Source organism: Thalassophryne amazonica, chromosome 4 (assembly GCF_902500255.1).
Source record: "Thalassophryne amazonica chromosome 4, fThaAma1.1, whole genome shotgun sequence".
Classification (NCBI taxonomy): domain Eukaryota; kingdom Metazoa; phylum Chordata; class Actinopteri; order Batrachoidiformes; family Batrachoididae; genus Thalassophryne; species Thalassophryne amazonica.
The window spans coordinates 138,169,889-138,305,778 of record NC_047106.1 but is presented as its reverse complement, the minus strand read 5'-3'; the positions used below and the strand labels follow the sequence as shown (position 1 = coordinate 138,305,778).

Genomic DNA, 135,890 nt, shown 5'->3' with positions numbered 1-135,890 from the left:
GCTGCTGCAGCACCTCCTCCTGCTGACCGTGTGCCAGAAACAGACATTCCGCTGGTCATTCAACGAACCCCCCCACCTTCCCCTGAAGCATACATAAGCCCTCCGGAGCCGTACGGAGGCTGTGTGGAGACGTGCGCGGACTTCTTGATGCAGTGCTCGCTTGTCTTTTCACAGTGTCCCGTCATGTACGCATCAGACGCTAGCCGGGTGGCTTATGTGATCAATTTGCTTCGAGGAGAGGCACGCGCCTGGGCTACGGCGCTTTGGGAGCAGAATTCACGGCTCCTAACGGTTTATACTGAGTTTGTGAGGGAGTTCCGACAGGTGTTTGACCACCCTCATAGAAGTGGACGCCTCTGACTCAGGGATAGGAGCCGTGCTATCCCAGAGCGGGGAGTCCGACAAGGTTCTCCATCCATGTGCCTACTTTTCCCGCAGGTTGACCCCAGCTGAACGGAACTATGACGTCGGCAATCGGGAACTTCTTGCGGTGAAGGAGGCTCTTGAGGAGTGGAGACACCTGTTGGAGGGAGCATCGGTACCATTTACGGTTTTCACGGACCATCGGAACCTGGAGTACATCCGGACCGCGAAGCGTCTGAACCCCAGGCAAGCCCGCTGGTCGCTGTTCTTCGGGCGTTTTGACTTCCGGATCACCTACCGCCCCGGGACAAAAAAACAACGATCTGACACCCTGTCCCGGGTGCATGAAGAGGAGGTCAAGACCGAGCCGTCAGACCCCCCTGACACCATCATCCCCGAGTCCACTGTCGTGGCCACCCTTACCTGGGACGTGGAGAAGACCGTCCGGGAGGCCCTGACACGGAGCCCGGACCCGGGGACAGGTCCGAAGGACAAGTTGTACGTCCCACCAGAGGCCAGGGCTGCGGTCCTTGACTTCTGTCACGGTTCCAAGCTCTCCTGTCATCCAGGGGTGCGAAGGACCGTGGCAGTGGTCCGGCAGCGCTTCTGGTGGGCGTCTATGGAAGCCGACGTCCGGGAGTATGTCCAGGCCTGCACCACCTGTGCCATGGGCAAAGCCGACCACCACAATGCCCAAGGCCTCCTCCAGCCTCTGCCCGTGCCTCGTCGCCCCTGGTCTCATATTGGCCTGGACTTTGTCACGGACCTCCCGCCGTCCCAGGGCAACACCACCATCTTAACGATAGTGGACCGGTTCTCCAAGGCGGCCCACTTCGTGGCCCTCCCGAAGCTCCCGACGGCCCAGGAGACTGCAGACCTCCTGGTCCACCACGTCGTGCGTCTGCATGGGATTCCATCAGACATTGTCTCGGATCGTGGTCCTCAGTTCTCCTCCCAGGTCTGGAGGAGTTTCTGCAGGGAACTGGGGGCCACTGTCAGTCTCTCGTCTGGGTACCACCCCCAGACGAACGGGCAGGCAGAGCGGACGAACCAGGAACTGGAGCAGGCCCTCCGCTGCGTGACCTCCACGCACCTGACGGCCTGGAGTGACCATCTGGCCTGGATCGAGTACGGTCATAATAGCCAAGTCTCATCTGTCATCGGCCTCTCCCCGTTTGAGGTGTGTTTGGGGTACCAGCCCCCATTGTTTCCGCTAGTGGAGGGAGAGGTCGGGGTGCCCTCGGTCCAGGCCCATCTGAGGAAGTGCCGTCGGTTGTGGCGTACCGCCCGCTCTGCCCTGCTCAGAGCCCGGACGAGGGCTAAGGCCCATGCAGACCGCCGGCATTCCCCGGCCCCTGCATACCAGCCCGGGCAGGAGGTCTGGCTATCCACTAAGGACATCCCCCTGCAGGTGGAATCCCACAAACTAAAGGACAGGTACATCGGACCATTTCCCATGCTCAAAGTCCTCAGTCCGGCCACAGTGAAGCTGAAGCTGCCAGCTTCACTGCGGATACACCCCGTGTTTCTTGTGTCAAGACTCAAGCCCTGCCATACCTCACCACTGTGTGCCCTGGGACCAGCGCCGCCTCCTGCCCGGATCATCGACGGGAGCCCGCGTGGACGGTACGCTGGCTCCTGGACGTCCGTCGAAAGGGCCGGGGGTTCCAGTATCTGGTGGACTGGGAAGGTTATGGCCCAGAAGAGCGCTCCTGGGTGAAGAGGAGCTTCATCCTGGACCCGGCCCTCCTGGCCGACTTCTACCGGCGGCACCCTGACAATGGAAATCTTTTGGACAATGTGTCCATCTTAAACCCTGTCTTAGACCACGAGCTTCATTGTGCTAGAGCTTGCATTGTTATTTAATATAATTATTGTGTCCATAGGTTAGCTGCTTGTGTTTGTATTTAATGGCAGATGTGTTGTATTTAATACCGTTTTATTATTGCTTTGCCTGTTGGTGTGTGCCTTCTTGGCCAGATACTCCCTGTGAAAGAGGTCTTGATCTCAGTAGGTTTTCTTATATGGTTAAATAAAGGTTAAATGAAAACAAAAGGATGCTGGCTGCTGTTACACGCCACAGAAGAAGAGAGGGTGTGTTTGATTTATATTACAGAAGTGCATTTTGAGGTCAGAGTGCATTTCTGCATTCACAAAATACCTCAAGAAACAACAAAAATGCATAAAATTACTGAATTTACTCATATTTGTTGTCAATCTGGGTAAATCGTTGGACTCAGACCCATTGATTGTGCAGCTAATCTTATTTCCTCAGCGACACGTGCATGAGATAAAAACAAACATGTTTTCATTATGGCGAGTGGTCGGAGTTATCTCCAACCACCAGCTATCTCCGGTGTAATGTGAACTGAAGAACCGATAAGGGAATCGTTAACAAAAAGACAGTGGACCAAATCATCAATCAGGAACTGGTTTTCGATACCCATCCCTAGACCTGACACAGACATGCAAGTGCTCAGAGCCACACTAGACCACAGCCTGGCCATCACCTACAATAGTGCAAAATTTGCTACAATGATTTATTCATTTGAATAGTAGCGGCTGGAACAAAACTGTTCCTCTATCGCTTTGTTCTGCACTTCAGGATTATAAACCTCTGACCAGAGGGAAGAAGCTGGACTGGAATAAGACAGAATTGATTCAGTAAAAGCTTGATAAAACAGTGTCATGATGGTTTTGTCAATGTTAAAAGATGACAGCTTTGTTAAACAAAAAAAAACTGCTGGTGCCCTTTTTGCATACAGCTTCACAATTGGTCTCAAAGTTGAGTTTCCAATCTGTCATAGTCCCGAGGTACTTATATGATTGTACAGATTCTACTGTCTGAGCTTGATGACTGTGGCCTCAGGTGTACAGGCGTTCTTTCTGAAATCCACAATCATATCTTTAATCTTTAAAATGTTCAGCTGAAGGTAGGACTGTTACAGGTCCATGGCTGGTTTCATTATCCTTCGATAAAGGAACAATTACAGAGTCACCTGCATATTTTAGAATGGTTCTTTTCTCATGCACGTTCTGACACATATTTGTGTACAGGACAAAAAGCAAGGGGGACAAAACACACCCTTGTGGTGAACCAGCTGACGACACCAAAAGAAGTTGCAGATACAAGCAGCGGAAATGAGATTCCACCATCTGGTATCTGGACTTCCACTCAGGGACAGAGTGAGAAACTTGACTGTCCAGGAGGGACTCAGAATGGAGCCGGTGCTGCTTTGCATCGAGAGGAACCAGCTGAGGTGGTTCGGGCATCTGTCTGAGTATGCACCATGGTTGTCTCCCTAGAGAGGTCTTCCTCACATGTCTAACTGGGAAGGATGCCCCAGTGAAGACCCAGGACATGCTGGCGGGGTTACATTTCCCATCTGGCTTATGAATACCTCAGAATTTGCCAGGAACAGTTCGAGCACTTAGCTGAGGAAGTGTGGGATGAGCTGCCACCTCGCCCTGGTCACACATAAGCAGCAGAAAATGAATGAATGAATAAAATGTGTGAGCGCCTTTTACCTTTAAAAATACGTCCTTGCTGTGAGCAGCTCGTACTGGCACCTGAAGCTCTCATTCACAGAGGTACGGAATGAGCCGCTGTTAGTCTGTGAATCACTTTATCTGCTGCCAGGAGAGTTTGAACTGTATTTGTCAAGATGACACGAGTTAGAAGAGGTTGATTTTGAATCATGTGACTGGCCTCTTGCTGCCAGGCTAAATCCCTCCGCCCGGCTTACATATGATGTAAGGACATTAAGTGCACGCCCTCGGCACTGTAGTAGAGATTGCATGGAGAGCCGGCAGTTTGAAAAATAAAGTTTTACCTGTTTTACATGAACTCTTATTAGTCAGTTCAATAGTCAGGCTCGGTTGACATCATCCTGAGGGGACAGAACTTCACGAAGCATAACTGCACACTGATTGGATGATGATTCAGAGGCAGGATAAACTGTGCTCACCGGCTGAAATGGTGTGAGAGAATGACACTGAAAATTCTTCTTTGGTGGTGTGGTTAACAGTCACCAGTATGGACAAGCCGCCACTGGCTACCAGTTAGCATGTGGAGCAGGTAGATGACTGGATAAGGAGCTGATCTGCCTGTATGTATACCTGGGTTTGAATCCTGCTCATGCTACCTGTCTGTGTCGTTGGACAACATAATAAATCTGCATCATCTCAGTCAGCCCAGCTGTAAAAATGTGTCCCGGTCTTGGCTGGTGAAGCAAATGTGAGGCATCATCATCAAGCACTTTGAGCATTTGCTTAATGGAAAAGCGTGAAAGAATTGCAGTCGTTCTGGCGTGCACATAAGTGGTGTGCGTGCTAAAAGGAAATGATGTGCAGCAGAAAACACAAACGGAAGCGCTTCTCAGGAGGAAAGTGATGACAGCACCTTGTAAGAAAAACATTTCCTGCCCTGTTTTCTGCTGCACATTATTTTTTAACACCTGAACACCAGTCTTGTCGACACCTGTCAATCCAAAACCTGGTTGCATTATTATTATGTGTCATGTCATGACTTCCAGGAAGAATGACAAAATTCCAACAGGAACACAGTGAACATTTATTTACAAGTGCATAACAATGATCTGGTTTCACTGACTGCCACACTGTAATAACCCCTTCTGTTTCCATTTTGTTTAACTGTGCTTCCACTGCGTCTTTTAGTGCATAAGACACGGGGCGAGGTTTTTAAAATTTTGTAATGGCCTCTGGTGCAACATGTAGTTTAGATATCTCCCACAAAGCTCTTCTACACTCTGTGGTGCTGTTTGGTTCACAAAAGACCAATCCAGTTGAAACCTTTTAATCCATTCTCTTCCCATTAAAACTGGACTATTTCCTTTTACCACAAACAAGGCTAGTGTATGACTGTTTCCCTTACATTTTACCACCACTTTAACCTACAGTGCTTGCTTGCTGTAAGTTCTCAGTTCACATTTTTGAACCTGCTTTTGTACAGTGGCTCAGATATAACAGATATGACTGCGCCGGAATCTACTTCCATTTTCATACGCTTACCTTTAAGCTGTACATAGACATAGTAAGGTTCAATCACACCACTAGCCTCTAATTCAAACAGTTCCAGACCTCTGTTTTTATCTTCCCTGGTTTCAGTTTTAGGGTCTGGTTTGGACCTTCGGCATTTCATATGAAGGGAGCTGAAGATCTCTCGTGAACCTGTTGGGGTGTTGACCTCAGCATGCGACATTTCACTTGCTTTATCCCGATCTGTCGGTGCATCGACCTTTGCATGCGACGTCTCGTGCTTTATGCCAATCACGATCATCACTCTGCTCCGCTGTTGTCAGATGATTGGTCCACTTGGGCTATTTGGTGCCTTTCTTTTCTGGTCATGAGCGATCCATCTCTTTTGGTCATGAGCGACACGCCCGGCCAATGTGCCCTGTCTTCTTGCAGCTCCGGCCTCTTTAAAATGGCAGTCATCTGGCACATGTCCTTTCTCTTTGCACCTGTAGCACAGTTTTCCACTTTCCTCTTCCTTTGAACAGCTCTCTTGGAAACAGCATTGGTCTTCGTGGACTTTTGGGACCACTGCTGTGCATTTTTCTTTGTCACGTCATATGTCAGGTCCTATTCATAAGCTCCTGCTAATGTTAAGTCTTTGGTTAGTGTTTAACATATGGTTAAGAAGCTCATCACAATGAATATACAGTGGTGGCCACAGCTAACCAAAAAGTTAGCTTCGATAACCATTAATCCGATAACTTAAAAGTTATCTTTTATGATGCTAAATCAAATCAAATCAATTTTATTTATGTAGCGCCAAATCACAACAAACAGTTGCCCCAAGGCGCTTTATATTGCAAGGCAAAGCCATACAATAATTACGGAAAAACCCCAACGGTCAAAACGACCCCCTGTGAGCAAGCACTTGGCCACAGTGGGAAGGAAAAACTCCCTTTTAACAGGAAGAAACCTCCAGCAGAACCAGGCTCAGGGAGGGGCAGTCTTCTGCTGGGACTGGTTGGGGCTGAGGGAGAGAACCAAGAAAAAGACATGCTGTGGAGGGGAGCAGAGATCAATCACTAATGATTAAATGCAGAGTGGTGCATACAGAGCAAAAAGAGAAAGAAACACTCAGTGCATCATGGGAACCCCCCAGCAGTCTAAGTCTATAGCAGCATAACTAAGGGATGGTTCAGGGTCACCTGATCCAGCCCTAACTATAAGCTTTAGCAAAAAGGAAAGTTTTAAGCCTAATCTTAAAAGTAGAGAGGGTGTCTGTCTCCCTGATCTGAATTGGGAGCTGGTTCCAGAGGAGAGGAGCCTGAAAGCTGAAGGCTCTGCCTCCCATTCTACTCTTAAAAACCCTAGGAACTACAAGTAAGCCTGCGGTCTGAGAGTGAAGCGCTCAATTGGGGTGATATGGTACTATGAGGTCCCTAAGATAAGATGGGACCTGATTATTCAAAACCTTAAGTAAGAAGAAGAATTTTAAATTCTATTCTAGAATTAACAGGAAGCCAATGAAGAGAGGCCAATATGGGTGAAATATGCTCTCTCCTTCTAGTCCCCGTCAGTACTCTAGCTGCAGGATTTTGAATTAACTGAAGGCTTTTCAGGGAACTTTTAGGACAACCTGATAATAATGAATTACAGTAGTCCAGCCTAGAGGAAGTAAATGCATGAATTAGTTTTTCAGCATCACTCTGAGACAAGACCTTTCTAATTTTAGAGATATTGCGCAAATGCAAAAAAGCAGTCCTACATATTTGTTTAATATGCGCATTGAATGACATATCCTGATCAAAAATGACTCAGGGTTTAGAATTCATCATAGTACAGAAACAGCATTACTGAAGGTTACAAATGATCATCTTATGGCCTCAGACAGTGGACTCATCTCTGTACTTGTTCTGTTAGACCTCAGTGCTGCTTTTGATACTGTTGACCATAAAATTTTATTACAGAGATTAGAGCATGCTATAGGTATTAAAGGCACTGTGCTGCAGTGGTTTGAATCATATTTATCTAATAGATTACAATTTGTTCATGTAAACGGGGAATCTTCTTCACAGACTAAGGTTAATTATGGAGTTCCACAAGGTTCTGTGCTAGGACCAATTTTATTCACTTTATACATGCTTCCCTTACGCAGTATTATTAGAAAGCATTGCTTAAATTTTCGTTGTTACGCAGATGATACTCAGCTTTATCTATCCATGAAGCCAGAGGACACACACCAATTAGTTAAACTGCAGGAATGTCTTACAAACATAAAGACATGGATGACCTCTAATTTCCTGCTTTTAAATTCAGATAAAACTGAAGTTATTGTACTTGGCCCCACAAATCTTAGAAACATGGTGTCTAACCAGATCCTTACTCTGGATGGCATTACCCTGACCTCTAGTAATACTGTGAGAAATCTGTAGGACTGCTTTTTTACATTTGCGCAATATCTTTAAAATTAGAAAGGTCTTGTCTCAGAGTGATGCTGAAAAACTACATTTTCCTGTTAGAATTGACGCTGTTGCAGGGAGAGACTCATACCCGGGTGGAGTGTGGGAGTGTCAAACCATTTGGAGGATGGGGGTTTCAGTGGAAGCCATTTTAAACCATCACATCTTAAACCAGCAGCTCCGCTAGGTGACACTGAGTATGCGTTGAAGTTTACTGAGCCAGGCTGAATGGTTTGTGCTGAAACTCCCACACTCTAGAGGTGGGCGGATCGATCCTAATATCGATAATATCGATACCAATGCTGGTATTGATATTGAATGATCCTTGTGTAAAAAGATCGATACTCAAGCTTTTTTTTTCTCTCCTGCACGCACTGACTGCTGCGCATGCAGATTCATCAAAGTCTACTCTATGCCTGTAAGAGCGGCGCTGCGCTGTGTCACACAACACGGAGCAGCGCACTCTCCCCCCTCTAGTCTTTTGTTGTTGTGCCGTCACATGGCTCAGTGGCGCAGCCAACAGCCATTCAGGTAGGCTCAGCCTGGCCCGCCCACTCAGCACTCTCCTCGAGTCAGCCCTCTACCTCAGGAGATTTTGTTTTAAGTTGTGTTGAGTGATATTTTTAAAAAAAAAGTTGATAGTGATAAATAATATATTTTGTTGTCACGTACAATGTTTGGTGAAATTCTATCCTACGTCTTTTGGATCCTTTGGATCTATGAAGCTTAAATATGAAAAAGTATTGGTATCGGTATCGGTGATGCTGGGCCTGTATTTACTTGGTATCGGATCAATACCAAAACTCCCGGTATCACCCACCTCTACCACACTCCGCCTGGGGGTTCTCTGCCGTGTTCGTGCCAGCTGTCCCCAGATGAGGTCAAATGCCGCGATATCACGTGGGGGTTCAAACGAGACTGCGCTGCCCTATTGCAACAGGAACACAACGATCTGGTTTCACACACTGCCACCCTACTTCTGCACTCTGCCTATAGCAGTCACAACCTTTTATAGAGGCGCTCAGCACCCCTGCAGGTAACTAGAAGTTACTGCACCCTCAGAACTTTCTAGACACTACATCATAAAATTCTACAAGATGTCACTTTGAAATGTTCTAAAATCAGTGTTATTGTTTTAAGGTGAAGGTTATAGAACAGATTTCTGTTCAGATTTGAAACCTTGAGAGAGTCTTGAAGAACTTAAGACGTCTGGATTTTCTGTTTTAATGAATTGTGGGTATATTCTGCTCATCTGCCAATAAACACACAGCAGACGTGTCAGGATTTGGATCTTGGCAGGTCACACATTTTAATTTAACCTTTATTTAACCAGGTTAGTCCCACTGAGAACAAGATCTGTTTTACAAGGGAGACCTGGACAGTTTTAAAGTTCCAGTCCAACTAACCTGCATGTCTTTGGATGTGGGAAGAAACCAGAGCACCCGGAGAGAACTCACACAAACACGGGGAGAACATGCAAACTCCACACAGAAAGGCCACAGGTGGGAATCAATCCCATGACCTTCTTGCTGTGAGGCAACAGTGCTAACCACTAAGCCACTGTGCTGCTCATGATGCCCTGGGGTCAAAGGTCAAGAATCCTGCTTCGGTTTGTTTTTTGTAACTGTGACTTGGAGATGAATGGCACGTTGTTTGTACAGACGTGTTGACATCTCTGCATTGTAGAAACTGTAGAATTGAGTCCATGCTGCTCCACAGATGTCCTTGTAGAAACCAGACACTGCTGTAAATCCATGAGTACAGACTGTCACGCGGTGTTACGGGTGCTGTGCCGTCCTGGACCTTCTGCCGCTGTCCCTGTCCTGCCACACGGACAAAACAACACCGACAGCATGATGAGTGTGTTTTCCTGAGCAGAGGGGAAAGAAGCAGAACATGAAGTGATGGATGATGAAAGCAGTTTCCTGGCGACAGACGTGAGGGTGGTGATAGTTTTAGTTTGGATCAGTTTTGGGAAGGACTCTGTTTCAGGGGGAAGTTCCACTTACAGAGTGCAGCGGACGTCCCTCTTTGCAGCAACAGGAAGTCTCAGGAGGGAAGAATCCTGTAAACACATGCATTTACTCCAGGTGTTCTTTTGAAACTTTTAGGTAAGGTCTGCGGAGCTGTTGGTGTGTGAGTCTAAAATATCTCCTTCCTGTTTACACACAGGCCTTTCAGCTGAGGGTTTGTCTGCTTTTGTCCCTCTGATGTCCCACACGGACAGGACATACACTGAGCACTGTTTCACTCATCTTAAGTGGATCTGATGTTGTTTGGTGGACGCTTTTAGTCAGAGTGTCCCGCTCTGGCACAGCTTCCTAAAATGCACCGCTCCCTGATGGAAGTCATGACCCCTCAGTGTTCCTGCTGTTGTGTTGAAGAACTTCATTCCTACAGTGCAGCTGTTTGTCCACTCAGCCACTGTCCGAAGTCCGACTTTCCCCTTCAATTTCCCCTTAAAGAGGAATTTGAAATGTGTTTGCACAGCAAAAAGTCTGAAAGGACAAAAAAAAAAAAAACACTTTGGGTGAGAAGGTGACTGTAGGTCAAGTGACAGAAAAGCTCATTAGCCAAAAGGTCAAATGGTTTAGTCCCTGGATGTTCTTGGTTCAAGACACTGAGGGCCCTATTTTGTTGGTGGATGGAAAAAATGGAATTGCACAGAGGGTGCAAGCTTATGTGGGATGTGTCCAAGTATGGAGGACCAAAAGTGAATGTAGACTAAATAAATAGATGAATCTTTTATTTATACATTTATATGTACTTTCATACATGTACAGTGTGTCTGAAAGGTCACGGAGCTATGGGTGAAAGAGAAATTAGGAAATTGTGTTATCATCTAACATGATATCTTGGGAGTGTTATGTTTCGGACGCGGTCGGAGCACCGACCCAGCGTTTGAAGGAGCCAGCATAAAATAAGCAGAGCACGGTTCAAAGGATAACAGAATTTAATAAACATAACAGTGGGTGAAGTGCTAAACAACTAAAACGTCCGCGGTCTGGTGAGGTGAAAACACGGCGCGCTCTCAACAGCGCAAACAGTCCGGAGCCACAGCAGTTCGGACCCAGGGACCCCGCCGACACCCCCCAGGTGGCCGCGACAAACCGAGTCTGTGAAGAAAGAAAACATGAGGTGAGTCCAACTCCACACAGAGAGACACAACTCAAAGGTGCACGCAATCAGCAAACACTTCCTGGCTTAAATCTATACATCAGCTTCTTACCCTGCAGGCACGGAACAACTCAGTTCAAATCTCCACTGCCGCAGAAGCTGATTAGACAATTAGCATAACGTGACAGCTCACTAACACAAGGTGTGAGGGACACCAAATCCACTGTCATTACTTCATAAAAGTCATCAAAACCTAATTACCTCAGGATGTGTGCTGAAGAGCGTGAGACCTCACCCAATCCTCCTTCACAGACTGTGGCGTCAAACCTGGAGCGGTCTCTGCGTCCGTGATGGTGAGATTGTTCTCCTGACGTCGATCTCACACATCTGCTCACAAGGTCGAGTCTCTGGCAATCACACACTGTGCATTCAATGTTTAAATGCATCAATCTCTGATTATGACAAAATACACCACAGCTGTGAGTCCTGATGACCTGCACATGATAACAAGCCTCAGGTGTTCAGGGTGAGGTCCTGATGCTCAGCCACTCAGTCCTGAATGCATACCACCTGGTGGGAGAAACAGAAAACAAAAACCAAACCAGCCAAACACCCCAGCCCACAACAGCACCCCACCCTCACGGGAAGCCTCTCGGCGACCACACGGACCTGGGCCAGGTAAAACAAAGCCCCCCTCCAGGGACCATGGCTGGAATGTTGGCTGGGAACAAAAGACACCTCCTGCAGCTTCAGCTCCTTGTGCTGACAATCCAGCTGGGAAAGGCCCGTGTCCAGGAGCTGTGCGTTACTGTGCTCTGATGACAGCTCCATCATCAGCTGCTCCACCTGCAACGTTAATCTCTTCATGCAGTCATTGATCATCTCAATGTTGAGCCTCTCCAGCTCTTCCCTCAGCTGGATAACGCACGCTCCCAGCCGCCTCTTCTCTGTCAACAGGGAACTCCGTGCCGAGACCATCACTCTCATCCTGGAGCCCGTCCTTTCCCATCCTGAGCCTGTCTGCAGCAGACTGCTCCGCAGCTGACACTCCAGTGCAGAGACATGCAGAGTCTTGCCCTCTGTTTTGTTTAGCAAACCTGTTAGAGTCTCCACCTTTGCGTTCATTCCTGTCGACTCTTGCTTTAGTTCACTTTGCATAAGTTTGGCCAGGAGTTCTTAAACCTGTGCACTCAGCCTTCTTCCGACTATGTGTTAAAGTCTGCTTAGTCATAAACAAAAAAAAGACAAACACAAACAACCATACCAACCCCCCCTCCCCAGAGGACCGTTCCATCAAACCCCGGGAAGAGGAGAAAAGAAAAAACACAACCCAAACTTAAGCTTGCAAAAAAAAAAAAACGCTAACACCCCCCAGAGGACATCCCGCCAGCTCCAGGAGTAATAACCACAGCCGAGGTCCCTCTGGGACCCAAAGTCACCCACTGGGACTCCCAGCGCCTCCCAGAGGACCGTTCCATCAAACCCCAGGAGACGCCCCCCCTCATGACTAACAGACCCAGCCCCGGCCGTCCACGGCTAGATGGACCCACAGTCCTTTCCCCCCCAGAGGACATCACAGTCACACCCTGAGGGCAGAAACCGGGGGAGAAAAAAAAAAACAAAAAACATACAAACAAAACAACAACCCCAACCCCACCCCCTCAGTGCAGTGGAAACTGGAAGTACGTCCAGTGTCACCAACCACGACTATACCCCAAAAGCCAACCGGGAGGAGTGGAACAGCGGTAATGGCATACGGCACAAGATCGCGCCACCCCTCCGACTTTTAAACCAGCCACCAGCTGCGGGTATATTCCACTGCCCCAAACCTCAGCTACGCCGATGGCGTACGGCTCAAAGGCGCGCCGAAGCCGGAGGTGGAACAGGGAAGTAACAAAAAAAAAAAAACCCTAAACCCCCCCCACCCGGGTGCAGAGGTTACCTGGGAAACGCCCAGCATAACCGAACTGCACCACCCCAGCAACGCCAATGGCAAACGGCACAGAGGCGCACCAAGGCTGGAGGTTGCAAAGGGAATTAAAAAAAAATACCCTAACCCCCCCCCCCCCCCCCCCCCCCCCCCCGGGTACAGAGGTTACCTGGGAAATGCCCAGCATAACCAAACTGCACCACTCCAGCAACGCCGACAACGTACGGCTCACATGGGTGGAGCCAGAGGAGAAGAGAGGGCACAACAAAAACAAAAAAAAAAAAGAAAAAAGAAAAAACAACCCAATTACCCCCCCCCCCATCACCCCCCAGAGGACCGTCCCATCAAACCCTGGGAGGTGAAACCAAAAGAAATAAAAAAGAAAGACTAACAGACTAACATAAAGTCACCTGGGTCCAACTATGCTCCAGACAGCCTGTATTTTCACGCCACCAGACCACTGACAGTGCTTAAAAACCCACAAAAACAACAAATTAACCCCTGATAAAAACACCTCATATCAAGAAACAGATAATAGACCAATAAAAAAAACTACCATTGGCCTACATCGTCAAGTGCAAAGAATGGAAAAATGTATTTTCCATCCTTTGAACCTAGACGGTAATGTGACTTTGTCACCAACAGAGGGAGCCAAAGTGCCAAATAAGAAAATCCCTGTGGTAACAGAGTAAAAACCAATACACACTGCTGCAAATTTGTTATACCAAACAGCTTAACGTGCAAACTAAATACCACCGGTGCTGCTACAACAGGCGTCGGAGCCCGCTGCATGGGAGGAGACGGGGCTACAGCCGTAACAGCGGGGTGCGACGACCCGGGCGGAGCGCACCCGCAACTGATCCCGGATCAGCTCCAACATCTGCTGCAGCCTTCCCGGCAAAAATACCGTCTCTGCTACTGCTGGGTCCGTGATGTATTGGCCAGAGACTACTGTTATGTTTCGGACGTGGTCGGAGCACCGACCCAGCGTTTGAAGGAGCCAGCATAAAATAAGCAGAGCACGGTTCAAAGGATAACAGAATTTAATAAACATAACAGTGTAGCCAAACACCCCAGCCCACAACAGGGAGTGTGTAACTGTAATCTTGGCTTTTTTTTTAAGCATACTTTTGTTTACACCTGAGGAACGAATGATGAACACTGAGCAATGAACCAGCCTGAAATTTGTAGTCCACTTCTGGGAAAACCTTTTCAGATAATTTTGAAAACCATCAGCGGACTAATTATCTTCCGATAAATTTTGGTCCAATAATTTTTAGACTGCTAACATATTTTTGCAGTCGTGGTGAACAAAGCTTAACAGTTACAAACATTCATGAAGTCTGATAATCAAAGATTTGAGTAACTACCTGTTAAATGTTTTGTAGTAGATGTACAGTTCTATCCTCTCCAAACAGAGGAGAGGTAGTTGTAGGAGAAACAACTGTATCTTCTGCAGACAAAGGAGAACTAGTCATAGAAAAGAAAGAAAGCAAAAGAAAAAAGATAATTTCTTTTGATCCTGTACTGACTCACTGGTAATATCATCCAAGTCATCCAGAGGCATACAGTTTTAACTTATGGTTAAAATTTTAACCAAACTAATTTCAGACAAGTTATTTAAAATAACATCACGTTTTAGAAAGTGAAATTATCAGACATATGTTTTAGTTTTAAAGTAATGCACTAATTTTGAAGGTTTTAGTGTGGACATGCTGTGTCCAGGTGCATTATGAGTAATCTCAGTACATTCACGACAGGAGAAATGCATTTGAGATGCTCTGATCAGGCTCCACACGGACATCAGCATTAAACCCTTTGTATATTGTGCCTAAAACTCTTGTGAATATATTCTCTGGGTTTATAGACATTGTTACTGTTTGTTTTATGTAAAAATGCCAGAAGAAGCTCAGGTTGTTTCTCCAGTATTTTCAATTGGAATCACTGCGAGCTGCAGTCACTTCCTCTTTGCTCTTTAACGTCCTGCTTATGTCAAACACTGTCCTCTTTCTTCCAGAGTAATATAAGATGTCTGAAATTTGGTTTGCGTTTATTAAATTCCACGCAGATTAAATATGGTTATTTAAATGTTTCATATTATACAAATAATGAATGAAAAATTTCAATGGTACGATTATTTCATGAGGTGAAAACTGGAATGTACCATTCAACGAGCCGAAGCCGAGTTGAATGGTACATTACAGCTTTCATTGAATTTGTTCCATTGAAAGAATGGAAAAACATTCATTATTTGTTTTATATAACACCAAAAATAGATCCTTGTCATTTGATATTTTATTAATTTATAAACAACAGAAAAGGGAGTTACATTTTGCTACTCCTCACTGGTGCTTAACAGTCCAACACGAACTACAATACAATACAATAGCACATTTCACATAGCACCAAAATTGCACGCTAAAAAGAACTATTGCACAGTCAATGAAACACAACGGCAAGTGGTACGAATAATCCATGTAAAGTGACATACAAGCCACCAACCAAATGACAAGGATCCACATAATGTAATTATTTTTATTTTATGTCGAGTAAATGCACACGCACACACACTGTGTATTTATTTATTTATTTAGTCTTGATTCGCCTTTGTTCCCCTATAACCTAGTGCATTATTACTCTTAAAGGGCCAGGAAGACAAGGCAGAAAGTGGAGCAAGGTGTGGAAAAGGGCTGGGTAAAATTATACGTTCCAAACATGATATCAACCAACCACAGCACCACCGCTCCTTTCCTTTTAAACTGGGCTGCCCAGGCATACAGCACTATGGTACTGAGGAAACGGACACAACAAAAAGGATTTGTGGTTCATTAACAGATTAACTCCAACTTGTCAGACTGCACCATGACATGAGGCAGCACCAAAGTGAGGGGGTTGCTTTGTGTTTTTCTCTTATTTTGTGTAATGGTTGACATTTCACTTTCATCTTGTATTGGAAGCATAAAATATCACCTATGATTTGGCCATTGCAATGAATGAAGGTCCAAGCCTTTGGGGAAAGAGTACTTCCTGTCTCACTGTACAACTGTGAGACTTTGATGATAACCAGTAACTTAAGTTGAAGACTGGATGTCTTTGGTACTGTCTCTGTGGAGGATCCTTGAGTACAGCTGGAATATCTTAGTGTCAAATGAACCGTTACGAAGCAAAACTACACTGAGTCTCATTTGCATTGTGAATAACATTACTGAGGACATATTGGCAAAGTAGCGTGTCTCTCTGGTTGTGGTCCAGCACACAGGTGCCTTGCTGGTTAGGAGCCCGGTGGCTGGAGAAGGCTAGGGTACACCCATGCTTCAGCTGGCTGCAGTAGATGGATGGTTATTTTTGAAAGGTGGAGATGGATCACTTGTCTGCTGGGTGGTCTTCCAGGACCCAAGTTGGTTCCGTAGTGTGGTCAATGTGGCAACATGTAGCACCAGCACATCCTCTCAGCTCTGCCTTAACCCAGTGTGTATTGTTATTTCTTTTAATGGTTATTTTCAGTTTAATTTTATTGTGTATTTTTTGCATATTATGTCACCTGTTACCATTGCAAGAGAAGGAAAGTCCAAGTCTTTATGCCCTGGTGTTTCCTGTCTTACTATATGGTTGTGACACTTGGACACAAACCAGTGACCTTTGCTGGAGACTACATGTCTTTGGTAGTATGCCTTTTTGGAGGACAGATGGCTAATTTTCAAGAAGTAGGGATGTACCGGTTGCCATGCAGGGCCCACTGTGGTTCTACAGCGTGGTGGATCCAGTGACATATGGCCCACCACTGTCCACAGGCAGTGGTGGGCACAGCTAACCAAAAAGTTAGCTTTGATAACTGCTAACCCGCTAACTGAAATGTTAACTTTTATAACACTAAACTGATAAACTGCTATAAAATTTAGCTTAAGTTACAGCTAAACGCTAACTTTTATAATTGCATCAATATGCAGTTGCCTAAGCCAGTTTCATGTTTAAGTAAATGGACTGCATTTATATAGCGCTTTTCCATCTGCATCAGACACTCAAAGTGCTTTACACACTAACGCCTCACATTGACCCAGATGTCAGGGTGCTGCCATACAAGGTGCTCACTAACGTTCAGTCCATTAACATTTATAATTGGTTCGCTGATGGTTTTCAAAGTTAGCTGAAAAGCTAATCTGCTACAAAAAATGTTAACTTTGCTATTTAGTGGTTAGCAGATTAGTGGAACTGTGCCACCATTGTCCATAGGTGGTGACAGCAGCACTTTTGTTACAGTTGGCATTTGAAACAGTCAAGATAGGGCCCAGGTGCTTGACAGCCAGGACACAAAGGATTGAGTTCACAAAAATGAGTGCTTTACTAGAGAATACAATTGTGACTAGACTCCAAAATAAAGCAAACAGACTGGGTGAAAAAAGACTAACAAGGTGGGAAGAAAAACACAAAGCAAAACTAGAGCAGGGTAAAGACATTTACAAGATACCAGAGATCTGACAGGAGCAAGGAACTGAGTGTAATCGACCAGCAAACAAACAGTGAGGAGGGCGCGGCTTAACCCTCTGGGGTCCGAGGGCATTTTTTGGACAGTTCACTCGCCTGGCATAAATGTTTTATTATTGCTGTTAACAGCTCTCCCTGCATCCTACAATCAAGTTTTATGTCTCTTTTTTTCAGGACAACCTGTGCTTTCAGAATATATATGTTTTTGTTGTGTTTTATAAGTGTAATAAAGTTTTACAATCAAAAATAGACAAGGAAAAAATAAAGCGAAAAATAATTTTCCACACACATTTATTCAAAACACACAGCAAACTATAATAAACAACTCTTTTGACACTTTATAAAGGTAATTTGAGGTCTTGTGTGAAAGTCTGTAGAACAAAAAGGTTCAAACAATAAACACAAATGCACATTTTGAACAATATATACAAAATGGTCTATGCGTTTTGTTGTCCATTGATATGGTAAACAGTGCTTTATGCAGCGAAAACAACAGAGTTATCCAGTAACATTCACATGCAAACTATTGGAGCAATCCTGATAGTTACACACTCTTTGTTTGAGCACATGAGATTGTCATCAGAGGCTCTCCATCTGCTCACTTTCGCTGTGCATAATGGCACAGGGCGCACTGAGTATGTACTAATAGTATGTACTCATTGGAGCACCCAGGGGGCTATTCAAACGGGCCAACTAGTAACACATCACTCCTGAAAACGATCTTTGGCTTTTCACGTGAGGTAAATCTGCCCTACGGTTGGATTTTGGAAAACCATGTGACGGTGAACTAATTCCGATTGGACACGCACATTGCGCACATCATCACACAGCTTCTATGAGGAGTACAAAGATGGCCGATGGCTGGCTCGAAAGTCCGCGGAGTTAACTTTTCAGCAAAAAAAAGTAAGTTAGTTATTTATAATTTAGTAAAACTTGGTCTGAGCCTTTGTATACGACGGCGTCAGCCCCAGAGGGTTAAATAACTTTAACTGATACACGTGTCATGGTTAGTCAGATGAGAACGTGCTAACACAAAAGGGCAACAAATACCAGGACCTACAATAGAACAGATAACATGACCACAGACAGACACAAATCAGCAGCTGAAAACCCACAAAAATAACAGAATATCAAAGCTGTAAAATGCAACAGTTGCAAGACTCAAAAGAACAAACATATGGAGAAACACTATTAATAATAACATGAGGGAGCAATGGACAATCACTAAACCCTGACCGGTGTTGCAGACCGAACGGCCCACCCTAAAAATTGGTCCACCCTGCCTCCACTGCGCATGCGTCATTTCAGAGCTCAGCAGCTCGTCTGAGAGTCTTCCAACGCGACTAAAGGGATTAATGTGATTATTAACCATCAGATGATAAAAGTAAAACCTCTTAAATCATTCTAAAGTCAGTCTTAAGCAGAAACAAGGCCGTTTTAAACAGTAATGAGGCAATAATCGGTGATGCTTTGAAATGATGGACTCACAGGGAACGCAGCAGCTAGCAGCCCGTGTAGCTGCGGCGCTCTGATCACTTCCTCTGTCTTTTATGATGAAATAATGCTGAATTTATGTGGAAGTGATTGTTGTACAAAAGCTTCAGATATCTGTCGCTGAGATAGATGATGAAATCGAGATGATAATCTGAACCGCGGCTGATGACGCATGAGCAGTGAAGGCAGGGTGGACCGATTTTTAGGGGCGGACACACTGATGACACATACATGGACTGAACTCACACTGTGCAGGGTTGCCAACTTTGGGACCTCGGCCGGAGTGAGATTGCGCGCGCAGAGTGCTCACTGAAAATTTTTGGTAACCCCAACCTTATTTTAAAAAACAAACCGTCCTCATTTACACTCTGTTTGATTCTCCTCTCCACATCCATCCTCCTTCCTTTTTCTAAAATATTTCCGTAAACTCATCTGCAGACGTGTGAGAGGCAAATAAAGAAAAATGCTTAAAATGGTTGGGGGTCTGGGGGGCATTGTTCCCCAGAACTGAAGGGTTTTATCCATGTTAATGCTCCCCAGAACCATTTTCTACAGTGAATTTGCAAGAAGAGTTAGAGAGGATGGAGGCAGCAGTTTATCCAACCAATCCAAACCAGTCCAGTTTATCTTTACAAGCTGGACAAAAACTGTCTTCATATGACACAAACTTCTGTTCCCATGTGAGTCTTCTCTCCAAAACTGGAGAGAAGAGGAACAGATACCGCTGAAATGATCTTGTTTTTAAATAAAAACCTTTGAAGCCCCCAAATCCACTTCATTTTGTACAACTATGGTCATAACAGTCCATAGTTGAGCAAACATTTCAGAATTTATAACTCTATTACATACAGTATGTTATGATGGCACAAAGAAAACATATTCAACTAGGACTGCAAGCAGTCATATACAGGCCCTCGTTCTGTGCGACCGCCTGCCCAGGCTAATGCATGCCCTTGTGACCAGATGTGGGCATGTGCTTACACTCATCCCACAGTTCAAATTTCAAGCAAATCACACAATGCATGAAGGAGTTATGACATGTTGATGGTTCATCCACTAGGGGGCGCTCAGTGTACAAACAGAGGAGCCAGGTGTGTTGAGGGGCCAACCATCATCATACATGTGAAGTTTCAAGTCAATCAGGCAAAGCATGAAGGAGTTATCATGACTTGATGTTCCATGGCGAAGGGTCAAAATGGCGGCATCATAGCGGCCACACCCTTCAACATAGAGAAAAGCTTTCGATAACTTTTGGTCAGTATCATCTCTGGATGCTGTTAAAGAAATTTGAAGTGCATTGGACAAAATCCCTATAGAGTTCGTTCAAATACGTGTGGAAATCATGGCAAAATGACAAGAAAATTCAAAATGGCCGACTTCCTGTCGATATTTCACCATGACAATAAGAGACTTTTTTGTGCATCCTAGCATGGTAAATATGTGTACCGAATTTTGTGAGGCTGCGACGAAAAAACCCCAATGCAGAGGGGTTTTTGAAAATTTCTAGGGGGCGCTATTTCGCGATTTCGCTGCGACCATGTGCGACGCCCCCAAAATATCGAATTTTGGATCCGGCCAGATGACTTCTGAAAGTTTGGTGAGTTTTTGAGCACGGGAATATGCCGAAATTTCGATTTCAAGAGTGAGAATAATAATAATAAGAAATAATAATAATAATAAACAGCGCAATTACTTCTTCTTCTTCTTTGTCTTTCGGCTGTTCCTGTTAGGGGTCGCCACAGCAGATCAATCGTTTCCATCTCACTCTGTCCTCTGTATCTTCCTCTGTCACACCAACCACCTGCATGTCCTCTCTCAGCACATCCATGAACCTCCTCTTTGGTCTCGCTCTTCTCCTCCTGCCTGGTGGCTCCATCCTCAGCATCCTTCTCCCTATATACCCTGGGTCCCTCCTCTGCACATGTCCAAACCATCTCAATCTCGCCTCTCTGACTTTGTGTCCAAACCGTCCCACCTGAGCTGTCCCTCTGATATGTTCATTCCTAATGTTGTCCATTCTTGTCACTCCCAAAGAGAATCTCAACATCTTCAGCTCTGCCACCTCCAGCTCTGCCTCCTGTCTTTTTGTTAGTGCCACTGTCTCTAAACCATACAACATAGCTGGTCTCACTACTGTTTTGTAAACTTTCCCCTTCACTCTTGCTGATATTCTTCGGTCACAAATCACTCCTGCCAACTTTCTCCACCCACTCCACCCTGCCTACACTCTCTTCTTCACCTCTCTACCACACTCTCCATTACTTTGAACAGTTGACCCCAAATATTTAAACTCATCTACTTTCACCACTTCTACTCCTTGTAACTGCACTATTCCACTGGGCTCCCTCTCGTTCACACACATGTACTCAGTCTTGCTTCTACTGGCTTTCATTCTCCTTCTCTCCAAAGCATATCTCCACTTCTCCAGACTAGACTCAACTTGCTCTCTACTCTCACTACAGATCACAATGTCATCTGCAAACATCATAGTCCATGGGGACTCCTGTCTGATCTCATCTGTCAACCTGTCCATCACCACTGCAAACAAGAAAGGACTCAGAGCTGATCCTTGGTGTAATCCCACCTCCACCTTGAATGAGTCTGTCATTCCGACTGCGCATCTCACCGCTGTCACACTATTCTTGTACATGTCCTGCACTACCCTAACATACTTCTCTGCCACTCCAGACTTCCTCATACAATGCCACAACTCTTCTCTTGGCACCCTATCATAAGCTTTTTCTAAGTCCACAAACACACAATGTAACTCTTTCTGTCCTTCTCTGTACTTTTCTAACAGTATTCTCAGAGCAAACATTGCATCTGTAGTGCTCTTTCTCGGCATGAAACCATATTGCTGCTCACAGATCTTCACCTGTTTTCTAAGCCTAGCTTCTACTACTCTTTCCCATAACTTCATGCTGTGGCTGATCAGCTTTATGCCTCTGTAGTTACTGCAGCTCTGCACATCACCCTTGTTCTTGAAAATAGGAACCAGCACACTTCGTCTCCACTCCTCAGGCATCCTCTCACTTTCCAAGATTTTATTAAACAAGCTGGTTAGAAACTCTACTGCCATCTTTCCTAGACATTTCCATGCCTCCATTGGAATGTCATCTGGACCAACTGCCTTTCCACTCTTCATCCTCTTCATAGCAGCACTCACTTCTTCCTTGCTAATCTCTTTTACTTCCTGATTTACTCTCGCCACATCATCCAGCCTTTTCTCTCACTCATTTTCTTTATTCATCAACTCTTCAAAATATTCCCTCCACCTTCTCAGCACACACTCCTCACTTGTCAGCACATTACCATGTGCATCTTTTACCACCCTAACCTGCTGCACATCCTTTCCAGCTCTGTCCCTTTGTCTGCCCAATCGGTACAAGTCCTTTTCTCCTTCCTTACTATTCAACTTCTTGTACAGCTCGCAATATGCCTTTTCCTTTGCTTTTGCCACTTCTCGCCTTACGCCGCATCTCCTTGTACTCCTGTCTACTTTCTTCATCTGTCCGACTATCCCAAAACTTTTTCGCCAACCTCTTTCTCCTTATGCTTTCCTGGACCTCTTCATTCCACCACCAAGTCTCCTTGTCTTCCTTCCACTGTCCAGATGTCATACCCAGTACTGCCCTAGCTGTCTCCCTCACCACATCTGCAGTACTTTTCCAGTTGTCCAAAATTGCTTCCCCTCCAACTAGTGCTTCTCTCACCTGCTCGCTAAATTTCACACAACAGTCTTCCTCCTTCAGCTTCCACCATCTGATCCTTTGTTGAGCTCTCACTCTCTTCTTCTTCTTTACCTCTAAAGTCATCCTACAAACAACCATCCTATGCTGTCTAGTGACATTCTCTCCTGCTACCACCTTACAGTCTGTGATTTATTTTAGCTTGCATCTCCTATAAAGAATGTAGTCCACCTGTGTGCACCTTCCTCCACTCTTATATGTTACCCTGTGCTCCTCCCTTTTCTTAAAGTAGGTATTCACCACAGCCATTTCCATCCTTTTTGCAAAATCAACTACCATCTGTCCTTCCCCATTCCTATCCTTGATACAATATCTACCCATTACTTCCTCATCACCTCTGTTCCCTTCACCAACATGCCCATTGAAGTCTGCTCCTATCACGACTCTTTCATGCTTGGGTACACTCTCCACCACCTCATCTAATACACTCCAGAAATCTTCTTTCTCCTTCATCTCACAACCTACCTGTGGGGCATATGCACTGATGATATTCATCATCACCCCTTCAATTTCCAACTTCACACTCATCACCCTGTCAGACACTCGCTTAACCTCCAACACACTTTTAACATACTCTTCCTTTAAAATGACCCCAACACCATTTCTCTTCCTGTCCTCACCATGGTACAACAACTTCTACCCACCGCCGATGCTCCTCCTCTTACTTCCCTTCCACTTGGTCTCTTGCACACACAATATGTCTACCTTTCTTCTCTCCATCATATCAGCCAGCTCTCTCCCTTTACCAGTCATACTACCAACATTCAAAGTCCCCACTCTCATTTCCACCCTTCTAGTTTTCTTCTTCTCCCGCTGTTCGTGGCAGCAATTACAATAGGGTCGAATCAAATCAAATCAATTTCATTTATATAGTGCCACATCACAACAAACAGTTGCCCCAAGGCGCTTCATATTGCAAGGCAAAGCCATACAATAATTACAGAAAAACCCCAACTGTCAAAACGACCCCCTGTGAGCAAGCACTTGGCGACAGTGGGAAGGAAAAACTCCCTTTTAACAGGAAGAAACCTCCAGCAGACTGGACTGGTTGGGGCTGAGGGAGAGAACCAGGAAAAAGACATGCTGTGGAGGGGAGCAGAGATCAATCACTAATGATTAAATGCAGAGTGGTGCATACAGAGCAAAAAGAGAAGGAAACACTCAGTGCATCATGGGAACCCCCCAGCAGTCTAAGTCTATAGCAGCATAACTAAGGGATGGTTCAGGGTCACCTGATCCGGCCCTAACTATAAGCTTTAGCAAAAAGGAAAGTTTTAAGCCTAATCTTAAAAGTAGAGAGGGTGTCTGTCTCCCTGATCTGAATTGGGAGCTGGTTCCACAGGAGAGGAGCCTGAAAGCTGAAGGCTCTGCCTCCCATTCTACTCTTATAAACCCTAGGAACTACAAATAAGCCTGCAGTCCGAGAGCGAAGCGCTCTATTGGGGTGATATGGTACTATGAGGTCCCTAAGATAAGATGGGACCTGATTATTCAAAACCTTATAAGTAAGAAGAAGAATTTTAAATTCTATTCTAGAATTAACAGGAAGCCAATGAAGAGAGGCCAATATGGGTGAGATATGCTCTCTCCTTCTAGTCCCTGTCAGTACTCTAGCTGCAGCATTTTGAATTAACTGAAGGCTTTCCAGGGAACTTTTAGGACAACCTGATAATAATGAATTACAATAGTCCAGCCTAGAGGAAATAAATGCATGAATTAGTTTTTCAGCATCACTCTGAGACAAGACCTTTCTAATTTTAGAGATATTGCGTCTGGGTTTTTGATTAATTAATAAGCTGGAATGGAAGATTGCTGCTAATCCTCCGCCCCGGCCCATGCTACGAGCATTCTGACAGTTAGTGTGACTCGGGGGTGTTGACTCATTTAAACTAACATATTCATCCTGCTGTAACCAGGTTTCTGTAAGGCAGAATAAATCAATATGTTGATCAATTATTATATCATTTACTAACAGGGACTTAGAAGAGAGAGACCTAATGTTTAATAGACCACATTTAACTGTTTTAGTCTGTGGTGCAGTTGAAGGTGCTATATTATTTTTTTCTTTTTGAATTTTTATACTTAAATAGATTTTTACTGGTTGTTGGTGGTCTGGGAGCAGGCACCGTCTCTACGGGGATGGGGTAATGAGGGGATGGCAGGGGGAGAGAAGCTGCAGAGAGTTGTGTAAGACTACAACTCTGCTTCCTGGTCCCAACCCTGGATAGTCACGGTTTGGAGGATTTAAGAAAATTGGCCAGATTTCTAGAAATGAGAGCTGATCCATCCAAAGTGGGATGGATGCCGTCTCTCCTAACAAGACCAGGTTTTCCCCAGAAGCATTGCCAATTATCTATGAAGCCCACCTCATTTTTTGGACACCACTCAGACAGCCAGCAATTCAAGTAGAACATGCGGCTAAACATGTCACTCCCGGTCCGATTGGGGAGGGACCCAGAGAAAACTACAGAGTCCGACATTGTTTTTGCAAAGTTACACACCGATTCAATATTAATTTTAGTGACCTCCGATTGGTGTAACCGGGTGTCATTACTGCCGACATGAATTACAATCTTTCCAAATTTACGCTTAGCCTTAGACAGCAGTTTCAAATTTCCTTCAATGTCGCCTGCTCTGGCCCCCGGAAGACAATTGACTATGGTTGCTGGTGTCGCTAACTTCACATGTCTCAAAACAGAGTCGCCAATAACCAGAGTTTGATCCTCAGCGGGTGTGTCGCCGAGTGGGGAAAAACGGTTAGAGATGTGAACGGGTTGGCGGTGTACACGGGGCTTCTGTTTAGGACTACGCTTCCTCCTCACAGTCACCCAGTCGGCCTGCTTTCCCGGCTGCTCGGGATCTGCCGGGAGGGAACTAACAGTGGCTAAGCTACCTTGGTCCGCACCGACTACAGGGGCCTGGCTAGCTGTAGGATTTTCCAAGGTGCGGAGCCGAGTCTCCATTTTTCCCAGCCTGGCCTCCAAAGCTACGAATAAGCTACACTTATTACAAGTACCCTTACTGCTAAAGGAGGCCGAGGAATAACTAAACATTTCACACCCAGAACAGAAAAGTGCGGGAGAGACAGGAGAAGCCGCCATGCTAAACCGGCTAAGAGCTAGTAGCTGCGCTAAGCTAGCGGATTCCTAAAAACACACAAAGTGAATAATGTGTAAATAATTTAGAGGTGATTCAGCCGAGGGAGTGCTTTAGTTAAGGCACGTGAAGATTACTCTGTGAAACAAATCGTTATCTAGTTAACTAGATCAATCTAACTGCGCAGATTAAACAGCTAATAGATACAGCAAAAACTCGTAGGACGTTGCCTACTCAGACCCTAATTAAACATATGTTTAATGTAGTGAATAAACAAGCCCCGAATTACTTGGTCACTTCTTTTAAATTTACAGCTGCACAGTGTGTGAGTTCAGTCCATATATCAATCAATCAATCAGTCAACTTTTTTCTTATATAGCGCCAAATCACAACAAACAGTTGCCCCAAGGCGCTCCATATTGTAAGGCAAGGCCATACAATAATTATGAAAAACCCCAACGGTCAAAACGACCCTCTATGAGCAAGCACTTGGCCACAGTGGGAAGGAAAAACTCCCTTTTAACAGGAAGAAACCTCCAGCAGAACCAGGCTCAGGGAGGGGCAGTCTTCTGCTGAGACTGGTTGGGGCTGAGGGAAAGAACCAGGAAAAAGACATGCCGAGAAGGGGGGCAGAGATCGATCACTAATGATTAAATGCAGAGTGATGCATACGGAGCAAAAAGAGAAAGAAACAGTGCATCATGGGAACCCCCCCACAGTCTACGTCTAAAGCAACATAACCAAGGGATGGTCCAGGGTCACCCGATCCAGCCCTAACTATAAGCCTTAGCGAAAAGGAAAGTTTTAAGCCTAATCTTAAAAGTAGAGAGGGTATCTGTCTCCCTGATCTGAATTGGGAGCTGGTTCCACAGGAGAGGAGCCTGAAAGCTGAAGGCTCTGCCTCCCATTCTACTCTTACAAACCCTAGGAACTACAAGTGAGCCCGCAGTCTGAGAGCGAAGCGCTCTAATGGGGTAATATGGTACTACGAGGTCCCTAAGATAAGATGGGACCTGATTATTCAAAACCTTATAAGTAAGAAGAAGAATTTTAAATTCTATTCTAGAATTAACAGGAAGCCAATGAAGAGAGGCCAACACGGGTGAGATATGCTCTCTCCTGCTAGTCCCCGTCAGTACTCTAGCTGCAGCATTTTGAACCAACTGAAGGCTTTTTAGGGAACTTTTAGGACAACCTGATAATAATGAATTACAATAGTCCAGCCTAGAGGAAATAAATGCATGAATTAGTTTTTCAGCATCACTCTGAGACAAGACCTTTCTGATTTTAGAGATATTGCGTAAATGCAAAAAGGCAGTCCTACATATTTGTTTAATATGCGCTTTGAATGACATATCCTGATCAAAAATGACTCCAAGATTTCTCACAGTATTACTAGAGATCAGGGAAATGCCATCCAGAGTAACGATCTGGTTAGACACCATGCTTCTAAGATTTCAATCAATCAATTCAATCAATCAATTTTTTTATATAGCGCCAAATCACAACAAACAGTTGCCCCAAGGCGCTTTATATTGTAAGGCAAGGCCATACAATAATTATGTAAAACCCCAACGGTCAAAACGACCCCCTGTGAGCAAGCACTTGGCTACAGTGGGAAGGAAAAACTCCCTTTTAACAGGAAGAAACCTCCAGCAGAACCAGGCTCAGGGAGGGGCAGTCTTCTGCTGGGACTGGTTGGGGCTGAGGGAGAGAACCAGGAAAAAGACATGCTGTGGAGGGGAGCAGAGATCGATCACTAATGATTAAATGCAGAGTGGTGCATACAGAGCAAAAAGAGAAAGAAACAGTGCATCATGGGAACCCCCCAGCAGTCTACGTCTATAGCAGCATAACTAAGGGATGGTTCAGGGTCACCTGATCCAGCCCTAACTATAAGCTTTAGCAAAAAGGAAAGTTTTAAGCCTAATCTTAAAAGTAGAGAGGGTGTCTGTCTCCCTGATCTGAATTGGGAGCTGGTTCCACAGGAGAGGAGCCTGAAAGCTGAAGGCTCTGCCTCCCATTCTACTCTTACAAACCCTAGGAACTACAAGTAAGCCTGCAGTCTGAGAGCGAAGCGCTCTATTGGGGTGATATGGTACTACGAGGTCCCTAAGATAAGATGGGACCTGATTATTCAAAACCTTATAAGTAAGAAGAAGAATTTTAAATTCTATTCTAGAATTAACAGGAAGCCAATGAAGAGAGGCCAATATGGGTGAGATATGCTCTCTCCTTCTAGTCCCCGTCAGTACTCTAGCTGCAGCATTTTGAATTAACTGAAGGCTTTTTAGGGAACTTTTAGGACAACCTGATAATAATGAATTACAATAGTCCAGCCTAGAGGAAATAAATGCATGAATTAGTTTTTCAGCATCACTCTGAGACAAGACCTTTCTGATTTTAGAGATATTGCGTAAATGCAAAAAAAGCAGTCCTACATATTTGTTTAATATGCGCTTTGAATGACATATCCTGATCAAAAATGACTCCAAGATTTCTCACAGTATTACTAGAGGTCAGGGTAATGCCATCCACAGTAAGGATCTGGTTAGACACCATGTTTCTAAGATTTGTGGGGCCAAGTACAATAACTTCAGTTTTATGAGTTTAAAAGCAGGAAATTAGAGGTCATCCATGTCTTTATGTCTGTAAGACAATCCTGCAGTTTAGCTAATTGGTGTGTGTCCTCTGGCTTCATGGATAGATAAAGCTGGGTATCATCTGCGTAACAATGAAAATTTAAGCAATACCGTCTAATAATACTGCCTAAGGGAAGCATGTATAAAGTGAATAAAATTGGTCCTAGCACAGAACCTTGTGGAACTCCATAATTAACTTTAGTCTGTGAAGAAGATTCCCCATTTACATGAACAAATTGTAATCTATTAGACAAATATGATTCAAACCACCGCAGCGCAGTGCCTTTAATACCTATGGCATGCTCTAATCTCTGTAATAAAATTTTATGGTCAACAGTATCAAAAGCAGCACTGAGGTCTAACAGAACAAGCACAGAGATGAGTCCACTGTCCGAGGCCATAAGAAGATCATTTGTAACCTTCACTAATGCTGTTTCTGTACTATGATGAATTCTAAAACCTGACTGAAACTCTTCAAATAGACCATTCCTCTGCAGATGATCAGTTAGCTGTTTTACAACTACCCTTTCAAGAATTTTTGAGAGAAAAGGAAGGTTGGAGATTGGCCTATAATTAGCTAAGATAGCTGGGTCAAGTGATGGCTTTTTAAGTAATGGTTTAATTACTGCCACCTTAAAAGCCTGTGGTACATAGCCAACTAACAAAGATAGATTGATCATATTTAAGATCGAAGCATTAAATAATGGTAGGGCTTCCTTGAGCAGCCTGGTAGGAATGGGGTCTAATAAACATGTTGATGGTTTGGATGAAGTAACTAATGAAAATAACTCAGACAGAACAATCGGAGAGAAAGAGTCTAACCAAATACAGGCATCACTGAAAGCAGCCAAAGATAACGATACGTCTTTGGGATGGTTATGAGTAATTTTTTCTCTAATAGTTAAAATTTTGTTAGCAAAGAAAGTCATGAAGTCATTACTAGTTAAAGTTAATGGAATACTCAGCTCAATAGAGCTCTGACTCTTTGTCAGCCTGGCTACAGTGCTGAAAAGAAACCTGGGGTTGTTCTTATTTTCTTCAATTAGTGATGAGTAGAAAGATGTCCTAGCTTTAGGGAGGGCTTTTTTATAGAGCAACAGACTCTTTTTCCAGGCTAAGTGAAGATCTTCTAAATTAGTGAGACGCCATTTCCTCTCCAACTTACGGGTTATCTGCTTTAAGCTACGAGTTTGTGAGTTATACCACGGAGTCAGGCACTTCTGATTTAAAGCTCTCTTTTTTAGAGGAGCTACAGCATCCAAAGTTGTCTTCAATGAGGATGTAAAACTATTGACGAGATACTCTATCTCACTTACAGAGTTTAGGTAGCTACTCTGCACTGTGTTGGTATATGGCATTAGAGAACATAAAGAAGGAATCATATCCTTAAACCTAGTTACAGCGCTTTCTGAAAGACTTCTAGTGTAATGAAACTTATTCCCCACTGCTGGGTAGTCCATCAGAGTAAATGTAAATGTTATTAAGAAATGATCAGACAGAAGGGAGTTTTCAGGGAATACTGTTAAGTCTTCTATTTCCATACCATAAGTCAGAACAAGATCTAAGATATGATTAAAGTGGTGGGTGGACTCATTTACTTTTTGAGCAAAGCCAATAGAGTCTAATAATAGATTAAATGCAGTGTTGAGGTTGTCATTCTCAGCATCTGTGTGGATGTTAAAATCGCCCACTATAATTATCTTATCTGAGCTAAGCACTAAGTCAGACAAAAGGTCTGAAAATTCACAGAGAAACTCACAGTAACGACCAGGTGGACGATAGATAATAACAAATAAAACTGGTTTTTGGGACTTCCAATTTGGATGGACAAGACTAAGAGTCAAGCTTTCAAATGAATTAAAGCTCTGTCTGGGTTTTTGATTAATTAATAAGCTGGAATGGAAGATTGCTGCTAATCCTCCGCCCCGGCCCATGCTACGAGCATTCTGACAGTTAGTGTGACTCGGGGGTGTTGACTCATTTAAACTAACATATTCATCCTGCTGTAACCAGGTTTCTGTAAGGCAGAATAAATCAATATGTTGATCAATTATTATATCATTTACCAACAGGGACTTAGAAGAGAGAGACCTAATGTTTAATAGACCACATTTAACTGTTTTAGTCTGTGGTGCAGTTGAAGGTGCTATATTTTTTTTTCTTTTTGAATTTTTATGCTTAAATAGATTTTTGCTGGTTATTGGTAGTCTGGGAGCAGGCACCGTCTCTACGGGGATGGGGTAATGAGGGGATGGCAGGGGGAGAGAAGCTGCAGAGAGGTGTGTAAGACTACAACTCTGCTTCCTGGTCCCAACCCTGGATAGTCACGGTTTGGAGGATTTAAGAAAATTGGCCAGATTTCTAGAAATGAGAGCTGCTCCATCCAAAGTGGGATGGATGCCGTCTCTCCTAACAAGACCAGGTTTTCCCCAGAAGCTTTGCCAATTATCTATGAAGCCCACCTCATTTTTTGGACACCACTCAGACAGCCAGCAATTCAAGGAGAACATGCGGCTAAACATGTCACTCCCGGTCTGATTGGGGAGGGGCCCAGAGAAAACTACAGAGTCCGACATTGTTTTTGCAAAGTTACACACCGATTTAATGTTAATTTTAGTGACCTCCGATTGGCGTAACCGGGTGTCATTGCTGCCGACGTGAATTACAATCTTACCAAATTTACGCTTAGCCTTAGCCAGCAGTTTCAAATTTCCTTCAATGTCGCCTGCTCTGGCCCCCGGAAGACAATTGACTATGGTTGCTGGTGTCGCTAACTTCACATTTCGCAAAACAGAGTCGCCAATAACCAGAGTTTGATCCTCGGCGGGTGTGTCGTCGAGTGGGGAAAAACGGTTAGAGATGTGAACGGGTTGGCGGTGTACACGGGGCTTCTGTTTAGGGCTACGCTTCCTCCTCACAGTCACCCAGTCAGCCTGCTTTCCCGGCTGCTCGGGATCTGCCAGGGGGTAACTAACGGCGGCTAAGCTACCTTGGTCCGCACCGACTACAGGGGCCTGGCTAGCTGTAGAATTTTCCACGGTGCGGAGCCGAGTCTCCAATTCGCCCAGCCTGGCCTCCAAAGCTACGAATAAGCTACACTTATTACAAGTACCGTTACTGCTAAAGGAGGCCGAGGAATAACTAAACATTTCACACCCAGAGCAGAAAAGTGCGGGAGAGACAGGAGAAGCCGCCATGCTAAATCGGCTAAGAGCTAGTAGCTACGCTAAGCTAGCGGATTCCTAAAAACACGCAAAGTGAATAATGTGTAAATAATTTAGAGGTGATTCAGCAGAAGGAGTGCTTTAGTTAAGGCACGTAAAGATTACACTGGGAAACAAATCGTAATCTAGATAACTAGATCAATCTAACTGCGCAGATTAATCAGCTAACAGATACAGAAAAACACCGCTGTGCTCCGGAACAGGAAGTGATACAATACCGCAGTGAGAGCCAACCACCAGTAGAGGCAAGCCTGATACCTTGATAGATTTGTGGGGCCAAGTACAATAACTTCAGTTTTATCTGAGTTTAAAAGCGGGAAATTAGAGGTCATCCATGTCTTTATGTCTGTAAGACAATCCTGCAGTTTAGCTAATTGGTGTGTATCCTCTGGCTTCATGGATAGATAAAGCTGGGTATCATCTGCGTAACAATGAAAATTTAAGCAATACCGTCTAATAATACTGCCTAAGGGAAGCATGTATAAAGTGAATAAAATTGGTCCTAGCACAGAACCTTGTGGAACTCCATAATTAACTTTAGTCTGTGAAGAAGATTCCCCATTTACATGAACAAACTGTTATCTATTAGACAAATATGATTCAAACCACCGCAGCGCAGTGCCTTTAATACCTATGACATGCTCTAATCTCTGTAATAAAATTTTATGGTCAACAGTATCAAAAGCAGCACTGAGGTCCAACAGAACAAGCACAGAGATAAGTCCACTGTCCGAAGCCATAAGAAGATCATTTGTAACCTTCACTAATGCTGTTTCTGTACAATGATGAATTCTAAAACCTGACTGAAACTCTTCAAATAGACCATTCCTCTGCAGGTGATCAGTTAGCTGTTTTACAACTACCCTCTCAAGAATCTTTGAGAGAAAAGGAAGGTTGGAGATTGGCCTATAATTAGCTAAGATAGCTGGGTCAAGTGATGGCTTTTTAAGTAATGGTTTAATTACTGCCACCTTAAAGGCCTGTGGTACATAACCAACTAACAAAGATAGATTGATCATATTTAAGATTGAAGCATTAAATAATGGTAGGACTTCCTTGAGCAGCCTGGCAGGAATGGGGTCTAATAAACATGTTGATGGTTTGGATGAAGTAACTAATGAAAATAACTCTGATGATATATGTATCATCAGTGTGCTCCTGCCCTGTCCTGTCTCCCAGCAAGTGCACGTGTGTGTGTGTGTATGAGTGTACATGGATATTTCTGTCGTCCTGCACTGTGTCCACCCACTGTCGGGTGTGAATGTGTTTGTTTGTCTGTATGTGGCCCTGTGACAGACTGGTGTCCTGTCCAGGGTGAACCCCGCCTCACGCTCTTTGACTGTTGGGAAAGGCTCCAGTCCCCCGTATCCCTTAATTGGACTAAATGGTTGAAGATGAGAGAGAGAGGACAGTTCTGTATTTTAAGGGACAGGGCAACCACAATTGTGAGACGTTGCCAAACTGTTCAAGTTAGTGGACCCTCCTAAACCTGGAATGTCAGATACACAGTGCCTGACCACAGACTGGAATAAATGTGTTCTGTGTCAGCAAGATAGAAGTGAGATACTGAAATGTCCAGCTAATTCAACACATGGCAGAGATGGAGCACCATACAAGACCATGGCTTAACTTCTTGTATCACCAGAAGCTACCAGGGCCTGTCATGAACTCCTCTGCTGTGGATGCAAGAAGAGATGCAGCTGAAAGTGCAAATATTTCTGGGCAGAGCTTAAGTGCACTGCGTTTTGCCACAGTGGTGGTTTGTCTTTTCAGAACTAATGTTGCATTTAACTACTGTATAACTGTGACCTCTTTTTTTGTTGTCACTGTGCCACTGCAGTTGTGTTTTCAGAGCCAGCATGACATTTCAGCATTCACTGTAACTGTGGAACCTCTTTTTTTTGTTGTCTTAAAAAAAAAAAAAATTATTTTATTTATTTATTTATTTGACCGGGACATTGCACAACAAATGTGTTGCACAGACCAGATTTAGCTACAAGCTAATTTTCATCTGTTGTCCCCAGGCAGAAACAAGAAACAACAGGTCACAATATACAAAATATTAGATAATATTGATTTAGATGAAAGTTTTTAAAGATGCAGTAATCCTAATTCAAATGTTTGACCTAATGGTGGCGCTAGCGGGAAGGTCCTAGGGTCACCAAAATCAACAGGGTTGGGTAGGATTACTTTGAAAAAATACATGTGGATTACATGTATGTATGTACATACATTTGGATTACTTGTAATCTGATTACTTTTGGATTACATTTCAAAGTAATCCTACCCAACCCTGGAAATCAATATAGTTCATCCTCAAGGGGCGTAATGTTTCCAGATCATTTGAAAAGAATTGGATGAAAGCTCTTGGAGTTACGCGCTAAAGTGAAAACTCTGCAGTGGCGGACATGGTGGCGATCCACGAAAAACCATAATATCCCTCCCTGACTCATCCTTTGGAGATATAAATAGTACCACTGCATTCCTCATCCTTAAAAATGTAGGACTAGGAACCAGGATCAAGACCCTTGGTGGTATAGAGCCTGAGCTGCTAATAAAACGTGTGGTCTATTGACACCCACATGGCGTGTGGGTGTCAATATTCGGCCAGGATTCAACTTGCTAGAACAATTCGTACATCCCCTCGAACATTCAAATTGCCGTACGACTGCAATCTGATTGCAGTACAACTGTAACTCGGCTGCTGTTCGAATGTTTTCCAACACGTGCGCAACACAAATGTAGAGTGCATGTGCTCTGGCCGCACGAATGTGCCACCTGCTATACGATTGCTGTATGAGGCGTCCTTAGTTGCTGAGTTTTTCTGGTTGATTTTCTATGTTTCTGCATTTGTCCATACCTCCTTGCTATGTTGAGGACTGCTCCTCAACATCTGATGAATAAATCATTGACTCTTTTCCCATCATCTGTCTGTTCTATGTCTGTATTTTTGGGTTCCATCCTGCCTCACACCCTAACAGGTGCCTGGTTTCCTCCAAACATTACTCCTGGTATTCACACCAAAGACTTCAATCTTTGTCTCCGCAGACCAGAGAACTTTGTTTCTCATGGTCTGAGAATCCTTCAGTTGCCTTTTGGCAAACATGTGCCTTATATAAAGGAGTGGCTTCCGTATGGCCACTCTACCATACAGGCCTGATGGGTGGATTGCTGCAGAGATGGTTGTCCTTCTGGAAGGAATGCTGGAGCTCTCGAGTGACCATCAGGTTCCTGGTCACCTCCCTGACTGAGGCCCTTTTCCCACAATCGGATCACACAGTTTAGATGGGTGACCAGCTCCAGGAAGGGTCCTGGTGAGTCTGAACTTCTTCCATACCCCGCCTCATGCCCTATGACTGATCGGATAGGCTCCAAATATCTTGTCTTTGTGGCGTATAGGATTTGCAAATCATTGTATTCTGGTTTTATTTACATTTTAGACAACGTCCCAACGTCATTGGAATTGGGGTTGTATATGGACAGGCGTGTGTCTTTCCAAATCATGTCCAATCAATTGAATTTACCCCAGGTGGACTCCAATTAAGCTGTAGAAACATCTCAAGGATGATCAGTGGAAACAAGACACACTTGAGTTCAGTTTTAAGCTTCATGGCAAAGGCTACAAATACTTATGTACACATGATTTCTTAGTTTTTTTTTTTTTTAGATATATATATAAATTTGCAAAAACCTCAAAAGAATTTCACATTGTGTTGTGAGTGAGACAATGAATTTCATCGATTTTGAAATAAGGCTGGAACATAACAAAATGTGGAAAAAGTGAAGTTCTGTGAATACTTTCCGGATGCACATATATCACAAAGTCAGTTCCCGCGTTCCATTGGTAACAACTGTGAGATAAGAAAGGCAAAGAATGGAGTTCCTGGGTTTTGCATCTGAACCTTTCATATTCAGTTTGGAAAAATAATTGTCACACAACTGAGTTGTCCTTTTTGGTTCGAGGCAGTTTTGTTCCCAGCCTGTTGTGTCTGACTGCTGTGGTGGGCGCGGTCTAACCGTCGGGTGTGTGTGTCTTCAACTACTGCAGGCGATCAAATTAGTTGCAACACCGAATCCAATTCACCTGCAATAAAAACTAGTCTAAAAACAGGGCAAAAAGCATCATTTACAGAAAGCTCTTGAATGAAAATATACCATATGTGTTCCCATTAATTAATTTAAAAGTGAACAAAAACCCAAATGAAGAACTTATTGAAGTGGGCAGAGAAATGAACTGACTGAATAATGAACAATGTTTCCTGTTGCTGTTGGACTCTGCACTTCATATGATGCTATGAGGGTCCGTGTACAGTCCAGATTCCATCATGATTGGTGCTTCAGGCGTGTGAGTGTGATCTATAATAAGTCTGGGCTCAGAGGCATGTCAAATCTTCACCTCCTCCTCTTCTGCTCTGAGTCCATTCCTCTGTCAGTACAGGGAGTGCCGCAGCTGCCACCTGCTGCCATCCGTCACGATGGCCAAAATCAAACTCGCGGCTCTGTTTTCAGGTGGACACTTTAATCTTATTTACATAATCAATCCACAAACACCAATCTTCATTCCTTTAAAGCGTCGTCCTCTATTCATTGCCAGCTTCAGTTTTTAGGAAATACAATCCTGATGGGACTGTTTTATTTTGGCGGTGCACCCGATATGAGTGTCACTGTTATATTTTAAATCACTCAGCACAACGATCACAGTGAAAGACTGGACCGGCTGAATGTCCCTGACAAAGATTTTAATCAATCGATCAATCAAGTCATATAGATTCTGTTCATAATTATAGTGTCCGAAGCCTCGGCATATAGCCTGGAATATGCAGAGAATGGACAGACAGACGGACTTTGTAGTTTTTGCTGTCTTACCTGCATCCTTGATATCTGGACATAAATAGAAATAAACAAAATCTGTAGTTTTTGTCAAAAGCATTTCCTTTCAGACATTATTGGCATGAATGTCTTTCCATACGTCTGAGCTGAGCTTACAGCTGGCTGTGCTGCACTTCAGGATGTAATTCATAAAGAATGCAGGACGTCTCATTTTGGGAGGAAAAAACGTTTTTGTCAATTGTATTTTATTGTCTGTATTACAGCGTTTGGAAAGAGGTGTCATTTTATTTAAAGCAGCGATTCATTTTGAAGTTATTAATTCCGACTCTGTCTTGGCAGAGAGCGGTGTAGCGTTTGGAGCTGTGCCAATGGAACGGAGAACGATTCTCGTTTCTTGACTGCAACAACACAGGAGTCCCAGTTAGTGACTTTAATCCACAAAAAAAGTGACTCACAATTGACATATTTTAATGGCTTTGAGAGGAGTTAAGAAGTGGATTTGCCGCTTCTGAAGAGCAGTGAATCAAAGAACCAGTGAAGCAGCAGATCGAAGCACTGCTTCATTGGTTCACACTTCAAAGTGGAGTCGCGCTACAGAAGCGGTTGATTACAGAGCCGCTGCAGGGTCTGTAATCAACGTAGAAAAATGCTCATTTTCCCGACAAACACCCTCAAAAACAACAGCTGCTGTAAAGGACTGATAAAGGAATATCGGTGGATTGAATAATTTCTTAACAATACCCGAAAAGAACCGGTTCTCCATACCTAACCCTATATATGTATATTCACTTAAATGTTTTATTAAGTGATACTGTAGGTCTTTTAATGTGACAAAAGCCAGGGCCTGTTAACTCCTCGTTAGTGATCATGATTAACTACAACTGGTAGTTTCTCTTGCCAGCATAAGGATGTTTGACAGCATTCATTGGATTGACCAATACTCAGAACAATGGGAAAGTCCAAAGAATTCAGTGACGATCTAAGAAGTTGGAAAAGGTCACTTGGAACCATTTCTAAACAACTGTAGATTCCACGTTCAAACAATTGTGCAGAAGTACAAGTTAGTCAGATGTGTCAACACTTTGCCAAGAACTTTTGCTGGGAACCACATTGGCTCACGCCTGCCAGGAACTGAAAACTGTTGGAACACCAGCGTCACTGTCCACAGTGAAGAGGCGTTTTACATCATCCTGGACTAAGAGAAGCCAACACCCCTGTTCCAAAATTGACACCTTGAAGCGTTTGTTTACATTACTGTGACTGTTTGTTTATGTTACGGTGACTGTTTGTTTATGTTATTGTCACTGTTTGTTTACATTACTGTCACTGTTTGTTTATGTTATAGTCACTGTTTGTTTACGTTACTGTCACTGTTTGTTTATGCTATAGTGACTGTTTATGTTATAGTCATTGTTTGTTTATGTTATTGTCACTGTTTATTTATGTTACTGTCACTGTTTATGTTATAGTCACTGTTTGTTTACGTTACTGTCACTGTTTGTTTATGTTACTGTCACTTTATGTTACTGTCACTATTTGTTTGTTATAGTCACTGTTTGTTTATGTTACTGTCACTTTATGTTACTGTCACTATTTGTTTACATTACAGTCACTGTTTACGCTACTTTCACTGATTATGTTACTGTCATTGTTTGTTTACGTTACTGTCTATTTGTTTACGCTACTGTCACTGTTTATGTTACTGTCACTATTTGTTTACGTTACTGTCACTGTTTGTTTACGCTACTGTCACTGTTTGTTTATATGTTACTGTCACTATTTGTTTATATGTTACTGTCACTATTTGTTTACATTAGTCACTGTTTGTTTACATTACTGTCACTGTTTATGCTATAGTGACTGTTATAGTCATTGTTTGTTTATGTTATTGTCACTGTTTATTTTTGTTTACACTACTTTCAGTTTGTTTATGTTACTGTCACTGTTTGTTTACGTTACTGTCACTGTTTGTTTACTCTACTGTCAGTTTGTTTATGTTACTGTCACTATTTGTTTACGTTACTGTCACTGTTTGTTTACGCTACAGTCACTGTTTGTTTATATGTTACTGTCACTATTTGTTTACATTACAGTCACTGTTTGTTTACGCTACTGTCACTGTTTATGTTACAGTCACTGTTTGTTTACATTACTGTCACTGTTTGTTTATGCTATAGTGACTGTTTATGTTATAGTCATTGTTTGTTTATGTTATTGTCACTGTTTATTTATGTTACTGTCACTGTTTGTTTATGTTATAGTCACTGTTTGTTTACGTTACTGTCACTTTATGTTACTGTCACTTTATGTTACTGTCACTGTTTGTTTACAATACAGTCACTGTTTGTTTACGTTACTGTCACTGTTTGTTTATGTTACTGTCACTATTTGTTTACAATACAGTCACTGTTTGTTTACGTTACTGTCACTGTTTGTTTATGTTACTGTCACTATTTGTTTACATTACAGTCACTGTTTGTTTACACTACTTTCACTGTTTGTTTACGTTACTGTCACTGTTTGTTTACGCTACTGTCACTGTTTGTTTATGTTACTGTCACTATTTGTTTACGTTACTGTCTCTGTTTGTTTACGCTACTGTCACTGTTTATGTTACTGTCACTATTTGTTTACATTACAGTCACTGTTTGTTTACGCTACTTTCACTGTTTGTTTATGTTACTGTCACTATTTGTTTACATTACAGTCACTGTTTGTTTACGCTACTTTCACTGTTTGTTTATGTTACTGTCACTATTTGTTTACATTACAGTCACTGTTTGTTTATGTTACTGTCACTGTTTGTTTATGTTACAGTCACTGTTTGTTTATGTTACTGTCACTGTTTGTTTATGTTACTGTCACTGTTTGTTTACGTTACTGTCACTGTTTGTTTATGTTACTGTCACTGTTTGTTTACATTACAGTCACTGTTTGTTTACGTTACAGTCACTGTTTGTTTACGTTACTGTCACTGTTTGTTTATGTTACAGTCACTGTTTGTTTATGTTACAGTCACTGTTTGTTTATGTTACTGTCACTGTTTGTTTATGTTACTGTCACTGTTTGTTTATGTTACAGTCACTGTTTGTTTATGTTACTGTCACTGTTTGTTTACATTACAGTCACTGTTTGTTTATGTTACTGTCACTGTTTGTTTATGTTACAGTCACTGTTTGTTTATGTTACTGTCACTGTTTGTTTACGTTACAGTCACTGTTTGTTTACGTTACAGTCACTGTTTGTTTAAGTTACTGTCACTGTTTGTTTATGTGTTGCTGTCTGTCCTGGTGTGTTGTATCGTGGGTGTTCCGCCTCTTTGATGTTACACATATTTCATCACCTCACTCATATTTCTGTCACCGCTCATCTTTTGTTCTTGTCTGTCTCTATGCTGTTTTTGTGTTCAGCCAAAGATGGAAATTGTATGTTAGCTTTGAATAAAAAGTTAAAACCTGTTCATGAAGGGCAGGTGAAGGTCACACCACGTTCACCCACACACATTATGTTATCTGTTTTGCAAGATTAAATTACATACATACGTGTGTGTGGAGGATGAGACACACACAACCAACAGCTTCGTAAAAAAATGCATACTTTATTTCCCTACTGTATTGAACAGCATTAATTTTTGGTTTGATTTGGCAAGAAAATAAACAAAAGGACACCCAAAATAAAGCCAACCACAGAGACGGCTCTCACTAAAGTGGTGAATGGTCTGCTTACAATGGATTTGGACACCACTACGGTTCTGTTGCTGTTAGATCTCAGTGCTGCATTTGATACTGTGGATCATCATATTCTACTTGACAGGCTGGAAGATCATTTTGGGATTACTGGGAGTGCCCTTGCATGGCTGATCTCATACTTGACCAGATGTTCTCACTGTGTTTTGTACAGTAACACTACCTCTAACCTTAGTGACATGAAATTTGGGGTTCCACAGGGGTCTGTCTTAGGCCCCCTGCTTTTTCTCCCTTTATATAGCACCCCTTGGGCACATATTGTGGCATTTTGGGAATATCTTTCACTGCTATGCAGATGATACTCAGTTATACATGCCGATAACTGCTGGTAATCTCGTTCACAAAAAATCCTTAGAAGATTGCCTTGCAGCAGTGAGAAGTTGGATGTCTAGAAACTCCCTACTTTTAAACTCTGATAAGACTGAAATGATGGTTCTTGGTCCAGTGAGACATCAGCATCAATTTGACCAGTTAACACTCAGCCTAGGCTCATGTGTCATACATCAGACTGACAAAGTGAGGAACTTTGGGGTAATTTTTGATCCTTCGTTGTCCTTCGGCCTTCACATTAAAAATATTACTAGGACTGCTTTCTTCCACCTGCGAAATATAGCGAAGATTCGTCCCATCCTGTCTATGGCTGATACTCAGACCCTGATCCATGCATTTATCTCTTCAAGATTGGACTACTGCAATGTTCTATTTTCTGGTTTACCACAGTCTAGCATTAGGGGTCTCCAATTGGTTCAAAATGCTCCTACTAACCTATAAAATTATTCATGGACTGGCACCTCCCTACCTAGCTGACCTAATTATACCTTACGTACTGGCCCAGGCTTTACGTTCTCAGGGTGCAGGACTACTTTGTGTCCCTAAGGCGAATAAGAAGTCTGCGGTTCACAGAGCTTTCTCTTATCATGCCCCTGTTCTGTGGAATGATCTCCCTGCGTCAATAAAACAGTCAGATTCTGTGGAGATTTTCAAGTCCAGACTTAAGACGCACTTATTTTCCCTTTCATATGGCTAGCATACTGGTGCAGTTTTGTTTTACGCTTTTTACTCTTTTAATTAATTTATTAGTAATTGGAGCGGGCTGCGGCCTCAACTTCACCTAAATTCTGGGTCTTTTAGTGAAGTTTAGGGCTAGTGGCCGGCGATCACCTTAGTATTTCTTCTGTTTTTCTTGTTATTTAATGCTGGCAAATTATAGAGTATTTTTTGTCTTTCTGATGCCTGATTCTGTTTTTTTCTCTCTGTTTAAGGTCCATCCAGAGATGGGAGTTGTATTTGTGTTGATGACCCTCCTGTTCTGTGCGCCAATAGCATTTCTTGTATATTTGTCCGTGAATTGACCTGTGAATTGATCTGTAATTTATGTTTATATCATGGCCCAAGCAGAGGGTCACCCCTTTGAGTCTGGTCTGCTTGAAGTTTCTTCCTCAGAGGGAGTTTTTCCTTACCACTGTTGCTCTGGGGGTTGGTAAGGTTAGACCTTATCTGTGTGAAGCGCTTTGAGGCAACTCTGTTGTGATTTGGCGCTATATAAATGAGAATAAATTGAAATTGAAATTGACAACAGCAGTGGGATTATTGGCCCTATAACAGAGAAAAGCACCAATAATTAGACATTACATTTTTACTTGTGCACAACATACACCTCTTTATGATATTTATTAACATCATTAACCAGCAAACTTGAACTCCCTTTAAAATGGCCGGCATCCTGTCCAGACTGGAGCGGATACTCAAGGTATTCTGGACAGTCTGTCCCTTCTGAACAAAGCATTGCACAAAAGTAGGTAAACAAAACAAAATATGGGAACTACAACCTTCATTAAAGTTTTCATACAGTCTTTGTTCAACACTCACACTGTCCTGAAGCCTTGTAAATCCCTACAATGGCACTGAATGGTAAACCGGGCAGTGTCATGTTTCCTCAAAAATCTGACTTAATCTGCATCAATCTCCGTTTCTACAAAATCAATTGACCATTAATCTTACAGTATTAGGTTTATTACAGCATAGTCTACTAACATCAAAGATTATATTTAGGTCACATTACCGTTCTAAGAAGTCTTTATCTCAGACCCACGTCACTCGGCCAGCTATAGATCGTGAACATTTGCAGGCGTACAGTGATGACATCACACACGCAACTCTTCTCTCAAGGCGAAATATGATTTTGTAATGCAGCGCGACAGTGCCATCGACTGGACACTTTGAAAACTGCTCATGGTGAAAGGAGAAAAATAGCATCTTCATTCTAGAAGCAGCTTTTCTTATTTCATCTGGCTACATATTTTGGCATATACATGTGCAGGCAGGTGAAAAAAAGTAGATGAAATAATGAAGGAGGAGGACTACCTCCAAATACTTCAACGTCACCACAAATCAAGTTAGAAGGTTGAAACTTAGCCACAATTGGGTGTTCCAGCAGGACAGTGATCCCAAACATACATCAAAACTGGTTGTGGGTTGGATAAAATAGGCTACCCTTGAGCTTCTGGATGGCCTTCCCAAAGCTCCGACTTCAACCCAATTGAAAATATGTGGACTACGTTTAAAAGCTGAATCTGAGAGAGGAAACGATCCATTTTAAATGAACTCTGACAATTCTACCAAGAGTCAAATGTCCACCTAGAATTATAACAGAAGCTTGTTGATGGCTACCAAAATGTCTGGTTGAGGTGCATCTTGCTGAGAGACATTTATGCAAATATTAGTGGGGCTGTATGTATATATTTCAGCCCGTGTGTATAATTGTGACCCTGTGTGGATTAGAGAAGATCTAAAATGAATTCAAACTGGTGCAGCCAGTTCTTGATTTTTGAAATATTAATGATGTTTGCTGTGCAATCATTCCACCCTGACAAAAGAACAGTTCAAGGACATCATTAAAGGCCTCAAATTACCATGACATTCATGACCAAGATGAGTGTAGCTTCCAACCAAAACTGTCACAGTGACTATCTCAGTTTGAAGTAACACCACCTTTGCATCTCTCCATCCATTTGTCACTGCTTATTAAAGACTGGTTCAAAACAGAATTAGTTATTTTTTCCAGCTTACATTTCTTTTTCCAATTGTTGATTACAAATTTCCACATCAGAGGAAACGTTTTGATCTGTATCGAAAATGAAAACAAAAAAAGGGGGGGGGGGGGAAGCAGACACAGATTCCTGCATTTACTTTGACTTAAGTAAAAGTCAAACAAGGTCAGCATTTATTGGATTCTATGACATACAGTGAGGAAAATAAGTATTTGAACACCCTGCGATTTTGAAAGTTCTCCCACTTTGAAATCATGGAGGGGTCTGAAATTTTCATCTTAGGTGCATGTCCACTGTGAGAGACATAATCTAAAAAAAAAAAAATCCGGAAATCACAATGTATGATTTTTTTAATAATTTAATTGTATGTTACTGCTTCAAATAAGTATTTGAACACCTGTGAAAATCAATGTTAATATTTGGTACAGTAGCCTTTGTTTGCAATTACAGAGGTCAAACGTTTCCTGTAGTTCTTGACCAAGTTTTCACACACTGCAGCAGGGATTTTGGTCTACTCCTCCATACAGATCTTCTCCAAATCTTTCAGATTTGGAGTTTCAGCTCCCTCCAAAGATTTTCTATTGAGTTCAGGTCTGGAGACTGGCCAGGCCACTCCAGGACCTTGAAATGCTTCTTACGGAGACCCTCCTTAGTTGCCCTGGCTGTGTGTTTGGGGTCATTGTCATGCTGGAAGACCCAGCCATGACCCATCTTCAATGCTCTTACTGAAGGAAGGCAATTGTTTGCCAAAATCTCGCAATACATGACCCCACCCATCCTCCCTTCAATACGGTGCAGTTGTCCTGTCTCCTTTGCAGAAGAGCACCCCCAGAGTATGATGTTTCCACCCCCATGCTTCACGGTTGGGATGGTTTTCTTGGGGTTGTTCTCATCCTTCAAACACGGCGCGTGGAGATGATTCCAAAAAGCTCTATTCTGGTCTCATCTGACCACATGAACTTCACCCATGCCTCCTGTGGATCATCCAGATGGTCACTGGTGAACTTCAAACGGGCCTGGGCATGTGCTGGCTTGAGCAGGGGGACCTTGCTGCCCTGCAGGATTTTAAACCATGACAGCATCGTGCTACTAATGTAATCTTTGTGACTGTAAATGGAAATGGTATTGGCTTTTCCATCTGCATCAGACGCTCAAAACACTTTACAGTTATGCCTCACATTCACCCCGATGTCAGGGTGCTGCCATACAAGGCGCTCACTACACACCCGGAGCAATAGGGGATTAAAGAACTTGCCCAAGGGCCCTTAGTGGTTTTCCAGTCAGGCGGGGATTTGAACCCATGATCTTCTGGTCTCAAGCCCAACACCTTAACCACTAGACCATCACCTCCCCTGTGGTGATGGTCCTCCCCTCAGAATCATCCTTACCCCACAAAGTGAGATCTTGCATGGAATCCCAGACCAAGGGAGATTGACAGTCATCTTGTGTTTCTTCCACTTTCTAATAAATAATCATAACAGTTGTTGTCTTCTACCAAGCTGCTTGCCTGTTGTCCTGTAGGCCATCCCAGCCTTCCCTTACGAAAAGAAAATATATTTACCAATATATTTTCTTTAATATATTGAAATATATTTCAATACATTATTACCTCCAATACATTATATATTGTAAATACAATATATTGTTGATACATATATTACACACCATATTATATATTCACAAAATATATTGCAATATATTGTAAAATATACAAATGCCGCTTTCCATATATTACAATATATTTAGCATGAATATATATGTGTTTATATATCCCAAAATATATGTAATTTTATGTTTATAAATATCAGCCATCATGTATTGCAATTTATATGGGCAAATGTATTGGTATTTTATGTAAAAATATATTGTCACATATATGTTCAATATAAGGTAAATGTATTATACATGTGTGGAAAATTATATGGAAACATACATTAAATATATGTTAATATATATACACAATATATGGTGGAATATATTGTAAATATATGTAACATTATATGGAAACACATGAAATATATGTACTTTTATAATGTTTAATATATGGTACAATACATTTTAAATATACACTCAACAAAAATATAAACGCAACACTTTTGGTTTTGCTCCCATTTTGTATGAGATGAACTCAAAGATCTAAAACTTTTTCCACATACAAAATATCACCATTTCCCTCAAATATTGTTCACAAACCAGTCTAAATCTGAGATATTGAGCACTTCTCCTTTGCTGAGATAATCCATCCCACCTCACAGGTGTGCCATATCAAGATGCTGATTAGACACCATGATTAGTGCACCCATAACTGGATTAAGCGGTAGAAGATGAATGAATGAATGAAAAAAAAATATATATATATTATATATATATATATATATGAGGTCTGTGAGAAAAGTATCTGACCTTATTATTTTTTAAAAAAACCATATGGATTTGAATCACGTGTGATTACATCAGCCAAGCTTGAACCCTCGTGGGCATACAAGAGTTTTTTCACGCCTATCGGTGACGTCATTCGCCTGTGAGCACACCATGTGGAAGGAGTGGTCCAGCCCCCTCATCGGAATTCCTTTGTCTGAGAAGTTGCTGAGAGACTGGCGCTGTGCTTGATCAAAATTTTTTCAAGAACTGTGAGGCACATCCGACTGGACACCATTTGAGAAATTCAGCTGGTTTACGGTGTAAATTTTAACGGCTGATGAGATAAGGAAGATATGGAAGCCTTAAGGACAAGTTCGAACATGCCCTGCTGTTAAACAATTTCTCAGATACTCACTCAACTGAAAGCCACCAAAAGCCGCCTGGATTTTACAAATGGTTATCAACACGGAGGTGTTTTTCCTGTGGCGGGTGCGCCGCACCGGCTGCGAGCCGACGCGCCAATCTGTCCGCACGTCTTTCATTAAAAGAATCTCCTTTAACAGTGGAATGTCTGGATAAACTGCTGATTCCGACCTCTTCTGAAAGTTCTCTGTTCTCTCACGACGTCCTGGGTCAACAGAGGCTTAAATTTGGAGGTTTTCAGCTTGAAACAGGATGACGACGTCGCCTCAGAGCGCTGCGCAACGTCCCGCTCCATGGGAAGTCCTTACAGCGAAAGAAACAATCCAAAATCTCTCATCAGCCGTTAAAATTTACACCAAAAACCAGCTGAATTTCTCGATTGGTGTCCACTCAGATGTGCCTCACAGTTCTTGAAAAAAATTTGATGAAGCACAGCGCCAGTCTCTCAGCAACTTCTCAGACAATGAAAATCCGACGAGGGGGCTGGACCACTCCTCGCACAAGGCGTGGTCACAGGCGAATGACGTCACCGACAGGCGTGAAAAAACTCATGCATGCGCACGAGGGTTCAAGCTTGGATGATGTAATCACACGTGATTTAAATCCATATAGTATATTTTATTATTATTATTATTTTATTTTATAGTATATATTTTTTTAAAAATAAAGCTGTCGGTTTCTTTTCTAATAGACCTTGTATATACACACATAACCATATATGGCACAATATATATTGCCGTATATTGATGCAAATAAAGTCAGACTATTACATGTAAAAATATAGTGGCCTCTTTGGTCTTGATTGCAATATATATTTTTATATTTACCAATATATACACATATATGGTCTATGCATATATTGCAATATATTCAAAAGTATAAATGCAGAATCTCATATATGGAAATATATTGATAAATGTATTGCATGATATTCTCTAATATACTGTAATATATTTTTGTTTCATAAGGGTTGTGCAGGTCTACAGTTTTGTCCCTGGTGTCCTTAGACAGCTCTTTGGTCTTGGCTATGGTGGACAGGTTGGAGTGTGATTGATTGTGTGAACAGGTGTCTTTTATACAGGTAACAAGTTCAAACAGGTGCAATTAATACAGGTAAAGAGTGCAGAATAAGAGGCTTCTTAAAGGAAAATTAACAGGTCTGTGTGAGCCAGAATTCTTGCTGGTTGGTAGGTGTTCAAATACTTATTTGCAGCAGTAACATACAAATAAATGATTAAAAAAATCATACATTGTGATTTCTGGATTTTTTTTTATTTTTTTTTTAGATTATGTCTCTCACAGTGGACATGCACCTAAGATTAAAATTTCAGACCCCTCCATGATTTCTAAGTGGGAGAACTTGCAAAATTGCAAGGTGTTCAAATACTTATTTTCCTCACTGTAAGTTGTAATTTGTCACTGTATTCAGAAATCGAATAGACTGTTGTTACATTGTTTGGTGCATGTGTCCTGAGTACTCTGCAGGTCGCTCATGGAGAACGCCGTGGGGAGCAGAACCTTTTAATGTGTGCGACGAACCTCCATGTAAATACACTGACTGAATCTACGGACAACACTGTGACAAATGCCTTTAACTTGCCCAAACAAAAGTGGACAAAGTCCCTTAAATGTGTCCCACAGACAATCAGAACAATAAGACAGTATTTAGTAGATAGCATCAGCTGTAATCCTGTACGCACTGTGTGTACATTTTTGTCACAGCTTTATTCACAAAAATCATTTAGTATTACAACTGTAAAAATAGCTTGGGTGAAACTACATTTAATATCAATTCAAACGTGCTTCACACAAATGGCAGCTGTTTTTGGAAGGAAAACCGGCAGACGTTTCCATCAGGTATCTTCAGGGACATACCAGGACACTATAAAACATGTCCTGCTTCAGTCATCATGAAAAGAAAACAATAACTCAATATTTTTCAAGCGTTTAAAAACAGCAAGAAACACTAAAAACATCTGAACTACTGGCCGAGGGCGAAGTTTACTTTCGTTTTGAGGCGGATTGCCAGGGCTGCACTTTATAAACCAGCCTGTTAGCAGGCAGTCTGTTTAAGCTGTTTCAACCTGTTTTAGCACTTTATTGGATAGTGGGCAATCACAGTACAACAGTGCCCTGTGGAATAAGCTGCGAGAGCTGCGACTCATATGTGTTTTGGACAAATAGGCACTTAACGCGCCTGCATGCCGACAGCGGAGGTGGGAGCTCACGCTTAGTTACACGAGATTTACACACTCCTGAGCAGGCACACTGAGAATGTAACAACAGTCTATTGAATTAAATATGACGACAACAAAGTGTCAGACTGCTCCATCAGTGTCCGTGTCATGTGATTGTGAAACAGCAGGCTGTTTGACTGTCAAAACTAGTACATATGAAGACACTGTGGCGTTCCAGATCTGATGCCACGGTGCACATACAAGCTCGTTCACATGATGTCTGAGCAGCTCTGAGGTCTTCCTGCTGCTGACCCACATGCTCCATCAGAGTATGGAGGCCTCAGAAGAAGACCTGACAGCACCAGTCAGCGTAACGCCACAGACCTGCTGCCAACATCAGCACATTTTTGTGATTGTGTGCCTGACTGTGTGTCTGTGGTTTGCTGTGACTCATGGACTGGTGGGCGGAGTCAGCATGGGTTCTTGTGAGCTGTTCGACACCAGATACCTCCAACCCACCTGCAGTGGCATGAAACCTATGCTGACCCCTCCCCACATCACACACACACACACACACACACACACACACTCATAAACGTAAAGCTAATCTGAGGCGGTTATGAACTGCGTCACATGGCAGCAGGCCTTCACAGAATGATTCTGCTGTGGCTGTGAAGGTCAGGAAGCTGAACTCTTCCCAAAGTGCACAGATACAGTAGTGTTCAGAATAATAGTAGTGCTGTGTGACTAAAAAGATTAATCCAGGTTTTGAGTATATTTCTTATTGTTACATGGGAAACAAGGTACCAGTAGATTCAGTAGATTCTCACAAATCCAACAAGACCAAGCATTCATGATATGCACACTCTTAAGGCTATGAAATTGGGATATTAGTAAAAAAAAAAAGTAGAAAAGGGGGTGTTCACAATAATAGTAGTGTGACATTCAGTCAGTGAGTTCGTCAATTTTGTGGAACAAACAGGTGTGAATCAGGTGTCCCCTATTTAAGGATGAAGCCAGCACCTGTTGAACATGCTTTTCTCTTTGAAAGCCTGAGGAAAATGGGACGTTCAAGACATTGTTCAGAAGAACAGCAGAGTTTGATTAAAAAATTGATTGGAGAGAGGAAAACTTATACACAGGTGCAAAAAATGATAGGCTGTTCATCTACAATGATCTCCAATGGTTTAAAATGGACAAAAAAAAACAGAGACACGTGGAAGAAAATGGAAAACATCAAAATGGATAGAAGAATCAAATCAATTTTATTTATGTAGCGCCAAATCACAACAAACAGTTGCCCCAAGGCGCTTTATATTGTAAGGCAAAAGCCATACAATAATTACAAAAATAAAACCCCAACGGTCAAAACTACCCCCTGTGAGCAAGCACTTGGCGACAGTGGGAAGGAAAAACTCCCTTTTAACAGGAAGAAACCTCCAGCAGAACCAGGCTCAGGGAGGGGCAGTCTTCTGCTGGGACTGGTTGGGGCTGAGGGAGAGAACCAGGAAAAAGACATGCTGTGGAGGGGAGCAGAGATCGATCACTAATGATTAAATGCAGAGTGGTGCATACAGAGCAAAAAGAGAAAGAAACACTCAGTGCATCATGGGAACCCCCCAGCAGTCTAAGTCTATAGCAGCATAACTAAGGGATGGTTCAGGGTCACCTGATCCAGCCCTAACTATAAGCTTTAGCAAAAAGGAAAGTTTTAAGCTTAATCTTAAAAGTAGAGAGGGTGTCTGTCTCCCTAATCTGAATTGGGAGCTGGTTCCACAGGAGAGGAGCCTGAAAGCTGAAGGCTCTGCCTCCCATTCTACTCTTACAAACCCTAGGAACTACAAGTAAGCCTGCAGTCTGAGAGCGAAGCGCTCTATTGGGGTGATATGGTACTAAGAGGTCCCCAAGATGGGACCTGATTATTCAAAACCTTATAAGTAAGAAGAAGAATTTTAAATTCTATTCTGGAATTAACAGGGAGCTAATGAAGAGAGGCCAATATGGGTGAGATATGCTCTCTCCTTCTAGTCCCTGTCAGCACTCTAGTGCAGCATTTTGAATTAACTGAAGGCTTTTCAGGGAAAAGCCAGAATGGCAAAGGCTCACCCATTGATCAGCTCCAGGATGATCAAAGACAGCCTGGAGTTACCTGTAAGTGCTGTGACAGTTAGAAGACGCCTGTGTGAAGCTAATTTATTAGTAAGAAGCCCCTGCAAAGTCCCTCTGTTAAATAAAAGACGTGCAGAAGAGGTTACAATTTGCCAAAGAACACATCAACTGGCCTAAAGAGAAATGGAGGAATATTTTGTGGACTGATGAGAGTAAAATCGTTCTTTTTGGGTCCAAGGGCCACAGACAGTTTGTGAGATGACCCCCAAACTCTGAATTCAAGCCACAGTTCACAGTGAAGACAGTGAAGCATGGTGGTGCAAGCATCATGATATGGGCATGTTTCTCCTACTATGGTGTTGGGCCTATATATTGCATACCAGGTATCATGGATCAGTTTGGATATGTCAAAATACTTGAAGAGGTCATGTTGCCTTATGCTGAAGAGGACATGCCCTTGACATGGGTGTTTCAACAAGACAATGACCCCAAGCACACTAGTAAATGAGCAAAATCTTGGTTCCAAACCAACAAAATTAATGCCTCGCAGATGTGAAGAAATCATGAAAAACTGTGGTTATACAACTAAATACTAGTTTAGTGATTCACAGGATTGCTAAAAAAAGCAGTTTGAACATAATAGTTTTGAGTTTGTAGCATCAACAGCAGATGCTATTATTGTGAACACCCCCTTTTCTACTTTTTTTTTAACTAATAGCCCAATTTCATAGCCTTAAGAGTGTGCATATCATAAATGCTTGGTCTTGTTGGATTTGTGAGAATCTATTGAATCTACTGGTACCTTGTTTCCCATGTAACAATAAGAAGTGTACTCAAAACCTGGATTAATCTTTTTAGTCCCAATTTGTCGTGCCTGGAAGACTTCCCGAGCGAGATGACCAGGGGACATTCTCGTCCGCTGCTTTAACCGCCTCAACTGGCTCTTTTCAATGTGAAAAAGCAGAGGCTGTACTCTGTGTCCCTCCCAGGATAGTTGAGCTTCTCCACCCTAACCCTGAGTGTAAACCCATATACCCCATGAAGGAATCTCATTTCCCCTCGTGTGTCTGTGACTTTGTTTTTCAGTCATTACCCAAAGTTCCTGATGATTGATGAGAATATTAACGTAAGTGAACTGGTAAATTAGGAGTCTCACCTTTGGGTTCAGGTCTTTCTTCTCCATGACAGCCTGGTACAGTATCCACAGGCCCTCAAGAAGAACATATTTAAAATTATAAATAAATGACCCTTGAGCAGATATTTTGGATTTCTATTATGAATGTCCATAGCAGCCAGTCTGCTCTGTGTGAGCCTGATGGTGTCAGATCTCAGAAGCTAAGCAGTGTGGGGTCCAGGTTAGCACTTCAATGGTAGACCTCTTCAGAAGACCAGCAACTGTGTGTGTTTTTCCAGCTGAAGCTATAGTTGCATCAGGAAGGGTATCTAGCATAAAACCTGGGCCAAATACCAATGCATGTGGATGTGGCTGTATCTGTAGTGGTGAACAAGGGAAGCCGAAAAGATAACATTATCGATTAGATAGAACTTTATTAATCCCTTGGGAAGACTCCCTCAGGGAAATTGAGGTTCCAGCAGCACTGTATAGCAGCACACAGGGTAAGAAGCACACAGAGCATCAAAAGTAAAAGTAAAAACAAAACAATTTGCAAATATAAATACACAAATATCAATACCAGAATTACTGGTTTACTGGCTACTACTGTTCCTCTCCTTCCCGTCCTCTGTCTTCCTGTTACTCCTCCAGCCCACTGAGTGAGGAGTTGTACAGTCTGATGGTCTGAGGGACAAAGGAGGTTTTCAGTCTGTTGGTCCTGCATTTGGGAAGGAGCAGTCTGTGGCTGAAGAGGCTCCTCTGGTTGCTGATGACGGTGTCCAGAGGGTGACTGGCATCATCCATCATGTCCAGCAGTTTGTCCAGTGTTCTCTTCTCTGCCACTGTCACCAGAGAGTCCAGCTTCATGCCAAAGTCTTCCCAAAGTCAATGACCAGCTCCTTTGTCTTTGAGGTGTTGAGCTGTAGATGATTTGTGTGGCACCAGACAGCAAAGTCCTTCACTAGGCTCCTGTCCTCCTCCTCCTCTCTGTCATCCCTGATGCATCCAATAATAGCTGTGTCATCTGCAAAAATCTGGATCAGCTCAGAGTTGTAGGAGAAGTCCGAGGTGTACAGGGTGAAGAAAAGAACCGCCAGCATCATGCCCTGGGTTGCTCCGGTGCTGCTGATCACAGTGTCAGATGTGGTGTCCCACCACATACTGTGGCCTGTCAGTGAGGTAGCTGAAGATCCAAATGACCAAGCAGGATCCACTCCACAATCCTGTTCAGTTTCCCCTGAAGCACAAGGGGCTGGATGGTGTTGAAGGCACTCGAGAAGTCCAGGAAATGAATCCTCACTGTGCCGTTTCCCTTATCCAGGTGCGAGTGGATTCAGTGTAGCAGTTTAGAGGATGGCATCCTCCACACCAACACCTGCCTGATATGCAAACTGCAGACACTCCTGGGCGTGTTGCACCTGGGGTTTGAGGAAGTTGAGGAAGAGCTGCTTCAACGTCTTCATCAGGTGTGAAGTGAGTGCCACCAGTCGGACGTCATTCAGCTCACTGGGCTGGTTCTTCTGAGAAACTGGAACGATGCATGAATCCTTCCAGAGGGTGGGCACTCTCCCTAGCTGCAGGCTGAAGTTGAAGATCTTCAACTGGGAAAGCTGCTACAACGTATCTATACGTTGTAGCAGCTTTCCCAGTTCAGTCGCGCAGATCTTCAGTGTCTGTGATCTTCAGTGATGATTTTCCAGAGACATTTTTGAATTGACAACAGCTGGTTCATGATGTTCACAGAGTGTACCTTTCAGCATACAGACAGATCCCTAAGTATGTGGATTAATGTTGTAATAATTTTGCCTCTATAATAAAACAACCAAGATGTGCTTATTGTGCAGACTGTCAGTTTTAATTCAAGGTGCTTAGAAAAAATATTAAATTAAACTTTTTTAATTACAGTTATTTTTATACACAGTCCTATTTCTACGACACATAAATCATTACACAAATTTCAAAGTCACTGAATATGTCTGCTTTATTTACAACAACATTAAAAATACAAACATTATGTCTGGAGTAGATAAAGAAAGGCAGAAGGTAGCTCACAAAAACTGAGTGACTGTTCAAGAAGGAGAATAATGAGGGAAGCCACCAAGTCACCTGGACAAACTCTCAAAGAGTTGTAAGCTTTTGTGATAGCAATGGTTGTGCACAGTGCAGCTTTTGTCTGCCATGAAACTGTGACTGGTGATGCCACGAAGTGGCACAGAAAATGATTTTTTTTCTTTAAAGAAAAGATGAAGTTTCAGTTACAGTTTGCCAGAAGGCACTTGCGAGACTTTAGCCTAGATTTAATCTCTTGCATTCCACCATGAGGCTGTAATTGGTAGAGCTGTCATGATAATAGAATTTCAAACGCAATACCAAAACCCAGGAAAATACTTGATACCATTTTCAATATCAAGGAGTGAAGAAAAGACCAAAATTTGAGAGGCATATTTTTAAATAACACAATTAGAACAATGACATAAATGACAACATGATTTTAACTTATCTGATGGAGCACAAAACAAAAATACAGTAACATAACTGTAAGGTACATAAATCTATGACAAGTCTTTAGTAGTATATTTTATATAGGTTTATTGTTTTCCAAGTTCATCAAGTGAAGGCAGTTTTCAGAAGTTTCCAACACAGCGTAAGTATGAAGCTGTGAGCAGACCTGGAGACCACGGCTTCCACACAAAACATCACTTAAATGAGAATTTCTTCTTCTCAAAAAGCCATTTCTTCATATCTAACACCACTCTGTAACTTTGATCAGCTTTTATTTTTATTTCCAATGGTGACATCATGGCTGGTTGTTGCTGACTCGATGGCTGTGTTCCAGTTGTGTGTTAACTGGAGTAAGAGGTGTTGACATTGGTACTGTTGCAACTGAGTAACTAATCCAATAGCAGTTTTTAGTATTGATTAGTATCTGAGTATCTTATTTTATAAATAATATTTATTTTTTGACATCCCTAGTGACTGGAGGTGCAACAGAAAAAACTGGCACTATGTAGAGTTTCTTCATCCACAGACACAGAAGCCTATAACTCCTTGATGTAAATGTGATGATTTAAACCTTATATTTAGTATTATGTTTTTTTTACCAATAAGTTATGGGCTCTCCAAATAAAGGATGTTTGGCTGGCTGTCATTGCTACATGGTTGATGTGGTGTTTTTGTGGAGGGCCCCTTCACACATAGCACGAATAAGTAGGAATCAGAGCGAATCACGGTGAAACAGCCTGAGTGAGCAAACCACAAAAACATCGAACCGATGTCAGGAGAGACACATGGTCACGCAGGTGTGAACGATCCCGCTGCAGCAGCTGGAGCATGTAGAACCACATTGTGCAGCTGCTGTGGGAAAAAAATACATGCCACCCGCGGGATTCGAACCTGCAATTTACAAAAGCTTTGATTAACAGATGGAAACTTTACCACTGTGCTACCATCACAGTCCTATGGATGTAAAATGCCTAAAACCAGAGATCCCAACAGCTGCTGGTGTCGGTGGACATGCCCCCTGGCAGTCCAGCGCACACACCAGCATGTCACTCTCTGTTTCTGTGTTATGTGATTTTTTTTTTTTTTTTTTTTTTAGCTATTTGTTATGTAATTGTGTATGTAGGTAGTGTAGTACTTATTAATATACCTGTCCTGGCGGTGGTCTCTGTGTTTTCAATGTGACACAGAGTGTGAACCGTCATTTGCAGCTGTCAGTGAGTCTCTGGCCGGCGATCAGCTGAGAGGTGCCTCGCCGTGCTGTGTGCACTCAGACGAGACTGGCCAGTCCCCATCTGTACATCCATATCAGCAGTTCATGCAAGTGCACCCCCCCCCCACACACATGTGGGACGCCACATATGTTGCAGATGGGGGGGGCTGCAACACACACGTGATACACATGACACTCTGGCACACCACATGTGTGTTTCTTTTTGCAACGCCACACTCGAGGGGGCACTTAGATAAATTTCACATCGAATTTCAATTTATTTTTATTTACATAGCGCCAAATCACAACAAATTTGCCTAAGGGCGCTTCATACAAGTAAGATCTAACCTTACCAACCCCCAGAGCAAGTACACAGGTGACAGTGGTAAGGAAAAACTCCCTCTGAGGAAGAAACCTCAAGCAGACCAGACTCAAAGGGGCAGCCCTCTGCTTGGGCCATGCTACCGACAAAAGTCTGGCAGCAGCATTTTGAACCAGTTGGAGACCCCTAATGCTAGAGTGCGGTAAACCAGAAAATAAAACATGGCAGTTGTCCAATCTAGAAGAGACAAACACATGAATCAGGCTCACAGCATCAGCCATAGACAGGATGGGACGAATCTTCGCTAGATTTCGCAGGTGGAAGAAAGCAGTCCTTGTAATATCTCTAATGTGGAGGCCAAAGGACAACGTAGGATCAAAAATGACCCCAAGGTTCCTCACTTTGTCAGTGTGATGTATGACACACAAGCCTAGGCTAAGCATTAACTGGTCAAATTGATGCCGATGTCCCACTGGACCAAGAACCATCATTTCAGTCTTGTCAGAGTTTAAAAGTAGGAAGTTTCTAGACATCCAACTTCCCACTGATGCAAGGCAATCTTCTAAGGATTTTATATGGATGACATTACCAGCAGTTATTGGCGTGTATAACTGAGTATCATCAGCATAGCAATGAAAGGCAATCCCAAAACACCGTAATATGTGCCGAAGGGGTGCTATATAAAGGGAGAAAAACAGGGGGTTTAAGTTGGACCCCTGTAGAACCCCAAATTTCATGTCAGTAAGGTTAGAGGTAGTGTTACTCTACAAAACACAGTGAGAACGACTGGTCAGGTATGATGTCAACCATGCAAGGGCACTTCCAGTAATCCCAAAATGAATCTCCAGCCTATCAAGTAGAATATGATGATCCATGGAATCAAACGCGGCATCCAGCTTGAAAGTGATCATCTGCTCACTGTTTTCCTGCTGACAGCACAGATGGCACCACATGTTCTAAGTGTCAACCGAGTGGTGTTGGATGTTTGTGTGTGTCACCTGGAATTTGGCCGACACCTGCCGTGAGAGGGATCGAATGGGCTCTCACAGGGCACTCTTTGTCTTTCACAGCTGGTGTGCGCAAATAATTGTAGCGACAGGTGTACGAGGTGTTGGAGGCAGCTCTGATTTTTCACGAATGACATGCAATTCCTCCTTCGTGCGCTAGTCGGCTTCAATCGTGTTATGTGTGAAGGGGCCCTGAAGCTCATCTCCACTGATTTATTTCTGATCTGTTGTGTGCAGACACAAGATGACAGCAATTTGGTCAATGTGCAAATATTTGTGGTCCTGACTGGAAAAGAGTGTGTGCGTGTGTGTGTGTGTGTGTGTGTGTGTGTGTGTGTGTGTGTGTGTGTGTGTGTGTGTGTGTGTGTGTGTGTGGTGGCTTGGGGTGAGGAGATACATATGATCTGCATTGTATCTGAAATAACAAAGTCTTGGTAACAGACTTATTGTCTAATCTGTTTCAGACTCTGACACTGACCAAGAGGAAGACCATGTTTGCAGTCGGAGTAGAGATCCTTCTGTAAGTCAATACAGGTCTGCTCTGAGACACATGAATAACAAAATACTGACGCACGTTCCCATGTCAGACATAAGAATAAGATAAGAATAAGATCAACTTTATTTTTCCCGAAGGAAATCAGTATGTAGGTGCGGGGAAACGTTAACCCCAACCTCAAACTTCACCGTGGCCGTAACATAAATGAACGCTCCCTGATGATGCTGAAGTGAAGCAGCTGGTTCAGTCAGTTATCAGAGAGAAATGACAATGAGAGATGAGAGGAATGCTGTGAAAAAACACATTTCCCAGTGTGTCGCTGTGTGACGTAAAGGTGCCACCGAACTCGTCACATAGTGACACTGAGGGGCGCTGAGCGATGGTCAAAATGTCACAAGGTTGGAGTGAGAGTTGTTCAATCAGTATGCAATCAACACATCATCATGAATATTAACTGCACAGTGCGCTTACCTGTTGTAAAAAAAAAAAAAATTAAAAATTAAAATACATATTTGGGGCACAACACAACACGGGGTCAAACTGTAGGTCAAACAGCTGCTTTTTAGTTTGACTGACAACTGCACATGATATGGCGCTTTTTCTGCTTATATTCCCAACGCCACTCTTTTACTCCAAAAATCATCTGTGCACACACACACACACACACACACACGTCCTGCTGTGCAAACAATCGAGTACTAACAGACACCTGAACGAGATCATCAGCTTGTGTCAGAGCGGGGACAGATGGAAAACGTGTCCTTGAGGACCAGTGTGACAACCTGATAGAAGGTTGAGACATTTTTGATATTCACCAAACCCCAACCTCCATGTGCAATAAAACATATTAAAATATGCCTATACAGAGCCCAGTGACCCAGCAGAACACCACATTTGGTGTAGATGGTGGCTTAATGGTTAGCACTGGTGCCTTACAGCAAGGAGGTTGTGGGATCTCTTCCTGCCCTTTCTGTGTGGAGTTTGCATGTTGTCCATGTCTGTGTGGGTTTCCTCCCACAATCAAAAACATGCTTATTCAGGGTCTACTCCTTCTCTGCCCCTGACCACGGCAGAGTCTTTTCATCTGGATTTGGTCCCCGGGCACTGGACTGTGGCTGCCCACTGCTCCTAGTGGTTGGATTGTGTCTAACTGTAATTATGATGGTTAAATGCAGAGGACACTTTTCGTTATATATACGAGGTCTGTTAGAAAAGTATCCGACCTTTTTATTTTTTTTCTAAAACCATGTGGATTTGAAATGTGTGATTGCGTCAGACAAGCTTGAACTCTCGTGCGCATGCATGAGTTTTTCCACGCCTGTCGGTTGCGTCATTCACCTGTGAGCAGGCTTTGAGTGAGGAGTGGTCCACCCCCTCGGCGGATTTTCATTGTCAGGAAATGGCGCAATGATTTGGGCTTTTTTTCCCATCAGAATTTTTTCAGAAACTGTGAGAGACCTCCAGGTGGACACCGTTCGGAAAATTAATATGGCTTTCAGGGACGATTTTATGGGGATTACACAGATTAAGGAGTGATCCGCGACCTCGTCTGACTTTCACAAAAAAGGCTGAAGACGTGGACATCAGCACTTTTTTGGTACATTCCACCGCGCGGTGGAGCCGCTCCTCTTTCCATGACAAAAACTCCTGTAACAGTGGAATGTGCCGTTCATTTCTAAACTGGACGCTGTCTTGATCCAGTATGTCCTCTGACTAGCACAGGAATTGTGAAAAGACGTGGACATCAGCACTTTTTCGGCACATTGAGACAGACGTGCGGAGGAATTCCGCGCGTCGCGGTGGAGCTGCATGGAGTAAAGCAACGCCGTGATGAAGCCTTCCAGGACATGTTGGGGCAGGTCCAGCTCATGCATAATCACAATCGGATAATCACAAGACTGAAAAGCAACCGGAATCCATTTGAAATCCACCTTTAAGCCATCCTGTGAGACCATCACCGAGGTTGTTTTGTCCCGCGTAATGAACGGCTCCGTGGTGCGTCCCTCCGCTTTTCTTTCCATGAAAAAAACTCCTGTAACGGTGGAATGTACCGAAAAAGTGCTGATGTCCACATCTTCAGCCTTTTTGTGAAAGTCAGACGAGGTCCCGGATCAACAAAGCTTTCATGTTGGAAATGATCTGGTTGTTCCAGCGGGGTGTCAGCCTGTCGATGGGGGCTGGGAGCACGCCGCGCTCTCAGCAGTTGTGGGCGGTCTTTAAACCGTCTGAATCACTCCTTAACCTGTTTAATCCCCATAAAATCGTCCCTGAAAGCCATATTAATTTTCCGAATGGTGTCCACCTGGAGGTCTCTCACAGTTTCTGGAAAAAAATTGATGCAGCAAAGCTCCAAATCGTTCAGACATTTATTCGCAATAAAAATCCAACGAGAGGGGTGGACCAGTGCTCACACAAAGCCTGCTCACAGGCGAATGATGCAACCGACAGGCGTGAAAAAACTCACGCATGCGCACGAAGGTTCAAGCTTGTCTGACGCAATCACGTGATTCAAATCCATATAGTTTTTGACAAAAATAAAAAGGTTGGATACTTTTCTAACAGACCTCGTATGTACAATGACAATAAAAGCTCTGTTCTATTCTAGATAAGCACCACACAATACTGTGATTTTCCAGGGAACTGTAAATGTATTATGAGAAGTTAACAATTAGAACACAGAAAAGATTTAACCCTTTGGAGTCCAGGGTATAATTGGCCATTTTGACTACTTTTGGGTTCACCTTTATAATTTACCTTTAAAAAGTGTTTACTTGGCCTTGTTTGGAGTCATTTTTTTTTTCAGCACAACCTCAGCTGTGTGATTTTACAATTTCTGACTCATTCTGACCTCCTGTACTAACACAGTGAATCTAAAATCACAGAAAAACATAAAATCCAAGTAGAAAAAAGTTTTTTTTTTGACTGTGAAAACCACAAATCTGTTTAATGAACCATTTTCGTAACTTAAAATGTAAATATAAATTGTAAATTTCATAAACATATGTACAGGCACTTGTGATTTGGCGCTATATAAATAAAATTGATTGATTGACAAATGTAGCAAAAAAGTTAAAGTTAAATACAACTATTTACATAAATGCAGGAAATGCTTCAGGCATTTTCTGTACAATTATTTACAAAACAGTCAGATATCACAATAAGATTTAGAATGTAAATAGAAATTGTACATTTCAAAAACAGATAGTGCAGGAAATGCTAATGCTAAACTATTTACAAAATAATCAGATGTCAAAATAAGATGCAACTCAAAAAAATAGTTCCTGTCCAACACAACACAGGGGGACAGATCACAAGCCTGACACTTCCACAGTGTGTCACTCCTCTTGTTGTCCACCTGAAGGCACCATTGGCACTTCAATCTGCCTTTTGTGGCTTTTTGGTGAGGATCTGTGCCTGTCACAATTGGCACAGGAACATGGTTCTGGCTCCTGTTCTGTGGGACACCTGTTTTGTCTGTGCCACACAGTTGACACACCAGCTCCACCATAAAGTCCTTCTGTGTCATGGCCTGCACTTGCTTGACAGTGTTGACAATGCATTTGTGGTTGCAATGTCAAGGAAGTGCAACAACACTGTCCTGTACCAGTGTGCAGTTTTGCGATGGGTGGAGTAGTCCTCGATGTGCTGGTCAGATAGGTCAACTCCACCCATGTTTTTATTATAAGCCAACACTGGGGTAGGACAGGGAATGTCTTTCACCGTCCAGCATCCATCATTCTCTTCCTTCACCCTTCACCTTCAATGCCTCACCCAAAAACGCACACAGACACCTCCCTCCATCCACTTTACAAACACTAGAGGCCCCTCTCTTATTCATCTTATAGATCCTCTTTCAGATTCTTTTGTGAGAGCATTTGCCCTCCCTCTGGGGCATTCTCGTCTGTTTTCCCTGTATGTGCCACATGCCCCAAACTTCATGTTAGCCAGGTCCATGGACATTTGGGGACTCATGTAAAAATTGTCTATGTAAATGTGGTACCCAGTACCAAGCGAGGATGGCTGGATCAGATTCATGACCACCTCATATGTCAGCCCGTGCTCACTTGTGGTCACAGTCTTGCCAGTGTAAATGGTGAACTTGAGTGCCATTACTTGAAACAGCCAACACAAAAAGTTTCATGCCCCATTTTGTTGGCTTGTCCTTCAAATATTGAGTCATTCCACTTTTTACCTTCCATCTTTTCATCCACTGCCAGCTCCCTCCTGGGGTGGTAATAAGCCTGGCAGGCACTGAGGATGTCATCATAAAGGGGCCTGACTCAAAACAATTTGTCATGACCTGGTGTTCCCTTTTTTCGATCATTTTCTATATCCTCATCTGGATCACTTAGGTGGATATTTCAGAATATCAATCTAAATCTGTCTCTAGACAATTTCACTGGAAAGGGCACCGACAAAATATTATTTTGTTTCCAGTAGTCCTGGAGACTTGGCAGTGACACCAATAACATGTATATCAGAAGTCCAAAAAATTTGTACAGCTCTTCCATTTCAATGTCTGTCCAGTTGTATTTCTTCCCTAATGCCTTGTTTTTTGCATCCGTTTTATTGGTGTTGATGCAAATTGTTCGAATTGTGTCAGTTGTGAAAAACAAAAGAAATAGGTGTTTTGGACTTTGGGTGGAAAGTGTATCAACCTGGACTCCTGGTGTTCTCCGAGGCTGAAATCTGCTTACTGCTGGAGCGGTGTCTGCGTCCTCCTCCGTGCTCCAGCAGTCAGCACTGGGGCGTGTTTCTGCTGTGCATCCGAGCGGAGATCTGGACCTGGAAACAGAAGCACGCACTCTGACCCACTGTTCAGATCTCTGTGCGCACATTGGTGGATCCACCTGCTTTGGCTGCTCCTCCAGAACAAAAGAGGAATCATCTCCTTCAGGACAAGAATCCTCACTGTCTATTTCAGACTCTATGATGCACTGCATGCTCTGTCTTCCTCCAGTTCAAAAAATAACTGAAGCGCCTTGCTCCACATTCATAAAATGCATAATTTTTACAAAAAAAAACAAACAACAACAAAATACTAACCACACATGCTTTCCACCAGTAATAAAGAGAAAGCGACCGCACAATTAGACCCGCATGGGTTAGTCAGGTGGTGAGCTATGATCAAACACTCGTGGGGTTAGTGAACACATGTGGGGTTAGTGACTTCTGATTGGTGGAAAATTCATGAGCCAGCCAACCAATGAGGAAGAAGGAGTCATATTTCTTCCCACCGCTGTTGCTGCTGCAGTAGAGAAGGAAATGATCCTTTTGGCTGCATACGTATACGTAAACGCGCAGCGAAAAATGACAGTAATATTCATGAAAACGCATGGTGTAAAAAATACTCATAAGTCAAGTTATACGCGGCCTATTAACAAAATTTAAAAAGTGCTATAAAGGTTGAAGTCTCCACATTCAAAGCACATTTAAAGGGAGCCTCGGAGTGCAGCAGATTGAGTGTTACGTCCGCTTAATTAGGTCATGTGATTTTTTTATGCAAGGGCGCGTCATTCGACTCCAGAAGTTTATGGTCTGTTTCCAGCTGCAGTCAATGACCTTAGTGAAGGGAGGACATTAAACCAGTGATTCGCGATGGATTTATTTGTTCACGTCTTCAAAACATCATCATTTACAAGTTCAAGTCAAAGTTTAAAAATAAACCATTATTTTCTGATTTGTTGTAAAAGTCAAATAGCAAACAACACAACCCCGCAGAAGGGATTTTGTGTGAATGTAGCTGACGTGGGTGCTTCATTATTTTCACCCTGTGTCTCTCAGCGTATGTGAGTTTTTTCTGTTTCTTTCATTTAAGAAGCCCATTGAAAGTCTGGAGGTCACCAATAACTGACACTGATATCAGAGTGAAGCCTCCCAAGCAGACATAGGTGGACCAGCAGCAGTGATCATCTCATTGGTAGAATCCTGTATAAAGTGTACCTTGGCAGAGGTCTGCACTCTGAGGATGCCACTGAATTGAGTGTGATATCATTAGCATCAGATCAGAATCAGATTTATTTGGCAAAGTATGCATGCACCTACAAGGACTTTGTCTCTAGACTCTTTTTTGTCACATCACACAATGGACAAACCAACAAAAACAAACACACATGCAAACATAAGTAGACATAACAAAAACATAAGAAATCACAGATAACAATAAACAATATAGCAATAAAGGAAGCCTAAATACACAGTTTTACAGCTACTATTTACATTTTATTTACATATTGTGTATTTGTGCAAAGGTTTGTTCATCATGAGTGTTGACGTTTGTTCAACATACTGACACCTTGGGGAAAGAAACTGTTTCTAAGCCTTGTGGGTTTGATCTATAGCATTGACCAGAGGTGAGAGGTGAGAAGAGGATGAATCCTGGGCGAGAGGAGTCGCTGCTAATGCCACCTGCCTGCTTCCTCACTCTGGAGGAGCACAGGTCCTGGATGGAGGGCAGGTTGACACCACTGATCCTCTCCGCAGTCCTGATTGTCCTCTGCAGTTTGTCACTGTCCACTTTGGTCACTTAACCAAACCAGACAGTAATGGACTGGCAGGAGACAGACTGGATTATGGCTGAGTAGAAGTTCACCAGCAGCTCCTGTGGTAGGTTGAACTTCTTAAGCTGCCTTAGGATGTAACATCCTCTGTTGGGCCTTTGTCACCACTATGTCAATGTTGGCCATGCATTTCAGGTCCTGGGAGATGATGGTTCCTAGAAAACTGAATATGTTCACAGTAGACACAGTGCTGTTGTGGATGGTGATAGGGGCAAAGGTGGGTGGGTGGGGGGCTCCTCTTGAAGTCCACTGCTGTCGCCACAGATTTTAGAGCATTGAGTTCCAGATTGTTCAGACCACACCAAAGAACCAGCTGTTCCACTTCCTCCCTGTATGCAGACTCGTCATGGCCTTGGTTGAGGCCGGTGACCGTTGAGTCATCCACAAACTTGAGGAGTTTGACAGATGGATCACTCAAGGTACAGTCATTTGTATAAAGGAAGAATAGCAGTGGGGATAGCACACATCCCTGGGGAATGCCGGTAATGAGGGTCCAGGCACTGGATGTTATTTTTCCCAGCCTCATCTACTGCCTCCTGTCTGCCAGAAAGTTTGTGGTCATGCTGCTCTCTTACATGTTTCATCCTCAGAACCTTTTGAATTGTGTCCCTCTATCTTCACAGGTAAAAGACAAGAACAGGTCGCCCCCATCAAATAGATCCCCCTCTGACGCACAACATCACTTCCACCACATCAGCACCACAGAGGAACAGGAGAGCCCCGAGAGAGTGGTGAGACATGTTTTGCACACATAGACAGGTTCAGGCATCGTAGAGATCAGAGGCACCCGTTAGCCTTAGCTACACGTTTAAACGGTGCAGAAACTGAGTATGTAAAGTCCACACTGAAAAAAATAATGCATGACTTAAGCCCCAGTCACACTACAGGTGGAATGAGTCGGAATGCCGTCAGAATGAAAATTACATGTATAATACGAAACATTTGAGGTGCATTCCAAAACCTCCGACTGCATTCTGAGTGCATTTCAAACTGTCTGACCCATTCTCGTGGCTCTCCTGAATGTTCATCTCATGCTCAAAACATTTGAGGTGCAGTCAAAGTGGAAAAATATCAAATGGCAGTCAAAGTGTATTCTGACTGCATTCTAAAGAAGAGCAACAAGAGATTTTTTTACGTCTGCCAATCCTGATCCAGATCACATCCAAAATGCAGTGGAATCTTCCATGCCCTAATATCAGTCTGTGGTGCAAATTTATTGAGAATCTATTAAGTAGTTTTGTCGTAATCCTTCAAATTCTATATAAAGTGAAATCTTGATCCAGAATCTGAATCTGGATCCGGATGACCTCCAAGATTTACTGGAGTCTTCCATGGCCTAATACAACCCCAATTCCAATGAAGTTGGGACGTTGTGTAAAATGTAAATAAAAACAGAATACAATGATTTCATTGGAATTGGGGTTGTGTATGTTGAAAATTTGGTGAGAATCTGTGAAGTAGTTTTGATGTAATCCTTCAAAGCCTATATAAAGTGAAACTTGATCCAGAATCTGGATCACCTGCAAAATTGAATGGAGTCTTCTTTGGGCTAATATGTATCGGTATTGAAATTTTTGTCAAAATCTGTGCAGTAGGTTTGATGTAGTCCTGCTAGCAGTAATCCTTCAAAGCCTATATAAAGTAAAATGTGATCCACAATCCAGATCCGGATTACTTCCAAACTTTAATGGAGTCTTCATTGGTCTAATATCTATCTGTAGAGAACATAATCAAAATCTGTGCAGTAGTTTTGTTGAGATGTTGCTAACTGATAGACAGATAGACAAATAAATGAATGCCGATGATTTTATTACGTCCTTGGTGGATGTAACAATTCTACAGCATCCCACGAATGAGTCGGACTGCAGATCCAGTTAGAGCCCTGTATTGGGACTGGGTCCCAGTGCAAATGTTGTGGGAGTGGGCCATTAGAACTTCACTGCAGGTGGGTAAAAGAAATACAGTGAGACACAGTCAACAAAGGAGATTCGTGTCAGAGTATGAAGTGTCCACACACTGCTTTCAACTTAAATAAAACCTTTTTAATATAACAGGAACAGCAGCAGAGCAGCGCACTCAGTGCAGCTCCACAGACAAGCACAACTAGGGTTACCATAGCAACACTGCATGCCCATATATGGCACACATGAAACCGTCATTGACACAAACAACCCTATGAATCTCTTTGTTAACAGCCTAAATGACATGAATTTCCAGGACCCCCAAGCGTAATACAACATCCCTTGTTTGTTTCATCATTCTAAAGAGCTAATTTCCTAGAGAGAGAGAGAGAGAGAGAGAGAGAGAGAGAGAGAGAGAGAGAGAGAGAGAGAGAGAGAGAGAGAGAGAGAGAGAGAGAGACACTGGGTAAGAGAGAGAGCGAGCGAGCGCTATTATTTGCATTTTCAACAACACCTGCCATATGAACTGAAACATGTAATCCAGGTTCTTCTGATTATTTCACAGCTGTCAGAAGCCCAAATGTGGCTCAAAATTAAGGGTTTTTTACCCTTCCACCTGATTCTGCTTGGTCCTGCTCATTCCTACTAAGTCTGATGGGGCCTTTACATTTCCATGTGATCACAATGTGTCCAAATAACATAATTTTCTTAAGTTCTCTCAATTACAGACATGAGAAATCTGTGTTATTTGAACACATTCTTGGCCATGTGCTTTTTCAGTGTATGACTGTGAGAAAACAGAATAAAATTATAACTCTGGTCCCACTGAATAGTGAATGATGAATAATGAGCCACATAGCAAGTTTTTTTGGTTTGAGTCCAGTTATTCAACAAACGTGGGAGAATGGTGTGTCTTAGAGGCACAATATTTGACTATTGAGGCTCATCTTTCAGCGTGGCGCAAATTTCAAGAAGTTCAAAATTTAGAAGAAACAGCATGGGGAAGTTTGCATATATGGTACTATGAGGACAAACGAGAATGTTAGAGGTGTGTTTCTGGTGAGGACGAGGCTGTTAGAAGCCCATTATCTGAGTACCTGGCAGCTACGAGGACAGGACAGGCTATTTTGGCTTCGCGCTCTTGCGCACTTTGTCGTGTCAGTCCCACCTGCTTTGTGCACTGGACGATGTAAAAAAAATAATTTTTTTCGTAGTGGATTAATCATTTTCTGTCAGCGTTTAGCTGTTAAAAACACCTTTAATCAGTTCTGGAATCACAGAGGACTGTTTCATCTGCAGCTTTTATTTCCTCTCTTCCTCCTGTACTGCATGAGGTGGAGAATGTGTTTGGAACAGCCCAAAAGGTAATTATTTGTAATGTTTGTATTGTAATGGCTCATTAAAACAGTTGCATGTTCATTCCTTCTCATGAACAGCTTTAAAAGTGTGTTTATGACAGGTTTAACAATCGATCAGATGAGCTGCACTGTGTCCACTGACGCAATCACTCGCACTCACTCGCAGTGTTTTCTAATTGTTTGCGCAATGTTCATATACGTGGCTCATTATTTGAATAATCATTGAAATTTTTGAAAAATCCATGGCTTAATTATTCGGTGGGACCAAAGCTTATGTTATTTGAACACATTTTGATCATATTGAAAGGTAATACTCCCATCACACATACGCCGATTGTGGCCGAATGGCATCAGAATGACACATCCATCCACAGTCGGGAAGTGTTGAGGTGCGGTTTGAAGACAGACGGACATTTGGTCCCATTCACTTGGCTGTCCCAAGTGTGTTGCACAGTTCAAAACACTCTTGGCAATGTCGAGATGGGCCACACATCTGACGCCAGTTTCTATACCATCTGATCGCAATCTACATATTCTGACGGTGTCATAACAGCATTTGAAATGATATGATCACGGTTGATTGAGCTCTGAGATGGATCGATCACAGAAAAGCCTGCCGGCATGTTGTGCCACATATGTTCACCTCCACTGGACCCCAGCCAGGGAGGGCAAAGGAAATATTGATTATATAATAACATGTATGTGGCACGCATTCATCATGTGCAGTGAATGTGAATAGCACACAATAAAGCTAAAAGCATCTTGTGCCACTGCATGTCAATGCGTCGCACAGCACACGCCACTGCAGATCTGAACAGGCTGTAATATCCATAATAGACCTTACAGTACAGATATAGTATTTCCATTCCTTTCCGTGGGTGAAATAAATAATGTGAAATGTTGTGCCCACATATCAGAGGCTCGGCGCTGAATGGATCTTACCACTGTAATATACATATTATTACTTGATCACCATCTCAGCTCTGTAGGAGGTATGATGTGGAACTGTATTGCCAGCCCATGACAACATTATTAAACGTGAGTCTCACCTCCAGCACGGAACAAGGAGTGTTCCACAGCGCAAGGTGGACAAGAGCCATGGACCACAGCCTGAAAGCCTCTCACCCGGCTGCTGTGTGCTGCAAACAACCACGGCATAAATAAATCCCATGTGATAATCCAACCGGACATGCGTTGTGCTGAAGTGATGAGCAAAAACAAAAAGAAATTATAGTTTACTGGAAAGGCTGCATCTGGCGAATGGTGGGAAAGCTTGGCCCACTGCCAGCAAACTTTCAGCAAAGGTGTCCAGTGGCTGACAGCGGCTGACAGCACATGTGCCCCATGCACGCCACAGAGGTAGTAGTGCCTCATTCAGCCGGTATAAACACAAACACACACAAAGGGGGGACAGAATGCTGCCTCCCACTCCCGTCCCATGTTTGCCATCCAGACGTTTGGACATCAGGCAGTCTTCAGCGCCTTTTATGGCGCCTTTTACAGCAGTCTGTGTCATCAAACTGTTGTCTAAATATGCTTTGGATGTGATCGTGCAGGTGTGGACGAGGTAGTCTGGACGGGATCCGCCCACAGTCTACATGCCTCTTTCTCTCCCGACTGCATCCACATTATGGGCATATTTGCCGTGTCAGCCTGGTTCCTGCACATTCTTGCTATGTGTGACGGGGGCTTAAGTCATGCATTATTTTTTAGTGCACTCCAAACTTGAACCTTGTTGGTTGTGCACTGACTGACACCACTATTTTCTAAAATAACACAGGGTCCAAACTATTTATTCACTCCAAAGTATAGGTTGACTGTTCCTTAACAAGGGTCATATTGACTAAATGCTTGTAGCAACAAACATCTGTCAGAATTCTGGTTGGACACTTGACCATTCTTCTGGGCAGAACGGGGAGAGGTAATTTAAATGTGTTAGTTTCCTGACATGGATATGACTTTTAAGTACATTAATTACATATTTCTGATAGAGTTGAAGGACATTCCAATATATCTTCCAGAAGAACTGTGTGCTCATTGTCCTCTTGGAAAAACCAGTTATGTCCTAGTTTCAACTGTCTATCTGGCGGTTTGAGGTTTTGCTGAAGAATTCTCTGATAGGCCTTTATTATTCCACCCACTTTGTGCAATCCACCAGTTAGAATCACAGAAATCCAGCCTCAGAGTATCATACTACCACCACATTAACAGTACAGTATTCTTGGGGGTGAGTGTGTCACCTTTACTCCTCCAAACAGACCTATCTGGTCATTATAGCAAAACAAATCCATTTTTATCTCACCTGACCACAAAACATTCCCCAGAGAAGATAGTTTTCTTTGTTCACAAAATCAGCTGCAAACTTTAGCCAAGTGTGACAGAGGTCAGCAGGAGTCACTGTGCAATAGTAGTCAGTAAACTTCAACAGCTAAAAGGATTCTCTATGCATTGTGCATGTGGTAATCAATAGACTTCACTACTCAAACAGTCAAAGGATACTCTAGCCACTCCAGAGCCGGGCTTTTGGCTCACTGATCAGAACGTCCACCTCTCATGTTGGAGATTGTGAGTTCGCATCCCGAGAAGAGTGAGTGGAAGGAGTCAATCACAACACAAAGACAGAGAAGCCACTACACAAGCTTGTACAGTACCCTCTCAGTGAAACACTGGTGTTCCAGTAGCACCCAGTTCATGACAGGCCAGTGACTTGGTGGTTCCTAGGTTGTTCTTGACTACCCAAATTTCCTTTCAGCTCACAGTGACAATTTTGGCCTTTTTCTAGACCTTGACTAAGTAGCTCCACTTCTCATTAACTTGTACTTCACTTAATGCACAGTTGTTTGAATGGATCATCGTGGAATCTTGAGTTGTTCCTTGGACTTTTCCATTTAGTCCATTGAGTGGTGTCAAGTAAATCCTTTTGGTATTGGCACAAAGGAGCTACCAGCTGTAGTATTGTAAATCCTGATCACGAACAGGACATTATGAGGCCTTGAAATGTTAAAAACAATTTAGAACTTGCAGCACAAGTGAATTATGATCTAAATGGATGTGTATATGCTATTTGTGAGGGGTATTGCACAACTAGATACCCCAAGGCATAGAACAGGCAAGGTGTGCAAAAGAGAAAGACTTTATTGAGAGTATATATAGTAAATGGACTGCATTTATATAGTACTTTTCCATCTGATTCAGAAGCTCAAAGTGCTTTACATTCATGCTTCACATTCACTCATTCACACACCGATGTCAGGGTGCTGCCGTGCATGGCACTCAGTACACACCGGGAGCAACTTGGGGATTAAGGACCTTGCCCAAAGGTCCTTAGTGATTTTCTGGCCAGATGGGGTTTGTACTGAGGTTCCTCTGGTCTCAAGACCACTCCTTAACCACTAGATCATCACCTCCCCAATAGACAGTCATCAGTTTGCTAAAGAACAGCAGTCCGTGGAAGCTCAGTCTCTGAGGGCTACAGTAAGTGAGTGGTTCAGGTAAACAGGCAGAAGGTCAGGATATACAGTGAAAGCAGTCTGCATGACAAAAATGTGGGACCAAGCACAGAGCCAACCCAGGAGATGATGCAGAGAGTCACGATACTGTCAGCAGTCATACAATGTAATGGTATCCAACAACAAATCAAATCAAATCAGTTTTATTTATATAGCGCCAAATCACAACAAACAGTTGCCACAAGGTGCTTCATATTGTAAGACAAAAGCCATACAATAATTACAGAAAAACCCCAATGGTAAAAACGACCCCCTATGAGCAAGCACTTGGCGACAGTGGGAAGGAAAAACTCCCTTTTAACAGGAAGAAACCTCCAACAGAACCAGGCTCAGGGAGGGGCAGTCTTCTGCTGGGACTGGTTTGGGCTGAGGGGAGAGAGTCAGGAAAAAGACATGCTGTGGAAGAAAGCAGAGATCAATCACTAATGATTAAATGCAGAGTGGTGCATACAGAGCAAAAAGAGGTGAATAAAAAGAAACACTGGGTGTATCATGGGAACCCCCCAGCAGTCTACGTCTATAGCAGCATAACTAAGGGATGGTTCAGGGTCACCTGATCCAGCCCTAACTATAAGCTTTTTCAAAAAGGAAAGTTTTAAGCTTAATCTTAAAAGTAGAGAGGGTGTCTGTCTCCCTGATCCGAATTGGGAGCTGGTTCCACAGGAGAGGAGCCTGAAAGCTGAAGGCTCTGCCTCCCATTCTATTCTTACAAACCCTAGGAACTACAAGTAAGCCTGCAGTCTGAGAGCGAAGCGCTCTATTGGGGTGATATGGTACTAAGAGGTCCCTAAGATAAGATGGGACCTGATTATTCAAAACCTTATAAGTAAGAAGAAGAATTTTAAATTCTATTCTGGAATTAACAGGGAGCCAATGAAGAGAGGCCAATATGGGTGAAATATGCTCTCTCCTTCTAGTCCATGTCAGCACTCTAGCGCAGCATTTTGAATTAACTGAAGGCTTTTCAGGGAACTTTTAGGACAACCTGATAATAATGAATTACAGTACTCCAGCCTAGAAGAAATAAATGCATGAATTAGTTTTTCAGCATCACTCTGAGACAAGACCTTTCTAATTTTAGAGATATTGCGCAAATACAAAAAAGCAGTCCTACATATTTGCTTAATATGCGCAATGAAGGACATATCCTGATCAAAAATGACTCCAAGATTTCTCACAGTATTACTAGAGGTCAGGGTAATGCCATCCAGAGTAAGGATCTGGTTAGACACCATGTTTCTAAGATTTGTGGGCGCCAAGTACAATAACTTCAGTTTTATCTGAATTTAAAAGCAGGAAATTAGAGGTCATCCATGTCTTTATGTCTGAAAGACATTCCTGCAGTTTAACTAATTGGTGTGTGTCCTCTGGCTTCATGGATAGATAAAGCTGGGTATCATCTGCGTAACAATGAAAATTTAAGCAATGCTTTCTAATAACACTGCCTAAGGGAAGCATGTATAAAGTGAATAAAATTGGTCCTAGCACAGAACCTTGTGGAACTCCATAATTAACCTTAGTCTGTGAAGACGATTCCCCATTTACATGAACAAATTGTAATCTATTAGATAAATATGATTCAAACCACTGCAGCGCAGTGCCTTTAATACCTATGGCATGCTCTAATCTCTGTAATAAAATTTTATGGTCAACAGTATCAAAAGCTGCACTGAGGTCTAACAGAATGAGCACAGAGATGAATCCACTGTCTGAGGCCATAAGAAGATCATTTGTAACCTTCACTAATGCTGTTTCTGTACTATGATGAATTCTAAAACCTAACTCTTCAGATAGACCATTCCTCTGCAGATGATCAGTTAGCTGTTTTACAACTACCCTTTCAAGAATTTCTGAGAGAAAAGGAAGGTTGGAGATTGGCCTATAATTAGCTAAGATAGCTGGGTCAAGTGATGGCTTTTTAAGTAATGGTTTAATTACTGCCACCGTAAAAGCCTGTGGTACATAGCAACAACAGCAGGAAAAACTCAGAAAACACAACAAAAACACAACAGGGAATCAAACGTGCAGAAATAATGTGCAAACATGAGCTGAGAAGCTTGACATTCTGGCACTGGATCGAGGGGCTGCAGGCAGCTAAATCTCAACTCAGCTTTATTTATATAGCACTTTAAAACAACTACATCTGCCACAAAGTAATGTACACATAAAATACTACTGTCTAATAAAATGTATGAGACAATAAAACAATAGAACAAGTTAAAAAACAGAAATATGAGAAGAGTAACCAACAAATGAATACAATTAAGAATTAAAAATGGACAGTGAGAGGGCTTCTCTGATGTGGAGTGGAAGCCCATTCCAAAGACTGGGGGCAGTGACAGAGAAGGCTCGGCCCCTCTGAGCTTCTGCTTCTACCTCGGCACCTCCAGGAGCAGCTGATCAGGTGACCTAAGGTGACTCCAAGGGTGGAGTAGCTCAGAGAGGTAAGGCGGGGTGAGGCCGTTAAAGTTTTAAATGCAAATAAAAGAATTTTAAAATGAACTCTCAATCAATCAATCAACTTTTTTCTTATATAGCGCCAAATCACAACAAACAGTTGCCCCAAGGCGCTCTAAAGTGCACAGGCAGCCAGTGGAGAGACGCCGGAATGGGAGTGATGTGCTCCCTCTTATGTACTCCAGTTAGAAGGCGAGCAGCCCCGTTTTGGACCAACTGGAGACGTGAGAGGAAGGACTGACTTACTCCAAAATAAAGTGCGTTACAGTAATCCAGCCGAGTTGTGTCAAAGGCATGGATTACTGTCTTGTGCTACAAATGGTCTGATCTTTGACAACCACCTATGATAAAATAGCCAGAAGCCTGAGTTCCTGTTAACAGGAAACAAAACGTAGAAATTCACTTGAGACAGGAGGGTCAGAATGAAGACACCAGAGCATGTGATCAAAATATGAACCATGACACTGTTGACCCTGCACTGACTCCAGAAATCCAAAAAAAATAAAATAAAACTTAAACCTTTCCACCAAATTCTTCTTCATATTAAAAAACTGCAGAAAAAGAACAGCTCACAGAAAACATTGAAAGTACAATATGACATACGATCTTCATGATGACGGCTGTATGTAAACCTCTGGCCACAAGTGTACCAACATTACTGTATTTTTTTAAGTCACACCATTTTTCTGTATTCTGTAGCTCAGTAAACTGTGATTTTTGTGTGTTGTTGTAGTGGGTTTGTTTTGGGCATTTATTTTTCATTATTGGAGTTAATTTTGTTTAGTGTATTGATTCATAGGAAAGCCCGATATAAATAGTTATTATAATTATCATGATTAATTATGCATAACTATGCATGACAAATGCATGACTTTTCAGTATATAAGCCAGAGTGTCAGTGGCAGGTTATCCCAAAATGAGATTTATACTCCAGAAAATATGCTCTCTGCTGCTGTTTCCACTGTTTGGGGTGTTGACCTCTTGACCCTCAGCTCCAGGCACACAACAGAGAACATGATGATGACGTTGTTATCAGCTCCACTGCTAATCCAGTAGATTCGCCGTAAAGAGTCATGGCTGACCTGCTGACCCGCCCGCCTCCAGGCTAACACAAACTGGATCACAATAAGCCAGACCTGATCTGCTGAGCACACAGTGCGCTGCACAAACCAGCTTTCATTTCCCCCAACTCAGCACAGATGTCAGTCATTGTCTCTTCACGCTGCAGTAGGTGGCCTCTGGCAGTGGGAGGCCAGGTCACGAACAGAGCACATCGGACTGCAGCAGATCTGAGGCCAGGAACCCACCGCAGCCAAACACATTTATCTCAGTGTCTATAAGCCCGTCTGCGCAGACTGAACAGCAGTGACACCTACTGGCTTCCCAGAAGAAAACAAACACTGCTAACAGGTGTCATTTCCTTCAGTCAGGCTGAAATTGTAAAAGCTAAACTGTTTCCAACACAGTAAAAAAAAAAAAAATACAAGATGCTGCAGTCAAACACATTTCTTATTTCTTACACAGCGTCTGGTCCATACATTTTTGCACAGTGACACATTTTGTGTCATTTTTGTCTGTACGTCATCACAATGGACCTGAAATGAAACGATCAAGATGTGCTTGTAGTGTTGATGTTCAGCTATAACACTGGTCAAAAAAATAAATAAATTCCTTGCATAGATTTTGAGAACTGATTTAGGGTAATTTTGGGGTGCTGATTCCAAATCTGAGCTCAGATTTCCTCTATCACATCATCTTTTTTTGCAATCTGCATGTTCCATATTGATGGATTACGCAAAAGTTGCTCATTCACTCAGGAGTTTGACGGCACTAATCATCCACAAAAGCAGCTTCAAAAGCATAGTTTTTAAAGCAGGTTCATGAAGAGCCGTAATATCGTTTATGGTACCAAAGAGGTGTGACAGACTGCAGCTTTTGCTTCAATGCTTATTGAAGCAAAAGCTGCAGCTCAAAGGCTCATTAAAAGTCTGCTAATGAGTCTTTCATTGGATTCAGGTGTGTTGGAGCAGGGAGACAACTAAGAGTGTCAGGAATGTGGCTCTCAAGGACCGAACTTGGCCACCCCTGGTGTAAAGGGTCTTACCGCATGGGCTCAGGAACACTTCAGAAAACCATTGTCAGTTAACACAGTTCGTTGCTACATCTACAAGTGCAAGTTAAAACTCTACCATGCAAAGTGAAAGCCAAACATCAACAACATCCAGAAATGCCGCCGCCTTCTCTGGGCCCGAGCTCATTAGAAATGGATTGACGCAAAGTGGAAAAGCGTGCTGTGGTCTGATGAGTCCACAATTCAAATTGTTTTTGGAAATCATGGCCGCCGTGTCCTCTGGACAAAAGAGGAAAAAGACCATGCAGATTGTTACCAGCGCAAAGTTCAAAAGCCAGCATCTGTGATGGTATGGGGGTGTGTTAGTGCCCATGGCATGGACAACTTACACATCCGTGATGGCACCATCAATGCTGAAAGGTACATCCAAGTTTTGGAGAAACACATGCTGCCATCCAAGCAACGTCTTTTTCAGGGACGTCCCTGCTTATTTCAGCAAGACAATGTCAAGCCACATTCTGCACGTGTTACAACAGCGTGGCTTCATAGTAAAAGAGTGCAGGTACTAGACTGGCCTGCCTGCAGTCCAGACCTGTTGTCCATTGAAAATGTGTGGCGCATTATGAAGCGCAAAATACGACAACGGAGACCCCGGACTGTTGAACAACTGAAGTCGTACCTCAAGCAAGAATGGGAAAGAATTCCACCTACAAAGCTTCAACAATTAGTGTCCTCAGTTCCCAAACGCTTATTGAGTGTTGTTAGAAGGAAAGGTGATGTAACACAGTGGTAAACATACCACTGTCCCAGATTTTTTAAAACGTGTTGCAGGCATCCATTTCAAAATGAGCAAATATTTGCACAAAAACAATAAACTTTATCAGTTTGAACATTAAATATCTTGTCTTTGTTGTGAAAGTGTCGTGACACGGACCCACAACAGGGGGCGATAATGAACGGACAATGGATAAGCCAAAAGTAACAATTTAATGTTGTGAATCGCACAACGACGTACAGACAATAACAATACAGTGACTGTCAATCATACACCAGGTGACGTGTGGGCAGGCTCGACGATAGAAGACGCCTGGCGAGAGAAGAGCTGGACCCCCACACAGCTTCCACCACCAACGGAGCTGAAGAACACCGGAGCCGCCAAGCCCTGCGCCCCAGGCGGCCGCTGTCTTCAGCAGTCAGACCCGGTACTGCTGGCAGAAAACAGAGACAGTCCTGATGAGTGTGAGTTCGCACACTCAGTAATCCCACAGTCAGTGTTCAGTAAAGGAGGGAGAACCTCCACCTCCAATCACACACTCGTGCAGCTCCTGTCTAACCACTTATCTGATTGGAGTGTGAAGCGAAGCTGTCGCTGATCACACCAAACGCCAATCCCACAGATAAGGCAGACACCACAGGATAACGGCTGCAAAAGAAGTTCAGATTATTACTCAACGTTTTGAGTCAGCAGAGAAAGTTACCTGAATGGTAGCTGATTTCTCAGTGAGGAGGTGGAGTTGCAGTCCGGCCTTTATGGTGATGGTGATGATGATGAATGAGTGACAGCTGGTGCTGAGGATGAGTGACAGCTGTCACTCCCAGTGGCTCCGGCGCCCTCTCGTGCTTGAAGCCCGCACTCCAAGCAGGGCGCCATCTGGTGGTGGTGGGCCAGCAGTACCTCCTCTTCAGCGGCCCACACAACAGAACCCCCCCCTCAACGGGCGCCTCCTTGTCCGGGTGCCGGGCGTAGAATTCGGCCAGGAGGGCCGGGTCCAGGATGAAGCTCCTCTTCACCCAGGAGCGTTCTTCGGGTCCATATCCTTCCCAGTCCACCAAATACTGGAACCCCCGGCCCTTTCGACGAACGTCCAGGAGTCGGCGCACAGTCCAAGCCGGCTCCCTGTCGATGATCCGGGCAGGCGGCGCCGCCGGTCCGGGGGCACAGAGGGGAGAGGTGTGGCAGGGTTTGAGTCTGGAGACATGGAATACCGGATGTATCCGCAGCGAAGCTGGCAGCTTCAGCTTCACTGCGGCTGGACTGAGGACCTTCACGATGGTGAAGGGTCCTATAAATCTGTCCTTCAGCTTTTGGGATTCCGTTTGCAGAGGTATGTCCTTCGTGGATAACCAAACCGCCTGCCTGGGCTGGTATGCAGGGGCTGGGGAACGCCGGCGGTCTGCATGGGCCTTAGCCCTCGTCCGGGCTCTGAGCAGGGCAGAGCAGGCGGTACGCCACACCCGACGGCACTTCCTCAGATGGGCCTGGACCGAGGGCACCCCGACCTCTCCCTCCACTAGTGGAAACAATGGGGGCTGGTACCCCAAACACACCTCAAACGGGGAGAGGCCGGTGGCAGATGAAACTTGGCTATTATGAGCGTACTCGATCCAAGCCAGATGGTCAGTCCAGGCCGTCGGGTGCACGGAGGTCACGCAGCGGAGGGCCTGCTCCAGTTCCTGGTTCGTCCGTTCTGCCTGCCCGTTCGTCTGGGGGTGGTACCCAGATGAGAGACTGACGGTGGCCCCCAGTTCCCTGCAGAAACTCCTCCAGACCTGGGAGGAGAACTGAGGACCACGATCTGAGACAATGTCTGCTGGAATCCCATGCAGACGCACGATGTGGTGGACCAGGAGGTCTGCAGTCTCCTGGGCCTTCGGGAGGGCCACAAAGTGGGCCGCCTTGGAGAACCGGTCCACTATCGTTAAGATGGTGGTGTTGCCCTGGGACGGCGGGAGGCCCGTGACAAAGTCCAGGCCGATATGAGACCAGGGGCGACGAGGCACAGGCAGAGGCTGGAGGAGGCCTTGGGCCTTGTGATGGTCGGCTTTGCCCCTGGCACAGGTGGTGCAGGCCTGGACATACTCCCGGACGTCGGCTTCCATAGACGCCCACCAGAAGCGCTGCCGGACCACTGCCACGGTCCTTCGCACCCCTGGGTGACAGGAGAGCTTGGAACCGTGACAGAAGTCAAGGACCGCAGCCCTGGCCTCTGGTGGGACGTACAGTTTGTCCTTCGGACCTGTCCCCGGGTCCGGGCTCCGTGTCAGGGCCTCCCGGACGGTCGTCTCCACATCCCAGGTAAGGGTGGCCACGACAGTGGACTCGGGGATGATGGTTTCAGGGGGGTCTGACAGCTCGGTCTTGACCTCCTCTTCATGCACCCGGGACAGGGCGTCAGATCGTTGGTTCTTAGTCCCGGGGCGGTAGGTGATCCGGAAGTCAAAACGCCCGAAGAACAGCGACCAGTGGGCTTGCCTGGGGTTCAGACGCTTCGCGGTCCGGATGTACTCCAGGTTCCGATGGTCCGTGAAAACCGTAAATGGTACCGATGCTCCCTCCAACAGGTGTCTCCACTCCTCAAGAGCCTCCTTCACCGCAAGAAGTTCACGATTGCCGACGTCATAGTTCCGTTCAGCTGGGGTCAACCTGCGGGAAAAGTAGGCACATGGATGGAGAACCTTATCGGACTCCCCGCTCTGGGATAGCACGGCTCCTATCCCTGAGTCAGAGGCATCCACTTCAACAACAAACTGGCGCTTGGGATCGGGCTGCACCAGAACCGGTGCAGTCGAGAACCGGCGTTTCAACTCCCTAAACGTGGCTTCGCACCGATCCGACCAGGTGAAGGGGACTTTTGTGGAGGTCAGGGCTGTCAGGGGGCTAACTACCTGACTGTAGCCCTTGATGAACCTCCGGTAGAAATTTGCAAAACTGAGGAACTGTTGTAGTTTCCTACGGTTCGTTGGTTGGGGCCAATCTCTCACCGCCGCAACCTTGGCCGGATCAAGGGCGACGGAGTTGGAGGAGATTATGAACCCCAAGAAGGACAAAGAAGTGCGGTGGAACTCACACTTCTCGCCCTTCACAAACAGCCGGTTCTCCAACAACCGCTGTAGGACCTGACGTACATGCTTGACATGGGTCTCAGGATCCGGAGAAAAGATGAGTATATCGTCTAGATATACGAAGACAAACCGATGCAGGAAGTCCCGCAAGACGTCATTAACCAATGCTTGGAACGTCGCGGGCGCATTGGTGAGGCCGAACGGCATGACCAGGTACTCAAAGTGACCTAACGGGGTGTTAAATGCCGTCTTCCACTCATCTCCCTCCCGGATCCGAACCAGGTGACAAGCATTCCTAAGATCCAATTTCGTGAAAATTTGGGCTCCGTGCAGGGGCGTGAACACTGAATCCAACAGAGGTAACGGGTATCGGTTGCGAACCGTGATCTCGTTCAGCCCTCTGTAATCAATGCATGGACGGAGTCCGCCATCCTTCTTGCCCACAAAAAAGAAACCAGCACCCATCGGGGAGGTGGAGTTCCGGATCAACCCGGCAGCTAACGAGTCCCGGATGTAGGTCTCCATTGATTCGCGTTCCGGACGTGAGAGGTTGTACAGCCTGCTGGACGGGTACTCAGCGCCCGGTATCAAATCAATGTCACAATCGTACGGACGGCGCGGGGGCGGCGTGAGTGCCAGATCCTTGCTGAAGACGTCAGCAAGGTCGTGGTACTCAGCCGGCACCGCCGCCAGATTGGGGCGGACTAAAACCTCCTCCTTAGCTGTCACACCGGGTGGAACCGAGGATCCTAAACGCTCCCGGTGGCAGGTTTCGCTCCACTGAACCACAACCCCAGACGGCCAATCAATCCGGGGATTGTGTTTTAACACCCATGGAAAACCCAAAATCACTCGGGAGGTAGAAGGTGTTACATAAAACACAATCTCCTCCCTGTGATTCCCAGACACCACCAATGTCACTGGCTGTGTCTGGTGTGTGATTAGTGGAAGAAGGGTGCCATCTAGTGCCCGCACCGACAATGGTGACGGTGAGGCCACTAGAGGGAGCCCAACCTCCTTTGCCCATCTGCTATCCAGCAGATTCCCCTCCGACCCCGTGTCCACCAGTGCTGGGGCGTGAAGGGTTAGATCCCCAATCAGGATCGTGACTGGGATTCGTGCAGATCGTCGGGGTTTCCCCACGTGGGTGTTGTGACCCACCCTTAGCCCAGTCTCTAAGGACGAGTGCTGCTGTTTTGACCGTTTGGGGCATTCTCTCTGTGTGTGCACGGTAGAGCTGCAGAGAAAACACTCTCCACGGATCAGCCTCCTTTGTCTCTGATCTGATCGTTTTTTGGCCCTGCTCGTTTCCATAGCAACGTCAGCAGGGGGAGCTGTTGTCACGTGGAGAGCCCTGGCAGTGGAGCGTGGGGAAGTCGGCTTCCTTTCAGACCCGGGAGGAAGAGGGACGGCTTGTACCTGACCACACCCCTCGTCTCGCTGCCGTCGGTGTTCCGTTAATCAGTTGTCTAACCGTATAACCAGGTCGATAAGCCCATCTAAATCCCGCGGCTCGTCCTTCACCACCAGGTGCTCCTTAAGGACCAGAGACAGTCCGTTTACAAAGGCGGCGCGGAGCGCAACAGCATTCCAGCCGGCTCGCGCTGCCGCGATGCGGAAGTCGACTGCATACTTCGCTGCGGTCCGACGACCCTGCCGTATCGACAGCAGCACACTTGAAGCGGTCTCGCCTCTATGAGGGTGGTCGAACACCTGTCGGAACTCCCTCACAAACTCAGTATAAACCGTTAGGAGCCGTGAATTCTGCTCCCAAAGCGCCGTAGCCCAGGCGCGTGCCTCTCCTCGAAGCAAATTTATAACGTAAGCCACCCGGCTAGCATCTGACACGTACATGACGGGACGCTGTGAAAAGACGAGCGCGCACTGCATCAAGAAGTCCGCGCACGTCTCCACACAGCCTCCGTACGGCTCCGGAGGGCTTATGTATGCTTTAGGGGAAGGTGGGGGGGTTCGTTGAACGACCAGCGGAATGTCTGTTTCTGGCACACGGTCAGCAGGAGGAGGTGCTGCAGCAGCGCCCTGAGCATGCGCTTCCACCTGGGCGGTGAGAGCCTCCATCCTACGATTGAGAACACTGCTCTGCTCGGTAACTAAGTCCAACCGAGCGGTAAAGGCGGTTAAGATGTGCTGCAGCTCACCCAACACGCTTCCTGCTGGCGCCTGTGCACCTCGCTCTTCCATTGGCTGTTCAAGCGATGGTTGACGCCCCTCGGGATCCATGACGCTGGCCGAGAAATCCTGTTGTGAAAGTGTTGTGACACGGACCCACAACAGGGGGCAGTAATGAACGGACAATGGATAAGCCAAAAGTAACAATTTAATGTTGTGAATCGCACAACGACGTACAGACAATAACAATACAGTGACTGTCAATCATACACCAGGTGACGTGTGGGCAGGCTCAACGATAGAAGACGCCTGGCGAGAGAAGAGCTGGACCCCCACACAGCTTCCACCACCAACGGAGCTGAAGAACACCGGAGCCGCCAAGCCCTGCACCCCAGGTGGCCGCTGTCTTCAGCAGTCAGACCCGGTACTGCTGGCAGAGAACAGAGACAGTCCTGATGAGTGTGAGTTCGCACACTCAGTAATCCCACAGTCAGTGTTCAGTAAAGGAGGGAGAACCTCCACCTCCAATCACACACTCGTGCAGCTCCTGTCTAACCACTTATCTGATTGGAGTGTGAAGCGAAGCCGTCGCTGATCACACCAAACGCCAATCCCACAGATAAGGCAGACACCACAGGATAACGGCTGCAAAAGAAGTTCAGATTATTACTCAACGTTTTGAGTCAGCAGAGAAAATTACCTGAATGGTAGCTGATTTCTCAGCGAGGAGGTGGAGTTGCAGTCCGGCCTTTATGGTGATGGTGATGATGATGAATGAGTGACAGCTGGTGCTGAGGATGAGTGACAGCTGTCACTCCCAGTGGCTCCGGCGCCACTCCAAGCAGGGCGCCATCTGGTGGTGGTGGGCCAGCAATACCTCCTCTTCAGCGGCCCACACAACAGTCTTTGTGGTTTATTCAATTAAATATAGGTTGAAGAGGATTTGCAAATCATTGTATTCTGTTTTTATTTACATTTTACACAATGTCCCAACTTCATTGGAATTCATATCAGTTGCATATCAGTTTATGTAGAGTGTAAAGTGTTTAACCCAATACAAAAACAGTTGAATTTAAGATGAGAAGCTTGCTGATTTTTTAATTCTGTGTCCACAGGGCATGAGAAGGCACATAAGGTTTAAAAGTTCAGCAAGATAGGCAGATGCTTGACCATAGTGTTGTGTGGGCCGCTGAAGAGGAGGTACTGCTGGCCCACCACCACCAGAGGGCACCCTGCCTGGAGTGCGGGCTCCAGGCACCAGGGGGCACTGCCGCTCATCATCTTTGACAGCTGTCACCATTTGTCGGATCAGTGTCGGTATATCAGCCAGACGACATCTCCACCTCTTTGCCGAGATATCGTTCGACCCAGAAGGTAACATATCCAGCCAGCGACTTATTCTTTGACTAGAAAATACTTTTTGCCTTTGTTCAGAGAGAAGAACAGCAGGAGATTGCTACACGGATAAGTACTTACATTCCTGCAGTGTTTTTCCTGACTAGAGGTGGAGGTGGTGTTTCACCCCACGTGTTGCTGGGTGCTGACGCACCCACATCTGACTGTTTCTGTTCCTCGCCAGCAGTACCGGATCCGACAAGCGGAGGCAGTGGCCACCTGGAGTTCGGGACTTGGCGGCTCCAGTATTCCCGGGGTTCGGTGGCGGAGGAAATCGTGTGGTTCCGGTTCGGCTTGGACGGACGTCTCCTACCTTCGAGCCTGCCCACACGACACCGTTGTGATTGACTTATCGCTACAATTATTATTATTGGTTGTGATTGTTGTGCTTGTTTCACAACAGTAAAGTGTTGATATTTGACTTCCTCCATTGTCCGTTCATTTGCGCCCCCTGTTGTGGGTCCGTGTCCCTACACTTTCACAACACAGAGAGCATCATATGTCGGCCGCAAAACCTTTAAATCTCTTCTTATGGTCACAGAGAGTTAGCGAAAGGAAGTCTTTTGTACTGTCTGTGTCTCAGTCTCTTTCCTCAAAACAAAACATGACAATAATCAAATCTGTAGGACACAAAACATGAATCAAAATTCCTGCATCCGCCACAGATAGCGTAGACCTAATCACTGCAATAATATGCAAATGGTAATTTTGAATTAGTGCCATGATATCACAGGCTTCTGTGGCTGTGATTGGTGAAAAACAGAGCTCCACAATGGCAGTGGCGGCTGGTGAAAAACAGTCTTGGTGGGGCTGCAGTGCCAATAGATTCCCTTGTCTTGTCCAGTACAGGCATTCAAGTGAACAGTGGGAAAATTACTACAATTCCACAATAACCATTTCATGTCCTTCTCAAAATCAGCAGTTTTACAGATAAAGTTAACCATTTACAGCTATATTAGGCCCCATTTCTACTTTGGAAAGGAACAGTATCAAATACAACACTCAAGTTCTTGAGCAAAGAACATTTCACCATTTGACACCAATTACACACATAGTACACCAAACTGTACTGCACTGACATTATCTTCAGACAAACAGATCCTGGGGTTCACAATGACACCGACCTTAACAAAATAGAAAATATCAGCAAATTTACACTCTTTCAAAATATGGAAAAATTCTTCAATTGACAAAAGAACATTATGTACATACGACAATGTTCACACCACCTTCAGAGAGAGAGAGAGAGAGAAATGTTTGTGTGTGTGTGTGTGTGTGATAGTGAGAGAGAGAAAGTGTTCGTGTGTGTGTGTGAGAGAGAGAGAGAGAGAGAGAAAGTGTTCGTGTGTGTGTGTGAGAGAGAGAGAGAGAGAGAAAGTGTTCGTGTGTGTGTGTGAGAGAGAGAGAGAGAGAGTGAGAAAGAGTGTGTGTGTGTGTGTGTGTGTGTGTGAGAGAGAATTAAGGTAATATTTTGCATGAACATTACTGAGTGGAATGGAGGCAAACTAAAGAAGCTTGAAAAACTTAAATAACTTGACTAACTAATAACACCAAAACCTTTAAATTTAATTGGTTAAAATTAATTAACAGTGTAGAGGACAAAGCAGATTAAGTATACAAAACCACTTAATTAAATGCGTTGCTAAACTTGGGTTTGTCTTACTGTAAGTGTCTTGTGTGAACTCAGTGGCTGAGTTAGAATTTCTTTAAAAAAAAACATGCAAATTGCTATTTTAGGGTTTTGTTTTATTTTGTTTTTAAACTGAGCAAATAATTTGTTTTAGACTGTGGAATACTCCAAAGAATATTTCACTTCTGTGAACTGATCCTCATAACGTGTAGTGAAATCAAAATACCAGCATGGCTGCAGCTCTGAACACTGTTACAAACAGCCCCGGCCTCCCCTATTACCATTATAACTTGTCTGCTGTCCCAATAAAGATCACAGCTTTGACCCCCTAAAACAAACAAAAAAACATCACTCATTCGTTTTATCTTAAATTTTCATCCTCGTTTCCACACCAGGAGCAACATTCACCTGAGCTGAAGTGGATCCAGAGGAGTCAGAGGTGGACACGCTCCTTTCCACCCCGCAGTAAAGAGCGCAGATCAGCAGCCTCTGTGACGTGTGCGCGCTGACAGTGTGAATGAAGCCTCACACGGTTTATAACGAGTCAGACAAACGTCTCTCCTCCAACCGGGATGTGCAATTGTCATTAAACCACGAGAAAGATCTGATGTGCGCACCTCCAAAAGGATCCCCGCCAAACTTTGGTGTCATTGATTTGATTAGTTTTGTCCCGTTTTAAACCTCCAAAGAGTTCTTCAACTTACTCCAGCAAAACACACGGAGACAAAATATATATAAATAAATAACGCAAACATCGTGATACAAAAATGATACGTTCTCTGCATCTGTCGGTGGAAATGCACTGTTGAATGAGAGTCAGTTGGAGGAAGTGTTGTTTTAATCATTCATATTACATTTAGGCACATACTATTAAGTAAAACTGACATTGATAATATCTTTTAAATATATATATTATGACTTTTCCCCTCCACATCGAGGAGGGCGGCGCGCGAGCGCCCCCTATGGGCCAGCCGCCACTGCACAATGGGAGGCAAGAAAATCAGGTTTATTGTTCCAAAAAGTGCTCATCAAAAACAGCTAGCTGACTTGTAGCAGCAGACAAACAGACTTGGTCAGAAACAGGCAACAGGTCAGACACAAGGGTGATCAGCCCAATTGGCAAAAGTCTTCCTAAGATAGGCAGCAGAGAGTTATTCAAAAATGAGGCAAAGTTCAGTAACACTTTTCATACCAAACAATCAGTCCAAAATGACAGGCATAACAATTACAAACACAGGAAGACAGCAAAGGTCTGTAGCCAGATGTCAAAATACTGGAAATTCTCACTGTAACAAGAATTTGAAAGAGCAGGACATATATAGTACAATCTGGCACAGACGGAACACTCTAAACTCAGCTAAACACACAAGAAACGGTCAAATGTGGAAGCACAGAAATGTAAAACTGGAAGGGCAATAACTGGAAGTTAAGTTACATGAAATGAAGTCAGACAAAATGTTAAACTGAAGGCACCAGAAAATATTAACTATGAGGTTGAATTTGCCAGATACCATAATGAACATAATATGTAACACATAGAAAAAAACACGGAGAAAATGCCCAGAGAGAGAATAATGCAGAGAATCACACCAGAACACAGAACAACAAAGAGATCAAAGCAAAGCATCAAAAAATGACCATGACAGTCTAGTTGTTTTTTTGTTTGTTTTCAGATAATCCTTCACTGCAGTGGATGATACTGCATTCAAACATGGAACCAACGGTTTCCTGTGTAGGCAGTAAGGAGACAATTGGTGGAACCCCCAATGATGTCATGGGGAAACCTCAACAAGAAAAACAAATGTGGCCACTCTTGGTGATGAATCTTGTGAAGATGATATGCCAGTGGTATGGCATAAAAACACTGTGTAGTGTGGTGATAGCTTGACAGATTGCAAAGTAGGTACTTTTCATGACATTTGTTGCTTTTATTTGTAGAAAAAAAGGGGAATTCTGGGAGAGAAAGGAGGAACCTTGTGGGGCCTTTCTGTCCTGATACAACCTTTTCATAAATGCTCACAAAATGTGGCAACTGGAATAACCTTTAAATGACTGCATTAATATTAAGCTTATTGACACCCCCACAGTCCGCCTTGCACACGTGTGAGTGTAACCCACCACTCTGGGCTTACTTCCAGGCTGAAGGATCCACGTGATGAATTCTCTGGTTCACTACTTGGTGAACCCTACTCGAAGCAGTCGTTTCTATATGACATCCTCCAACAGCTTCCTGTGTTGCAGGTGCAGAAGGAGAAACTCCATGCAGAGCTGAAGCAGGTGCTAAAACAGAAGAGAAGCCATCTGATGGAGTCTACCTGCCAGCTGGCCCAAGCAGAGATAGCAGAGCAGCAGGTAGCAGCAAGACACAGTGTGCAGGACACGGCCCATGTCGCTTTTCAAACTAAATGGTCCTAAACTGGGACGCAGGGAACTTGCAAGGTTGATATTTCCAGTACTGGCAATGGGCATGTCACACCTTGATGATTTAAGTCAGTGTATGCCCATAGGTGTCAACCTGACTCCAGAAAGGGCAAAGAGGGTGCAAGTTTCTTTGTAACCACCAACTCCACCAGCTGATTTCATTGATGAACTCATCTGCTCATCCCGTCTGCTGTTAATCGGTGAAATCACCTGGTGCTAGAGTTGGTGGTTACAAAGAAAACTGCACCCTCTTTGCCCTTTCTGGAGTCAGGTTGACACCTATGGATGCCGACTTGTAAAAAATTTGGGGAATATGCTGGCTACGTCGAATACGTTATGAAGCTGTCACACCATGATGATTTAGTCAGCATATGCATTTAATCATTAGTGATCGATCTCTGCTCCCCTCCACAGCATGTCTTTTTCCTGGTTCTCTCCCTCAGCCCCAACCAGTCCCAGCAGAAGACTGCCCCTCCCTGAGCCTGGTTCTGCTGGAGGTTTCTTCCTGTTAAAAGGGAGTTTTTCCTTCCCACTGTAGCCAAGTGCTTGCTCACAGGGGGTCGTTTTGACCGTTGGGGTTTTACATAATTATTGTATGGCCTTGCCTTACAATATAAAGCGCCTTGAGGCAACTGTTTGTTGTGATTTGGCGCTATATAAAAAAATTGATTGATTGATTGATTGATATGCCAACGTATCAAAAATGCTGACAATATGCCATTATATAGCTGACACATTCAGTAAGTTCTGTGATTGTCCAAAACATGTCAAACATGTCTACACACGTCAATATGTGTTGGAGATAAGTTCAATATAAGTTGCACATAGGTTCAGCTGGCTCCTTTCAACACGAAGGAGCAGTGGCTCTACTCTGAGCTCCCCACGGATGACCGGACTTCTCACCCTATCTCTAAAGGAGACACCACCCACCCTCCTGAGGAAGCCCATTTCATTCGTTTATACCCTCGATCTTTCGGTCTTATTTGCTCCTTTACGTCCTTGTCAGCCCACATGATGACTTCTGCCTCCTGCCAGGGAGAAGTACGCCGCTCTGATTGCAATGGTGCATCGGTGAATCTGTGAGGGATCCGCGTCCGCGCACTTATCCAGGATTGGTTACACATGGCCCATTGGATCCTGTGTCTGCTCATCTAGACTTGGTCTCTGTGCAACCAATTAAGCCTGAATGTTCCTGTTTTGAATTAGTTGAACTCAGCTCAGTCGTTTGTCCTGGATGTCTCAGTCCTATTTTTGTGCAATGGGGGCCTGGTGGGAAAAAATGAGAATTGATGCTGAATATGCTAATAACAGGATCTTGCTGGATTCCACCAACCGTGAACTTTGATGGTCTGAGAAACCCTACCGGAAGAAGAAAAGGTTGCTGTTCCTTGACTGGCTATTTGAGGCTGGTTCCCATTCAAGTCCATGTTAAAATGCCCAGTGCAGATATAAACATGTTTACAGCCTGGTACAAACAACAATTTGGTCTCTAGAGATAGGTTCCTCCGCCAAGGCAACTGTACGACAGTGAATCTTTTTTTCAACCTTCCTAGTTTAAATTATGAATAATTGGGGGTGTGGTCACTTTGAGTGACAGCAGCTGAGCCGAGTCCCAACTCTCACTGTGTCATAGTCCACTCAATGCAGCCGCTCGCTGTTGTGGAGGTTGTGTTTGTCATTTTGAGCGGTGATACATCCTAACAGATCATCTAAGACATCCCTATGACGATATTTGTGCTGAGTGAAACTCTCGTCATGTTTAATGTTGTATGCTAATGGCATTTAGCAGCTATTGTTTGCCTGATACATTAGGTCTTATTACTGCACGTTGACTGAGAAAATAAGAAGCTCATAACTTTATACATCCAAACTAAAGCAAATCTTTAAGCGAACCACTGCATAGTCCCCAATAATAGGATTTAATAAACACCCGGAGAGAGGTTAGACTGTTAGCTTAGCTTAGCTTACTTCATGCTTCCTGCTGCTGACCAACTTTATGGAGATGCAGATTTCATTTTATGGCAGGACTTGGCACCTGGAACACAGTGCCAAAGCTACCAGTACCTGGTTTAAGGACCATGGTATCCCTGTTGTTAATTGGCCAGCAAACTCGCCTGACCTTAACCCCATAGAAAATCTATGGGCTATTGTGAAGAGGAAGATGAGACACGCCAGACCCAACAATGCAGAAGAGCTGAAGGCCACTATCAGAGCAACCTGGGCTCTCATACCACCTGAGCAGTGCCACAGACTGATCAACTCCATGCTATGCAGCATTGCTGCAGTAATTCAGGCAAAAGAAGCCCCAACTGCAGTAGTGTTCAGAGTAATAGTAGTGCTATGTGACTAAAAAGATTAATCCAGGTTTTGAGTATATTTCTTATTGTTACATGGGAAACAAGGTACCAGTAGATTCAGTAGATTCTCACAAATCCAACAAGACCAAGCATTCATGATATGCACACTCTTAAGGCTATGAAATTGGGCTATTAGTAAAAAAAGTAGAAAAGGGGGTGTTCACAATAATAGTAGTGTGGCATTCAGTCAGTGAGTTTGTTAATTCTGTGGAACAAACAGGTGTGAATCAGGTGTCCCCTATTTAACTATGAAGCCAGCACCTGTTGAACATGCTTTTCTCTTTGAAAGCCTGAAGGAAATGGGACGTTCAAGACACTGTTCAGAAGAACAGCGTAGTTTGATTAAAAAGTTGATTGGAGAGGGGAAAACTTACATGCAGGTGCAAAAAATTATAGGCTGTTCATCTACAATGATCTCCAGTGCTTTAAAATGGACAAAAAAACCAGAGACGCGTGGAAGAAAATGGAAAACAACCATCACTAGGACTGCAAGCAGTCATATACGGGCCCTTGTTCCGCGCGACCGCCTACCCAGGGCAGTGTGTTCCCTTGTGACCATTTTGAATAGGGGGCGCTATTTCACGATTTCGCTGCGACCATGTGGGGGACCCCCAAAATATCTAAATTCGGATAGGACCGGACGATCTTGCAAAGTTTGGTGAGTTTTTGAGCATGGGAAAAGCCCGAAATTTCGATTTCATTTTGCGCATAATAAATAATAATAATAATAATAATAATAATAAACAGCGCAATTACAATAGGGTCCTTGTAGGACGTTGCCTACTCGGGCCCTAATAATAATAAACAACGCAATTACAATAGGGTCCTCGTAGGACGTTGCCTACTCGGGCCCTAATAACAAACAGCGCAATTACAATAGGGTCCTCGTAGGACGTTGCCTACTCGGGCCCTAATAATAAACAGCGCAATTACAATAGGGTCCTCGTAGGACGTTGCCTACTCGGGCCCTAATAAATAATAATAAATAACTAGGACTGCAAGCAGTCATATACGGGCCCTCGTTCCGCGCAACCGCCTACCCAGGGCAGTGTGTTCCTTGTGACCAGTTGTGTGCATGTGCGTACAGGGGCAACCACACATCCCACAGTTCAAATTTCAAGCAAATCACACAATGCATGAAGGAGTTATGACATGTTGATGGTTCATCCACTAGGGGGCGCTCAGTGTACAAACAGAGGGGCCAGGTGTGTTCAGGAGTCAACCATCATCATACATGTGAAGTTTCAAGTCAGTCAAGCAAAGCATGAAGGAGTTATCATGGCTTGATGTTCCATGGCGAAGGGTCAAAATGGCGGCACCATAGCGGCCACACCCTTCAACATAGAGAAAAGCTTTCGATAACGTTTGGTCAGTATCATCTCTGGATGCTGTCAAAGAAATTTGAAGTGCATTGGACAAAATCCCTAGGAGGAGTTTGTTCAAATACGTGTGGAAATCATGGCAAAATGACAAGAAAATTCAAAATGGCTGACTTCCTGTTTGGAGTAGACCCATGGTGCAAGAGACTTTTTTGTACGTCTATGCAAGTCACACATGTGTACCAATTTTCATCTCCCTACTCCAAAAAAACCCCTATGGGGAGGGGTTTTTGAAAGTTTCAACGGGGCGCTATTGAGGCATTTTGCCCTGCCCATGGGCGACGCCCCTATGAATTGTAAGAGGTTGTCGTGCTCGACCTGTGTATCAATTTTCATGATGATGTGACAAAATTAAACCCGTTAAAAGGAAGAACGTAATTTCATGGCGAATGGTCAATATTCGGCACGCCGCCACACGGACGCCGTTACTCATAACTTCACGGCGTTCATTGCCTACGTTCACCAACTTGTTCTGCATGTTTTAGAAGTGGAATGAAGTTGATTGGGTTAAGTATGTGACATCAGGAGCTCTTAATGTAAAAATAGGACATTTCCCACCACCACTGGGGGGCGCTATGGTGGAGTTGTGAACTTAAGATATGTAGACGTTGAGGGCGGAGCCCTCATCATGTCCAGCAAGTTTGAAGGATCTACGATGAAGTATGTGGGCGTGACAGCCGTTCGAATTGAAATGGCGTGCTCCGAAAAGCCTGCCAAAGTTTGACGACCCCTAGCAGCCACGCCTTTTGACTTAATAGTCAAAAGAGATATTGATAACTTTTGATAACTTTTGATCACCATTGTGTTGTGATGATGTTGACCAAATTTGAAGATGATCGGATGAAATCCGTAGGATGAGTTCGTTCAAATGTAAGTAGTGGATATGGCCAAAAATGGCAAAAAGTTGCTCAAAATCGAAACTTAAAATCAAAATGGCCAACTTCCTGTTGATATTTCACCAAGACAGTAAGAGACTTTTTTGTGCATCCTGGCATGGTAAATATGTGTACCGAGTTTCGTGAGGCTACGACGAAAAAAGCCCAATGTGGAGGGGTTTTTAAAAATTTCTAGGGGGCGCTATTTCACGATTTCGCTGCGACCATGTGGGCAACCCCCAAAATATCAAAATTCGGATAGGACTGGACAATTCTGCAAAGTTTGGTGCGTTTTTGAGCATGTGAAAAGGCCAAAATTTCGATTTCATTTTGCGCAGAATAATAATAATAATAATAATAATAATAAAAATAATAATAATAATAATAAACTGCGCAATTACAATAGGGTCCTCGTAGGACGTTGCCTACTCGGGCCCTAAAAATGGATAGAAGAATAACCAGAATGGCAAAGGCTCACCCACTGATCAGCTCCAGGATGATCAAAGACAGTCTGGAGTTACCTGTAAGTGCTGTGACAGTTAGAAGACGCCTGTGTGAAGCTAATTTATTTGCAAGAATCCCCCGCAAAGTCCCTCTGTTAAATAAAAGACATGTGCAGAAGAGGTTACAATTTGCCAAAGAACACATCAACTGGCCTAAAGAAAAATGGAGGAATATTTTGTGGACTGATGAGAGTAAAATTGTTCTTTTTTGGTCCAAGGGCCACAGACAGTTTGTGAGACGACCCCCAAACTCTGAATTCAAGCCACAGTTCACAATGAAGACAGTGAAGCGTGGTGGTGCAAGCATCATGATATGGGCATGTTTCTCCTTGGTTCCAAACCAACAAAATTAATGCCTTGCAGATGTGAAGAAATCATGAAAAACTGTGGTTATACAACTAAATACTAGTTTATTGATTCACAGGATTGCTAAAAAAGCAGTTTGAACATAAGAGTTTTGAGTTTGTAGCGTCAACAGCAGATGCTACTATTATTGTGAACACCCCCTTTTCTACTTTTTTTTACTAATAGCCCAATTTCATAGCCTTAAGAGTGTGCATATCATGAATGCTTGGTCTTGCTGGATTTAATAATAATAATACATTTTATTTGTATTGCACCTTACATTTCAAAGAAATCTCAAAGTGCTACAGCAAGGATTTAAAAACAGAATTAAAACAGATTTTAAAAACAGATTTTGTCGAAACCATTTCAAACGATAAGATATCTAAAAGGCCTTTTGAAATAACAATGTCTTTAGGCCTTTTTTAAAGACCTCCACACTTTGTGGGGCCCTCAGGGTCTCTGGGAGGGAGTTCCAGAGCCGAGGGGCCACTGCCTGGAAGGCCCTGTCTCCCATGGTGGAGAGTCTGGTCCTGGGTGGGTGAAGGCAGTGTGAGGAGGTGGTGGAGCGGAGAGATCTTGAGATGGTGTGTGGGGTGAGGAGTTCACTGAGGTAGGCAGGGGCGGTTCCGTGCATGCACTGATAAGTCAGGAGGCAGAGTTTGTACTCTATTCTGTATTTGATGGGCAGCCAGTGGAGGGATCTGACGACAGGGGTGATGTGGTCAAACTTGCGCCTCCTCGTCAGGACCCGGGCAGCACAGTTCTGGATGTGCTGCAGCTTTTGCAGGTTTTTACCAGGGGTCCTGACGAGGAGGGCATTGCAATAGTCCAACCTGGAGGAGACAAAAGCATGGACCAACCTCTCAGCATCCGGTTGGGAAAGGGAGGGGCGGAGTTTGGCTATGTTTTTGAAGTGATGGAAGGAGACTTTGCATAGGTGGCGGATGTGGGTGTCAAAGGTGAGATGTGGGTCAAATCTGACTCCAAGGTTGGTGACGGAGGTGGACAGGGGAATGTTGTGGCAGAGAATGGGAATACTAGTGAGGGAGGAGGACTGGGTTTGATGTGGGGTACCGATGAGGATGGCTTGAGTTTTGTCAGTGTTTAGTTTGAGAAAGTTATCAGTCATCCATGCCTCTATCTCCTCCAGGCAAGCCTGAAAGGCAGACGGCAGAGCTGAGGGGAGTGTGGAGTCCATTTTGATGTATAACTGTGTGTCGTCTGCGTAGCAATGAAATGAAATCTTGTGTTTACGGATGATTTGACCAAGGGGAAGCGTGTAGATGGTAAAAAGGGTTGGACCAAGGACGGACCCTTGTGGCACTCCACAGCTGACAGTATGGGTTTTGGATTTGGATTGTCCGAGTGTAACACATTTTGTCCTGTTCGTGAGATATGAGCGAAACCAGTTGAGAGTTGTGCCAATGAGTCCTATTTAAATGTTGAAGCAGTGGAGCAGGATGGTGTGGTCAATGGTGTCAAAAGCGGCTGATAGATCCAATAGGAGGAGGAGAGATGGTGAGCCCTGGTCCGCAGTCGTGAGAAGGTCGTTCATGATGCGGACCAGGGCTGTTTCTGTGCTATGTGCTGAGCGGAAACCAGACTGAAATATTTCATATAGGTTATGTGTGTGGAGGTGATCGTGGAGTTGAACTGATACGACTTTTTCCAGGACTTTGGAAAGGAATGGCAGGTTTGAGACAGGGCGGTAATGAGCCAGGATTTTCGGGTCGAGTGAGGGTTTTTTGAGATTTGTGAGAATCTACTGAATCCACTGGTACCTTGCTTCCCATGTAACAATAAGAAATATACTCAAAACCTGGATTAATCTTTTTAGTCACGTAGCACTACTATTATTCTGAACACTACTGTACATATTGAGTGTTGTACACGATCATACTTTACATGTTCATACTGTTCAGTCCAACATTTCTAAAAATCCTTTTTTGTATTGTCTTAAGTAATATTCTAATTTTCTGAGATACTGAATTTGGGATTTTCATTAGTTGTCAGTTAATATACAAGTTTCACTTTTTGAACGGAATTACTGAAATAAATCAACTTTTCATGATATTCCAATTATATGACAGCACCTGTATATTGAGTGGAATCTTGATCCAGAATCCGGATCTGCATCACCTCCAAAATTCAAGGAAGTCTTACATGGCCTAATATCTATACGTGGGGAAAATTTGGTGAGAATCCATGAAATACTTTTGACATAATCCTTCAAAACCTATATAAAATGAGACTTGATCCAGAATCCAGATCTGGATCTGGCGCACCTCCAAAATGCAGTGGAGTATTCCATGGCCTAATATGTATCTATGTTGAAAATTTCGTCAAAATCTGTGTAGTAGTTTTCATGTAATCCTAACAGACCGACAGACAGACAAATAAATAAATAAATGCTGATTATTTCATTACGTCCCTGGTGGACGTAATAATACATTTATTGTTAATTATTAATTATTCAGATCCTAATGTCTTATGTACAATTTGTACATGTTCAATCAAGCCCCTGTCATGTGATAATTTCACAAGGAGTACAATGGAAATATGCTTTATTGTGTTATTCGTGTATCATTTATATAGTCACCTCTGTAATGTTTGTATTGATGTTATATATTCACCTAACCTGCATGAGTTTGGAAGTAGAAGGAAGACCTATGTGAATATGCAAACTCCACGCAGAAAAGCCCAGCTGGGAATCAATCCCAGATCTTTCTTGCTATGAGGCACCAGCACTAGCCACTAAGACACTGTCACCCAGATATTTAGTTAAAATTTCCTTTCATTAATCCAGACATTTTCTTTTTTATTTGCTTGACTTGCATCAGATAATTTCAATACAGCAAGGAGGAGGCAGATTCCAAAGTTTTAACTCCTTACCCAAAAATACGTTTGCTGTTTGAGAAGGAAGCATGGATAATGTGTATTTATGCAGAAAACATGACCAGATTGATAGGTAAGAAAGTTTTATCAGCGTTTTTTTACATCATGCTGTCCTCAGAAAGAGACATAGGTGCATTTGGATGGGAAAAAAAGCGTTAGTAATTTGTTGTTAACGCATCAATCAATCAATCAATCAATTTTTTTTTATATAGCGCCAAATCACAACAAACAGTTGCCCCAAGGCGCTTTATATTGTAAGGCAAGGCCATACAATAATTATGTAAAACCCCAACGGTCAAAACGACCCCCTGTGAGCAAGCACTTGGCTACAGTGGGAAGGAAAAACTCCCTTTTAACAGGAAGAAACCTCCAGCAGAACCAGGCTCAGGGAGGGGCAGTCTTCTGCTGGGACTGGTTGGGGCTGAGGGAGAGAACCAGGAAAAAGACATGCTGTGGAGGGGAGCAGAGATCGATCACTAATGATTAAATGCAGAGTGGTGCATACAGAGCAAAAAGAGAAAGAAACACTCAGTGCATCATGGGAACCCCCCAGCAGTCTACGTCTATAGCAGCATAACTAAGGGATGGTTCAGGGTCACCTGATCCAGCCCTAACTATAAGCTTTAGCAAAAAGGAAAGTTTTAAGCCTAATCTTAAAAGTAGAGAGGGTGTCTGTCTCCCTGATCTGAATTGGGAGCTGGTTCCACAGGAGAGGAGCCTGAAAGCTGAAGGCTCTGCCTCCCATTCTACTCTTACAAACCCTAGGAACTACAAGTAAGCCTGCAGTCTGAGAGCGAGAGCATCGCAGGCGTTTGTAGCGGGGACAGTCACAGAGTGACATGAAATATACAATGACATGGATAAAATTCTTCTCTACTACCCGTGCATAGAACACTTAACTCAGCTAGTCATATTATATTTTTAAATATTTTAATCCTGTCCTGAGCCTATTACATTTCATTCTATTTCATTCTGTGCACATTTTCTGAATTCTGAATAACAATAAAAAGTGTCTAAGTCTAAGCTAAGCGAACATGCTAACCTCAGTTCAGTGCTGATTAAATCTTAAATTTGGGGGATTTGAGGAAATTAATGGGGGTTCTCATAACAATTTGCTTTGGTGTGGGCATTAAAAAATATGACCTGCTTGTTTTCTCACTAACCGTGAATGTAACTGATCAACATAATGGTAGCAGCTAAAACTCAGCATACAACATTAAATAAAATGAAAATTTCACTTTGAAGCAAATATTGCAGCACAGACGTCTGAGATGATCTGTGATCTCAGAATTAACCACACCACAAGCCATATTATCACAAATATTTGTAATAAAATGCTCAAAGGACAGACATAGTCGTTCAATGCAGCTAGCTAGCTAGCTGCCTCTGAACGACCGACTGAGTCTGAACTCTCAGGCTCAGCGAGCTGCCACTCAAAGTTACCACGCCCCTAAATTTATAGATTATTAATTAATATTAATAGATAAATTAATAGATTTCTTATACTAAGAAGTTAAAAAACACACTTCTCACAGTTGCATTTGGGGAGAAACTCGTGATAGAGACCAAAAACGTTTCTCTGCACCAGGCTGTGAACATGTTTATTTCTGCTCTCTAATGCTATGTTGTCATATTTGTGTCATTCTTGTCACATTCCTGACATTCTTAACGTGACTTAACACATCTGAATACCTTTCTTAATAGTGTATGTTGGTGCATGATGTTCGTGAAGCATGATTTTGGCTGTCAAAAAATCTTCCACGAATGTCGCACACCACCCTCATTTCACCTCATGTCGTGGAGGTCCCAACTGAGCGTGTTGATCTGTCTTGATTAATGTTGATCCTTAATAGACCATGACAGCGTTCTTCTCTGACGTGCGCACAATTAAACCCTGCTGCACCGCATTCCGTTTCATTGCTGCAGTATGCTGAAGAAGGACAGTGATGCCCAGTCGGCTAAAAATTTCATTCCAATGCTCCTCATCATGCTCCTGCAGGTGTTCCATCTGCTGCTGCTGTTGTGCCTGATGTGTGGGATAACAAGCGAGACGAGAGCCGCGTAGAGCCACACATCTGGCTCTCTCCATCTCCTCCTCTTCTCTGCGCTGCTCCATGGCACAGAGCACAACTAAGCATGCAGTCACAAAGTTCTTCTGCTGTGGATTTTGAGGAGCAAACTGGAGCGATCTGAATTGTTCAGCATCTGACGGTTGGATGAATATGGGTGTGTGTGTGTGGAGACAGACACACAGTTCAGCTTGCTACTGGCACAGCGTAGGTGCTGAGGGTGAAAACAATAACTGGGTTTGGTAGAAATTATGATTGAAATTTGCATTGTTTATGCTGCTATTTGCTGCTTTACGCTGGCTTGAAGGTTGAGCTAATCTTGTGCCTGAGTGATCTCTCCATGAGCAAACGAGCAAACTAAATCTGTGTTTTTCAGTGTGCAGAAGAAGCTTCTAAGCCAATGGAAATCGTAGTGGAGACGGAGGCGGAGGCTGGAGCCAGCGGCTACAGCGTGACTGGAGGAGGACAGCGAGGGCTGTTTGTCAAAGATGTCCTCAAAGATTCTCCAGCTGCCAAACACCACAGTTTACAGCAAGGTATTCCTCCAAAGCGGGTACCGCTGGAATGAGTGTCAAACGAGTGGTTACTGTATGTAGAGAGAGACTGAGATGAGGAGGTTCTCTTGCATTTTGAGCTTCTTTTTGGCCATGTGGCCTGTTTCTCTGTGCATGATCCAGCACACAGGTGCCTGGGTGTTGAGGACCCCAGCGGCTGCAGAAGGTCAAGAGGGCACCCACGTTTCACCTGCCTATGTCAGATAGATAGTTAGTGTAGAGAGCTGGGGATGGAGCAGTTGTCCGGCTTGGTGGTTGGTTCCATAGTATGGTGGTTCTCAAGTTAGTTCACAACTCACAACATTGTAAAATCCCAGCAGTGACAGGTCTGATAACATCACCACCTTAGCTTCAATAAAGGTAATAACATGCATAATTTCATGATTTGTTTGTTTATTCGTTTATGTCTTCTCACTTTCATCGATTTTAATGTCAACCAAATATGCATTATGCATGTAAAAATTGTAAATAATTTAATTTTGAATTATTTCCAGTCCTTTGGACAGGCACAGACATAACGCATTTTCAGGGACTTGTCCCTACAGGACCAGTAGAATGAGAGTCCCACTTGTCCTGTTGCTGTCCTGACTTGTCTCATGTCAACGGGTTTGGTGACGAGATGTAGCCGAGTCGAATGAGTGGCAACAGCATGAAAAGACAAATTTGAGTTGGATTTTACCTCTGTATGTATCATTAATTAATACAGTCATTTTTAAATTATGGAATGTTGTGTATTGAGGTATATAGTGTATAAAGCTCCTGGGTTTCAGGCAAAATTACTTTGTTCTTAAATATTACAAAAGTAAGTCAATAATAATATCTTATTTTTCAAAGTATTAGAATGGGTTATTATTATCATGTGCAAAAAGTCTTTAAGATGGCTACAAAGGTGGACCTCTATGTGTCCACCCCTGCACCTGAGACCTGTACAGTGGGCCTCATGTATCAATGTTGCGCACTTGTGGCGTAAATTTACGGCATAAACTTGAAATACACCAAAGTCGCCGTGACATGTATCAAGCAGTGCGCACCTGCCCATTTCCGGCGTACGCCTGACGTGATCTTGATAAATGCGGCGGGTGGAAACGATCATAATTATAATGAACACGCCCATAAATATTCAGACTCCGCTTCAGACACACCCTCATTTTGCGACATGGAAGCCGGGAAGACGGCAATGAAAAAGAACTCCACCAATCATGATGCGTGCCAATAGAGCGTCAAAAGCGGCCGTCGTATCAATTGTTTTGTAGTATATAATTAATAAAGTGTTACAGTGGTCCCTCATTAATCGCTGGAGTTACGTTCTAAAAAATAGCCCGTAATACGCGAAACTGCGACGTAGTCAGCGTTATTTTTTACAATTATTATAGACGTTTCAAAGCTGTAAAACCCCTCACTACACAGTTTATACACTTTCTCAGTCAGGCATGAACATTTTCTCACTTTTCTCTCGTGTGTAAACACTCTCAAAGTTCAAACCTTATTAGAAAAATAAGACCAAACTGTTTTCAGGCCCAAACATTTGTTTGAGAAATAAAAATAGAATTATGATGGCTTTTAGAACTAACGAATTTAATTTTAACGATCAATGAACGAGGTCGGACACATAAGAAATTATTAATAGTGACTGACCAGTATTTCACAGATCGCGCCTCTGCGTCCTGACACTGCGCCTTTTTCCACTCACACCTGGCTGCAGGTGTCTTTTTCCGAGTAACAAACACAGTTATGAGTAGTTGTTGGCGCTCTTTTCTCTTCTGGGCGACAACATTCTTATAAACAGATACACAGAACACTGTAAAAAAAAAAAAAGCATGCAAAATTGAACTAAATACTATGCGAGACTCCGAGGCCACGACAGGTGAACCACGTTATAGTGAGGGACCACTGTATTCTCTTTTCACATGTCAATAATTCTTGACATGTGGATATTTGTTCGCTCAATTAATAAGACACTCCTAATCTGTCAGATTTCTTTATTTTTTAAATGTATTTCTGTATTTATTTTATTGTGACAAATGAATGGAGACGACAAAACCTGGCTGCAGCACGGGCGAATTAAGGGAATGACGAAACTACAGTTGTTATTATAAATTTCATTGTCTAAAACAATCACACCACATGAAGTTAAGCTCAGCGCTGCTCTGGCTCCAGGCTTGAAGTCTGGAGAAAAAGGCGAGCAGCGCTTTCCTTCCTGTCAGCGCTGTAGCCACGGATCGTGCTCCATAACAATCCCGCAAAGGCGGGATTTGTATTGATTATTATGTAGTATAATCAGGAAAGTGTTATTTATGTAACATATGTATTGATTTGTATAATGGCACTGTTTATCATGTTGATCATCTTCATTTTTATGTGGATTCCAGCGCTGGTTCATTTTGGTGTATAATTTACGCCACCTCTCGACCTGGTGTATATTTTCAGCGCAGCGTACACCAACGACCACATTGATAAATGACAAGTAGCGCAGCCGTTGTGGCGTACACCCCATATACGCTCAAATATCGCCGTACGCAACGTTGATACATGAGGCCCAGTGTGTGTACAGCCGTGGACAACGAGGCTTTGCTGGATGTTCTTATTGACTCCGTGCTATCAAACAGTGCAACAGACGTGCACTGTTGATGATCTAAAATATACTTGTTAACTTTTTAAAGGAAATCAGTGTGTTTGTGTATTTAAACACACACAAACACACACACACACACACACACACACACACACAGCAGTGTGTTGATCCCCTGGTTTCACCTCACACACACAAAGCGAAAGTACAAATGCTGTTTTTTTCAGTGAATCACGTGTAACTGACTAATCAAAAACACCATTATTGGGCTGATTCTTATCGGATTCAGAGTTTTCATCTATTTGTCAATAGGGTGCACAGCCGATTTATCAATGTGGCTTTAGAGGAAGTCAATGCAGAAAAGCTGCATTCCACAGCCCCACGTGAGGCTCTTTTTACATGCTGCATCCTCCAACGATTGTAATTTTACATTGAATGCATCAAATTAAATGCAGTTATCACTTTAAAAATAAGTCACCATGGCACAAAAATCACACTTATGTAAATTTTACAAATAATCTGCAGTTCACCTGCATGCCAAACCATGGGAGGCGGTCTGCAGGAATCACGGAACAGACGTGATCCATCACTAGTGCGATCATTTTAGAACCTTTCTGTAGCCGATTTCGCTGACGACCAGCACTTCTGGTCTGTGAAAGCTCAGAAACTTGTAACAACATGAAAAAATAAATAGTTTGACCGCTTTACAAAGAACAGTTGGACGTGTCCAATTCGAGCAACATTGTAGGCAATCAGTGTTGCCTGATCACATTTTTTACTTGTGCTGAACAACTGGACAACCATTAATGTTGAAGGCTGTTTGAACAAAGGACCACAGGACTAATTCTATCAAGATTCCTGCGCGGGGTGCTGTGCGCCGAGTGCCCTCTGATGATTTTTTTGAAAAACCATTCAATAAATCTTTCTAAAATTTGGTTGCATGAAGGCAGGCTGCCTACAGACAAAAAAAAAAAAAAAAAAAAAATGAAAATGACGGGTATCTTGGAAAAAGAGAAACAAGAGAAACTCCCACGAGGAACAACCACCATGAAGAGGGACTGATGAGCAAGGCCATTTACTATATTCAAATTTGGAGGCAAAATTTCAAAAACTGTGACCAGGAAAGTTTTTTTGGTGATTTTAGTGTTTGACCTTCCTGTGACCTTGACCTTTGACCTTAACCCGTTTATGCCCATATTTTTTTTTTTTTTATAAGTGGAAAAAGTTGTATTAGTACTTTTTCAGATTTTTATTGCGAGTACAAAATGACAGTGATACACTTCGGCAACAACTGTTGGCAGTGGGGCAAAACAGGTTAAGCTTTATCCTTTTGTGTGCTGAAAGTTATCTTGCTGGGGCTGCTATATGTGAAGTTCCAAGAGTCTGCAATATCAACTGTGTGCTACAGCGTGAGGTAAATGTGAGAAATGCAATGATTACAAAAACAAATAAACAAACAATCATACATACTGCGTGTTATATCTTGACAAACCTTTGTCTTTGGTGAATTAAAAATCCTATTTTAGGTACTATGCACACACACACACACACACACACACACACACACACACACACACACACACACACTGACTAACAGATCTTGAACGATTCCGAGTGGAGAAGGGAAGACAAGGCAAATGGTGGGTAAGTTTTAGTCTAGTACACACCTTGACAGAGTCGCTACATTCTCTCACCTGCACAACTGCCTTGACATGTTTGAGCTCCAGGTCATAAACAAACCACAACCCATATCCGCTTTCCACCACATCATCACTTTTTCTTTGCATTTTCATTTTCTTTGCCGTGTAATTTGCCCAAAAACTCAGAGAAAATTCCAGGTTTCTGATGGGGACGACCAGAATTATGCTCTTTCATTTTAATCTTTTAGCGTCAACCTTCAAACGAGACAGCTGTTCCCTATTGTACATATATGTAGATTCCTTGACTGAATGTCTACCTACAATAAGACTGTCATTCACCTTGAATCACTCTAAAGCTATCTGGCCATGGTAACTTTGCCTTTCTATTGAATTCCCATGACCCCCCTTCCACGCCTCCTTCCGGGCCATCCTGAAGGATAAACAATTTCAAGCAAATACATACAAATGAGTTACTTAATGCCACTTTCCACATATTTGTCAAAATGATGGTTTCAGTTCAATTCAGTTTCAATTTATTCATTTTATATAGCCAGGGGTGCACATAATGGTACTCATGGTGCTGGTGTGTGCTATACAGTGATGCACAGCAGAGGGAAACACACTTCCTACAATCTGTCATTGCTTTCCTCTTTTGAAGTGCTTCTCTTGTGTTTTCTGTTGTGCATCATTTATTTTTAGCATGCAGAAGCACCATGAGCACCAGTTATGTGCATGCCTCTATATAGCGCCAAATCACAACAGAGTTGCCTCAAGGCGCTTTACACAAAACAATTCAAAAAACAAAATAAAATGAATTGAAAGATTTTTTAAAAAGCACAATAAAAGAGTAAAAAATAAAAAGCATGGTAAAAAATAAAAGAAAAAAAAATAACTTCATTGTCTGAAGGACTTCAGGGTTTCTTGACCCTCTTTCTTTCTGTTTTATCCCTCATGTTGGAAAGCTAAATGAAATCTGAGATGTGTTTGATGTGTATATGTAAGCAGACCGAGCAGTAAGCACTAGGGATGCACCGATCCCGATACCAGTATTGGTTATTGGCCCGATCCCGTATTCATTTACTCATACTTGTAATCATAAAATGTTTTGATACTCTGTGACCTGATACCGCTTTACAGCAGCAAGATGTCAACCTCTCAATGGGGGATTTTCACGCTCACTCTCTGAAATTTCCGGACTATAAGCTGCTACTTTTTTCATACGTTTTGAACACTGGGGGAGGTGATGGTCTAGTGGTTAAGCATTGGGCTTGAGACCAGAGGATCCTCGGTTCAAATCCCAGCCTGACCAGAAAATCAGGAAGGGCCCTTGGGCAAAGACCTTAATCCCCTAGTTGCTCCCGGTGTGTAGTGAGTACCTTGTATGGCAGCACCCTCACATTGGGATGAATGTGAGGCAATATTGTAAACAGATTCTAGCGTCTGATGCAGATAGAAAAGCGCGATATAAATGCAGTCCATTTACTGCATCTTAAACAATGATATGGGTGATTTATGGATTATTACAAGCTTTCATGAAATTTATTCATAAGACGAAAGACATCTGTCAATGCTGTCCACTGATTGGCTGAAAGTCGCTGTCCATCATGCACAGTAAATTCACACGCACAGTAAATAAAAAGTCTCACATGTTTGTTTCAGTGTAATTCATCATCATACGATCTTAAAGAAAAATAATTCACACAAACCCTCCCTCCTGAGTTTGGAAAACAACATCTGAAAATACTTTAATTGCTTGTGTGGCTGAAAAAAGTTCCTCAGTGACTTTGGCACTTTGCTCCGTAGTTCCTCTGTCAGAAGTCTGATCAGGGTTTCAGTGGTGGAGGTTGTCCGTCAGGTTGGTGAGTTTCAGCCCTTGGTGTGGGTGTCCAGGCTGCTATAGGGGTAATCCGTTTGCTGTAGGTCTGTGGCGCTGCGTTTGGAACCTCTGTTTGCCTCCATGAGCCGCACTTTGGGCCAGACATTGAGTCACTGCACACCTCATTAACGGCTCATTTACCACAGGTTTCATGCTATTCTGTCTGAATGCGAGGAAATAATCCCATGATCCACAAAGAAAAAATAAAATAATGTTAAAATTACTCCGTTCTGCCTCTGCGTGTTGCGTGTGCGTGAGAGTCGTTGTGGGTGGGGGTCCTGAGAAAAACATGTTTGCCAGAGGCAAGCCGTGCAGGCCGGTGCTCATCAATATTTCATGTTCCGCCTTTGGGAAAAAAAAAAACATTTATGGTTTGTATTTGTCTATGTTACCCGTACGTATTTAATTAAAAGTTAAAAAATAGTGTGGAAAGAGAAAGACTGTTTAGCTCAGTGTCATACATTATAGATAAAAAAGAATCTGCCCCTCATGTTTTCAAAAAAGGCTTTTAGTTCTCATAGACATAAATAAAGTTATTGATGGACAGTTTCAGTTCTGTTCCTGGTGTTGTATATTTTGTAGTGCTGAAGTCCACAGGTTACATTTCAGTGAGATGTCTGGCAGTGTCATGTTTGTTAAGAAACACAATTAAAGGGACAGTTTGTTGGAGTCAAAAAGTGAAGTTACATGATGTAAGTGAAATGTTTGTAAATAAAAACAAAGCTAATGATATTGGTAGCAGTTACAGTCAAAAAGTAATGAACAACTGATGAATAAAACATGTCATCATAAAACTGTAATGGTATCATTAAGTATTGGTAATGGTACTCAGTATCGACAAGCACCAAAATGTATGTACTTGTACTTGTACTAGGTCTGGAAAAATGTGGTATCGGTGCATCCCTACTAAGCACTGTGGGTCAGAGTCTCAAGGAGGAAGTTAGACCTCCAGGACCAAAGATCTTCCCCATTTATTCATGATGCAGGTGACCAGCTGCTGAGTGCAAAGGTCTTCTTCGACAATGTGAAGTATGAAGATGCGCTGAAGATCCTGCAGTGCGCTGAGCCTTATAAAGTCAGCTTCCAGCTGAAGAGGGTCATCCCTGGAGCAGACGTCAGCATGCGTCCTACCGTCCCCAGTATGGAGATCAAAGGTCCCAAAGCCAAGACAGCTAAAATGGTAAATAGGAGTTCGTTCTTAATTTCTGATCAAAGAATGTATCTTCATCAAATGTAAAACCAATACCTGATAGTGTGACATACTTCAAACATGAACAACTAAACATCCTGAAAATGTTCCTGCCTTTATGTTTCAGAGTGTCAAAGGTACTAATCCATTCAAGGCCAAGAAGAAAAGAGGGGGGCGTTTTGGTCTGAAGAGGCTGAAAAGGAAGCGCAAAGAGGAGCTGGTCATTGAGGGAAGTCTGCCCAGGCTGGAGATGAGTGATGTGGACGTGGAGTTTTCGCTTCCCAAATTCAAACAGAGGAGAAGTGCTAAGGTCACCTCAGCAGAGACGGCAGAGGCGGCAGGAGGTGGCGACACAGCGAGGAAGGCAAAGAGGAGGATCAGGTTATTTCTGTCTGTTTTTACCCTGAAATACTGATATTTAACTGCTGTACTGAGGAAGTGCAGGTGAGTATAAATGATTTCTCACTTGAGGACCCCAGTTTGAACCGTCCCCGACAGCTGGAGCGTACAGGGGAAGAAGATGCAGAAGTGTTTGAAGCACCGTGAACGCTCTGAACACCACACCACCATGAAACACCCTCAAGAGGGAATTTGCAACACCAGACTGTATCCTCAGCAGTTCTGGTAGCACCTGCTCTCACTGGAGCATCTTTAATGTTTATTACCTCCGCCAAGGAGGTTATGTTTTCGGTCGCATCCATTTGTTTGTTGGTTGGTTGGTTTGTTAGCAGGATTACTCAAAAAATCCTCAACGGATTTCAATGAAAGTTTTACCAGGGGTGTAGCTTGGCCTAACTTAGAAGTCATTAAATTTTGGTAATGATCCGGAGCACGATCCGGATCCAGTAATTTTTTTTAATGGATTCTTTATCATTACAGGATAGGGCCAATTTCAACATTTTTACATCTAACTTCATGAAGACAGGTCACAAAGGCTGAAGAAAAATTAAGTTACGACAATAAACTTGTGATTAGAAAATAAAAATAAAAACCGTGTAGTTCATACAGTTTTTCTTTATAAATACATTTGCTGAAGATCTAAGGGTTTAACCCTCTGGGACCGACGCTGTCGTATACGACGGCTGAGACAAAGCTTTACTAATTTATAAATAACTTTTTAATGATATGAGATAGAAACTTACTTTTTTTTGCTGAAAAGTTAACTCCGCTGACTTTCGAGCCACTGTCCACCATCTTTGTACTCGTCATAGAAGCTGTGTGATGATGTGAGCAATGTGAGTGTCCAATTGGAATTGGTTCACCGTCACATGGTTTTCCAAAATCCAATCATAGGGCAGATTCACCTCACGTGACACACCAAAGATTGTTTTTAGGAGTGATGTGTTACTAGTTTATTAGAGTTTGCTGTGTGTTTTGAATAAATGTGTGTGGAAAATTATTTGCCGCTTTACTTTTTCCTTTCTTATTTCTGATTGTAAACCTTTATTACACTTATAAAACACAACTATAGCATATATATTTTGAAAATACAGGTTGTCCTGAAAAAAAGAGACATAAAACTTGATTGTGGGATGCAGGGAGAGCTGTTAACAGCAGTAATAAAACATTTATACCAGGGGAGTGAACTGTCCAAAAAATGCCCTCGGACCCCAGAGGGGTTAACCACTGAATCTGAAACATGACGGTAGATGTGTGAAATGATGTGGAATAAGTGTCTTTGCCAAATGGTATTTTATATGACGTCAGTGACCCTATGGCCTTGGCGGAGGTTTGCGCTCTCCGAGTGCTTCTGGTTTCATCTGTAACATACCAGGGGCCTGATTTACTAAGAGTCCGTTTAAGGAGCGCTACATCGTGTGGCCTTTCCAAACCTTTATGTGTTGGGTCAGTGAAGTTTTTGTGGGTGATTTACTAAGAATAACTGCACACATGAAAGTGGACATAGACGGCTGTGTATAAATTTTGGGTTACACTTTACTTGAAGGTATTGTCATAATAGTGACATAACACTGTCATAACTGTTACATGACCCAGTCATGACTGTGTCATAAACATTATGTCAATGTCATAAACATTTAACGCTGTCGTTAAGTGTCGGTTTTTGTAATGACAGGCTGACATTTTTTGGGTTGTCTTGAATATGACAACTTGATATTAATCAAAGCGACATAACCAGAAGTTGTCTTTGGCCTTTTTGGTCTTCAGTTGTATGCCAACTTGTCAGCTTGTCATTACAAAAACCAAATGACACTTAATGACAGCAGTCATAAACATTTATGACATTGAAATAATGTTTATGACACATTCATAACTGTGTCATGTAACAGCTATGACCTGACATGTCACTATTATGACGATACCTTCAAGTAAAGTGTTACCAAATTTTGTGTGCGTTATTGACCACAGTAGCAATTGAAATTCCCTCCTTGCCCTCCTTGAATGAAATTCAGTCAGCCAGTTTGCAGCAGGACGCCTTGTGCTCAGTTACACATGAACTCTGCCACATAAGGGAGCAGGGGGTCACACACTAGCAGTTTAAAAAAAAACAACAAAAATCTGCTCTTTCAGACATTTCATTATTATTCCATCAACAATATTTAATCAAATATTAGTGAATTATGCTGTGTTCTGCTGGTGAAACGCAGAGAGAACTGTGCACACAGAATGTGCTTTACGCACACAGATCACCTCAGCTGTGCTGATCCCATACTGACACATTACACTGGCAGATGTGCAATGAATCAATGTTTCTGTGCATGTTTTTGGTGTGAACACAACTCTTTAAATGTGCCTGATGTATACACTGAATGACTTTTTTTATTTGTCTTTGTGGAGGCGATGGCATCTACACCGCTGAAGCAGCAGTGTGTCAAGTGCAATAAGTTAGCACCCAGGTTTCAAATGTATAATATACAGACTCAGTAAGAACCTGCCACATTTACTTTTGATCTTTATAAATCGTATTTTGCATTCAGAACCTATAATTTTGCACACTTGGGTGGACACACCCTAAATTTCATATTCATGAAGGCAAACCTGTAAAACAGAAATTCACACTATTTTGTGCATTGGAAAGTCACAATCCTAAGTGCACACTATGAGTAAATAAGCATTTGCACATCCTTGAGGGAGCAATAGTGTGCAAATTTTACATGTGCAAACCTTTCGTAAAGCAGGACCCAAATGTTATACAATGCTGGTTTTAGTTCATATGTTGGATCTGTATTTCTTTACTTCATTTTTCCTGTGCTCTCAGGTTTCCTCACATAAACATGACGGTTTATGCTGAGACATCACCAACAGGGGAAGCGCAAACAGAAGAAGATGAGCAAGAGATGAATATCTCACCACCTGAGATATCTGGTTCCAAAGTGAAAGCCAAAGAAAAAGGCCACATGTTTGGAATCCCTTTACCAAACACCAAACACACAACATCAGGCCCAGCTGTGGAAACAGAATTCGGGGAGTATAAAGCAGACCCGTCTTTGCCCACTGTGAGGGGAAAAGCTGAACTCAAAGCCCCTAAATTCTATAACAGAGGAGAAGCTGATACAAAGTCATCTGGAGGAAACATTTGTGTAGATATCGGCAAAAAAGACATTAATCTCAGAAGGCCAAAGGTGAGAGCCCCAATAGTCAGAGTCTCACATCAATCAGATGAGTTAGACGGTGGCATCAAGGTAAAGCCTCCCAAATTGGGCATCACGGGAGGTAGTGAAATAGGTCTCCCAGAAGCACAAAAATGCAAGCTGGAAGGTGGTGTTCTGGAAACACATCTCTCAGAAATAAGCACTTGTGTTAAAATGCCCTCTGTGGATATTTCTTTGTCAAATGGAAAGAGAAAATCTGACATGGATGAATCACCCCCAAAGTGTCAACCATGTGGAAATACAGCAATAACACCACCATCCTTTGACATCTCTGTGTCTGATGTTGATTTGAAATCTGATAAGGGAAACAGAGGGAGAATTTCTGATGAGGTGGAGGGAACTTCAGAAGGACCCAACATTTCCCTGCCAAAGGCTGAAATCTCAATACTCAAGACTGAAGATCAAGACACCGGAGGCAAAGTATGTGTACCTCCATTTGACATATCTATCCCGAAAGTAAAAATACAGGGTGAAGATGTGGATATGGACCATTATGTTGGTGGAGAAGGGAAATTCAAAATGCCAGATTTTAATATATCTCCTCCCACAAGGACCACAACCAAGGAAGAACAAAATATTCATGGGGAAAAGGTTAAAGCCAGCTTCAAGTTGCCCAAAGTTGACCTTACCCTTCCCAAAGGAAAATCAGCAAATTCTGAAATGGAGCAAGGCAAAGAAGGTGATTTTCAGTTACCATCAGCAAAGTCCTTTGAGGCAGAAGTTGACATTAAAGGTGTTGAAATTAAAACAGGTAAAAAAGAAATGCCCACAATGTTACCCAAAGGCAAAACAGCAGTAGCAACAGCAGAATGGACTCCTGGCAAGGTAGGAAAATTAAAAAATGTTGAATGTTCCAGTGAAAAACCTGGACAGTTAAAAATGCCAAAATTTGACCTTTCATTACCAAAGGTAAATTCCCCAGATGATAATTTTAAAAAGGGGAGGAAAAGTGAGATCCCAGACAAAGATATGTCTCTCAGTAAAGGAAAAGCAAAACTGAAAATGCCTGATGTTGACATATCAACATCTAAAGTAAAGCTTGAAGGTCCTGAGATGGAGACGAAAGGAGGAGGGAAATTCAAGATGCCAAGCATCAGCATGCCAGCAGTTGGCATATCACTACCCAACGTAAAGCTTGAAAGTCCCAAAATAGAAATGGAGGGAGATACAGGAGGAAAACTGAACATGCCTCAAACGAAAATACCTAATATTGACATATCTCTCCCGAAAGGAAGGCTTAAAGGTTCTGAGATGGAGATAAAAGGGGAAGGAGAGAAAGTCAAGATTCCAGAGATCAGCATGCCAGCAGTTGACATATCACTGCCAAAAGGAAAGGTTGAAGGTCCCAAAATTGAGATGGAGGGAGATACTGGGGGAAAATTAAAAATGGCACACATGAAAATGCCTGATGTTGACATATCTCTACCTAAAGGAAATTCTGAAGGTCCTGAGATGGAAATAAAAGGAGAAGGAGGGAAATTCAAAATGCCACACATCAGCATGCCAACAGCTGGCATATCACTCCCCACAGGAAAGGTTGAAGGTCCCAAAATTGAAATGGAAGGAGATACAGGAGGAAAGCTGAAAATGCCGCAGATCAAAATGCCTGATATTGGCATATCTCTACCCAAAGGAAAGCTTGAAGGTCCTGACATGGAAAAAAAGGGGAAAGGACAGAAATTCAAGATGCCAGGTATCAGCATGCCGTCAGTTGACATAGCATTGCCCAAAGGGAAGGTTAAAGGTCCCAAGATTGAAATCGTGGGAGATACAGGAGGAAAATTGAAAATGCCTCATATCAAAATGCCGATTGTTGACATATCGCTCCCTAAAGGAAAGCTTGAAGGTCCTGAGATGGAGATAAAAGGAGAAGGAGGGAAATTCAAGATGCCACACATCAGCATGCTAACAGCTGACATATCAGTGCCAAAAAGGAAAGTTGAAGGTCCTGACATGGAGATAAAAGGGGAAGGAGGAAAATTCAAGATGCCAGACATCAGCATGCCGTCAGTTGAAATATCACTGCCAAAAGGGGAAGTTGAAGGTCCCAATCTTGAAATGGAGGGAGATACAGGAGGAAAATTCAAAATGCCTCATATGAAAATTCCTGATGTTGATATATCTCTACCTAAAGGAAAGCTTGAAGGTCCAGACATGGAGATAAAAGGAGAAGGAGGGAAATTCAAGATGCCACACATCAGCATGCCAACAGCTGACATATCACTGCCCAAAGGAAAAGCTGAAGGTCCCAAAATTGAAATGGAAGGAGATACTGGAGGAAAATTGAAAATGCCTCATATCAAAATGCCAAAAGCTGACATATCTCTCCCTAAAGGAAATCTTGAAGGTCCTGAGATGCCAGACATCAGCATGCCATCAGTTGACATATCACTGCCCAAAGGGAAAGTTGAAGGTCCCAAAATTGAAATGGAGGGAGATACAGGAGGAAAATTTAAAATGCCTCATATCAAAATGCCGAATGTGGATATATCTCTCCCTAAAGGAAAGCTTGAAGGTCCTGAGATGGTGATAAAAGGGGAAGGAGGGAAATTCAAGATGCCACATCTCAGCATGCCAACAGCTGACATATCACTGCCCAAAGGAAAAGTTGAAGGTCCTAAGCTTGAAATGGAGGGAGATACAGGAGGAAAATTGAAAATGCCTCATATCAAAATGCCGAATGTTGACATATCAGGTCCTGAGATGGAGATAAAAGGGGAGCAAGGGAAATTCAAGATGCCACATATCAGCATTCCAACAGCTGACATATCACTGCCCAAAGGAAAAGTTGAAGGTCCCAAAATTGAAATGGAGGGAGATACAGGAGGAAAATTGAATATGCCTCATATCAAAATGCCGAAAGTTGACATATCTCTCCCTAAAGCAAAGCTTGAAGGTCCTGAGATGGAGATAAAAGGGGAGCAAGGGAAATTCAAGACGCCACATATTTGCATTCCAACAGCTGACATATCACTGCCCAAAGGAAAAGTTGAAGGTCCCAAAATTGAAATGGAGGGAGATACAGGAGGAAAATTTAAAATGCCTCATATAAAAATGCCAAATGTTGACATATCTCTCCCTAAAGGAAAGCTTGAAGGTCCTGAGATGCCAGACATCAGCATGCCATCAGTTGACATATCACTGCCCAAAGGGAAAGTTGAAGGTCCCAAAATTGAAATGGAAGGAGATACAGGGGGAAAATTTAAAATGCCTCTTATCAAAATGGCAAATGTTGACATATCTCTCCCTAAAGGAAGGCTTGAAGGTCCTGAGATGGAGATAAAAGAGGAAGGAGGGAAAGTCAAGATGCCAGACATCAGCATGCCATCAGTTGACATATCACTGCCCAAAGGAAAAGTTGAAGGTCCCAAAATTGAAATGGAGGGAGATACAGGAGGAAAATTGAATATGCCTCATATCAAAATGCCGAAAGTTGACATATCTCTCCCTAAAGCAAAGCTTGAAGGTCCTGAGATGGAGATAAAAGGGGAAGGAGGAAAATTCAAGATGCCAGACATCAGCATGCCGTCAGTTGACATATCACTGCCAAAAGGGAAAGTTGAAGGTCCCAAGCTTGAAATGGAGGGAGATACAGCAGGAAAATTTAAAATGCCTCATATCAAAATGCCGAATGTTGACATATCTCTCCCTAAAGCAAAGCTTGAAGGTCCTGAGATGGAGATAAAAGGGGAAGGAGGAAAATTCAAGATGCCAGACATCAGCATGCCATCAGTTGACATATCACTGCCAAAATGGAAAGTTGAAGCTCCGAAGCTTGAAATGGAGGGAGATACAGGAGGAAAATTGAAAATGCCTCATATCAAAATGCCAAATGTTGACATATCAGGTCCTGAGATGGAGATAAAAGGGGAGCAAGGGAAATTCAAGATGCCACATATCAGCATTCCAACAGCTGACATATCACTGCCCAAAGTAAAAGTTGAAGGTCCCAAAATTGAAATGGAGGGAGATACAGGAGGAAAATTCAATATGCCTCATATCAAAATGCCGAAAGTTGACATATCTCTCCCTAAAGCAAAGCTTGAAGGTCCTGAGATGGAGATAAAAGGGGAAGGAGGAAAATTCAAGATGCCAGACATCAGCATGCCGTCAGTTGACATATCACTGCCAAAAGGGAAAGTTGAAGGTCCCAAGCTTGAAATGGAGGGAGATACAGCAGGAAAATTTAAAATGCCTCATATCAAAATGCCGAATGTTGACATATCTCTGCCTAAAGGAAAGCTTGAAGGTCCTGACATGGATATAAAAGGGGAAGGAGGAAAATTCAAGATGCCAGATGTCAGCATGCCATCAGTTGACATATCACTGCCCAAAGGGAAAGTTGAAGGTCCCAAGCTTGCAATGGAGGGAGATACAGGAGGAAAATTGAAAATGCCTCATATCAAAATGCCGAATGTTGACATATCTCTCCCTAAAGGAAAACTTGACTGGCCCAAAATTGAAATGGAGGGAGACACAGAAGGAAAACTGAAAATGCCTCATATCAAAATTCCTGATGTTGACATCTCTCTACCTAAAGGAAAGCTTGAAGGTCCTGGGATGGAGATAAAAGGGGAAGGAGGGAAATTCAAGATGCCACATCTCAGCATGCCATCAGTTGACATATCACTGCCAAAAGGAAAAGTTGAAGGTCCCAAAATTGAAATGGAGGGAGATACAGGAGGAAAATTTAAAATGCCTCATATAAAAATGCCAAATGTTGACATATCTCTCCCTAAAGGAAAGCTTGAAGGTCCTGAGATGCCAGACATCAGCATGCCATCAGTTGACATATCACTGCCCAAAGGGAAAGTTGAAGGTCCCAAAATTGAAATGGAAGGAGATACAGGGGGAAAATTTAAAATGCCTCTTATCAAAATGGCAAATGTTGACATATCTCTCCCTAAAGGAAGGCTTGAAGGTCCTGAGATGGAGATAAAAGAGGAAGGAGGGAAAGTCAAGATGCCAGACATCAGCATGCCATCAGTTGACATATCACTGCCCAAAGGAAAAGTTGAAGGTCCCAAAATTGAAATGGAGGGAGATACAGGAGGAAAATTGAATATGCCTCATATCAAAATGCCGAAAGTTGACATATCTCTCCCTAAAGCAAAGCTTGAAGGTCCTGAGATGGAGATAAAAGGGGAAGGAGGAAAATTCAAGATGCCAGACATCAGCATGCCGTCAGTTGACATATCACTGCCAAAAGGGAAAGTTGAAGGTCCCAAGCTTGAAATGGAGGGAGATACAGCAGGAAAATTTAAAATGCCTCATATCAAAATGCCGAATGTTGACATATCTCTCCCTAAAGCAAAGCTTGAAGGTCCTGAGATGGAGATAAAAGGGGAAGGAGGAAAATTCAAGATGCCAGACATCAGCATGCCATCAGTTGACATATCACTGCCAAAATGGAAAGTTGAAGCTCCGAAGCTTGAAATGGAGGGAGATACAGGAGGAAAATTGAAAATGCCTCATATCAAAATGCCAAATGTTGACATATCAGGTCCTGAGATGGAGATAAAAGGGGAGCAAGGGAAATTCAAGATGCCACATATCAGCATTCCAACAGCTGACATATCACTGCCCAAAGTAAAAGTTGAAGGTCCCAAAATTGAAATGGAGGGAGATACAGGAGGAAAATTCAATATGCCTCATATCAAAATGCCGAAAGTTGACATATCTCTCCCTAAAGCAAAGCTTGAAGGTCCTGAGATGGAGATAAAAGGGGATGGAGGAAAATTCAAGATGCCAGACATCAGCATGCCGTCAGTTGACATATCACTGCCAAAAGGGAAAGTTGAAGGTCCCAAGCTTGAAATGGAGGGAGATACAGGAGGAAAATTTAAAATGCCTCATATCAAAATGCCGAATGTTGACATATCTCTGCCTAAAGGAAAGCTTGAAGGTCCTGACATAGATATAAAAGGGGAAGGAGGAAAATTCAAGATGCCAGACATCAGCATGCCATCAGTTGACATATCACTGCCCAAAGGGAAAGTTGAAGGTCCCAAGCTTGCAATGGAGGGAGATACAGGAGGAAAATTGAAAATGCCTCATATCAAAATGCCGAATGTTGACATATCTCTCCCTAAAGGAAAACTTGACTGGCCCAAAATTGAAATGGAGGGAGACACAGAAGGAAAACTGAAAATGCCTCATATCAAAATTCCTGATGTTGACATCTCTCTACCTAAAGGAAAGCTTGAAGGTCCTGGGATGGAGATAAAAGGGGAAGGAGGGAAATTCAAGATGCCACATCTCAGCATGCCATCAGTTGACATATCACTGCCAAAAGGAAAAGTTGAAGGTCCCAAGCTTGAATTGGAGGGAGATACAGGAGGACAATTTAAAATGGCTCATATAAAAATGCCAAATGTTGACATATCTCTCCCTAAAGGAAAGATTGAAGGTCCTGAGATTGAGATAAAAGGTGAAGGAGGGAAATTCAAGATGCCCCATCTCAGCAAGCCAACAGCTGACATATCACTGCCCAAAGGAAAAGTTGAAGGTCCCAAAATTGAAAAGGAGGGAGATACAGGAGGAAAATTGCATATGCCTCATATCAAAATGCCGAAAGTTGACATATCTCTCCCTAAAGGAAAGCTTGAAGGTCCTAAGATGGAGATAAAAGGGGAAGGAGGAAAATTCAAGCTGCCAGACATCAGCATGCCATCAGTTGACATATCACTGCCAAAAGGACAAGTTGAAGGTCCCAAGCTTGAATTGGAGGGAGATACAGGAGGAAAATTGAAAATGCCTCATATCAGAATGCCGAATGTTGACATATCTCTGCCTAAAGGAAAGCTTGAAGGTCCTGACATGGATATAAAAGGGGAAGGAGGAAAATTCAAGATGCCAGATGTCAGCATGCCATCAGTTGACATATCACTGCCCAAAGGGAAAGTTGAAGCTCCCAAGCTTGAAATGGAGGGAGATACAGGAGGAAAATTGAAAATGCCTCATATCAAAATGCCGAATGTTGACATATCTCTCCCTAAAGGAATGTTTGAAGGTCCTGAGATGGAGATAAAAGGGGAGCAAGGGAAATTCAAGATGCCACATATCAGCATTCCAACAGCTGACATATCACTGCCCAAAGGAAAAGTTGAAGGTCCCAAAATTGAAATGGAAGGAGATACAGGAGGACAATTTAAAATGGCTCATATAAAAATGCCAAATGTTGACATATCTCTCCCTAAAGGAAAGCTTGAAGGTCCTGAGATTGAGATAAAAGGGGAAGGAGCGAAATTCAAGATGCCACATCTCAGCATGCCATCAGCTGACATATCCCTGCCCAAAGGAAAACTTGAAGGTCCCAAAGTTGAAATGGAGGGAGATACAGGAGGAAAATTGAATATGCCTCATATCAAAATGCCGAAAGTTGACATATCTCTCCCTAAAGGAAAGCTTGAAGGTCCTGAGGTGGCTATAAAAGGGGAAGCAGGAAAATTCAAGATGCCAGACCTCAGCATGCCATCAGTTGACATATCACTGCCCAAAGGGAAAGCTAGAAGTCCCAAGCTTGAAATGGAGGGAGATACAGGAGGAGAATTGAATATGCCTCATATCAAAATGCCAAATGTTGACATATCTCTCCCAAAAGGAACGCTTGAAGGTCCTGAGTTGGAGATAAAAGGAGAGGGAGGGAAATTCAAGATGCCACACATCAGCATGCCAACAGTTGACATATCGCTGCCCAAAGGAAACATTGAAGGTACTGAAATTGAAATGGAAGGAGATTCAGGAGCAAAATTGAAAATGCCTTATTTCAAAATGCTGAAAGTTGACATATCTCTGCCTAAAGGAAAGCTTGACCGTCCCAAAATTGAAATGGAAGGAGACACAGGAGGAAAACTGAAAATGCCTCATATGAAAATTCCTGAAGTTGACATCTCTCTCCCTAAAGGAAACTTTGAAGGTCCTGACATGGAGATAAAAGGGGACGGAGGAAAGTTCAAGATGCCAGACATCACCATGCCATCAGTTGACATATCACTCCCCAAAGGGAAAGTTGAAAGTCCCAAGCTTGAAATGGAGGGAGAAACAGGAGGAAAATTGAATATGCCTCGTATCAAAATGCCGAAAGTTGACATATCACTGCCCAAAGGAAAAGTTGAAGGTCCCAAGCTTAAAATGGAGGGAGATACAGGAGGAAAACTTAAAATGCCTCATATCAAAATGCCGAATGTTGACATATCTCTCGCTAAAGGAAAGCTTGAAGGTCCTGAGGTGGAGATAAAAGGGGAGCAAGGGAAATTCAAGATGCCACATATCAGCATGCCAACAGGTGACATATCACTGCCCAAAGGAAAGGCTGAAGGTCCCAAAATTGAAATGGAAGGAGATACAGGAGGAAAATTGAATATGCCTCATATCAAAATGCCAAATGTTGACATATCTCTCCCAAAAGGAAAGCTTGAAGGTCCTGACATGGAGATAAAAGGGGAAGGAGGAAAATTCAAGATGCCAGACATGAGCATGCCGTCAGTTGACATATCACTCCCAAAAGGGAAAGTTGAAGGTCCCAAGCTTGAAATGGAGGGAGATACAGGAGGAAAATTTGAAATGCCTCATATCAAAATGCCGAATGTTGACATATCTCTCCCAAAAGGACCGCTTGACCAGCCCAAAATTGAAATGGAGGGAGACACAGGAGGACAACTGAAAATGCCTCATATGAAAATTCCTGATGTTGACATCTCTCTCCCTAAAGCAAAGCTTGAAGGTCCTGACATGGAGATGAAAGGGGAAGGAGGAAAATTCATTATGCCAGACATCAGCCTGCCGTCAGTTGACATATCACTACCTAAAGGGAAAGTTGAAGGTCCCAAGCTTGAAATGGAGGGTGATACAGGAGGAAAATTTAAAATGCCTCATATCAAAATGTCAAATGTTGATATTTCTCTCCCTAAAGGAAAGCTTGAAAGTCCTGAGATGGAGATAAAAGGGGAACAAGGGAAATTCAAGATGCCACACATCAGCATGCCAACAGCTGACATATCACTGCCCAAAGGCAAGGTTGGAGTCCCCAAAATTGAAATCGAGGGAGATACAGGAGGAAAACTGAAAATGCCTCATATCAAAATGCCGAATGTTGATATATCTCTCCCTAAAGGAATGCCTGAAGGTCCTGAGATGGAGATAAAAGGGGAACAAGGGAAATTCAAGATGCCACACATCAGCATGCCAACAGCTGACCTATCACTGCCCAAAAGAAAGGTTGAAGGTCCCAAAATTGAAATGGAGGGAGACACAGGAGGAAAACTGAAAATGCCTCATATGAAAATTCCTGATATTGACATATCTCTACCTAAAGGAAAGCTTGAAGGTGCTGAGTTAGAGTTAAAACAGGAAGGAGGGAAGTTCAGGATGCCACACATCAGCATGCCAACAGCTGACATATCCCTGCCCAAAGGGAAAGTTGAAGGTCCCAAGCTTGAAGTGGAGGGAGAAACAGGAGGAACATTGAAAATGCCTCAGATCAAAATGCCTGATGTTGACATATCTCTAGCAATAGGGAAGCTTGAAGGTCCTGAGAAGGCTTTGAAAGGAGGAGGAGGAAAATTCAAATTGCCAAAGATCAGTATGCCAACAGTTCACATGTCACTGCCAAAAGGACAGGTTGAAGGTCCCAAAATTGAAATGGAGGGAGATACAAGAGGAAAACTGAAAATACCTGAACTAGGAACACCTGATTTTGACTTATCTGTACCTAAAGGAAAGCTTGAAGGTCCTGAGATGGAAATAAAAGGCAAAGTGAGCAGATTCAAGATGCCACATATTAGCATGCCTACATTTGACATATTACTGCCCAAAGGAAAGGTTGAAATTCCTAAATTAGAGATGGAGGGAGATACAGGAGGAACATTGAAAATGCCTGATGTTGACATTCCTCAACCTGAAAGAAAGCTTGAAAGCCATGAGTTAGAAATAAAAGGAAAAGTGGGAAAATTCAAGATGCCACAGTTCAGCATGCCTTCCATTGATATATCACTGCCTAAAGGTAAGACTGATGGTCCCAAATTTGAGATGGAAGGAAATAAAGGAGAAAAATTTCAAACTCCTAGCTTGAAAATGTCCGATGTTAGTCAGTGTTGTCAGAAGGAAGACTTTGATCTCAATGTCAGTGTTCAACGGGAAGTCGGAAATAATGACAGGATGAAAATTGAACTTCCTGATATAGACCTCAGTACAACAGGAAACAAAAGCAACATCAAGGAGTCAAAGATGAAAGATGCAAAGTTTAAAAGTGTGATGCCAAAAATTAAACGAAATGGCGAGTCAACAGAAGACATCACAAAAGAGGACCTTTGTAATTTAAAGGGAGATGTCAAGTGTAAAAAAGGCATCTTAGGTAAAGAAAAGATTCAGATTTCAGAAATCAGCAATACATCGAGTATTTCTTTTGCTGATCCTGTGTATTGTGGTCCATTGAACTCCCAGGAAATGACGCATGATGCACAGGGAAAGGAAGATGGTAATATTAAACTTGTCGAACCAGAAGTTACAAGCATTAGTTTGAAAACCACACAAACCTCTGTTTCCTTTGGAAGAGAAGGAGAAACCAGGCCTTCATCATCCACTCCAGAAGGGAAACTGCCAAGGATACCAGATACAGCATTTGAAGTGGGAGCCTCACAGGAAGCAAATGGCAACAAGACAGAAAATGAAAAGAAAATCAAAATTCCTAAATTTGGTGTACCATTACCCTGCATGTCATTTCCTGAAAGAAGACTGAATCTATATGGGGAAGAAACTCTGTGTGATGGCAACAAAATGCCCAAAGTAAAGCAAGCTATGTTTGTCCTGGCAAGTCCTCAGGATACCCAAGTTACTTTCAAAACAGAGGAAGAAGGGGCAGAAGAGGAAAAGGTAAAGGGTGTAAAGTTGAAAACACCCAAAGTCTCACTCTGTCCTTCTGAACCAATAACATCCAATGTTGCTCTTCAGAGTGGAGGCACAAGTTCATGTCTCAGTGAAGAAAAGGACACAAGAATTTACAGCTGCTCCAAAGATGATCAAGGGAGAGTACATGGTAAATTTAAAGCGCCATATGAAGAGTTGGACTCTTCATATGGCAAAATGATTTGTGGGGAGCAGGACACAGAAATTGGCATCAAATGTGAAGATTTATATGCGGGAGAAGCAGAAGCACACACCAAAGGGCTAGAAGTCAAATCAGCCAAAAAGTCCATCTCAGGGTTCAGTAAGAAGAAAGGAACTGGTGAAGAACAGTACAAGGAAGGTGGAATGACACTGGCTGAGCATGTGGTTTCATCTCATGCCAGGACAGATATGCTGGACAGGGACAGCTCAGAATCCCCCACTGAGTTTCAATCACAAAAAGTCCAGGCTTGGAGTGAAGTGGATCGGGAACAGACAGAGGCTGCTGGAAGAGAGTCTTCTCCCTGGTTTAAGATGCCTAAGTTCACTCTGAAGCCACATTCTACAGGTAGGACTAAAAGAGAAAACTCAGCTGAGACATCTCATACTTCTAAAGACAGATACTGACTCTTACATATGAGTCATTGGCGTATTCAAGTCTCCTCAGCTTATCTAGTTCTTCCTATTTACCGCCATCGGCCAGCAGAGGGGGAGTGAATGTTGTGTGAACACCACTGGTTTTCTCCCTGTCTGAGATCTGTCCTGAAGGACCTGTTGAATTGGTACTGTAGAGGGGCAGGCATTGCCCTCCTGGTCTGACCCAGAAAAAAGCAGTTCAAGGTCAGTGCTGTCTCACTTGAGATGAAGTTGTATCTTAGGTGTCTTGGGTTTACAACAATTTGGTGTCTAGTAATGGTGCATCAAAAGCTTTATTTCTACACTGATGCAGTTCTCACCCAGAAAAAAAAACAATGTCAATGTCAAGGTTGGTGCCATATGATCTCACATGAAAGGGTTGTGATATGCCATTATATCTGTAATAGGAATGGGTACCTTTCACATTTGAACCAATACGGTACCGATACCTGGTACCTGTGAATCGATACCGGTACGCAACGGTACCAATTTTCGGTACTTATATGCATTGTGTTTGAAGTAAAGTCTCAAAAAATTACAGTTTAACAGATTTATTTCTGAAAGTATAAACTTTAACAAATATGTCAAAACAGCATGAAATTGTTTGTCTTGTAATAAGGCAGTTGTTTCACAAATTTCTTGAACATAGAAACTCTTAACTACACCTAAGCAGTGTTTTTATTTAAAATGCACAAATTAAAACCAAAAGGGGATAGACTAAAAATAAATAAAAGTATACTTTTTATAAATTAAAGTGCAACAAACTAAAAATAAAAGTGAGGCAAACTTTTTTGCAGTGAACTACATTTACTGTAGTATTTCATCGTTCCTTGTCCAGTTTTCTTGTCCAAGAACACAAGCATATCAACTTTTTTTGGGCAAGAGCCCAAAAAAAGCTAACGTCATCTAAACACTACGCTTTAGCGTTTCTTACCTGCAGCTGACGATGATGATGAAGCGGTTGTAAGCGTATCTTCTCCAGCGATGCTGGCTGCAGATGACGAATCACTAACGATGCCGAATTCAGGAGCTGATCTGACAGTCAAAAATTGTGCTCTCTTCAGTGCTGAGAAATAGCTTGTGCTTAACCAGGTGCTTCCTCAGATTAGATGTATTTCCGCCACGGAAATACAAGACAGAAGTCAGACTACCAGAGCAAGAATTTTAGCTGAGGAAGCTTCTGCGATTTGAAGTGAAACGTCCTCGCGTCAAGCAACCCAGTCCAGTCGAAGATTTAAGCTTCTCTACTATGGAAACCACCTGGACAACTGAGAGCCTACACAGAAACATTGCGGCCATGGGCCTTGCATTTTGCGTGGCAAATATTGCAGTGAGCGCTATCTGCATCACATTTAGAAAAGTGGAGCCATACTTTTGAGCGCTTTCTGTCAGCCATGCTGCTTCGTTTATGAGCCAGCGGCTGCCGCTTCTGATGTCATTACGCTGTGCATGCTGCGTTCATGTTCAGCATGTAAAATTGTCCATTCTCCCACTCTCTCAACCATAATGGTGCATTTAAGTACTGAAACATGGTACCGTCTGATTTTACATGAACAGATACCCGGTAGTACCCATGGAATTCGGTCGGTACCAAAAAAGTAACGAATTCGGTACCCATCCCTAAATTCTGTAATGCATTCAGTCTGTGGTGATTTGGTGTTGAGTGATAGTGCAGTGATGGCCTATTTTTACTCAGTGACCCTATTATTACAGGGTCACTGAGTAAAAATAGAGTTTTGAGAAGAACCAAAATGTCTGCATGTGAGTTTGTCAGATACCTACAGTAGTGTTCAGAATAATAGTAGTGCTATGTGACTAAAAAGATTAATCCAGGTTTTGAGTATATTTCTTATTGTTACATGGGAAACAAGGTACCAGTAGATTCAGTAGATTCTCACAAATCCAACAAGACCAAGCATTCATGATATGCACACTCTTAAGGCTATGAAATTGGACTATTAGTAAAAAAAAAAGTAAAAGTAAAGTAAAGTTAAAGTAAAGTCTGGTTAAAGTTGCAGAAATGTTTTAGGGAGGGGGACCCTGTCTGTGAATTATTGTTGCTCTTTATTATGTGAATGTTTTGTGTATAAATGCAACAGAATTTTATCAAATCAAATCAATTTTATTTATATAGCGCCAAATCACAACAAACAGTTGCCCCAAGGTGCTTTATATTGTAAGGCAAAAGCCATACAGTAATTACAGAAAAACCCCAATGGTCAAAACGACCCCCTGTGAGCAAGCACTTCGATCGATCGATCACTAATGATTAAATGCAGAGTGGTGCATAGAGAGCAAAAAGAGAAAGAAACACTCAGTGCATCATGGGAACCCCCCAGCAGTCTAAGTCTATAGCAGCATAACTAAGGGATGGTTCTTGAAAATAGTTAAAAATAGTCTAATTGCTGTTCAGCTTCAGTGAAATCATAAGTTAACCTTGGTGGTCTTCCAGAAGGCATGGTCAATCTAGCCTGGCATAAACCCTTGACTTGGTTGAACTTGAACCTGTCACAACTTAGGAGCTGTTAGTTACAGAACACAGCTTAGGAATCTGCTGAATCGACTATTTTAAAAAATAAACAATGCACAAAAACACTTTGGCTGTTGGAAATGGTGTCATATGCATTTTGTCCATGATGGTTGTTTACAATGCTGTCAAGTATGGCTGGAACCCCATCACCCCTTGGTCTCAGTGAGACAGAGGAGAAGTGGCCAGCTACCATTCACTGCCAGAGTGGGTATTTTACAGCGTCGGACAAGGGGTCTCTATGCCACCAGCTAGACAGAGCTAAAATAGATGAGAAGTCTGTTTTATGCAAATACTGACATGGCTAATGCCAGTCAAAGTGAAGGCAATGTGATGGTGGCGTGTCATATGTTATATGTTACGCCCCGGCCTAGGGGTGAACCATCGCATAACAAAAGTCACTCCCCCTTTTTCTTCTTCCCAAGGATGACCAAACACCAGAAGCCTCATGTACATGTACATACTTGCATGGATTTCCTACTAAAACATGGCGTACACCAAAACCCAGAAACTGGTGTAAGCACAAAAATATTCAGATGTATTCAAGTGTGCGTAGGCATGGATCCACGCGTGTTCCATTTGTACATCCCACTGAATGTGGAATTGAGTGTGGAACCAAACTCCTCCCTGGCCACGCCTAAAAAATGCAATTTCATGTAAATAGGCCCTTGGAGCAGGGATTCCCCATGGCGTCACATCAGACAACATGAACACAGAAAAGAAATTATACTATAGATAAAAGTGGAATTACATTCATTCCAACAATCTTGATCTTCTATTTTGTGGGGTTTTTTGTGCATTTCTCTTCATCAGTGATTAACAATGGATTTAATCATTCACATGTCTTGAAAATACAATGCAAATTAGCATTATAGAAGAGTTATTTCCCCAAGTAGAGGAGTTTAAGTATCTCAGGGTGGAGAGAGATATTTCCCTGCTGGCTTGGGAATGTCCTGGGATCCCCCGAGAAAGGTTACAGGACTTGGCTGAGGATAGGAAAGTGTGGGATGAGCTGCTGCCACCCTGAACCAAACCTGAATAAGTGGCTGCAACTGAATGAATGAATGAATGACTAGCATTACTAGTGTTACCATCAAAAGTAACACATAACACGATGCTAACTGGTTACCATTAGCATAAAAAGTTGCTAGTGTCACATTACATTCTGCTAATGAGCTAAATGAAAAAAATACCAATCTAAGTATGTGGTTTTGTGTTTGTTGTTGTTTTTCGCTGGACAGACTGACATATAACAGACAGTTTTGGACCTTCTTTTTTCAAATGCAGACTGAGTTTGTTCTTCTCAAAGCTCTTGCTATCTTCATCTCCTCCTCTGTCATCTCCTTTCCTTGTTTCCTCCTCCCCACTCCTCCCTCAGGCTTCCTCCAGATAACTCCGGAGGGTTCTCCTCAGGCCCAGCGCCGCGGCGAGATGGCAGGCGACAGCGCCGTCTCCGGCTCCTTCTGCCTGCACAGCCCAGGGCTCGACGTCACCTCACAGGAAGCGTTTGAAGCACACAGTGTCTCCTCCGCCGAGGAAGGGCCTGTCACCAAGGTTACCACCACAACCAAAGCGACGCGTCAGGTGGTTACGACTGAGAGACGATCAGAGGAGCGCCAGACGAGCCCTCGGCAGCCTTCAGACTGCTGAGAGATTTTTCTTTGGTGTGTTTGCGGTGTGAAGTGAAGCCTGCACTGTGGCACAGCTTTGTGAAGCTTCTTTTTGTGCTTCACTTTATATTTATGCAGGAATGTGATGAACAGAGTAATATATAGAGTTACTTTTTAGTTGTTTTAAATGTGACTATTTTTGTTCCTGGTTTTTTCTGAGTTTTGATTTTGAGCTTTTATTCTGAATGTAAAGGTGTCAGCTGGCACATTAGTTCTTCATGTGTTCATAATGTGCTGCAGTCATTCATTTTCATATTTAGTGTGTTTTTGGGTCTGAGTGTAGCCTCACAGTTACTCATTTTCCACCAGCACAGAATACTTTGTAAATACGATGTTTTTTGTTTTTGGTTGGTAATTTTTTTCACGTTCATGAAGATGGCGGCGTAGACGCGTTCGTTGGGCTCTCGTAGTTTGTCTGGCAGGAGTGCGTGAGCTGTTTTGGATTTGAAGGCGTTGCTGTGAATCTGCACGAACCTCTCAACACTTTTAGCTGCTCGCAGACATTTTGGCCGCCTTGCTGCTGAATACTGACTTTCATGTTCTTACAAACAACCCATTTTCTCAATCGACCCGTAAATGTTGTCACATCATGATCATTTTTTTACCATTTTATAAACATTGTGCCGTAACGACCTCCAACGCAGCAATAATGGCTGATACAAAAGAAGGCAAAGTCACATTCTGCCTGAGTTCAAAGGTTGTTACAGTTTCCTCTTTAAGTGTGAACGTGTGAACTCTGTGAGATGAGCAGAGGCAGCTTCACGGACTCAGAGGGAGATGAAAACTGCTTTAGTTTGTTGCTCTTGAAGCGTTCATGCATCACAAAGATATGAGCGATGGCAGTAAATAAGGCACTCAGCGTGCAGACTGTCAGCTGACTGTTGGAGAAAACAGTGTGTAACGTTCTCCTTGGACCGAACCCAGACCAGCAGAGGACCATGGTTAATGTTGGGTTGTGCCTACATGCTTTGGGTGATCTGACCAGTCCTGACAGCAGCATGAGGTCGACAAACATCAAGAAAATGTGTGGACAAAAAAAAAGATGATTGCAATACATTTGTGGAGGTATTTTAAGGCGTAAATAACCATGAATGTTGTAAAATTCAAAAAGTACAGATTTTTCGTGTCAGGGCCCTGTCATATCTTGAAGATTTATCAGTGTATGCTGACCGTATTAAAACTTCTGGCATACATCTAATAAATTATGCATTTAATAAAGATGCCTAACAAACAAGCCTAAGATTTCATTACTGGAATAACTAAAAAAATGGATTGCAGATGAAAAGGCATAATAGTTTTTAAAAAATTCAATAACCAAAATTACACTTAAAAAGTTCAAGAACTGTCCAAAATGTGCTTCCAAGAATTTTTGTCTAAATGAGCTTCAGTTCGACTTGATGTTGGTTTTGGATGGTACAGTATGTTACATATTCATTGATGTCTCAGGTGGTCTGACCAAAGATCTTTGATGTTTTGGATGGTCTGGTCTATTCAAAAAGCAAGTCAGTTTGGTCTTCTGGGGTTTGAGTATTTGAAGATCAGCAGGAAAAAAATGTCGAGAGTTAATTTCCAGTGTTAGGCATCTGCCAGTTTTCGTTGAAATCATTAAGTCATTCATGTTCCACCTCACGCCCAGGTCATGGTCGTGGTGGCAGCAAGCAAAGCAGCACAGTGACCTCAGTTGTGCACTGGGCAGATTTTTAGGCTGAGTGTGAAGGCACTGGGATGAGGTTCAACGCCTCCAAATCTGAGACCATTGTCCCCTGTCAGAAAAGAGACAACCCAGGACACGTTGGAGGCATTACATCTCCACAGATGGTTTGAGAACACCTCAGGATCCCCCGGGAAGAGTTAGAGGACTTGGTCAAGGATAGGCAAGTGTGGGTTGAGCTGCTTGGTCACTTAAATCAGTCATTAAGAATTGTAAGAACTTGAATTCTTTTTGTTCATCTAGTATCATGAAACTGATTCGAGCAGCAACAGACAAATGTCACAGTCTCCTGTCACAGCCACTGAAGCCTGCGACTCTGAAGGAGTCACAGGCTTCATGGTGTCAGGCAATCATGGTGTCTTCCCTCACTTGCACACTCTTTACATTTCATAATGTGTAGTTTAACAGAATTCTGAGAAACACTTGAAATTAACTCTGCATCACCTGCTGAATTCTGAGTGAGCGAACAGCACACAGCTGGTCATGAAACGGCAGCACACTGTCCAGTTACTTTTGGTCTCTAACAAATGAGAGATGACACACAAAAAACAGTGCTGTGATTGCTTCACCAAACACTGACCTGAAATTTAATTACCTTCACAAGCAGCAGTGGCCTCTAGTGGACACCAGGACCCTTCATTTGGCAACAAGCTGTTTATCTGTAAATGGAATATTACACGCTGCACTGCAACGTCACTGTTTTAGCTCTAATAGTCTTTTATGTTTCTGAAACACTCAGTCAAAAGTAATTTCAATGAACAGAGAACTTCTTGTGTACCTCATGAATGCACGGTTACGTGGACAATCAGCGGCACCCCGCTGAGTCAAACCCACTTTATCAGGCAGTTCAGCAAACTCACAAATATTCTGATCATCTGACATCACAAAGGTTTCAAAAAAGCTTTGATTTTCATTTGACTGTGACTTTAAGAAAAGTGTCTCGAGCTTTTGTTTTTGAGAAGTTTGTCAAACAAATGAAATAACTTTTTAATTTTTGTTTGTTATAATTGGTCATGCTGAGATGTTTTTGTTTCTTTCCTGAATGGAAAAAAGTTAAATTTGATTTTAAAAAAAAACATGCCATGAAATTCGAAGATTCTGTTATTGACGAGATAAAAACCTCTATTTACAGCTTCCTTTGCAACAGTTTACTTTTCAGAAATATGAAATATTATTTAAAGTGGCTTTAAAATGGATAAAATTAAAAATTTTCTTTTTGGCTGCATTTTGAAAATCGTAAAGTCCAAAAAGGCATTTATTAACGTTTGTCACTTTCTCTGAAAGTAAAAAAGTAGAATAAAAAGTAGAAAAAAAATGTTTCGACTAGAGTGGTGAGAATGTGCAACGCACACTTTAGCGTTTGTGTATAGAAACTTTTTTTTTTTATCATTTCAGGTTGCCTCAGTTTTTTTTTTTTTCTTTTAACATGAAAGAGTTTAAGTGCAAAATGTTTCGTCACAGGTGCACTGACAGAATGTTGGTTAAGATATTATATTAATAAAAAAAAAAACATGAGTATCTGAAGGATGGAGTTGTTTTTCCTAGAACATGTAACGCTGACGGCAGCAGAACCAACAGAAGAAGCAGCTTCCTCAAGTAATGTGACCATAAAATCACTTAAAACGGATCAGTCTGAATGAACAAACTTTTCAAATTAATGAAAAAATTCAACACATTCTCACACAAGTCTGCATCAGTGAGCTTCGCCTCAAACACGTGTAAGGCTTCAGCAAGCACGCAAGGATATAATCTACAGCATACAAAGATACAATCAATTTATTTTCATTTATATAGTGCCAAATCACAACAAAGTTGCCTCAACACGCTTCACACAAGTAATGTCTAACCTTACTAACCCCCAGAGCACACAGGTTACAGTGGTAAGGGCCCCTTCACACATAGTACAACCCTAATTCCAATGAAGTTGGGGCGTTGTGTAAAATGTAAATCAAAACAGAATACAATGATTTGCAAATCCTCTTTAACCTATAGTCAATTGAATACACCACAAAGACAAGATATTTAATGTTCAAACTGATAAACTTTATTGTGTTTGTGCAAATATTCGTATTTGCTCATTTTGAAATGGATGCCTGCAATACGTTTCAAAAAAGCTCAGACAGTGGTATGTTTACCACTGTGTTACATCACCTTTCCTTCTAACAACACTCAATAAGCGTTTGTGAACTGAGGACACTCATGATTGGGTATAAAAGGAGCATCCCCAAAAGCCTCAGCCGTTCACAAGCAAAGATGGAGCAAGGATCACCACTTTGTGAACAATTGCATGAAAAAATAGTCCAATGGTATAAGAACAATGTTTCTTAATGTTCAATTGCAAGGAATTTAGGGATTTCATCATCTACAGTCCATAATATAATCAGAAGATTCAGAGAATCTAGAGAACTTTCTATATTATTTACATTTTACACAACGTCCCAACTTCATTGGAATTGGGGTTGTATATGCAGACGGGGGGGATAAATGAAAAATAAACAAATCGCAACACATGTCCACTTTCCCAGCGCATCATCACTTTTTCTTTGCATTTTCACTTTGTCTGCTTGGAATTTGCCCAACAGCTCAGAGAAAATGGCGTGAAATTAGGTCATATGTGTCATATTTTACCCCTTTAGCGCCCGTCCTCAAATGAGACTACGGTGCCCTATAGACAATGGAGAGGTTTAGTGGTGCAACAACTAACAAATGTAGTTGACAATGATCAGTGACAAAATTAGCTGCCTCCATATTTAACTGTCAGTTATTTGTTGGCTACAACTACCTAACTTAGGCACATATTTTTGCTTGTTTGTCTGAACTTAAAAGTAAGTCTCTTTGGCTACTCCCTTGTTTAGCGCATGGGGTCATCACAGCAAATCTGAGGTGGATTTGCATGTTGAATTGGCAGAGGCTTTACGCTGGATAACTAAACAGTTTTTCCAGAGAAGATGATGGAAGTAACTAAGGAGTGAACGTCTCACCTCCTTACTATCTCTGACAGTTGCGCATGTGTAAGAGCGACCATTTCAAAATGGCAGCGGCAGACACAAAGTTGAGTTGTAGTAGCTGCAGGCACAAACCATATTTATAAGACTGCAGTCAGTTCTGTTTAGCTGACTACAGTTGTAGTGCAGTAGATCCTCAGATAAGAAAATAAATATGTGCAACCATATCTAAATCTCACCAAACAAACAAGTCAAATGATGCACCAAAACGTCCCTAAAACAGGCTCAAGCTAAATTTAAAATTGATTCTATAAGTGCCATTGACTAATTTTGCGATGTGCATATACTCCGATTAGCTGAGTAATCATTTCATCAATTGATAGATTATTCAAATATCAAAATAGTTGTTACCTGCAGCCCTACAGACGTGTAAATGCATAATATCATACCAATGATCCAATAGTGGATATAGTTAGTAACAATTAATACGACTATATCCTTGGCATTTTAGCTTTAATTTGTATTTCTAAATAATAATGTCTGACCAATGCAGTCAAACATGGTCGAAATCAAAAGCTGCAACTCAGTTTTGCTTACTCACTACTTTCCTGAACTTGTATAAACTAAATTATGCAATAAATTGGGATCCTTGTTTAAATGTTTGCATATTTAATGGTCCTGCAACACAATAATGTGTGACATTTACCTTTATCCAGATTCTCTCCCTTAGCAGCGTTGGTGCTGTAAGACAGAGTAAAAATACTGAACATGCTTTACCACACAACTGTGCCCCCAAACATTCCAACAATAGGACTTTCTGAAAACGACTTATGTCATAATTATATTGATAGAGGTATCATTCATTTGGATAACAGAAAGTTGTAGAATCAATAATTATGTTCACTGAAATTCAGCAAGATAATGGACAGTCATTAACTTGAGACCACATGCAAATCAAATTCCCATTACTGAACGCAGCATCAAATCAGATCATAATCAACCAGTCAGAGTGACCTTAAATGCTTTTACCTTCTGCACTTGGTAAATCTTTACACTAGCCCCAGGTGGATGCTGCACTCTTCACCATCAATGGACAAGGAGTGGCACACATACACATGTAAAGACAATGAGACAGCACAGACTTTCATTTTAAGAAATTGTTAGGTGAATGTGTAACATTATGGCCCGGTTTCACAGACAAGGCTTATATCGAGCCAAGAGTAGGCCTACGTCAGACTAGTAAAGCTAGGTCATTTAAGTGGCTTGCATGAGTGTGACTTAGGGCTCTTTCACACATAGTGCAAAGTTTGGATGGCGATTGGACGAAAACGGCGAAACAGTGCGAAACAGTTCGAAATTAGCGCACCACAAAACATTGCGCGGATGGGCAGGCGTGCACGAACCCGGTGAAAGAGTGAGAGAGAAAGACAGCGTGCACCGCTGCGGCACATCGTGCTGCTTATGTGGAGGAAATATAAAAAACCAGCTGGTACCTGTGGGACCACATCGTGCCGCATATGTGGAAAAAACAAACAAAACAAAAAAACCATATGACCCACTGAACACGAACTCGCATCGTCCAAAAGCTCTGATTGCCAGTCAGAGACTTTACCACTGAGCTACGGAGCTGTTCGTTGAAAGCTGCGAGAATCTGCCTCATATCAGGAAGGACATGGAAGTATTACAAAATAAATTAAAATCACACACCATATAAAACAGGCAGTGATGTTTCCATCACTGAAACAATGAATGTGAGATACAGATCTGTATGCTCAGATCAGCGGCGACATCGACAGGGGGCGACGTTCTTCCCCGATGCCTCGCTCTCTGCCTCCGCTGCGCTTACTGAGTCTGCGTGCTCGGTAAATGCCGAAGCGGGCCACTCACATCGCCCCCGTGTCTGCTGTGCAGCCGGCACCACCTCTCTGTCTACTGAATGGAGGTGCAGCCAACTTGGCAAAAGTCCAGAGACTACGCTTGCTGTTTTGATGTGGAGCGGCCGGTGACACCTGTTACTGCAAGGACAGACTTTCCGCAGCGCTGAACGTCTCGGTAATCGGAGCCGCAGAGCTCCGTGGCCGCTGAGAGAGGTTTATATCTTTTTAATGACTTGGATTCTTTGTGTGTCCCGCCTCCGTACCCCGTGACGGTAACACCGGAGGCGAAAGACAGTAGATTTTCAATGCAACACCACTCAATCAAACGGGCGTATGAAAAAGTCCCCCAAAATAATTTTCAAGCACAAATAAAAGAAATGTGTACTCACCAAACATGCCGCAAGACAATATGAAGTTTTAAAAAAGTAGATCCTTCCGTATAAGACAAGAAAAAGGTGCAGATGCAAACTGACGTAAATCCACAAATTACAGTTGGCACACGCAATGCATGCTGGGATAGGGTCTTTTCCCTGACGTCTCGGCAGTGTCCCGGATGTGATGACAGTTTTGCGGAGGGCTAAATTTTAGCTGTAAATTTGTCATTTTTAAATCAAGATTTCTCAGTTGAATGACAGATCTGGGCTTGCAGATTTACGTTACTACATACAGAAGGATCTTATGTGTAAATATAAGTCATTTTTTGGTCCAAAGATCTGACTGCATTTATTTCAATGCAGGTCTACTTTAATGATGAATAAAAAGATTTTTTTGATTCAAATTTTCATGCATGTTATGTTTACTTATCTTGAAATACTATTATACTAGTAATAAATGAGTAATTTAATATGATTTAAGGAATTTTACAATTTTGAGTATTCTTGACAATTTGAACGCTCAGCATATAGCTCCACCAACCAAAATTTTCCATTTCCATCACTGAAAACACCACATTTATCAAGCGAGCAATACAAACATGATCCCTTTATTCCTCTGTAAATGACCCATGGTCACGGACATACAGTCATGAAATTACATGAATGAGAAGCAGTTCGCTCGTCTCATTCATGTCCACATCTGCTGGTGTGTCTCCATCCAGCTGCGCGAGTGTCTTGTGGGCACTGTCACAAGGGTGGTGTGACAGTGAGGTTACCTGCTGCGTGTTCTGATCTGACGGTCCGTTTCAACCTGGGAGCAGCCTGTACATGTGGGCGTGCTCGCTCGCTGCAGCACGTTGCCACAGTGATATATGTTTTTATTTATGTCCACTTGATAACAGCAAACAAGCACACGTGCGTCACAGTGGGCAGTTGTTAGTCCATATCCGTCCAAACACAGTACGTGGTGTCCAGCTGGACTGTCCAGATTTACAGATTTCCACAGACGCTTCAGTGGGAGGACACACCTCCTGTCATCTCAGCGCACACACCAAAGCCACACTCGTGTGGGACTTAGACACATTTTTCTGTGGGTATGAAAGTAATTGTCTGCACTCTGTTATCGTGCCAAGAGTGTGACTGGTCACACATTTTCTAAGTGCCATGCAAGTGGTGTTAGGTGTTCGTGCATGTCACCTGGAATTTGGCCGGCACCTGCTGTGAGAGGGTGTGATGGGTTCGCACTGTGCACACTTAGTCTTTCAGGCGCTTGTGTGCACAAATATGAGGTCTGTTAGAAAAGTATCCGACCTTTTTATTTTTTTCAAAAACTATATGGATTTGAATTATGTGCGCTTGCATCAGCCAAGCTTGAACCTTCGGGCGCATGCGTGAGTTTTTTCACGCCTGTCGGTTGCGTCATTCGCCTGTGGGCAGGCTTTGAGTGAGCACTGGTCCACCCCCCTCGTCAGATTTTTATTGTCAGGGAAATGGCTGAGCGATTGGAGCAGCGCTGAATCAAATTTTTCCAGAAACTGTGAGTGACAGCCAGGTGGAAAACATTTGGAAGATTCAGACGGCTTTCGGTGAGGATACTCTGGGCGTCACACAGATTAAGGAGCATTACAACCGGATTAAACACGCACACGATTCCTGCGTCATGTGCACTAAGTTTGCACTTCGTCCAAACTTTGCACTGTGTGTGAAGGGGCCCTTACATTTGTCTTAGTTAGTCTTAGACTGTGGAGTCGGGGAGCAAGCTCAAATGAAAACACCTCAAGCCTCAAGCCTCATGAGCCTAAGTGGTTTGCTGAATGGTGCTTATAAAAACCTGGAATGGAATTGAGAACGGCTTTGCTGAAGGGAATTTTGACACCAAACAATGACTGAAGCTAAAAGAACACGCTCAAACAACTATACTGCCGTGCAACCCCCAGCACTGTGTACGGTCGCATGTACATGTACATGTTTATTCGCATGTACATGTACAATGTAGGTGGAGAACATGGTCCACTCGGACTCTATGTCTCCAACCTCTCCCGGGATCTGGGAGAAGCTATCCCGGAGATGGGAGTTGAAGACCTCGCTGACACAGGGTTCTGCCAGTCGTTCCCAGCAGACCCTCACAATATGTTTGGGCCTGCCAGGTCTGACCGGCTTCCTCCCCTCCCAGCGGATCCAACTCACCACCAGGTGGTGATTGTTCGACAGCTCAGCCCCTCTCTTTACCCGAGTGTCCGAGACACGTGGACAAAGGTCAGATGATACAACTACAAAGTCGATCATCGACCTCCGGCTCAGGGTGTTCTGGTGCCACATGCACTTATGGACACGCTTGTACTCAAACATGTTGTTCGTGATGGACAAACTGTGACTATAGCACAGAAGTCCAACAACTGAACACCACTCGGGTTCAGGTCGGGGAGGCCGTGCTTCCTGATCACCCCCCTCCAGGTCTCATTGTAGCCGCCCATGTGGGCGTTGAAATCCCTCAAGAGAACAATGGAGTCCCCAGTTGGAGCACTATCTAGTACCCCTTTCAGGGCCTCCAAGAAGGTTGGGTACTCTGCACTGCCGCTCGGCCTACAGACCGCCTGTCCCCGACCTGAAGGCGTAGGGATGTGACCCTGTCGTTCACCGGGGTGAACTCCAACACATGGTGACTGAGCTGGGGAGCAGTAAGCAATGCTACCCCAGCTCTCCGCCTCTCCCCGTGGGCAACACCAGAAAACTGGAGCGTCCAGCCCCTCTCCAGGAGTTGGGTACCAGAACCCAAGCTGTGCATGGAGGTGAGCCTGACTATCTCTCGTCGGTATCTCTCAAACTCCCGCACAAGCTCAGACTCCTTCACCCCCAGTGAGGTGACATTCCACGTCCCAACAGCCAGGGGCTGTGAGCACGGAACAGGCCGCCGGGCCACCCGCCTTTGACTGCCACCCAATCCTCTCTGCACCCGACCCCCATGGCCCCCTCTGCAGATGGTGAACACACAGGACTGCGGGCCCACATCACTCTTTTGGGCTGAGCCCAGCCAGGCCCCAAGGGCTAAAGCCTGACCACCAGGCACTCGCGCGCGTATCCCAACCCTGGGCCTGGCTCCAGGGTGGGGCCTGGCGTTGGGGGGCCTTGTGCTCTTCCTGGCCCTGGGGTCGGGCCTCGCTTCTTGTCTGGGGGCTGGGCCCCACCCTCGTGTGGGTCAGTGGTTTCTACCTTGTGCTTTTGATTCAGTTGTGGTGGCTCCTTTGCTCCCCACCCTTGTGGGCTTATGCTGGCGCCCTGTGTGCTTCCCTTGGGTTTGGGGCGGCTCCTTGTGCCTCCGTGGGGGGGGGGGTTGTGTCGGGGGTGCGTTCCTGCACCGTCAGGCCACTCCCCTGTTGGTTTGCTGTGCTGCCTGGTGGCTCTGGTGGCTGTCTTTCCTGGCCCCCGTGCCCTTCCTTTTCCCATGGTTCCCCTGGGGCCCTGTGTCCTTGACCCGCTTCCGTCAGTGCTCGCGGCCGGCCGCATGGCTTCTGACATGCCGGAGTGGTCCATGTCATATGGTAAGGTTCTGTACTCTTGTCTTGGCCCAACACACCAGCCACAGTAGTGATAGGATATTTAGCTGTGATCTGGGTCTCTGTGTATGGATGGTCACGTGTTTGTGGCCGTCACCACAATTCGGTTTTTGGGTGCTCTTAAGAGGATTAACACTACGTAATGCTACGTAAGGCCCCCTTCACACACAATATGTACAACTCAGGGCAACTCCTGTTGGAACAGCTCATATGAGCGCACCATGAAATGTCGCGTCGACGGGCAGGCGTGCATGATGCCGGTGCGACGGGTCATGCACGTGGGAACACAGTGCCAGCAGCAGTGTGATGTGTAACCACATTACGCAGCTGCTGTGAAAATAATAAATAAAAAGTACATGTCATCCGGTATTCGAACCTGCACTTTCCAAAAGCTCTGGTTGCCAGTCAGAAACTTTACCACTGAGCGACCATTGCTCACCTATGAAAGGTGCAGGAAACTGCCTGATATCAGGAAGGACATGGACGTATTTAAAAAAAATAAAACCACACACCATATAAAAACATTGCATTATTTTGAATCCCTCTTATCAAGCGGGCAACACAAATACACTCAACAAAAATATAAATGCAACACTTTTGGTTTTGCTCCCATTTTGTATGAGATGAACTCAAAGATCTAAAACTTTTTCCACATACACAATATCACCATTTCCCTCAAATATTGTTCACAAACCAGTCTAAATCTCTGATAGTGAGCACTTCTCCTTTGTTGAGATAATCCATCCCACCTCACAGGTGTGCCATATCAAGATGCTGATTAGACACCATGATTAGTGCACAGGTGTGCCTTAGACTGCCCACAATAAAAGGCCACTCTGAAAGGTGCAGTTTTATCACACAGCACAATGCCACAGATGTCGCAAGATTTGAGGGAGCGTGCATTTGGCATGCTGACAGCAGGAATGTCAACCAGAACTGTTGCTCGTGTATTGAATGTTCATTTCTCTACCATAATCCGTCTCCAAAGGCGTTTCAGAGAATTTGGCAGTACATCCAACCAGCCTCACAACCGCAGACCACGTGTAACCACACCAGCCCAGGACCTCCACATCCAGCATGTTCACCTCCAAGATTGTCTGAGACCAGCCACTCGGACAGCTGCTGAAACAATCGGTTTGCATAACCAAAGAATTTCTGCACAAACTGTCAGAAACCGTCTCAGGGAAGCTCATCTGCATGCTTGTCGTCCTCATCGGGGTCTCGACCTGACTCCAGTTCGTCGTCGCAACCGACTTGAGTGGGAAAATGCTCACATTCGCTGGCGTTTGGCACATTGGAGAGGTGTTCTCTTCATGGATGATGAGAAGGAGATGTGTTGCACTGCATGAGGCAAATGGTGGTCACACCAGATACTGACTGGTATCCCCCCCAGTAAAACAAAACTGCATCTTTCAGAGTGGCCTTTTATTGTGGGAAGTCTAAGGCACATCTGTGCACTAATCATGGTGTCTAATCAGCATCTTGATATGGCACACCTGTGAGGTGGGATGGATTATCTCAGCAAAGGAGAAGTGCTCACTATCACAGATTTAGACTGGTTTGTGAACAATATTTGAGGGAAATGGTGATATTGTGTATGTGGAAAAAGTTTTAGATCTTTGAGTTCATCTCATACAAAATGGGAGCAAAACCAAAAGTGTTGCGTTTATATTTTTGTTGAGTATATGATCTGTC

General features: G+C 43.2%; 1 protein-coding gene across 1 annotated transcript; it reads left to right on the top strand.

Moving 5' to 3' along the window:
• The first annotated feature begins 64,069 nt into the window (after nucleotides 1–64,069).
• prx (periaxin) lies at nucleotides 64,070–126,941 on the top strand. Its single transcript, XM_034168860.1, has 13 exons — nucleotides 64,070–64,171; nucleotides 85,976–86,086; nucleotides 96,955–97,114; nucleotides 104,204–104,397; nucleotides 104,534–104,787; nucleotides 107,624–109,662; nucleotides 109,963–110,364; nucleotides 110,713–111,114; nucleotides 111,484–111,857; nucleotides 112,038–112,770; nucleotides 113,140–115,731; nucleotides 115,822–119,469; nucleotides 123,443–126,941. Exons 2-13 carry the CDS (start codon nucleotides 86,039–86,041, stop codon nucleotides 123,712–123,714), a joined length of 11,118 nt encoding a protein of 3,705 aa, XP_034024751.1. The 5' UTR covers nucleotides 64,070–64,171; nucleotides 85,976–86,038; the 3' UTR covers nucleotides 123,715–126,941.
• The last annotated feature ends 8,949 nt before the right edge of the window (nucleotides 126,942–135,890 follow it).

Coding starts and splice junctions, on each gene's coding strand:
- prx (XM_034168860.1), top strand. CDS start 86,039: ATGGAGTCTACCTGCCAGCTGGCCCAAGCAGAGATAGCAGAGCAGCAG. Junction 104,788..107,623: donor AAGGCAAAGAGGAGGATCAG/GTTATTTCTGTC, acceptor CTGTGCTCTCAG/GTTTCCTCACATAAACATGA. Junction 111,858..112,037: donor TCAAAATGCCAAATGTTGAC/ATATCAGGTCCT, acceptor CCGAAAGTTGAC/ATATCTCTCCCTAAAGCAAA.